At 38.5% G+C, this 144,179-nt stretch overlaps 8 protein-coding genes across 15 annotated transcripts; 3 read left to right on the forward strand and 5 right to left on the reverse strand.

The window, feature by feature from the left end:
• Positions 1-4,562: 4,562 nt before the first annotated feature.
• On the reverse strand, positions 4,563-42,650 carry trip10a (thyroid hormone receptor interactor 10a). Of its 4 annotated transcripts, XM_081366204.1 has the most exons (16): positions 42,394-42,615; positions 25,209-25,324; positions 22,862-22,918; positions 22,099-22,246; positions 20,250-20,312; positions 17,802-17,906; positions 17,507-17,635; positions 17,225-17,371; positions 16,747-16,935; positions 13,539-13,703; positions 12,440-12,463; positions 10,214-10,323; positions 9,871-10,003; positions 9,700-9,788; positions 6,088-6,212; positions 4,569-5,993 (listed from the first exon to the last, which is right to left on the reverse strand). In XM_081366204.1, the coding sequence occupies exons 1-16, from the start codon at positions 42,415-42,417 to the stop codon at positions 5,842-5,844; spliced, it is 1,776 nt and encodes a 591-aa protein (XP_081222330.1). In that variant the 5' UTR covers positions 42,418-42,615; the 3' UTR covers positions 4,569-5,841. The 4 variants fall into 4 exon arrangements, with proteins under 4 accessions (XP_081222332.1, XP_081222331.1, XP_081222330.1 ...); XM_081366206.1 differs by lacking the exon at positions 13,539-13,703 and having other exon boundaries at positions 4,563-5,993; positions 42,394-42,650; XM_081366205.1 differs by lacking the exon at positions 12,440-12,463 and having other exon boundaries at positions 4,563-5,993.
• Positions 42,651-42,756: 106 nt separating this feature from the next.
• On the reverse strand, positions 42,757-52,886 carry LOC308703989 (vascular cell adhesion protein 1). Of its 3 annotated transcripts, XM_081388036.1 has the most exons (13): positions 52,647-52,886; positions 50,390-50,632; positions 49,966-50,295; positions 49,138-49,374; positions 48,030-48,284; positions 47,593-47,922; positions 46,765-47,001; positions 45,659-45,913; positions 45,222-45,551; positions 44,870-45,112; positions 44,545-44,772; positions 44,203-44,454; positions 42,757-44,022 (listed from the first exon to the last, which is right to left on the reverse strand). In XM_081388036.1, exons 1-13 carry the CDS (start codon positions 52,699-52,701, stop codon positions 43,856-43,858), a joined length of 3,162 nt encoding a protein of 1,053 aa, XP_081244162.1. In that variant the 5' UTR covers positions 52,702-52,886; the 3' UTR covers positions 42,757-43,855. The 3 variants fall into 3 exon arrangements, with proteins under 3 accessions (XP_081244162.1, XP_081244163.1, XP_081244164.1); XM_081388037.1 differs by lacking the exon at positions 48,030-48,284; XM_081388038.1 differs by lacking the exon at positions 45,659-45,913.
• angptl6 (angiopoietin-like 6) lies at positions 52,771-68,081 on the reverse strand. Its single transcript, XM_081388075.1, has 8 exons — positions 67,986-68,081; positions 66,913-67,240; positions 65,018-65,537; positions 61,878-62,015; positions 61,597-61,801; positions 55,957-56,150; positions 53,523-53,793; positions 52,771-53,434 (listed from the first exon to the last, which is right to left on the reverse strand). The coding sequence occupies exons 3-8, from the start codon at positions 65,498-65,500 to the stop codon at positions 53,250-53,252; spliced, it is 1,476 nt and encodes a 491-aa protein (XP_081244201.1). The 5' UTR covers positions 65,501-65,537; positions 66,913-67,240; positions 67,986-68,081; the 3' UTR covers positions 52,771-53,249.
• ppan (peter pan homolog) lies at positions 68,029-79,272 on the forward strand. Its single transcript, XM_081388063.1, has 12 exons — positions 68,029-68,263; positions 68,435-68,605; positions 68,691-68,792; positions 71,163-71,213; positions 71,438-71,608; positions 71,774-71,850; positions 72,032-72,139; positions 72,322-72,445; positions 75,906-75,984; positions 76,080-76,209; positions 77,386-77,549; positions 77,634-79,272. The coding sequence occupies exons 1-12, from the start codon at positions 68,249-68,251 to the stop codon at positions 78,038-78,040; spliced, it is 1,599 nt and encodes a 532-aa protein (XP_081244189.1). The 5' UTR covers positions 68,029-68,248; the 3' UTR covers positions 78,041-79,272.
• Positions 78,314-89,966, forward strand: p2ry11 (purinergic receptor P2Y11). Its single transcript, XM_081388087.1, has 2 exons — positions 78,314-78,361; positions 88,786-89,966. Exon 2 carries the CDS (start codon positions 88,808-88,810, stop codon positions 89,705-89,707), a length of 900 nt encoding a protein of 299 aa, XP_081244213.1. The 5' UTR covers positions 78,314-78,361; positions 88,786-88,807; the 3' UTR covers positions 89,708-89,966.
• Positions 89,967-91,456: 1,490 nt separating this feature from the next.
• Positions 91,457-94,743, forward strand: eif3g (eukaryotic translation initiation factor 3, subunit G; the record flags this gene model as incomplete). Of its 2 annotated transcripts, XM_081388100.1 has the most annotated exons (10): positions 91,457-91,667; positions 91,743-91,789; positions 92,420-92,508; positions 92,604-92,663; positions 92,989-93,093; positions 93,267-93,462; positions 93,555-93,662; positions 93,746-93,882; positions 94,077-94,183; positions 94,643-94,743. In XM_081388100.1, the coding sequence occupies exons 1-10, from the start codon at positions 91,645-91,647 to the stop codon at positions 94,656-94,658; spliced, it is 888 nt and encodes a 295-aa protein (XP_081244226.1). In that variant the 5' UTR covers positions 91,457-91,644. The 2 variants fall into 2 exon arrangements, with proteins under 2 accessions (XP_081244226.1, XP_081244227.1); XM_081388101.1 differs by lacking the exon at positions 94,643-94,743 and having other exon boundaries at positions 91,554-91,667; positions 94,077-94,187.
• Positions 94,744-96,429: 1,686 nt separating this feature from the next.
• Positions 96,430-113,017, reverse strand: dnmt1 (DNA (cytosine-5-)-methyltransferase 1). The gene is made up of 34 exons (XM_081365876.1): positions 112,790-113,017; positions 112,051-112,096; positions 110,429-110,536; positions 110,110-110,347; positions 109,955-110,027; positions 109,706-109,790; positions 109,587-109,624; positions 109,446-109,500; positions 109,286-109,369; positions 109,014-109,123; positions 108,810-108,928; positions 107,528-107,620; positions 107,275-107,426; positions 107,005-107,192; positions 105,321-105,501; positions 105,129-105,226; positions 104,584-104,734; positions 104,393-104,508; positions 104,079-104,277; positions 103,869-104,002; positions 103,609-103,788; positions 103,312-103,536; positions 102,962-103,154; positions 102,712-102,802; positions 101,483-101,614; positions 100,245-100,527; positions 100,009-100,150; positions 99,619-99,785; positions 99,355-99,532; positions 98,845-99,040; positions 98,591-98,754; positions 97,010-97,126; positions 96,833-96,923; positions 96,430-96,749 (listed from the first exon to the last, which is right to left on the reverse strand). The coding sequence occupies exons 1-34, from the start codon at positions 112,834-112,836 to the stop codon at positions 96,718-96,720; spliced, it is 4,506 nt and encodes a 1,501-aa protein (XP_081222002.1). The 5' UTR covers positions 112,837-113,017; the 3' UTR covers positions 96,430-96,717.
• A 2,099-nt stretch (positions 113,018-115,116) lies between these two features.
• On the reverse strand, positions 115,117-140,320 carry s1pr2 (sphingosine-1-phosphate receptor 2). 2 transcript variants are annotated; one of them, XM_081365888.1, is made up of 2 exons: positions 139,699-140,320; positions 115,117-118,091 (listed from the first exon to the last, which is right to left on the reverse strand). In XM_081365888.1, exon 2 carries the CDS (start codon positions 117,983-117,985, stop codon positions 116,873-116,875), a length of 1,113 nt encoding a protein of 370 aa, XP_081222014.1. In that variant the 5' UTR covers positions 117,986-118,091; positions 139,699-140,320; the 3' UTR covers positions 115,117-116,872. The 2 variants fall into 2 exon arrangements, with proteins under 2 accessions (XP_081222014.1, XP_081222015.1); XM_081365889.1 differs by lacking the exon at positions 139,699-140,320 and adding an exon at positions 139,059-139,172.
• Between the last annotated feature and the right edge of the window lie 3,859 nt (positions 140,321-144,179).

Consider the following 144,179-nt stretch of genomic DNA (forward strand, 5'->3'; position numbering starts at 1 on the left):
CACGGCGCAGTAAAAAGTCAGAAGTGAGAGGGAGAGGATTTTTCAGGAGTGACTTTTTACTGCGCCGTGTCGAAGTGCTCCCAACTTCAAGTGCTATTCCGCCATACATTATAGTAATCCTTTTACCCGCTTAGAAAAGCGCCACGTTTTATTTTGTGTCACCATCCTTGGTCGTGTAACTACTCGTGCTCGAGCGCTGCACAGACCAATCGGCGGCTGACTTGAAGCAGCGCATGCATGAAATTTTGTCGGATTTGATACAGCACCGACGTGTTTGTTCTCACAACTTTAGTTCCACTTAAGCTCACAAATCTGTTTTTTATTACAGTAACACTCTTTTCATGTATTCGTGATGTTATATTCTGTCATGTTTATCAAAATAAAAGACTAGACTCCACTTCATTGATAGTATAGGCTTATGTTGAACTTTATTCTTGTTCAAACAGACGCTGTATGAAGCAGTACATAAAGTATTGAATGAAAATATCTCTGAAACATCTGTGTATTTGGCAAATATTGCATTTATTTCACTTCAGCTGTGGTAAAGTATGCAAACACAGTGCGAGCGTCACTACGGGAAGCAGAAAGTGTCCGACTTTACGTCTCAGTTTTCTCGACGATCGGTTACATCCAGCCGAAGCCGATGTCGAACACACCTATTGAATAATGCTGTGCGTTTCAAGGCACTTCAGTGGGCCTTTAATGGCACAAAAGTAACACCAGCAAACACTTCATTAAATAAATAATAAACAGCTGATTTTGCTGAAATGCATAATTCATGGAAACGGAATTGACCAATCAGCATCAAGGACCGGAATCCATTGCTCTTTTGTATAAAAAATTACTAAATGTATATAATTTCTTTGGATCAGTGTCCCTCATCAGCACAGCACTCTATTTCATTAATAAATGTGTGAAATGTCAATAAAAATACTACTGCGTAATTACAGATCAGTTTAATGCTTAATTTTGAAATCCATGCATGCAAAGCACATTTGTTAAGCAGTAGGCTACAATACTCTGCCAACCTATCAAGTTTTACCTAACAGGAGTTTTCATGTCAGAAAAGTAACAAAAGCGTCTTCATTGAATAGGCCAGCTTCTTCTTCTTCATCTTCCTTTTCAATACTACAAAAATGGAGACAAATTCCACTTAAGTATGTGTTCTGACATAAGGGACGCAAGAGGAACAGCCCGGATAATTGGGTTAATTGCAAAAAGCAAAAAGCATGCAATTAGCTGTAATTGAAGTAACTGTTGTATTCAAGTACTGACTCACTGCTGAGAGTAGCTATAGTGGATCTTTAACAATGTCTTCTAAAAACTGAAAGCAAGCAAGATAGGTGCACTTATAAAAAGCATTTATAAAGGTCAATCAAATGCCATGTTCTGGGCAGGCAATGAGATGATGGCAATGATCCTCAGGGCTGTGGACATGAGGGAATAAAGAAATGGAGCAACAGGTATGTTCCCTGATTTGTGTATCTGTCCCAAATAGCACACAAGAACAGAATGTTTCTGTCTCAAACAGCAGACTATGTTCAAAATAGTATTCCAAAGGTGCTCGGATACTATTTCAGGTGGATTTTTGAAGTCTGCATCCAGGTATGCTTTTTTTAGGTATTACCCACAATCCCTTGTGCAACAGAAGTGTTGGTAAAGTAATGAGGACTGTCACTGCAAAGCAAAGTCTGCCACACAAAATGTTTCAACCTTAAAGTAATAATTAATTTAATTCAAGTTCGCTTATATGCTAACATAAACAGTGTAACATTGAAGGTTATCCCAAATACTGCACTTTTTTTCATTGATGTTTCTTGGAATAGTGCACAGGGTTACATAAACCACTAAGACAAGTTAGTCATCCAGTTTTTTTCCCCCTTTTAGACAGTTCAAATTCAAAACTTTTTTTTTTTTTGAGTCAATTACGTAAAAACGTAGCTTGGTCTAATTTGAAACCGAAAAGTAAGACTGACTGCCCCTTGACCAACTGCTAGAGGTACATACTAGATAGTTCTCCCAAAAATTCTTTACTCACCCTCAAGTTGTTCCAAACCTGTATGAGTTTCTTTCTTCTGTTGAACACAAACGAAGATATTTAGAAAAATTGTTGGTAACCAGACAGTTGATGGACCTCTTTGACTTCCATAGTAGGAAAAAAAATACGATGGAAGTCAACGGTTACCTTCCCAAAATGTTTATTTTTGGGTGAACTATCACTTTTAAGACACTGTCTTAATGGCTATGTTTATGTAACTGGCCCCAGAACGCCACTTAGCCTATAGTTTTAGGCTACACGCTAAATTACATACACCCTATTTTAAACAAATGAAATGCCTAAATTAGGTAATGGTCTTACATTAGTTACATGATTGCATAGAGACAGATGTCGAAGCTGTTGTTTTTTCCTCTTGAGAATTGTAGGCCTATAAACAAACACTCACATTTCCTGTCAGATGTCAGATATAAATATCCCACATCTGTCCTGAATGGGTTCAAAAGTAAGCTGTAGTTTTCTATCAGCATTCTCATGGTTAATTTGGGGGGGGGGGGGGGGGGTATTTGTAGTGAAACCATGGTTAATTTTCATATCAGAGATGGCTATTTTTAACTCCGATTCATCCACATATGATATGCAAAAAAGCACACTTATATGTATTTATATTCCACAAATTCAAATAAAATGTATATTTAAATAAACGAATTTGGAGCTACTATAGCTCGTTGTACATTTCTTTAGATTTGGCGCCCTCTAGACCAGCACTGATACTGAACAAGTGGAAGAAGAAGCAGGGATTCTATTGATTCCACAGTCGAAAATCATTTTTATGAAACGCAAGTCCCTCTCAGTTCAGTCAATACATGTATTGCGAACACATCCAGACCTTTTATGCTGCTTCAAAGAAGGCATTTTTGACATTTGCATTGTTTTTGCTCATTTACGCACGTATATTTTCGTTAATGTGAGATTATATTCATAAAACGTTTAAGATTTTTAGCAGTTTAATTACAAGTAGCCTATTGCAATGAGTCGCTCGCGTATTGCTGCAATACAGTTAGTGAAAAGGAGCTGGAGAAAGCAAGTCCATGATGAGTCCTAGTCACAGCTTATAATAATCGAAGCCGAGTCTATCGAAGCCGATCTAACAGAGACACTGAAGGCTTTAACGGTCTTAGTGTACAGCGAGTTGTCAAATAGCCTATAGATATTTAGATCTGAGCACGGTGCACCTTACGATCTGTTGCTATCATATTTGACAGCTATTCAGATTTGCACGTCTATCAAAAGATCACTCTTGGCGTTTGTCAGTCATTTCCAACTACCTTGACTAATTTTAGTTTGACTCCAAGACGTGTCTGTTTGTTTTTTGGTCTGTACATGGACAACATTATTTCAAATCTGTTGCAAATGTATACGAGCGAAACTACGGTCCAGTATAGCTTTGTTGTGCAACACTGCCACCTGTTGGAAACCTTCAATAAAACAATTAACCACGAGAGGTCGTGATTATTTTACCACTGTTCAAGATTTTTTATTTTGCACGACGTGAAATGGCTTTTTTTTTTTTAAATAATAACGTTTAATAATAAAGGCCAATTATCAATAAATAGATACATTTATTAATTGTAGCAATGATCAGAATACACCTAGCCGAAAAAGCATAACTTTGTTGTTTACGGTTGCCACAATTGTGCGTAGCCTATAGGCTATTACCCGTTTTAAGACTTGATTTATTTGTAAAATAAATATTGAGACGACATTTTATTATAATAATATATATTTCCAAAAAGAACTCATGGCTCGAAGATGATTTCCTCCATGTTTTACGACTAAAAACTGAGCAGTATTGCTGTTTTCAATAGAAAATGTAAAACTTGTCTAAACTTTTTTTTTTGAGTTTTAGATTTAGTATGTGTTTTTGTAACGATTTACTATATCTTTAGCCTCTCTTATCCCAGTCATTTTGGATTATTAATGTGATCATTAAGCACTCAGATCATCTAATTTGATTTCAGAAATTATCCATGCCAGCTCAAAGAGTTGTCACTATCATTTTCTCACCCTCATGTTGTTCCAAACCTGTATGGGTTTCTTTCTTCTGTTGAAAACAAAATAAGATATTTTGAAGAATGTCGATAACCAAATAGTTGATGGACCCCATTGACTTCCATAGTAGTTTTTTCCATAATATGGAAGTCAATGGGGTTTACCCCATGTTCTTCAAAACTTTTGAAAATATATATATATTTTTTTTATGTTCAGCAGAAGAAATAAACTCATACAGGTTTGGAACAACTTGTGGGTGAGTAGGCCTAAATGATGACAAAATGTTCACTTTTGGTTGAACTATCCCTTTAACAAGCTGCAACCTCCTATTACCAGCAGGCGGCACTTGTAAGATATGAAAAAAAATGGTATTATGATCACGTGACTTCAATATGTGAAATCAATTTTTACTAATTGCAGCTAAAATCAAGAACTCATCTAAAAAGCTATATGGCTTGCTTAAAAATCCCTTACAATTGAGAATTTCACCCAAAAACAAGACAAAACATCATGTAAATTTGGAAATGTGCTTGACATTTATAAAGACAATAAAATAAGTGTATTTGGAGTATGGTACACACACAAAGTTGAAGGCACCTTGACTTAGACAAACACTAACAGTTCTGCCTTGGATTCAATCAAAGACAAACAAAACATATTTTGAATTATACCCTTGAATTTAGAACTCTTTTCTTAACAATACAATCTTTATTCATCAAGAATAAAAAAAAACTAATAAGACAATAGTGGTGTTGTGATGCCTAAAATATATTATTTCATATATATATATAAATATATATGAAAATCCTAAATTTGCTTTTGTTGCCTAGAATAGTTTTTCTTAGTTGCTAGTACACTGTTGATCTATCTGAAATAGCAAATGTGTGCAGTTACCTCTTATATAAATGTGATTTACTGTTTATTTAATATACAAACACTTATTTATATACTCAATAAATTATATTCTTTTATTGCAACAAACTATTTATTGTACTACGTGTATCTGTAGATTTGAGAACGGTGGCTTTTCTCTGCAGATTATGAGACTTTGATTGTCATAATTTTGTACTGCTGCTGAGTACATCAACTGTTTGTGCAACAATCTTATGGAGAAAAAAAAAGAAAAGGAGCTACTTAATATTACTTGAGTGCTCAGTATTTTCTATACACAGAAATGTTAGGTCTTATCGACTCGTAGATGTGGCATTCGTGTTACTGCACACTTACTGATTTGCAACGCTCGCTGCTGTAAAATATCATGTTTGGCCACTCATATCTTTAAAGCAAATACTTCAAGTTAAAAACGTTGCATTTGAGCTGGACTTCTGCCTGCAGAGATAGTTACGCTTTTCGCTCCAGGTGCCAAATCACATCATCAAGGTGCAGATGGAAGATCTTCGTGGAGGATAAGTTGAGTGGATCATGGCCAGACAAAATATCTCAGCTCTGCTGATAGACTGCTTTTAAAAGTCACCATCAGACAGAGTCACCACAGGAACTGATGTGTCTGTTGAGCAATAGCTGCGAGTACATGGCTCCCTCCTGCATTGTTTTCCATGCAAAACAAGGAGAAAAATTATTCCAACCTTCTCTACCTCTTTCACTCACATAATACACACCCTGAGATACTCATTCATCCTTAGAGGAGGAGTGTATTAGCCCATTGTGCGGTGATCCCCCCCCCCCCCCCCGGAGCAGCAAGCCGTGTTGGGACATAATGAGTGTTAATCTGAAGCTACTCATAGTGTTTGTTATAGTGCATCTCTGCTGCAGCGGGTGGAAAGGGGACGAGGTCATTTGTTAAGCGTGATGGTAGCATAAGAAGTTGGGATGTAGCCCTCGTCCCCGTTGTTGCGGCGCACCCGCGTCCACCCATCGCCCTTATCCTCCTCCACTACAGACAGCACCTCTCCTTCCTGCATGGATATGGTTCCTTCGCTGGAGCCTGTTGACAGATGGATGATGGTGGAGGCGAGTGTCAGAGGGCAAGTGGTGGATATGATACTCGCCAATGCTTGTGCGAAGCCGTTAAATCGTACCTGGGAAATTGTAGAGCGCTGTGCATTGACCAATAGGTGCGGCGAGTTCCTCTTCCTCAAAGTCGTCATCAAACTCGGTGTAGATGGCATGGGAGGGGTCCGTGTCATCTGAGAGGGCTCCAGGACTAAAAAAAGAGCATGATGATTATGATCTGATTATGTAGACGCAATGTAATCGCCTTGACCAGATTCAAATAAATGTACGGTTTCGAAAAAAAATCTGAATAAGACTGCTGACATATTCCTGTTTATTTGCATTCTGTGTGTTTATTTATGTCTCTGAGTATCCACATTACTAAGTAATTTGAGTAAAACGAGAAGTGAAGCTAAAGAGAACTCAATGACTTATTACAAACATTTACTGTAAGAGGACAAATTATGAGGAATAAAATGTTCCTTAATCATTTGAGAAGAGCTTGCTCTACTATAAAAACATACTATTACTGTCAAAACACATAATTTCTTTCCCAGTGCCCAGATGACTGGGGTGTAGTCAACATCACAAAGTAATAATAATAATAACAACAAGAGAGAGCGAGAAAGAAACTAAAGAAAAAAAATTACCAACATTTCGGACTTTCAATTTAATTGTGATGTTTTGTATGTAATATCAAAAAACATAACCCAATCAATCATGCCCCTGATGCATAAAATTCCATAATAATACCAAAATATAAAAATTATTGCAGACTGGATACAAGGTCCACTATACAATATATTGACTTCTAAAGCTTGTCTGTTCCAATTGTGTTATATCTTTATTATTTAGGGAAATTTTTTTTTTTTTAAATTAACACAGTGAAATCATGTCCAACATTCATTGCACTCTTGTGTGCTGTTGTCAAGGACACAAATTATAACGAGTTGATTAAATATATAATGGTATTTACACAAGAGAGTAGAAAGAAAACAACATGCATTTCTTAAGTTTATAGGAAACGTGGTCTGCGTTTTTACAAATCGTCTGCTTCAGAGATAAAAATGTGCAATTTATTATGTATTTTGATGTGCTGAATTCAAATATGACAATTAAAACAACTGGCTACTGTTTTTTTTTTTTTTATGTGTTTGTGTATTGTGTAGATAGTACCCGTCACCTGTCCTGTTTATGTAACCCTTTAAAAATCACCAAAGGGTTATATAAATCAAATTTTCTTATGAAACAAAAAAAGTGCATAGATTAGTCCTAATCAGTGTCTACTCTGCTCTTCTTGGCTTGTCTCTTGTATTCATTAAATGGAGCATCTCTTTGTCACTGTCCAGCAATAGTCTGCCAGCATTGATGGGCTCCGTTTAAGTTATCTGCCCTGTTCACACAAGTACGAGGCATCTCTGCTCACTTTGGCTAAAACAGAAATGTGCACCTTTGCAAAATCAAACACTGACAATTAAGAGAGCAAGGCACTGTATAGCCCCTTTCACACAGAGATTACGGAAAATACACGGATAAAGTGACCCGGGATTTGACCCGGGTTCGTTTGATTTTGGTTCATTCACACTGCCAGTGATTTTCCGGAATCAGAGAGGGCGTTCACACACAATCCGTAAAAATCCCGTAAAAACACGTGACATCGATGTGACTTATAATGTCTCAGCAGCGTCTTAAATTTGCTTATGAGCAGCGATTTCTCTCTCGACAAACCACGCTTGTGCATTTTTTTCTCTGATTCGATCATAAACTTGCGCATTACGTACCGTTTGGTGGCGAACGATCCAGGTGTTGTGCCGAATTTCGACCCCCTGCCAAATTATTACCCCCCTCGTTGAAGTCAGTACCTGATTGCCTAATCCTAAAATTTGTTCAGCAGAGTGATCGTTATGATTTCATCATCCATGACTTCTAGGAATAACAGCTGCGTCTGAAATCGCCACCTATACCCTTAAATAGGGCACTATTTGAGAGGAAAGCCATTTGTATTGGTGTCCTAAACCATAGTGGATGTTATCGAGTGCTATCATTCAATCCCATAACATACCGCAATAACGAGTACACAACTGATGTACACTCAACGGCTAGAGAATACCCATAATGCACTGTGAGAGTCGTGCACCGAATGAATTATATCTTCTGACCAGAAGATGGCGCCTGCAGATAAATCATCCATTCATCCATTTCCCAAAACGCTGGTCCAATGTGGCTACAGCATAATATCACACAGGTGTAAATACATTTTTAATGTAATTAAGGTTAATTAATTAAGGTTTATACATAGTTGTTTCCATGACAGAGTTTGACGTTTCATCTTACTACTGGAGCTGCCAGTTTGCTAAGTTTTAAATAATTATTAAACAGCAAGCACAAACTATTCAAAAGCGACAGCCCTTCCGGCGCACTCAGTGTCCGAATTGACTCACTCATTTTCATTCACTCCTTCAAGTAAACTATATTAGTGGATTAATGTAGGGAATAGTGAATGAGGGTTTAGGGGGCGAATTCAGACACATCCAACATGATGCAATTCATATCATGTGACGCAATACCAGCTTCAGATGGCATCATTCATTGTTTTGCCTATAAAGCAAGTACTGTCCAAACCCAATCATATTCATAGATCCAGTCAAAGATGTATTTTAGCCATTTCTGGTTTAAACTGAGATCCCTTCTCTTTATTACTCACTTATCCTCCGCCATTCCCAAGTCAAGGTTGTGTATACTAACCCAATAGCATATCTTGAAAACTACAGTCAATCAACAAATTTAAGCATTGTTTTCGTTCTCAGTGACCAAGAATTAGTGAAGTTTGACTACATTAATTTCAAGAGCATTTTGGTTGTAGACTTCCAACAGCTGTGAAGCAGAAGAAAAATAAACTTTTTCAGAAGGATTAAAGCGATACTTCACCCCTTCTGTTGGACACAAAAGAAGATAATTTAAAGAATGTCTGTAACCAGACAGTTGATGGACCCCTTTGACTTCCATAGTAGGAAAAAAAATACTATTGTAGTTGATGGGGTCCATCAACTGTTTGATTACCAACATTCTTCAAAATTCTTTCACAATTCACAAATTTCACAATTCCTTTGTGTTGAGCGGAAGAAACAAACCCATACAGGTCTGGAACAACCTGAGGATGAATATGTGATGATAGAGTTTTCATTTTTGGGTGAAGTATCACTTTAAAGGGGTCATTGGATGCCCATTTTCCACAAGTTGGTATGATTCTTTAGGGTCTTCATGTAAAGTTTGTAACATACTTTGGTTAAAATTCCTCAATGGTTGTGTAAAACAACACCGTTTTACCTCCTCAAAAACAGCTCTGTTCACAGCGACCCGTTTCGGTGCATGTCACTTTAAATGATAATGAGCAACTGCTCACCCCCACTCCTCTCTTCCATGGGGCGTTGACACAAGACACGTAAAGTGATGCCTTGGTGGACAGTATACAAATGGCTGAGGGCGGAAATATGCTAATACGGGACAGTCCGTCAGTGGTCGTGGGCTGAGCATGAGCAATATGACATCATATTGGACAGAAAATCCAAACGGCTTGATTATTGAGTGTGTTTAGGCTTTTTGCAAACACCATATAAAAGTGAATTTTGCATCCGATGACCCCTTGAATCCGAATACACACCATAATTAGAAATAAAAATTGTTGAAATAAAACTGACCTGCAGGGGTTGTGAGCACCGTTATTGTTCAGAGAGTGAGTGGAGTACCGTATCGAGTCTCCTCGGCCCCCTGCTTCTGCAAGCCAGGACTACAACAAACCAAGAAGTGAGTGTGCTGAGAAAGTCTTTATGAAGCGGATAAAGATTTACAGACAGCGTTAAAAGTGAAACCTCATATTTGTTGAGATCTCCTCGCAGTCTTTCCATGTTTTGTGCCGTCTGAGTGATCTGAGGTGCCAAACTGGCAGGATCTCCCATCTGAGGGTTTTTTTCATATACATCTTTCATTTTACCCAGAGCCTCACTGCAGAGAGATATAAATATATTTATTTAAGATAGAGAGAGATTGATCATAAAAGACAAAGGACAAACAGATACGGTTACTCGTGGCACTCAACACCACTGATTCCTCAGAGACCTGAAGAGCTTAGTAAACAAAGCCCAGACCCCGGTAACCCTGAGGATTCAGCTGTGGCCGGTTGCCATGGAGATGGTTGTCGGAGAAGCGACTCACCTCTGATCCATTTCCTTCTGCAGCTCCTTGCTGATGTCATCGATCTTCTGCTGCAAGCGTTTCCTGCGCTGCTCAGGAGGAAGATGGGTGAAGCCCTCCGTGTCCACAGGCTGAGGAGAGATGGGTCGGGGGAGATAGTGTCACTCACAGAGATTCACACCAACACACAACCCCACCAACACCACAAGATAAGCCGTGAAAGACGTCAACCAGAGAGCCAACAGTAAGAGTTCAGGTTTGCAGAAGCAAAAGATGTAATGTAGCAATTCGGCACAAGAGTAATTACACCGCCTGATGCAATTGTTCCACTTAAACACTACAGGCTGTATGCTTTAACGAGATTTTGCCAACACATTTCTCATTTATGACAAGTAAGACATGCTTAAATGGGTGATAAGCAGTTTTACTCAAAAGAATGTTCTGGGTTAAATAAAACTAGCTTTTTGAACAGAATTTGTGACATGCTGTCGACTATTCTGTAAAGGAACAGTGACCGGAGGGGTTTAAAGGCAGTCAGAGTTGTGAAGCTAATATTTATGTTAACACAGCTACATGAAATATTTTTGGTAGGGCTATCAAGCAATTACATTTTTTTAAACGAATTAATCACACAATGTGGCGATTAATTAATCGCTAATTAATCGTATGTCAAATTTGGCTAAGAAATTACCCCCATAAGATATTTTAAAGTCATAATTGTGTTAAATAGCACAATATCAAATAGACATTACAAAAACTAGCTTCAGAAAAATTATTTTATTTGATTAAACAGAATTTATTAGACAAACGTTTAGGCTTCAACAGCCACGAGGGTGAGTAAATGATGACAGAATTTTCATTTTCGGGTGAATTATACCTTTGGTGGGCTTTTTATTAAAATCATGGCAACGGACGTTGGTAAATATATATATATATATATATATATATATATATATATCACAGCCACGTACCGCACTAGACATTATTATTATTAATGGAAGGAAACGTAGGCGTGTTATCCAAGCATTAATGGCAAGGAAAGACCCTTATACTGTGTCTGTGAGCGGCACATATGAAGTGTTTCTGGGTTTTTCTCACTCATTTCTGCTCCGAGGTCTTGATTGTGGCATTTCTTTGAGGTTTAGAATCCAGTATTTCTGTCATTCTTTTGTCTTTTATGAATTCAATAAAGAACTCCGCCTCGTAGGCTATTCTGTCCAAACACACCGCGCCTTCTAAATCAGGTGACCTGTAAATGCGCAAAAACTGTTTCCATTGCAGTTTTGTGAAATATTTCTTTTTCAAATTGCCTGAAAAACCACCTCATGCGAGCGTAAAAACTTTTTTGCGATAAATGGGAGTTTTTGCGAAATTGACGTGTTTCCATTGAGCGTATTTTCAATTCGCAATTTCAATTTGCGCAATTTGAAGGGTAATGGAAACGCGGCTTAATTAGGCTTGCTGTTTCACGGTCAAAAAAGAAACAGATTAGACAGAATACAACAACAGCAACTTTAGTTTAAACAAGTACACATAACCTTTGGAGATAGAAGTTACAGTCAAAGAGCACAGACAATGGACAAGGATGAAACTTTCTGTTGTGCATGCGTCGAGCGCCTGTGCTAGACATATTTTAAAGTTGGATATTACTTGGTGCAGACGGGTTTAATAGCAGCACTAGCCTAATGTTAGTTGAATGATGAAATGTAATGGCTACACTATCAAAAATGCGCGACAGTTTCATATTTTTAGCTTTTATTCACAGTGCACTTGCCCCATAGACCTCCTCCAAAAGTGTATTGCTGTTTTCAATTGTTTTTACAAACCCGAGGGAGAGATGTCGTCAATAGGGTATAGATTTAATTTAACCAGGAATATTCCTTTGAGCAACCCTCAATGCATTCAAACCAACTTTAAAACATGTCCAATATAGTACACCATAACAGCCTGGCTTAAGCATCATTGCATAGATTATGTGTTTATATGCCTTTGTGTTTGCAGTGTCTCACCCTGGAATAGCTTGTCACGATTTAAGAGCCATGATATAGAGTGTACTGTTAATAAGCCCAGAGGCTTCTGTGCCTTTTACTGACAATGGCCACCTCTACAATAGTGAATGATAGAAAATCTGTCATTTTAGAGAAGATGTAGAGGTGGTCATGTGTGAAAATCCCCAGAAGCAGAAAAAAAATCCAATAAAGACAGAGGAAGTGGAATATACATGTATACGGCAAGTACAGCCCATACCATTTTAAGCTTCTCTGGAGCAAACTAAGAAAGAGAGAAATAAACAGACAGTGCTTTATAAGCTGGCATCACACTAGTCAATTTTTTCCTTCTGATTCTTAGTCTCTCATGCTGGTCACTTCACTTTTGTCTAGTTCTGCATCTTACAAAAAACAGCTCTGAACGCAGTGAGAAACGCAGATTTCAGATCTTAAGCTTTTGCGTGACCTGCTTCTTATAGGAACCCTGAAGTATCATGCAATATCATGAAACATGATTGGATTAGCACAGCCCTAGTAGATGTGCATAATCAATAAGCTCTGATTCAACAACTGACATGCTTCTGCACTGCTCAAATCTCATCCAAACAGCATAAAATTCCTGACCATTGTCGACCGTGATTGTGTAAACATGCATTTTTGGCATTCGCCCTGAACTTACACGGGCAACAAAATACGAAAGCAAAGGCAGAACAGTCTACTTTTATTTAAATTAAGCCATGTTTTCACATAAGCTGACAAGTTATGCTGGAAAACATGAACATACTACAAGCTCCAGAGGGACAAACACACAATCACACTCACTCAAAGGACAAAGATACTACGTGAAGTGCATTCTAATTCAGTCTTTGCTCCAGTTCTTATTTCAGCAAGCTTCATGTTAATTTGATGCCAATATGGGACGTTTAAATGCATGGGAATGAGAAAGAAATATCCGAGGCAGTCGTATAATTTGCCACCAAACTTTCATTCTTAATCGTAGAGCTTGAAAGACTCACTGCCAGAAGAGGTTGAGATTTCAGCCACAGCATTCGGTAGGTGACATCTCCTACTGTTATCAGTTCTTTCGAGTTGGCTAGTTGTGATGTCAGCCTTAGCTACAACTCAGTAGGTGTTAGAAGTGTACTAGAGGAGTGTGGTAGGAATAGGTGAAAGGTTGGTGCTGTTGTGGTTGAAGATGAGTGGTGAAAGAGCTGTGATTTCTACTTCATTTCATGTGCATGTGACCACAACTCAGACCCAGATCAATCTAGTGCTGCTGAACGCCTTAAAGAGACGTGCCAAAAACAGCAGCACACAGGTGTAGCAAACTTGCTTGATCCCTGACCGGTCACACTCACCGTTCTCTTGAGGGTCCGGAAGGAAGAGATTCGGGGTTTGACTGTCTTATTGATTTCCTTCAAACAGTACGACAGGGGGTCCCGGCCAAACTTTGGGGAAGGGGGTCCGTTAGCGGGCGAGGGGGTGGGGGGTGTGGAGAAAGGACTGAGCGAGGACGAGGGAAGCTAGGACAGACACCAGGCACAAACCCAGAGGAACACAGGGACAGGACGGCAGGAGAGGGACAGGGGGAAGGGTAAAAACAAACAAAAAACATATATGACAAGGGAAAATAAAGAGACACCATCAAACACCTCAAAGCAACATCAAAACAGCAACGAGGACAACACTGGACCAACCTTAGCAAGAGCCAAGAGAAGCAAGACAAAGAAAACCCAAACCCACAACAGCCCCAAATCCACAAGCCCCAGCAAAGCCAGATGAAGAAGCAAACAATGGCTCCATCAGAAAACAATAAAAGTCTTGGCTTGTTCAATGGGTAATGTGGCCTTCAAGAGATGCAGGAATGATGGTAAGGACATACATGAATGGCACCACAATCTGAGGTCATGCAGATTACACAACTATGGTCTATACAAACTTTGCTTAATGTTGATGAAAAACAGTTACAGTTGAAAACATTTTTTTTATGTGGCAGCACGAAAACAGACAAAAGGCATAAATTACACGCCTACAGCTAATCCACTGCTTTTTGTCTTTTCATTTGCTAAAAAGGTTCTGGTCTTTGTCAGGAAAAAAAAAGGCAGAAATTACACCAAAATGTCCATTTCATTCCAACCAAAATCTCTTGAGAGCACATCACAATGACAGCCAAATGCATAAGCTTTCAAGACGAATTTGCACTGTAGGCAGCATAAGAACAGTCAATGTAAACAATCTACAAAACTATAACTGTTTTACACCCCACTATGGATGTAATGAGTGGAGCCACTTTTTGCCCAATCAACATTTGGAGGTGTATGTTGGATTGCATAGCAACAAAATGGCCTAAAAATGAAAGGGGCCCTGATAATTCAGTGAATAAGCTGTGCACACTTCCTCTTTTCAAAAGTGAGCTGCCTATAAAGACAACCTCACAGTTAAATCTAGAGCTCAGAGTTTATTCCAAAAGAAGCTGACAATAGCTAAGATACTAGTTACTCTAATAAGCACAAAAAGTGTTTAAAGCCCACAAGAAACTCAATTAATGCTCACATGTTGATTCAAAAACAAGACTTATCAAAAAAAAAAAAAACACAATACACAAATATTGGATGAAATCATGCATTAATTAGATGGAACTACTTTGAAAAAATATATACATTGCAATCTGGGATTGTTGTTGTAGGATAAATGTGATGCTAGTAAGACATCTTATATTGCAGCATAATTTTGAAATATTTTTCACATTAGGAGGGCCTATGACCCTTTTCTAAGTTTTATAGGTGGGCAGTTCACAAAGTGGAAAAGAGCAAATAAGCTTCACCCTGATACAATAAGTTTTAAAACCTACAATTGCATCAAACAATCCTCTACAAGTTATATGGCTAAACGAATGACAGTTTGGTGCTAAAAATAAGTATTTCCCCTTCCATTGGTTTTAGCTTCTCAACATTGCGACTGTCTCAGCCGGAAAGCAAACATGCACGGCGAGCAAAAAGTAAAGCGTCAAGGAATAAAGGAAGATCTACACGACTAAGGGTAAAGGAAGAGGGAAGTAGATTTGAGGTGCAACTTTTGTAAAACACAACAAAAACTCCATGATATTTGCTTACTCGCAAGGAAAAGAATGGATCTGCACAATGATTAGGACTGAAATTAAACAAGACAAGACTAGACATTTAAGCTGGCAAGCTCAGGAAGGCTGGCAGAGGAAGCGCTGAGGGTCATGTGAAGAATGCCAAGCATTGAACAAGAAGGAAATAAGATTATTGGAGGAGCAGGAAATTACATTATTAATATGAAGGTGAAGTGTTCCTAGAAAACACTTCAGACCTATATAGGCCACAGGGACAAAGAAAGATCCATTGAATCCTATGCAGGGCTCTGAATCACCACATGACTGAAAAGGGAGTGTTTTTAATGCTTCGCCTCCAACCCTCATTTTAAGAGGATTTTTCTCCTTAACAACTTAACCAGATGCAACCGAGCATCTTTCCTCATGGCAAACAGTGCACAAAGGTGTCATTGTGATGGGACTGAAGGATATTTTATACAGCATATAATAGCAGTAGTGTGTGTGTGTTAAGGCCCATAGCAGAGGCAGCAGTGTCCCAAAGAAAAGCACAGACACAGCAGAATGAGCACTAGGTCACACGCTGAGCTAAACAACAGAGCTGGGGGCTTTTCAATCCCCATTTACAGCCAGACAGCCATGCAAAGGGTGTATACTGGAAAACCGTCTGTGTCGGGTGCATCAGAGAGATTGAGAGCTGGGGTAAGGAAAGGTGACGGATGATTTAAAAATCATGCATCTTTCAGCTGTGGCAGGGAGACGAAGGGTGCAAAAGACCACAGCTCTATACCTTTACTTTACCTTTCTTAGTGACCTTTCAAAGACCTGAAACAATGTTTTTCCCACACATCATCTCAAGCCAACCCTTTGTAACTTTTCAGACTCTCCTCTATCATATTGTAGGGCAGGAGTCTAACCTTAATTCAACTTGAACCAATTATTCAAGGTCTTCAGGATAACTTAAATTTTCCAGGCAAGTGTGGAGCTAAACTTATGCTGATGGTCCTACAGGAGTGGGATTGGACATCTCTTCAGGAATTGGCACTGTAGAAACCTGTAACAGATCTACGGTTCTGGTGGCTGGGTTCAAAGTTGCCTCTAGATGGTTAAATTTGGTCAAGCTTCATTTAGATCAGGAGTGTCCAATTCTAGTTTAGTTTAGCTCCAACCCAAATTAAACACATCTGAACTAGCAAATCAAGCTCTCCAGTAACACTAGAAACGTCCAGCCAGCTAAACTTTGCAGGATTATGGCCCCTCAGGAACAGAATGGGACATCCCTGGTTTAGATGGTTGATCAGGTGGACTATCAGAAGTTAGAGCTGTCAGACCTGTCTGGACAAGCTGGTGGGATCTGCTTGAGATGGTTAACTAAGCTTTGGCCATTTTTGACTGGTATGACAGGGTTTTCCAGCAGGGAACTTTACATCTCCACAAAGAACACAGGAATTTCATCAGATGGAACTCTGGTTTCATGGAGTGGTGAAGCCTACCTTGCTCTTCTTATTAAACAACCGGAAGGTTTTATTCTTGTTCTTGCCCAACAGCTCTAGGGGACCTTTAGGAGTGCCAAGGCTGCTGTCCGAGGAGGCCCGGTTGATGCCCTGACTGTAGTCCTCAAACTCCAGATCTCCTGGTCTCTCGAAGCCAGACTTATGTTGCTCTATAAGAACCACAGAGTCCTGAATAACACAGAGAAGTGTTAGCTACCCTATGTGTCGGTTTGCAGAAGGTTGACTGCTCTCTCAAAGTATTTGGCTTAACGCAGGGGTGTCCAATCCCTCTCCTGGAGGGCTAATGTCCTGCTGAGTTTAGCTCCAATCTGCCCAATCACACTAGTAATCCCTAGTTCAGGTATGTTTAATTACAACTGGCGCTAAACTCTGCAGGATTGTGGCCCTCCCGGAGCAGGATTGGACACCCTTGGTTTAATGAGAGGAATGTTTTTCTTAGAAACGCAACTCGACTTACGTTCCTCTCGTTTACATTTGTGCCAGCTCTGGTAATGCCCTCCAGACACTTCCCAATGATGGGCATGACTTGACGCTCTGTGTCTGCAAACTGGATGTAGCCCTGTGCCATCTTTTTAATTCGCCGTTCATCCATGTCCTGCAGATTCTGCAGAGAAAATAGCATGCATATAACTCTAGATATCAGTATAAAGTCTGCAAGACTGTTTGGGATCATTCCCATTGTAAGCTGATAGGAACAGATGTGTCTCGACATGTTAGGACTGAGGCGGGTGCTTCTTACATTGAAAATAAGGGGCATGTCTGTGAAGTAGAACTGATTCTGTTCTTTGTTGTACTTCTGAAGCTGTGCAGCATAGTCGTTTTTACACTCTTCTGCTATGTGTGTTCGCATATGTGCCTGCTGTTTGGCCTATGGTCAGATAAAAAAAAAAAGTGAAATCAGACCCATGTACATAAAGAGGAACAAGGAAACAACAATAATGCATTTGGATATAATGGAAATGAGATGGCAGGATGGGAAGATGTGCATACAAAGGTGCGGCAACACCTGTGAAACGTTTTGGGGAAACGAATACCTTCTCCACGTCGGCTTTGGTAGCATTGAGGTCTTGATCTGTTTTCTCTGCATTTTGAGTAGCCTTTTCTGCTTCTCTCCACTCCCTTTCAAATCGTTTTTTACTCTATCAAAAAAAAAAGAAAAAAAAAAAATCAAAGCTATCCCTGTTGGTTACTACTTACACAATGCTCTTATTTTCAGCCATTAAAAGGATAATTTACCCAAAAGTTAACATTGTGTCACCACCAAACCTATATCACTTTCTTTGTTCCTCTGACACTACTGGCTATTACACACAAATAAAACAAGACATTTAGCATCACCAAATGCAAACCTGCTATGAGTATTCATGCGGCATATTTGAATATACATTTAAAAGTCCCTGTGTAGGGGTTTGAGTGCGTTTTTATCAAAATATGCTAATGGTTAGCATATTTACACTGCCAGAATAGGTCTCTATTTCCTATATAGTGCATTATGTGCCGTTCACATAGTGTGATAAGTGTGTGAATAAGTGATTGATTTCAGGCACAGTTGTGGGAAGCTTCAGATTCTAGAGAGCATTTGATTGGACAGACAATATGGTAAGTTCTTCTAATTGTGAATTTTGCCATACTTTTGGAGCACCCTCTCTTACTGATGACCTTTTATCGAAATCATTTTTGGTATTTATAGCTTAACAGCATCTATCCCCACTCACTTTTATTTATTTGATAATATCAGCATTAATATTCTATCGAGCATCTTTTGTTTTCCAAAGAGGAAAGAAAGTCATACTGGTTTGGAACATGATTTCTATGTGAAAGGCGGCGGAGCCTCAGTGCCACACCCACCTAGTATGTAATCGCCACGAACCAATGGTAGCACGAAGGTGTTTACCAGCTAGGGTGAACTTTTCTGGAAAGTTCGCTTTGGCAAGTCGTTTCAAACTCCCAAAATGAACTTCATTTGGCCTGATTTTGATCGAAATGACATCACATCAGGGCTGTGTTTCCCAAAAGCATCGTAAGCCTAAGTTGATCGTAGAGACCATTTGTGGCAATTGTTGTATGATCAACTTACGATGCTTTTGGAAAATGCACCCCTGTTCGTTCTGGTATTTCGTATATTGGGGCCTTAACACTGTTTTTCCTGACCACCCCTGTGTAAATGATTACAACATTGAAAAACAATAATAGTTTTAGAGAGATCAAATTTTGATAAAACATCTAAAACAACTTTTTTTCTTTAAAACAATGTGCATGAAAGAATATAGTGTAACTATGGACATTTATTAATTAATAGTCAATTGTGAATTTGTTATCATTAAAGGGGGGGTGAAATGCTCATTTTCACTCAATCTCCTGTTAATCTTGAGTACCTATAGAGTAGTATTGCATCCTTCATATCTCCAAAAAGTCTTTAGTTTTATTATATGTATAAAAGAAAGATAGGCTGTACCGAGTCTTTCCGGAAAGAAACGAGCGGCTGGAGGCGGGCCGTGTGGGCGGAGCTAAAGCTGTGCTTACGCGCCGATAGCTAACAACACACAGAGACATTTGAAGCAGTTTTACTCACCGCCCGATTCCAACGCACGACCGCGAACCTTTATCATTGTGACTGCTCGATCCTTAAGCATTAGACGATCTGCAAATCCGTCGATCTGGGCTTTGTTTATAAAACAATCATCGTCGAAATGCAGGGAACAAACAGTCTTGCACAACTCCGTTGATGCTCTGGAAAAACAAACTCCATCCACTGGTGCCTTAACGCTGGGTTCTTTGGGAATCTGTGCAGGGTTGTCTTGCCCTGGCAACCAAAAACCCACTTCTTTGGTGACATTGACTTCCCAAAAGCCGAGCAGAGCGCTTTGATGAGGTACTGCTTTCGCTCTCTTCTCTCTCTGGTCTACGAGTGCGCGCGCGCCCGCGAGTGAGAAGTGCCCTTAGGACCCATATAAGGAAATTCCGCCACTTCTGGCGTCACACATGCCCATACTCGAAAAAAACTTTCAGAAACTTGTGACAAACCGGAAGGAGCATTTTTGGAACAAAAATACTCCTTCAAACGTACAACTTAATTTTTGAAACTTTGTCCATGTTTAGCATGGGAATCCAACTCTTTAACAGTGTAAAAAACTCAGTATGCATGAAATAGCATTTCACCCCCCCTTTAATGAAGTCTGAAATAGCTGCCCGTTGTTAGCTAACTGAAATAGCTAAATTACTCTGCATATCGAAATACTTGAATGTGTTTCTGTTTACATTCCTGACTCTTACCTGAACAAACACAACGGCTACAGAAACAAACGGTTTCTCAAAACAAAAGAGCTCTCTCCTCACAGTCAGCGCTTGCGCCACAAAGAGACGTGACGCAAGCCTCTGACAGGGTGCAAGAGCCAGTCAGATCTGGATGCGCAATGATACACTCAAAGACACACCGCCCACAACAGGGTCTCCATCACAACCTGTCACAGAGAGAAACTTACAATGTCGAGCTGCTTGTAGGTGCCCTCCAGAGACTGTTGTGCTTTCTTGGCATCTGACAGATGCTGTTCATTATAGACAGAAAGAGAGAGAGAGAAAACATGGTCATTGTGCTTTGGGCTTTCTGACATAAAATTTGGAAAAAAAACTTTTTTTATACTTTCTGAAGAAAAATATGAGTGCTTGCTTGTACAAAATTGAAAACCATGATTTATAAGATTAAAGTCTTCATGAAATAAAAATTCATCCCATCTATTTTCTAAATGAATCATTCATAATAAGATCCATAACATTCATCCTTTTCTTTTCTTGACTTCAGAAATTTTAATTAAAGCCCCCTGTGGTGAAACCCAAGCTTTTAAATGTCGTTTATATGTCTATGTGGTGTTTTTAGTATGCTTTAAGACAAAACATGAGTAAATTCATAAGTCAACACCATTGCTGAGTATTTTCTCCTAAAGTCAAACTGAAATCAAAATGATTGACCCTATTTACTTTGTTAGCGCATATTACTAGTCTTGTGGTGAAAAATTAATCCGTGCAAGTTAATAGGCCTACACAGAAACATTTTTTTGCCGTCCTAATCTTTAATCAAAGTCTGAAAAGTTACTTCCGGTCTGGAATGGCTGATGATGTAGGTTTGACGGCTTGGTTAGTCTGCTATGAGCAGAGATGGAGAGGAGGAGCGCTAGAGTAAAACCCTGCCCTCTGTTCAATATTCCTTTTCACTGGGAAATACGTCACAACACTGGAGAAAAGTCGTTTGCAACTTCAGGTTCACGCGGACTTTAAAACTGCAGTGAACCAAAGACAGTCTCAAAAACGCAGTTTGAAATCGCTGGTGTTTCTGACGTCACAAACTACCTTGTAATCAATCACGTCAACGTGTGATCATCAACGAGTGGATCTTCATAAACAAAACTCACCGGTGTGAGTGAGTGGAGGCAGGGCTAATTTCATATATTAATAGAATCGCGTATACTAAATGAGGCAAGAAAGTTACATTCAAGCTATTTTAAGGCATGCAGAACTTTTTAGGAAAAAACTTTTAAATATGTAATTTTGGTAATCAAATACGAGTTTCAATGGATAAAATTATTGACTTCAGGCCAGGGGGACTTTAAAACATAACTCCATCTTCTCTCGAGTGAAGCTGAACTCTGGTGATGTATGCCGGAGTTCTCTAATCATTCAGTCCGCTTATACTCCACCCCTTTCTTATTATTCAAATCAGACTCCATCCAATCAACAGCTGATGAACCCTCCTTCTACAAGCATCTATGTGATTTTTTCCCACCCATTATATAGTCTGCCAGGCAAAAATACTTAAAAAAAAAAAAACGTTTTTTTTAACAGCAAAAACGTGTTTTGTGTGAACCTGCCCTTAGAAAGGAAATAGCACACCTCTCTCAAGCAAAGAAAATTTACCTCACAAATGTGAGGTATCATTCTTGTCTATATCAACAACATGTTGGATTGAGTTTAATACTCATGTTTAGTCATTTGTTTAAATGTCTGACTCTAAGTATGAGCAATGGTCATAGTGATTTGTGCCTTAGGAAGCGCAAACAATAAAACAGTGTCCCATAAATTCCAAGTGACAAACAAGAGGAGACGGCTGAGGTTATATGGTGAGCTTTAACTGTTGTTTATGAAGACCATCAACAGTGTTGCGCAAATCAAAAAGAGCCTTCCTCCCCAATACACTATAATGTTTCTTCACAAGTTCTCCACTGCCTTTCCTTTTTACCCACAGTCCCTCTCTCTGTGTCCTTCCCAGCCCTCTGTCCCACAGCATGCTTTATTTTAAGCATGGCCCAGTTTCTCGGACTGCCTCTCTCGCGCTCTCACCATCTTGCGCTCCTGTTTGAGATCCTGGAGGTACTTTGTGAGCTCGATGCAGATATTGATCATCATGTTCTCAGCGATCAGCTCCCTTTGGCCTGCATAGTCATTCATCTCATTCAGGATGTCCAGAAAGGCCTGGTGATTGGAGAACCTAAAGAAAAGTGATACGAATGAGATACAATGCAAGAGATCTCCATGGCCTTCTTTTAGTGATAACTCATGTTCATTCATTCCCCAATGAATCTTTCATGTCAGACTAATTTTTTTCAAAAAAATTGAATTTAATTAAATTAAATTATTAATTATAATTTAATTAATCTAATTAAATTTTAACCAATAATTTAATAGCCCCCTTTTACAATCCAATCAAACCCTGATGTTTTACTAATAAATGCGCCACATTGCAGAGGTTCAACGTGTTGCGAATGTTGTTTCATCACCTGTGGCTGATTCAAATAGTGCCTGATTTCCATGAGTGACTTCATTAGTTTAGCTTTCCAGAGGGAGCATACGTAAAGTCATTTACACGTGTATGCGCTTGTTTGTTCAACTAATGTGCTTTTGTTTGGAGTCGGCAACGGCCCCACAGGTCCTGCTGCTCAGTCACCGTAGCAACATCAGACATAGCTCAGCGTACCACAGTGAACTGATTATAGTGACTGGGGATTTGTCAGCTTTATTCTCTGATTGCACATTGTTCAGGCTGGATAGTTCAATTGTCATCACAATTGTGAGGAAAATAAGCTTTTGAAATGTGCAAAATTACCTGCATTCCTGCTCTTCTTTGCTGCCTCGTTTAGGGCTGTATTTCTTGGTTAAATTCCTAGCAACCAGAAAAAAAATCCACTGGATCAACAACATCATAATACTGTCATTTGCAAGTGCTCAAGTTTCAAAATAGCAAAAGGTTGCATAACATGCCACGTTGGAGATCGAAAACTGCAGAGGTCCTGCCGGAGCAGGTGGCCGTGAAGCATTTGCATGGGACGTTGTGTGCAGAACATTTGTCCTTTCCAAACACAGACATTTTGGGGTATGTCATCGGGACATTTTCTTTACTCATTTTTCTTATCATAACACTAATCAGGCAGAAAGGGAGTTTCCATATCTATATCTGCTGTCTATATCAGGGGTTTTCAAACTTTTAATGGCAAGGAGCCCAAAACAATCCCCTTGTGAGAATAATATAAGAAAGTGATATATGATAATATATGATATGATATAATATATGATATATTTGATATATTATATGATATATGTTATGAGATATATAATGAAATATGAATGATATATGATGTACAGTATCATTATATGATATAATATAATGTAATATGAAAACATTATGTTCAAAATGAACATACATTTTTTTTATATTATATTATATTATATTATGCATGAGATTTTTTTAAATGATTTTTTATAGAATTTCTTGGTAAATGTGCTTCATTTAGTGACATCTGAATTAACTGCTTGTTTTCAAACATATGATTTAATATCCCTAAGTTACAAATCAAATAGAAATAGCACATTCAAGTTAAAAGTTCCAGCTGCATGATGTAACCACTTTTTGTTGGTACGTACGCTGTACAAGTCTGGTATAAAGAATATTTTTGTTTAGGTGGCCAAAATGTCCGCCAATAGAAAAAAGTTTTGTTCAGCAAGAAAAATAAATGAGAGGGAACATTGCAGATAACTAGAACTATATTAGCGTCCACACAACAGAGGACAATATTGTTCTGTTTATTCTGTTTTCTATATATTGTAATCATTATGTAATTATGCAATAATACATTACTTGTAATAATTACTTCAATGAGCTCATTGTTTCTGCCTAAAATGTATACATGATGTTAGCTAACTGTGTGATTCGTATATGTACATTTTTGAAATATAACTTACATAATATATATAACAGATCACTTTAAATTGTAATGTAGACAATTAGACTGCTTTAAACAATATATTGTGTGAAAAGTGCTATACAAATAAATGTGACTTGAAAATGTAAATTTATTTGGGGGGGGGGGGGTGATGCAACTGTTTTTTATCATAATGAAGAAAAAAGCCTCATTAAAGAGAAAAGCTTATGAAGTAATTAGGCATAATCTTTTGATTATAGTTTTTTTAGATTTTTTTATTTTTTAAATTGCTTAAAAAATTAAATAAAATAAATCATGTGGTACGATACACAAAGTAAAGTGATGTATGTAAAGTGTAAGTGATGAGTGACCATGTGTCAAGATCAATAGAATATGCACATTTTTATGGGAAAGTTATTTCAGGTTGTAGACCGTCATGTGGTGCGACTCGCCAAAAACAATTATTCTTTATAAATTAATGTTGTCACTTAGGATATATGTACTTTTACTTTAAGGTCACACCACATTACAGTCCTTAAATTGTAACTTTTATTTGAAAATGTTTTTCGAAATCATTAAAAAAAGCCAGCATAAATGCAAATTATAAATCTTTAAAGGATTTTTCATTTTCTTTAAAGTCATTGGCCCCTTGGTCCTGCCATTTGTCACGGTCAGTAGGGATAGAAGCTCAGACGTACATCAAACACTGTGGTGTGTTTCAGTTTCGATTGACCAAGCACAATTGTGTACTCTCAAAGAGCTGGAAGCATTGAAATGTGTCAAATAAGGAAGGCCATCGTAATCAAAACCAGGGTTCATTTGTTTCCTTCCTTTGCATACGAGAAGCCGAGACAGAAGCCAATGCTAAGCAGCTTTCCACACTTTCACTCTATCCCTCCACATCCCCTCAGTCATATGCTCGTCTGCTCCCACTTCCCCACTTCTCTCAGAGCGGGAGGGAGGGAGGAAAGAAAGAGGTAGCGTGTGGAACTCTGAACAGTCTGGCAGAGATCAAGTAAGTGTCAAGGCATAGTCGTGAATGAGAAGGGGAGCAGGCGCAGATATGCTTATCCTCTGGGCCGAGGCCAACGCTACAGCTCAGAGGTGCCAACAAGTTCAGCTCTGCCCTGTTCAGTCATGGGACCCGAATATTTCACAATCAGCCGCAGCTCTGGATAAACATTCACAAGCATGCATACACATGTACACACTCAAACAGGCCAACAGGATAGCCTAGATATTAAGATCTCTTACCGTAGTTGCTTGGCATAATTCTGTTCAATCTCTGTTCGCTCCTTCACAAACTTCACGTATTTCTCCACCAAGTCCAAGCCAGATTGTGTGTGCTTATCAAGGATGTCATATTGGTCCTGTAATACAAAATCGAGACCAGGCTCTTAAATAAAAATGTAAACAATTTTTTACTTATTTTGATTTGTCAGACACTGATACAATGTAGTGGTCTGACATCATTCCTTATTCTTATTCAGGTATCTGTTGCAGCTCCCAACAATGGTTACAATTTATGATATTATTATTATAGGGAAGCATAACACTTTCTTCATACTGATTATTACTCTCTAATCATACTAGAGATGCAGGATTAATCGTTAAAATAGCACGATCTCGATTCAAACACCCACACGATCTCATTCCAAAACGACAACGATTCGGCCATGTTTATTAAACCATTGACAAAATCATATCGGGAAATTCAGATCATGTATAGGTATGAAACAGCTTTTCAACCACACAGTATCATTATTTCTGTGTTACGAATATTCAAATTATCACAGAAGTACTGGGATAAAACAAAAGTTTATAGTTCAGATATAAACACTGATGTCTATGGTAGCAATCAGAATAGAGCTGAACATGGCTCTTCGGATAGCGATTGTATCGTTAACATCGTTACACCAGTAGGTGGCGACAAGTGACGGTTTATAAAATGTTTTTGTCATTGGATTGATTCAAAAGATTTGTTCAAAAACACTGATTCATCCAGTGATGAACCAAGTATTTATTAAGTGAGTCATTGAATCATTCATTCAAAGCGATTCTTTAAAATACTGAATTTAAATTAATTTAACATTTTAAATAGACAGCAGCAATTAACATTTTGTCAGAACCTCTAGTAAATTACGTTAAATAAATAAATTATGTTATTTTGATCATGAATCATGGTATCATTTTTTGAAAAATATATATATAATAATAATCGTGATTCTTAATTTATCCAGAATCATGTAGTTCTATGCCATATGCAAAATATAAGTATTGTTCACTATATCTGTAAGAAACATGCATTAGAGGAACCCTTGTCAATAGAACCATGTGCAAACATAAGAAATCACTTAGCATGCAAGCAATAAAACAGGCATCTGTGGACGAGTCTCTGAGTTCATGACCTGTCAACTGGTAAACAGGACACATTTTTTTTATTAATAATTTTGAGACACAATGTTTCATTGACGAACTTTACCATTACACTACGCAGCATCCTGCGACATTAACATTATGTAGCCTAGATTTTAAACATGCACTCTTAGAAAAACTGCTTCAATAGGGGTCTTGACTTAATTTTAAGCCAAACACGTTCTATGTAAGAAAAAAAAAAGTCTAATATGATTGCATAATAATTTATGTTTAATGGGTTATTTGATAAAGTATGTTTGCGAGCGGTTTCATTCATAAAAATGAAAACAAAAAAAATGACTAAACTAAAAAAAACTAAATCAGTCAAATGATCACATGATGGTTTCCCATAAAAGGTTCTATGAAGCCAACTTTTAAGGTTCTATATAGAACCTTTTCTTCTAAGAGTGTGAAAGATAAAAATTGAGTAAAAAAAAAAAAATCCACAATTAATTAACCTTTTTCTCCCTTAAATTAACTGATGCTATCACCATCTTCTGTGATAAGCAAAGCAAGCATATATGTTAACATCTCAGAAAATGTTGTTTAGCATTTCCTGACTCTTTAAAATCTGATTGCCAAAAAAAAAAAAAAACACTCCTGAGATGTTGAAACACCGCGAAGCAGCTAATATGGAACAGAAAACACTAGAAAATGGGCCAACAACATGTTGGTCAGTTGAAATATTAAAGGTTTAGTTCACCAAAAAATTAAAATTTACTCACCCTCAAGCCATAGGTGTATATGACTTTCTTCTTTCAGCCAAACACAATCGGAAAAACATTAAATAATATCCTGGCTTTTCCAAGCATTATAATGGGAGTGAATGGTTCCTTAGATTTTGAAGCCCAAAATAGCATATCAATCCATCATAAAAGTAATTTATACAACTCCAGGGGGTTAATAAAGGCTAATAAAGTTTATAAAGTTACGATTATGGATATTTTTCTTACAAAAACGTTTCGCTTCACTTCAGAAGGCCTTTATTAGCACCCTGGAGTCATATGGATTACTTTATGATGGATGGATGTGCTTTTATGTGCTTCAAAATCTCAGTTAACATTCACTCCCATTATAAAGCTTGGAAGAGCCAGGATATTTTCTAATATAACTCCCATTGTGTTCGGCTGAAAGAAGAAAATCATATACAGCTAGGATGACTTGAGGGTGAGTAAATTATTAATTAAAATTTTTGGGTGAACTAACCCTTTAAGGATGAATCAGAAATGGTATCTTTTGGGTTTATAACGTCTCACTGAACTTTTTTTAAAACAACACGATTTTAGGTTTAACTTTTTATGAATTTATAAGGGGAAGTTTCTCATCATTTGTAATGTTTTCCCTTCTCTAGTTATTATAAATCCTGCAGAAATTAATTTTTACAAGTACAAATGATTATTACATGCATAGTCTCTCATCTAATATGAGCCAGTAAAAGCTGCATGCATAATTATTGTAAAATGATTATAATATACGCGGCAGCTTTAGGCGAACTTCTCCAAATGAATGCAATCATGAAGATGGAAAGGTACTTCATAAGTTTTACTAATTCCAAACATCAGCTGAAAGCCTGCATCAGATTGTGTGAAGTCTCCTGACTGGAGTTGATCAAACTAATGTGAGGGCAAGTAAAAATGCAAGTGAAAAGAGGAAGACCAGACAGTTTGCCAGCTTCGTTTCTGCAGAAACTCAATGACCAGCTATTTTTGTAAGCCAACCCGGAAATTAGCATCACCCTGGTTCCCTCGACAAAATCCCAATTGGCTTTTGGCTTATTGCAGAAAATAAGGTCTGTGACTAACAAAAGCTTATGATTCTTACATGTTTTGTTCATCGTGATAATTTTCACAACTATGAATTTACAATCGGCAGAAGTCCAAGGCTAAACGTAGGCTATAACCGAACTAGAAACGTGCCTGCCCAGTGCCCACACAGAGGACATCCCAGAGATTCCCTTCCCTGTTCGCAACCCTTGACCCTATAACGTTATCTGTGCAAGGCAGAGGGTTCCTCAGGGCTTTAAACGCATCCTGACACAAGTGACTGAGCAGACAGAACACAGGAAGTGGAAGTCTTCCCCACTTCCTGCTGCATTTCAGCTGTGCTCAACAAAAATATGAATATAACATTCTATTTCCTACAGCATACCTGAAGCAAAACAAAAACAGACCTAGGGACTAATTTGTCAGTATTTCCCCAAGAAAAAACATCTGCAACTGCCTGGTTTGGCTGTATTTTTCCCAGTTCCTTATTTGGTGGGGCGTTCTGTTACATTTCAAGTACGGGCCTGACCACTTGAGAGTGATGATATCTTGAAACCCACCCCACCCCCTCAGTGCTACCTCCATCGGCCTGGATGTAGATATGCGTTTTTGAAGTGGGAAGGAGGGAGGTGCCTTTGGGATGACATTCCTAACAAGCCAGGCCATGTCCTGACTCCACCTCCTCCTCCTCTCTCCTCAAAATGGAGTCCATTAATATAGAACAAGAGAAGAATTCCCTGCCCCCTCCCAACCCACTCACTCGCAAAAATAGAGCGCTTTTCAACTTCAAAACAAAGCCTTGTGAGGCAGTTGTTTATGTCCCAAGATAAGCTTCTGTTAGTTAGCGTCTTAAGACAACAGCAAATATTTGAAATATAAAAAGAAAAGACTGTCAAAAAGATTTTTTCATTTTTTTGCATAGTGACTTTATTCTTCATTACAAAATTCTCATTATTATGAAGTGAAAATAATCTCATTGTCATTACTGTAAATAATAGTACTTATTTTTTTAACTGCATATTTAAAATAGTATTTGACCTTTCATAAAACAAGGAACTAGGGCTGAACGATATATCGTTATCGTATCTATATCGAGATATGAACTTTCAAGATATTAATATCGAAAAAAGCAACGATATAGACGATATAGATTTCCCCTCTCCGCGCTCGCCCTGCATACAACTCTGGCAGTCACAACAAACATCAGTTTTACGAGTGCCCTTGAATGCACCGCTAAAGCCAGCGCGCGCACACTACCAGGGACGTGGGAACTATATTGTGAGAGGAGGGCGGCGTTTCCATGGTGACGCGTCATTGCTTGTCACGTGACACACCGCAGCAGCAACAGCGCTGAATGAATGATGATCTGCTTTTATGTCATTTTTCCTTTTTTATTCAGAATATTCACAAATGTGTTAGCTATGGCATGAAATATCTGATATTCCGATTGTCAAATATATGCAAGTGGAAGTATATTGTTGTTTAAACACCTTTATAACAATCGCGTTAGTTGAGCTGTATGCGCGATGGGCGCCGCCATGTTAGTTTGTGCCGCAGACGCAGGTCAGAGAATCATTTATCTGTTGGATTTACAACCTCTATGTTTACAACACGTGAATTCATCCACTTCTCCCGAAATACTGAAAAGTAAGTGGCTGGTGAACTGGGGAATAGAGTAAACATTGAAGTTACTTACACAATGTGTATCTGATATGAATAAAACGTGTCGAATTATAATGGAAAGGATTATTATTACCTCTTCCATAGACATCAGTGTGTATTTTACAAACTCTAAATGTATTGTTTTTTTAGTACTTACGTAGTCATATCGTATTGTATCGATATCGAGATATCTGGCATGAAAATCGAGATATGAAATTTTGTCCATATCGTTCAGCCCTACAAGGAACGCAAAAAGTGCTGCGTGGGGTGTAGAATCCGTATCCCGGTGCTCTTTGTGTGTAGAGATACTTTAAAAAAAACACATCAAGCCAAGGCACTCGACAGACGACAGTTTAAGGAAAAAATATAAAAAAGCCTTTATTGAGTCATGGCTCAGGCATTTAAAAACAGGTAATTGCACACTGACGCGTTTATAAATATATATTGAAGTTATAGAGTATTTTGTTAATTTGAACATATTTTGTTTGGTTTAATTATATTTTGGTGAGATATGTTCTCTTTACATTATTAATCATCAAAAATTTCTCTCTTGTGATTATTCTATATTGCGTAATCAGGTGACTATGCCATATGACTAATTAATTGCCGTTTAATAGGACTCTGGAAATGATTGTTGTCAACACCCTGATGAAGGCTCATTAGTCGCAACGTGTCGGTGCGGTTATCTGTTTTAAAATGCCTAAGCCATGACTCAAAGGCTTTTTTACTTAAACTCTCGATTGCCTTTGCTTGATATGTTTTTATATTATTGGACCTTTTTGCATTACAGTAGGCTACTGTGAATTTGGGGGTTCAATAAAAATGAAATAATCTTTTAAAATAGCTTAATTGTCTTAAAAATAGGCTACGTTTTATGTAATTTATTATATCCTTTTTTCTTTTTGGGTAAAAATATAATGGGCATTTCTTAGTTTCAATGAAATTCACAGAAAAAAATCTAAATGCTAAAGGACATACACTGTAAAAAGTGAACAGTTGGATCAACTTAAAAAAATACTTCAATTGGTAACACCTAAAGAAATTAAGTTTTCTCAACTTAAATTATCACGTTTTTCACGATAAAACGTGATAATTTAAGTTGAGAAAACTTAATTTCTTTAGGTGTTACCAATTGAAGTGATTTTTTTTAAGTTGATCCAACTGTTCACTTTTTACAGCGTAATTTACATTAAAATCAAGTCATAGATTATAGACTTTCAGTAATCATTGGAAACAAAGATATTTTAATATATTTTCTCATAACTTGCATGCCTATTGGAAATCTAAGTATACAGTAATCAACATTTTTTAACTTCAAAAAGTACAAAGATTTTTGGATCCATGGACAGAAATAATGAAAATTATTTTCATTTTTGTGTCAAAGATGGGTCAACTAAACCTTTAATGTACAGCTGTGGCCAGCAGTACACAGGCAGTGGCATAATTTTCTTTTTTTAAGTTACTATATATACAGCAGGGTTTTTCCTGGCTCAAAATGAGGCGGAGGTGGTGAAATCCTAATTATGTATTTTAATAATAAGGTAATTAAATGTTATTTTTCATAGATCATCACATAGCCTAATGTGTTTTCGGCATTATTTTTGTGGGTGGAGGTTGGTACCTCTAGGGGGGTCCGGGGGCATGCCCCCCCGAAAGAAATTTTTGTACATTTTAAAGATAAATTCATTAATCTGGTGCACTTTGAGTCACCCAAATCCACTGTTAAAAATAAAAAAATACACCCGCAAACCACCCCTATTCTTTGATTTAGATATCTGCATCTGATCACATTACAATTATTCAAATTCTCAGTGTTAAGCATGATAATATGGTAACATATCACACTGAAGTTGGCTAATTAAAAATTTACATTTATTTAAAATAAAAGTTCTTCTTTTGGCAAAATTACATTTCCTTAATAGCCTTAACAGAGGCTTTACTCCATTCAAACTTAAATTGTCAATGTTTCATTACATGGCTGTTTGAAAACAGAATAATTTTTTGTGCCTTTATAAGGTTTTATTTTATTAAATGTTTGCTCCATCTTTCATTTCAAATTCTTAAATTTGATCAATATATTCAATTAAAATAAGACATTAGGCTGTTTCCAATCAAATTAAATAATTTACATTGAAAAATTATAACTGTATTAAATTAGATTATTTTAAATATTTTTGAATATACAAATAAGGAATTTTTAAAACTAAACCGCCAGTAGGAGGCGGCAGGCGACCGTCTTAATGAGCGAGTCATTGAGTCATTCATTCAAACGATTCGTTCAAAAGGCTGATTCATTCCGAATGATGGGCCTTTCACACAGGACGCGGTATGCGCGGGGCTTGCCGCTGGGTTCAGATACAACGCGATTTGTGCTGCGCTATGACGTAGGCGGAGTTTTAAAAACTTTTATGGGGACACATTAAAAAACTGTTTACACACATTGCCTACCTACAAGTTACCTGACTGTTAAAACACAACTATTTTTAATGTAAATCTGTCTGTCTATGAGACGATCATCCATTTTGATTTCCGTGCTTGTTTGGATCCCCTGATTCTATTGGCCGCGCTGGTAATCGTCACAGAGCGCAGCGGCAAAAGTTGAACTATTTTGAACTTTGACCGCGGTGTGTGCGTGAGCACGCCAATGATGCGCACCGCTGCGCTTGCGCTTTGATCGACGCAGCAACAAAACGTCCTTGCGCGGCGCAAGTCATTGAGATGAATGGGTTTTATAGCGCAGCGCCGCGCATACCGCGTCCTGTGTGAAAGGCCCATGAGGCAGTTTATGAATAGGTAATTGAATCTTTGACTCAATCGATTCGTTCAAAACGCTGAATCATTCAGCAAAGAAACACGGCTGAGTGTTGCTGTGAGATGCGCGGTGGTTCTGCTGTGATCTTTGTTTGGAACTATTTTCGCTGCTGAAACAGAACAAAAACAGTCATTGCATCTCAAATGTAAGTGACTTAAAGGGGGGGTACAATGGTGTTTCATGTATTCAGAGTTGTTTACAGTGTTAAAGAGATGGATTCTCATGCTAAACATGGGCAAAGTTAAAAAAATATATTTTGGACGAATAACGGAGAATTTCTGTGACGAAAATCTTACTTCCGGGTTGGTACAAGTTTCGGCTGGGTTTTTTAGATCGTGGATCTAATGACGTAGATCAGAGTGGAACTCCTTATATGAGCATTTCTCTCGGAAAAGCGTGCCCGCGCACACGTCGACCAGAGGAGAACGAGACCGCTCACATCAACGCGCTTCAACAGGAAATAATCGCCAGCGCTGCATAAGATTTGTTCAAGAATGTCTCCAAAAAAGTGTGTTTTTGGATGTGAGGGAAAGCTTACCGTGTTCAGTTTTCCAAAGAACCCAGTGTTACAGGAACAGTGGATGCAGTTTGTTTTTCCGGGGCAGCAACGGAGTGTAGGAAGTGCGGTTGTGTGTTCTGGTCATTTCAGTGACGAATGTTTTATTAACAAGGCTCAGGTCGACGCTGGATTTGCAAATCGTTTGCTATTAAAACGTGGAGCGGTCCCAGTGCGTGCAGCAGCAGCACTAGGGTAAACGTACCTATTAAGCTCAAGTACCCATTAAGCACACTACCATCTTGGAGCTCAGATTATAAAAAGAAACAGCAATGTATTATCCTATTTGATGTATTAACCAATTGATGTGTTTGTTACTATATACCTCCTGTAATTTTAAACCAATCAGACCATTGCACACTGAGATATGTGTGTCCATGTGTTCACACTGTCTGGCGGCTATTTTCAAAGCTGTCTGAAAACTTTCACCAGAAGAGGAGCCCCTCAGATGTGCATTTTTTATATGTTTAAGCCTTTATTTTGAAGAAGTACATCTTCTTATTGCAAAATTAAGAGATTAATGTTTAGACTTTTGAATATTATAACCTGGAACCTGGATGTGGGAAATAATTACAGTTAGATCTAAAAGATAGTTTTAGCAACATAGCCCAGATGCTACGAACATAGCTAGCTTACTAGCTGTATAAGATTGTGTGCTACATTAATATATTACTTCACAGGAATTAATGGCTTGTACTTTTAAATCCATAATATTATAATTTTACATTTTATTGATAGTCTGTGGTTTTAAACTGCTGTAATTTTTAAAGAATTCATATTATTGTTAGGTGAGCTTAAAGGGTGCACTACTATGACAATCACACAGCTTCAGTGTGACATCAATTAGAAAAAGCATAATTTCATAGATATTGTCTATAATAGTTGTTCATATTAAAATTGGTATAAACTTAATACATTACCTAGATTATTAATTTAGCTAAATATTTTCCTTTAAATTTTAATTTAATATTTATTAATTAAAAAATGTTTTTGCTCCAATTAAGCACAGTGTGTGCTCCCTTTAAGCTCACCCACATTAAACGTCTATGTAAATACTTAATAATCAGAATTTAAATATTAACTGATGGTTGTCACTATGTTAATCTTCAAAAAAATGATTAATAAACTTATTTTCACAGTCTTAAGATGACAAAAGCTAGACGAAACTATAGTGTATGCCCAAAGATGAAAGAGGCATGTCATACAAAGAAGGAGCCATCAGAAACCTGTCGTATCTGTCCAAGAAGTTTGGAGTAGACAGGAAAGCTCTGACCCAGAGAGTTAAAGGGATACTCCACTTTTTTTGGAAATAAGCTCATTTTACAACTCCCCCAGAGTTAAACAGTTGAGTTTTACCGTTTTCGAATCCATTCAGCCGATCTCCGGGTCTGGCGGTACCACTTTTAGCATAGCTTAGCAAATGAATTGAACCGGACAAGACCATTAGCATCTCTCTCAAAAAAATTACCAAAGAGTTTCGATATTTTTCCTATTTAAAACTTGACTCTTCTGTAGTTACATCGTGTACTAAGACGGACGGAAAATGAAAAGGTGCGATTTTGAGAGTATAGTTCCTAGCCATATCAGCCTAGAAAATTTAAACTTTACATTTTCTGTCGGTCTTATTACACGATGTAACTACAGAAGAGTCGAGTTTTAAATAGGAAAAATATCGAAACTCTTTGGTCATTTTTTTGAGAGAGATGCTAATGGTCTTGTCCGGTTCAATTCATTATGCTAAGCTATGCTAAAAGTGGTACCGCCAGACCCGGAGATCGGCTGAATGGATTCGAAAACGGTAAAACTCAACTGTTTAACTCTGGGGGAGTTGTAAAATGAGCCAATTTCCAAAAAAAGTGGAGTATCCCTTTAAGGAGCACATTGGTTTGTTTTGTTATTTGATTTTTCAATATGGGTTACATAGCTGAACGTGGACTAGTCTAGATGTTGCAATGAGTTTGAATGACACGTCACTATGAATAGGATAGGCTACCTGATCAAATTGAATGCCTTGTTGCTTGATTTTAGTGTTCTGTTTTTTTGTGATTGACTCTGTACCTTCAAATAAAACTTTTTTCAATTATTCCTTAAAAAGGTTGTTTAAAATAAACAAGATTTTTTAATAAAACTTGTTGTGAGCTTATTGGGAACAGGGGTGTGCTTAAAGGGTACAAAATGTACCCATTAAGCACAGCCAGACTTTTTATATTTAATGATGTACATCTTAATTGAAATACTTTTGTCATTTAAAATAAAATGAAATATTATAGTGTGAGAGATTAATATTTTATTTTAAAATAACTTCTTGTACTAAAACCAATATCTTGTGCACTAAAAATGTCTCAATGTAGATTTTGGTGAGCTTAATAGGTACGTTTACCCTATACGGTTTGAGAATGGACACAAGCGGTAACCGCAACAGAACCGTCACTGTGGAGAAAGTGTATCTGACCATGACTGTCTGTCCGAGTTTTGTCGAGAGCCGGAGGCGGCACGAAATTTGACGGAGGCGGCCGCCTCATAATTCTCTATGCAGGAAAAACCCTAACAGTAAAACTTAAGCACTTCATAAGCTTTAAAGGTTCTTATTGGCAAAAACATTCAACATATGCAAAGAGTCAATATTTACAGTGTTGTTCTTCATAACCTCTGCAATTCGCTCTGACATGCTGGAAATCAGCTTCTGGGCCAAATCCTGACTGTTAGGCTTATACTGTTAAGCCTTGCCTAATTAGTGTTCGGAGTTGATCGCAATTTGTGGGCTTCTGCTTGTCCACGCACATTTTGAGGCATTCACCTTCTGTGCACAGTTGGTTGATTTTCAGATGTCCCAAACAGTTGGAAGAAAGTTCAGAGAAAATAACAGGGGGGGGCAGCGTTTCATATTATGTTGAAGCTTCCTCGGGCGCCGCCATTGGCTAGCAGACCACTGTTAGCATCATATTGACTCCCATTCATTTTGACGTCACTTTGACAGCGAATAACTTTACATCTGAGGCGTTTAAAGAGTCCATTTGTCCATTATATATTTTTCTAAAGAAACAGGAAAATGTATAAAAGGCTCCATTACCTTGTATCTTACGTTATGGCCCCGTAGAAGCAGTTTTTTTAAAAATAGGCTAACAATTTCGTCATAACCATGCGACTCTCTGTCGCACAGTAGAGAGATTACCGTATAGACAGGAGGAGAAGCTCGCGCTCAATCGGGGGCACGTGGAGGCAAAATGACAAAGTAATTTATCAGAATACTTAGCAAAAGTTTCTCCTGCTCCAAGCTCATGGACACCTCCTACTCACACTCTCCGTCTCTGCAAGTTTCGGAAGGGAATGACTCAGATTTCGCTTGGCACAGCTACTAGAAGACAGACGGATTGCTCACGTCACATCTACGTCGTCAAGCTCCGTTTGAGTCTGCACAGTACGGTCAGCTATCAGGAAGTTAGTGCGTCTAATTGACTTCACTTTCCTTCGTTGAATCCAATGGGGTCGCTGTGTCCAGTTTATATACTGTCTATGGAAAATAACCCTGCTGTCCAGTCCTTGTACTTCCTGCAAAATTTCAGTCTGTCATTGATGTTTTTCTTGGAGAGAAGTGGCTTCTTTGCTGCTCTTCTTGACACCAGGCCGTTGTCCAAAGTCTTGGCCTCACTGTGTGTGCAGATCATAGACTGTAAAAAATATGGACAAAGCGTCTGTGACGTCACCCATAGACTTTCTGAAGAACGGGTTTGAAGCCGTTTATGGGGGGTATGGGCGGCGCCATCTTGGAAAATCTAGGGAAATCCTAACCCCGCCCACCTTCTAACGCAGCGCGCGTCACCCGGCCCACCTTCACTCAGCTCGCATGCTACTCCGGTTATCTCTGTGTATATTTCAGGCAACGAAATATGTTATAAAACACCATACTAACTCTTTTCATTTTCATTTAAAGAAATCTTAAACATTATAGCCACACAAATGTGGTTCAGGCAACGCATATTGATTATATTCAACTGCACATAACGTTTGCCTATTTATGAAAAAAAAAAAAAAATATATATATATATATATAAAACACAAACCTGCCTCTTTTTATTTTAAATATAATATAAAAATATTAAACATTTTATGGTCCAGGCAATATGTGCATTTGTACTAAACAACAGATTTTGCAGTAAACAACATTACAGATCATCTTCGTTGTATTAAAATTTTAAATGACAAAAACTCAACCCAGTCTCTTTTTGTTAAATTTCAGTTTTATCAATGTTAGCCATTATAAAAGTATAAGTAAAAGGTATAAGAAGCTATACAAATAAAGCAAACAATTCAGTCAAACATACAAAGTCAGCGCGAGTCTAACCATACATCGGTAAAGTTAAATAGCTTATAAAGTTATGAAACTTCCCCTCAGCCAAAACGATTGGCCAGGGAACAAAATATAGATACACGAGACCAAAAATCGCCCATTAGATATACACAAGATGAATTATATCTCATGTTTAACCACTACAGAGACGCCAGAGTCCGCGGCATTGGCGGCAAACCTCAGAACGTCAAGCCGATGTAAGACTGCTCCAGGCGGGGTACATCGCGCCGAGCACCCGGTCATCGCTGGATCAACTGGATAACATTTTCATAAATCTTTAAATAAACCACAGATTTGAGCTTTAAACAACTACATTCTCGCCTGAAAAACTCTTAAAACTACATTTCATGATACAGAAACAGTAGTATTATGTCAACTGTATTAAAAAAATGGCGCTTCTTATGTTGTCATTCTCCGTGGCGCTGCCTTGTCAGCTGTCAATCAAGCTGTCAATCAAAGTTAACCACGCCCTTATTGTCATATATTTTATAACTAAATACGATCTAAACTAACGAGTTAGAAAAAAATTCACCCCCCTCACAGTTGTCAAGCACTCGGAACCTATCGAAAAATACAATAAAAGTCCATGGGACCAACTTGTAAAAACATGAATTTATGCTGTGAAAACGGACATTTTAACATGGGGGCTATGGACATTTGCTACCTTTTGGGACCTGCCCCTAGCGGATTTTCGATGTATTGCAGTTTTTCGCACTTCCGTGTAGGCTTCATTTTTCAGATCAGAATGTTGCCGCTTGGTGCAGATGCACTCACTCATGCCCAATATTGAGCAGCTCTGCACCGGTGGTGACAGGATGCCATACCCGAATCCTGAGGAGGAGACGGTCCCGGCACTCGCTGGACACTCTGGGACGTCTTAAAGCCGTGTTCACTGCAGATGAACCGCTCTCCTTGAAGTTTTTAACTCTTTCCCCTGCCATTGATGGAATTTTCCTGCTTTCCGTGCTTTCACCGTTATTCAGTAGGGAGCGCTATGACGCATCTTCTGAAAGAGCACTGAATCTCCTGATCAAAGCATGTGCGAGAAAGATGCAGAAACAAGCGATATCATATGCAAGCAGATGCATATGTAAAATAACACGATCAACAACATTAAACAGCATATAAACCAAAACTGCCTAATGTTACTGAATGAAATGTCGACCCAGGACGAGCTTTAGGACTGTGCAAGCATTGGGGTGTTGATGGACTTGATATATTCCATCTATGTTTTGATCATCGTTCTGAATCAGATCTGGATGTAGTCTTTGACAAAAACATTATTTTATCAACTTTTTGCTCAAAATTTAGCTTTTTGATAAAAAAAAAAGAATGCATTAAGCTAGAATGAATTTTTTTTAAAAGCAGAGGCTCTGTTCTTTCTTTTGATATACATGGCATGTTCAGATATTCATACAACAAAATATTCTGAAATTGTTGTCAAAATGATCAAAAAACTCTGGCGGTGGCTGGCAACTTTTTCTAAAAACGCTAGCGTGGAAAGAGTTATTGATTCAGTCAATGGTTCTTTCAAGTGCAATATTCTTTGCAGCAATTTCCTTGCATGTGAGGCCACTTTCATGCAAAGCAATGATGGGATGGCTACACATCTTTTTTTTTGGAAGTAACCATTGTTTGCTAACATAAGAACACTGTGATTGGAAGCATTTCCTCCTTCCGTTTATAACCATCAGTCTGCTCTTATAATCCAAACAGAATGATAGAGTGAGTTCACCTGATTATTGCTCGTTCACACTTTTCCATGTGCTGATGATACTCTGGTCATTTTGTGCCAGGGCCAAAAAACAGTGAAGTTTGGGTTTTTGTGATAAAGTTAAATGATTATTTTTGAGGGGTCAATTAAGCTTTTTGCAATTATTTAAAGAGCATCTGATAACTCTGATCAATTTAGAAACAATTTCATCAACAGCACGACAACTGAAGCAGCAAACTTTGCGAAAAACTAGGCCTAAATGTATGCCATTGCCAATACTTTTAGGTCATGGCTGTAGCTAATGCACTAAAACAACTCCCCTGATTTGAATCAGCAGTGGCTTCAATCAAACTTCACACCAGCTGCTATCATCACAAGCTTTAAACCAACAGAGATTCCCTCTGCAAACATCCAGTCAATCTATAAAAACAGTCCTGAGCACAATTTACAGCAGGGATCCTCTTATCCGTAGCACTGTATTCGGCCCAGTCTTGACCCCTCCTCTTGTACTTTACTGCCATCATTAACTCCTCCTCCCCATAGTGCAAACTAAAGCTATTCTCCCAGCCTGAGCAGAGAGTAGCAGTCTACAGCCTCCACGAGACGGGAGCACACAGCGAAATACCTCTGTCCTTCGTCATGCTCTTATGACTTCTAAGGAGCCTGTTGTGTGGCATTTCTCAAGAAATGCAGAAAGAATTCAAATAAACACTAAAAATCATCCACACTCCCATCGGTACACATCTGAAATCTTGAGCTACCAAAAATAGCAAGTGGCTTAACAGCAAAGGAGTGGACAGATGCCACAGTGTAGCCATGGGAATGGCACTTAATGACTAACCCAACCAAAACCAATTAGGTTAGACATTGCTAAGGGTGACGTTAAACCAAAGCCAGACTTATGAGAACCAACGCATGCCCTTCCCACCTGGACCGCCTCGAGCGTCTACAGCTGAGAAACAAGTCCACGCAAACACCAACTTTCACTTCTGTCTACTACAGGAGATGAAACTACTGTTATTTCCCTGGTTGAAAGTAGCATCCCTCAAAAAGCACGCAAAAGGGAAACTTTCTAGTGAAGCGGACCACAAAATAAACAGCAACGTGAAGTGATGTGTTTTTATGAAATTAGGGCAAAACTAATTAGGCTGGTGCAGTAGAAGATGGAAAGGGGACAGCGGACAGAGGCCTAAGGGGAGCAACAACAGCAATGAGGTCAAACAATCTCCACCCACTTCAGAGCAACGCTCCATTTGCAACACTGCAGGCATGTGGAAGGGTCTGTGTAAAATCTGGCTCTTGTCGAAAGAGGTGGGAACCTCTGTGCAGATGGGACATAATATGATGGCAATGCGAGAACTAAAACAGGCAGGATGAAACACAGCTGATGATGATGCAATCAGAAACAAGCACTGACAATTTCTCTAAACTATTTCCACCTTTGTGAAAGTGCTTCGGGTGACAAGGCTGATGCGTAGCGGATAATTGTGAACAAAAACAAATGCAATTTGTGTAACTAAATAAAGATCATCGATTCAAGAGCTCCTCATTGTCAGATGATATTGATAGACAGTGACTGCTTATTAAACTAATCTCCAAATCTACAGAAAACATTCAAATCGAGCAACAGACATGATGAATAATCAGCTAGCAATTCCCATTAGCAGGAGACTATTAAGCCTGTCTGAGCAGATAAACGAAGAAAAGAAAACAGAGTAGGCCACTAAACACAAAATAGTGACATTTATGGTTAAAGTTGTTGGTTATAGTTCACTCATGTCATATTGAATAAACAACTATCTCCCCAAATAAAAAATGAATGGATGGATGGATACATACATACATACATAGATGTATCTATGCATGCATGTATGCATTCAGTACCGGAAAAAAGTTTTGAAAAAATTATATTTTTTAATGTTTTTGAAAGAAGTCTCTTATGCTCATCAAGCCTGCATTTATTCGGTCAGAAACACAGTAAAAACAGTAATATTGTGAAATATAATCATTTAAAATAATGGTTTTCTATTTTAACATACTTTTAAAATATGATTTATTTCTGTGATGCAAAGCTGAATTTTCATCAGCCGTTACTCCAGTCTTCAGCGTCACATGATCCTTCAGAAATAATTCTAATATGATGATTTATTATCAATCTTGGAAACAGTTCTGCTGCTTAGCCAAATATAGCCAAAAGAACAGCATTTATTTAAAATATAAATCTTTTGTAACAATATACACTACCATTCAATATAATTTTTTTTATTTTAAAGAAATTAATACTTTTATTCAGCAAGGATGTGTTAAATTGATAAAAAAGTGATAGTAAAGATTTATATTGTTAGAAAAGATTTCTGTGTTGAAAAAATGCTGTTCTTTTGAACTTTTTGTTCATCAATGAATCCTGAAAAAAGTATCACAGGTTCCATGAAAATATTAAGCAGCACAACTGTTTCCAACATTAATAATCACTGAGAATGAAATCAGCATATTAGAATGATTTCTGAAGGATCACGTGACACTGAAGACTGGAGAAATGGCTGATGAAAATTCAGTTTTGCATCACAGAAATAAATTATATTTTAAAGTATTTTAAAATAGAAAACCATTATTTTAAATTGTAATAATATATCACAATATTAGTGTTTTTTCTGTATTTTATTTATCAAATAAATGCAAGATTGATGAGCATAAGAGACTTCTTTCAAAACATAACAAATAGTAATGTTTCCCAACTTTTGGCCTGTACTGTATGCATGTATGTACATACATGTATAGCCTACATACATCAATGTTAAATAGAGATTTTAGACGGTGACTGGGCCGACTCTGATCATATGAAGTTAACGGCGATACTGTTGTTGTTGCTGCTGCTGTGATTCTGCTCAACTTTGTGTTGGAGCGGATGTTCACATTAAACGTGGCAATTAATCGAATTACATGATGACAATCGTGCAGTTCGAAAAATTAGGTCATAAATCTGTTTCACAATCAGCCAGATAGTCTTTTCGTGCATTCATCTTCTTCCAGCTTGCAAAAAAACAATTGTCATAAATCACGCTTACGCCCGTGTATTTAATCGAGAAGTTCATTGGTGCCGTTGAATCGGACTCGGACTTTCTGAAACAGAAAAATGAAACATAAAACAGAGTTTATCCTCCGAACTTACCCAAAGCTCAGTGCCCCAGTCCATGTTCAGCAGCTCTCCTACCACTTTCCCTCCTCTACTAGCCTGAAAAGTTATCCCAATTTACGAGAGTAACAGATGTTCAAAATAGGATCAAAGAAAGCGACTCATATCTTTTTCCCACATTCACGCGCAACACAGAACAAATCGGTATGGTTCTCCAGCGCGAGCTACTTTGTGGCGGCACAAATACTTTTCGTTGCTGAGCAAGAGAAGGATCAACTGGATTTCATTGCCGCGTCACTCCCAGATCCCTAATTCTTAAAGGAGCCGCCGGATCCAGTTTCCAGCTTTCAGACTGCATGTCGATCGACAGACGGAGTGAGAGAACTTCAAAACAGAGGGGACGTTTATGAACATATAACACCTTTATTAAAATATTACCACCACAGGTCAACAATCAATCAATACATACATCCTGCAACCATTTTCCATTCATTTTATTAGTCTCAATAAAGCTTTTTATACTGTATAGGCCTGTACTGTAAGCTGATATCATTTAATGGTCAGTTAGACAACTAGTTTGAATATATGAAGCCATGCAAAAATACATAAAAAAGTCAAGTCACTCAATCATATAACTTGAATATTCTTCTAATTAATGTTTTTACTGTCTGAATTAAGAGTAACTTTTACATTTTTTTTTTTTGGGGCTTTAAGTTAAAAGTAGCATGCAAGTAGTTTGATCTTTCATTATTATTCTTTTTAAAATCTGCAAATTAAGTTTGCTTGAAAATATTATTCTATTTCAAAACGTTTTGTACAGTCTTTTTATCCTTTATTGCATCATTATTAAAGAACAAAATAGGCAGATTACTATCTGCCAATACAGAATTCAACTACAGATCTGCATTTATGCATAAACATTTCTAACAACCGTAATAAGTTATGTAACACAAGATATTTTTTCTTTTCACACAGGCTATTCACCCAACTTTAAACCCACAATCTCACAAAATAGTGGGTAACACTTTTGTTTAGCAAATAACAGTTAGTGTGGAATAGGCTAACCAACATTAGATAACTTGATATGTTTTAAACGTTTCTTTTTTTTATCATCTAAGACATTCTTCTTTGACACTGACACATAGTCACACATGTGCTATGAGCTTTTACACATTGAAGGCCCGGTTTCACAGACAGGGTTTAGATATTAAGCCAGAATTAGGCCTTATTTCAATTAGGGCATTTAAGTAGCTTTTATAAACGTGCATCAGAAAAAAAAAACATTACTGGTGTTAATCTCGAGACAAAACAATGGCACTGACTTATATTAAGATATGCCAGTGCAAGTTGCTTTCAGTTAAAACAGCTCAAACATGCATTTTAGTCTGGTTTAGTTTAAGCCTTGTCTGTGAAACTGGGGGATAGATAGCCCACCCGTTTTTATTGAACGTATGTAATATGAATGATGTTCAATAGGTAATATCATCTTTGTTCAATGTTAGCATTCGCCTCCATTGTTTAACAGACACATTTCATTCTGATTCACTTGATAGCTTCCAGTTGATTTTTTCTTTCTCCACCAACAGATAAATAATGCGATTAATAAAATACTAAAAAGCAGTGCAACAACCGCTATAACATATTGAATGTAGTCTGGAGAGTTGCCTAGAAAGGAAAAAGCAAAATGTAGGTTCAGTTAATAAAGATCTAATAAAAAACTCAAATATTTAGCATAACATTCTTTTTGTGGTGACTCAACAGTAAAATATCACATAACTAAAATCTGTTAATATCTCATGGCATGGGGAATAAATATCAGATTATTATCACAGTTTTAGCCCTAACCTTTTATCTCCACTTCGAAGGTCTTGTTCTGATGTCCAAATTGATTCTTGGCACTGCATGTATAAAATCCAGCACTGGTAGATGTGGCTTTTTTGTTTAAGGTGATTCGGCGCCACCCAGTGGAGATGATCTCATTTTTAAAGCTCCACGACATTTCAGGCTCTGGGTTACCAGACGAATCACACTCTAGGGTTATATTGCTGTCTTCAGCCACAACAAACTTGTCTTGGCTGGCATGAAACACTGGGGCATCTGTGTTGGAAGAAGAACATTGTCTTTTGTATTTCTGTGTCAAAGGTTGTTAAAGAAATATATAAAGTATTGAAGAACATTTTTTCGTACACAGGATAGTTAGAATGAATGTAGAATTCACAGTTCCATGTTTGTTACTTGCAGTTAATTGATACCAGCCACTATCATTCCATTTGGGATTGTAGGGAAGCTCGATAAGTTTTCCATTTTTGTAGAAGGAGACATCAGGCTTTGGTAATCCATTAGCTACACAAGGACGTTGGAAGGGTGTTTTCTCTTTTACTTCGTAGCTCTCACTGCAGTTCAGCTTTGGAGGGTCTATTTTTGTGAAAAATTTTTTTTTAAATTTGATAACAGAAAGACAATCAGAGACACAAAACATCAGGCTTTAATGCAGAAGAACTCTCACACTTACACTCCACTGTGATGTTTAGGATACACGTGGAATTGCCATGTTCATTACTGGCAATGATTTCATATTGGTCAGAATCATATGTGTTAAGAAGTATAGAAGCATTGAGTTGGCCTAGTGATGATTTGCGTCTCCAAGAGATGTCTGGATGAGGGTTACCCACAAGAGAATATGAATTTGGATATGAATTCAAGGAGGTCCCTGTCGTCGGAGACCAGTCCTGACAATGTTCAATTTTAGGCTCATCTGAAAAAGAACATTGGAAACATAAAACATACTTAGTGTATTTTAAGAGCATTTCTAGCTTTTTACATGTGTGGAGGATGGAGATAAAAACAATATTTTGTTTACTAACAATATACAGTAATGTTGAGATGTTCTGATGTGTTTGTTGGAGGAGGTCGAGGTCCTTCTTCTCCCAGTTCCAGCTTTGCTTCACACCAGTACTGAGCTCCATCATCAGCTCTGTCTGGACGGATCAGGAGTTTAGATGTTTTACTGACTGGAGTCTTGATGGTGTCAGTGAAGTTGGTTTGATCCACCAGAGTCTGTCCTTTGTACCAGTTGACAGTGAGATTCTGAACAGGAGCCACATTGAGAACGTCACACTGGAGCTCATACTGGTTTCCCTCCATCATTGGTCCGTTGTGATTCACAGTGCTGATGGACACACTGTCTGGAGTCTCTGTGGAGGAAGATTTACACACTGATATCTGCAGTCATCAATGTACATAAATTAGACATTCCTGAGAATGAAAAGATAAAAAAAATATCAATAACAGAGAAACTCACTGTAAACAGTCACTGGGAGATTCACTGGACACTGTCCCTTATTATAGTTTATGAAGCAGGATGGATCTATGTCCCATTCCCTCAGTTCTGACACTCTCCATGTGATCAGACTGTCTTTGGTCATGGGCACTGCTCCCTCATTGGCTTCCCATCCCATTCCTTTATGTGGGACATAAGTGCTGCAGTCGGCTGAAACAGGACCGCCAAACTTCACAACAACTCTCTGTGGGTTGAGCTGAACTGGACAGTCACTGTCTATAGAATTGGATGTGATTGAAAACAAATTAATCTCTATCACAGAATAACAGCATCATTTATAATCAAGTTTGGCACTCACTCATCTATCTAGTGATAAAAAAAACCTTTCCTTAGCAAAGTGTGAGCAATAAAATAGTAATGCTTTAGGAGCCAATTACATTGCACACATTTAAAAACATGAGATGCAGGGCGGTGGAATGAAAAAACGTGTCTTTTAACTATGTGGTGTTCCTCACACACTTATGATCCTCAGCGGTCAAAATCGACGAAATGTTGTTTTTTAATTAAACGGATTTACTACAATTTGTTTCAATAATACTTTTTTAAATTAAAACATGTATTTTTGAGGGGATTTCATTTTACTAGACAATATTCACCTGCACATTTATCCCTATATAAAATAAAACAAATATTAGAAATAAATGTTCATATTATTTTCAATTAATACAGTGATTAAGTTAAAAACAGAGCAAATGTATTCAATATCCAATGCACTGAAGGCAGATTTGCACCATCTGATGTGAGAACCAAAGAAAATCATATGTAATACCATTGTGCAACCAGATGCCTGTATAGCCCTATGTATCCGGTCTGTCCCTATTGCTTAAAAAAGTAGTTTCGGACCACTCTCAAAAAATATATATTTAAGCGGACCACTCTCAAATAAATATATATTTTTTTTATATCAGACAAACACACAAAAAAATGTGTAAGCCTACAATAAAAAAAAAAAAAACAGTTCCTTTCTGTAGTATTACTGTCAGTATTTCTAAAGAAAACTGAAACAGCTGTTGGAAATGATCAATTAAATTAACTCACTTAGAATGGAAAATAATAGAAATAGTTACCTTGTATGGACACTTTTACGGATCTGGTGGTGATGCCAACAGAATTGCTCGCAATGCAGAGCAGATCCTCAGGTGTTGATTCTGTTATAGTAAGAGTTTCACTTATATGAGTTGTGTTGACACTCCAGCTGATTGTTGGTTTTGGGTTTCCCTCGGCTTCACAAACTATCACCACTGGATATCCTCGAAACACAGGCACTTTGGAGGGCAGTTTGGTCTCATTGATGATCGGTTTAACTGCAGGAAGGAGCAAAAAACAGTTTTAGAGGTTTTGTATCTGCACTGCATCTTAAATTTCTTATGTTAATCCATATTAATTTTTAATCTTGTAACAAAACCAACAAAATTTAGAAATTTAACAAGAAAGAGTTACACACTGGCTGTGTCTGAAATCACATAGTCTCTTCATGAGTAGGTACTTATTTTGATTAAGTATTTACTTCATGGCTGCCAAAAAAGTATTTTCTATAGTATGAATGTGTGTAGTACGAATGTAATCTGGATGAGCTACATTCAACATAATGTCATTATCACATGACCACCGTCAGTTTTGTCGCTTCACCGCCATTAACAAATCCTCTCCTGTGGCCTCATGGGATAGTAAAGTGTCTATCGTATGCACTCTTTTTGTCTACTCTTTAGTGAGTACTGTGAATTCAGACATATACTTCTTGGGTCATATACTGTTTTCGCCAACTATATTGTAGGGAAGTGTGCGATTTCGGATACAGCCACTGTGTCACATGGTAAGTGCTACAACCAAAAGTCTGAGTTGGACAATAGATGTTCTTAAAAGATTAATAATAGAAACTGACGGATCTTACTTACAATATACAGTAATGTTGAGATGTTCTGATGTGTTTGTTGGAGGAGGTCGAGGTCCTTCTTCTCCCAGTTCCAGCTTTGCTTCACACCAGTACTGAGCTCCATCATCAGCTCTGTCTGGACGGATCAGGAGTTTAGATGTTTTACTGACTGGAGTCTTGATGGTGTCAGTGAAGATGGTTTGATCCACCAGAGTCTGTCCTTTGTACCAGTTGACAGTGAGATTCTGAACAGGAGCCACATTGAGAACGTCACACTGGAGCTCATACTGGTTTCCCTCCATCATTGGTCCGTTGTGATTCACAGTGCTGATGGACACACTGTCTGGAGTCTCTGTGGAGGAAGATTTACACACTGATATCTGCAGTCATCAATGTACATAAATTAGACATTCCTGAGAATGAAAAGATAAAAAAAATATCAATAACAGAGAAACTCACTGTAAACAGTCACTGGGAGATTCACTGGACACTGTCCCTTATTATAGTTTATGAAGCAGGATGGATCTATGTCCCATTCCCTCAGTTCTGACACTCTCCATGTGATCAGACTGTCTTTGGTCATGGGCACTGCTCCCTCATTGGCTTCCCATCCCATTCCTTTATGTGGGACATAAGTGCTGCAGTCGGCTGAAACAGGACCGCCAAACTTCACAACAACTCTCTGTGGGTTGAGCTGAACTGGACAGTCACTGTCTATAGAATTGGATGTGATTGAAAACAAATTAATCTCTATCACAGAATAACAGCATCATTTATAATCAAGTTTGGCACTCACTCATCTATCTAGTGATAAAAAAAACCTTTCCTTAGCAAAGTGTGAGCAATAAAATAGTAATGCTTTAGGAGCCAATTACATTGCACACATTTAAAAACATGAGATGCAGGGCGGTGGAATGAAAAAACGTGTCTTTTAACTATGTGGTGTTCCTCACACACTTATGATCCTCAGCGGTCAAAATCGACGAAATGTTGTTTTTTAATTAAACGGATTTACTACAATTTGTTTCAATAATACTTTTTTAAATTAAAACATGTATTTTTGAGGGGATTTCATTTTACTAGACAATATTCACCTGCACATTTATCCCTATATAAAATAAAACAAATATTAGAAATAAATGTTCATATTATTTTCAATTAATACAGTGATTAAGTTAAAAACAGAGCAAATGTATTCAATATCCAATGCACTGAAGGCAGATTTGCACCATCTGATGTGAGAACCAAAGAAAATCATATGTAATACCATTGTGCAACCAGATGCCTGTATAGCCCTATGTATCCGGTCTGTCCCTATTGCTTAAAAAAGTAGTTTCGGACCACTCTCAAAAAATATATATTTAAGCGGACCACTCTCAAATAAATATATATTTTTTTTATATCAGACAAACACACAAAAAAATGTGTAAGCCTACAATAAAAAAAAAAAAAAAACAGTTCCTTTCTGTAGTATTACTGTCAGTATTTCTAAAGAAAACTGAAACAGCTGTTGGAAATGATCAATTAAATTAACTCACTTAGAATGGAAAATAATAGAAATAGTTACCTTGTATGGACACTTTTACGGATCTGGTGGTGATGCCAACAGAATTGCTCGCAATGCAGAGCAGATCCTCAGGTGTTGATTCTGTTATAGTAAGAGTTTCACTTATATGAGTTGTGTTGACACTCCAGCTGATTGTTGGTTTTGGGTTTCCCTCGGCTTCACAAACAATCACCACTGGATATCCTCGAAACACAGGCACTTTGGAGGGCAGTTTGGTCTCATTGATGATCGGTTTAACTGCAGGAAGGAGCAAAAAACAGTTTTAGAGGTTTTGTATCTGCACTGCATCTTAAATTTCTTATGTTAATCCATATTAATTTTTAATCTTGTAACAAAACCAACAAAATTTAGAAATTTAACAAGAAAGAGTTACACACTGGCTGTGTCTGAAATCACATAGTCTCTTCATGAGTAGGTACTTATTTTGATTAAGTATTTACTTCATGGCTGCCAAAAAAGTATTTTCTATAGTATGAATGTGTGTAGTACGAATGTAATCTGGATGAGCTACATTCAACATAATGTCATTATCACATGACCACCGTCAGTTTTGTCGCTTCACCGTCATTAACAAATCCTCTCCTGTGGCCTCATGGGATAGTAAAGTGTCTATCGTATGCACTCTTTTTGTCTACTCTTTAGTGAGTACTGTGAATTCAGACATATACTTCTTGGGTCATATACTGTTTTCGCCAACTATATTGTAGGGAAGTGTGCGATTTCGGATACAGCCACTGTGTCACATGGTAAGTGCTACAACCAAAAGTCTGAGTTGGACAATAGATGTTCTTAAAAGATTAATAATAGAAACTGACGGATCTTACTTACAATATACAGTAATGTTGAGATGTTCTGATGTGTTTGTTGGAGGAGGTCGAGGTCCTTCTTCTCCCAGTTCCAGCTTTGCTTCACACCAGTACTGAGCTCCATCATCAGCTCTGTCTGGACGGATCAGGAGTTTAGATGTTTTACTGACTGGAGTCTTGATGGTGTCAGTGAAGATGGTTTGATCCACCAGAGACTGTCCTTTGTACCAGTTGACAGTGAGATTCTGAACAGGAGCCACATTGAGAACGTCACACTGGAGCTCATACTGGTTTCCCTCCATCATTGGTCCGTTGTGATTCACAGTGCTGATGGACACACTGTCTGGAGTCTCTGTGGAACAGATTTTAGAGGTATTGATTTCCACAGTCCTGAGTGAATTCCAGAAAATAATTAGTTTTGCATGATTTGAAATAAAAAAACTCACTGTAAACAATAAATGAGAGATTCTGTGAACACTGTGTTTCATTAGAGAGAATGTGACAAGTTAGCTGCATCTCCCAGTTTGTCACATCAACACTTTTGGAGATTTCTCCAGTGTTTCCCAGTGTGTCATTAGATGCCTCCCAACTCAAGACAAAATCATCTGTCATGATAGTGGAGCAGTTCACTGAGAATGAAGCTTCATATTGAACCACCACCTCAGGAGGGTTGAAGGAAATGGGGCAGTCTGTCAAAAGAGAACGAAGACAGTGCATTCTGATAAAACTGATTTATGTGAAAAGTAGTATTAGAGTTCATTAAAGATTTAGTAAAGCTGTAAACAAACATTACGCAAACTGAACGCCTAATTGACTCTGCTACAGACTTTTTTTTATGTTTGATGTGACAAAATCTGTTAAACATCCAGAATTTAGCATTCACATTTCATGAATCGTGTGGCTTGTATTTACCCAAAGAGAAGAACAGCATATACAGTAACAGTTTATACACCTCATGTCATTCTAAATCAGTATGACTTCTGCGGTGGCAAACAATTTTCTAATACTGAATAAGAGACAAACAGGTATCAATTATCTTTAACAATTATTTATTCCCTTGCAAGGAAAGGTCAGCAGTCATACAGTCATACAAAGTGCCTGCAGAGTGAGACAACGAGTGGGGGGTATCCTTCATTCTTTATAGTTGTTCCTCCCCCAAGGTTGTTTTCCCGTGGCTACATCAAGATACATCTTAGCAATAACTAACATATTGTTTAGATTTGTCTATCATATTTAATCATATTACACTCTTGAATGGAGACTCTCTGTCTTGGTCATTCATTCAGTCACATTAACTTTTGTCAGGTCATATACAAGGTCAAGGACATACACATGTATATTCATAAGGGTATGTATCGACACTACATTCATCTGATTATCATCATATTTCTAAGATTCTATGAATATAAGAAAATGCAAACATATAGAACATATTAAATTTCTTCCACACTTTATTTCATCTGTGATGAGATGAGTCATTTGACTGCAGTGGTTTGGTGTTTTTATAGTGGTTGTTAAGGCAAACATTAGCTTTTCTTTTGCTCATACCTAATGGCTAGGGAACAAACCACCCATTACTCTAAATCTTACTCCTTGGTACGTAAATGACCCCGCAGTTCAGAGATATTAATATCCAGCAAACATTATTGACAAATCATGTGGTTTGTTGAGCAGAGGTGTGCTATTTTTTCTAATAAGCTGGGAAACAACCACCTACTAACCTTTTGAATGCCTATAAATGATGCCATAAAAATAATTCAAAAGACCATAACTGTATCAATCTAAAAATAAATTAAAAAATCTACTTACTAATTTAATCAATATTCAGTTTCTATAAAAGTTAATGAAATTATCTCATTCTTATGTTCCCACCCTGAGTACAGAAGAAAAACAAAGGTCAAAATGTGTTAAACTTTAGGGCGTTAGAAGTGTGAAACCTATTTGAAGGACTGTCTGCATGTGCTTTAGTTTCTGTTCAGAGACTTAACAACTGACACTCAAAATCATTCAAAAGTTAAAAAGAAGCTTTTGGATAGCAAAAAAAAAAAAAAAAAAAATGGTACTTGTGTCTGGCTTTAGAAATTAATATCATCTCTCAGATAAAATCAGATGGAACACTTTGCAAAATGCCATAGCTTGAAAACATGATGTTGCATGTTCTTTTACATGTTTTAAAGCTATGGCACTTTGCAAAGTGTTCCATCTGATTTTATCTGAGAGATGATATTCATTTCTAAAGCCAGACATTTTTTTTTTTACTATCCAAAAGCTTCTTTTTAACTTTTGAATGATTTTGAAGGGTATGGTGTGTAATATGCACGCCCTCCTCATCCCTAATCCTACCCAAGGGGTTTACAGTGCCTATCATTTGAACGCAAAAAGTCGTTTTGGCGTAGGCCTATAAATGATGCGAGAAATATAATTCGTGCTATAGATACGCACTTTCAAGAGATCGTGTTGGTTGTTAAGTCTCTGAACAGAAACTAAAGCACGTGCAGACAGTCCTTCAAGTAGGTTTCACACTTCTAACGCCATCTCAAGAAAAAAAGATTTTTAGTAGAAATAGGGCTACGAAGACACGAAAGAAACACGGTTACAAACATACATAATGAACTATCCCAGGAGGACTTTTTGGTCCTTTAGCCATGACAAAGCTTAAAGACATGACTGAAACCACAGAACGACGAAATGGTGAGAACTTACCGCCATGGACAAAAGTGATCAGCAAGAGACCTATCAACCGTTGAAGCAGAAGCATTGTCGGCACAAACAAACGATTGGCAGTGATGGAGCGGTAATGCCAGAGATGAATGATAGATGGATGATTGCTGTTGAAAAGGATTTATTTTCTTCTAACTGTCAAAAGCATGGTGTGATGCATCTAAGAAGCTGGTAATTGAACAGGAAATCCTGCTCAGACTCACATTTTAAAAGAGGAAACCCACAAATGTGAGGCAATGGTTTTTTTTTATAATTTGACGCAGAAAGTTTCCAAGGAATAAAGAAAAAAAATAGAAGTTTGGATGATACTCATTTTGTACATATGTACATTTTATATGCAATTATACAAAAATAAGACATTTTATATTTGACAGTTTAAACACAATTCAGTCTAATACAAATATACCAGAATACAAAACTGCATCAGACAAAATTCAAATCATGTCTTTGTTCTAACAACATTATGAAAACTTCAAGACTACATCAGCAATGAAATAACCTGAAGCTCATTTAATGCTCATTGTCACATCTTTGTGAAAAGGTACAGTAGCACTCTTTCTGTATGCTGAGTTGTTTCAGTTCAGCTTAGGCAGGTTTGATCATCATGGCCACTTTCTTTAGGGCGTACGAGCCTCCGTGGAACTCTGCCCAATAAACGCCATCCTGGTATCGACTTCTGTAATGGCCGCCTCTGTACCACACACCATTCAGGTTTGAGTGGGCACACATGTGGTACCACCAACCGCCCTTCTGGTAATGAGCGCAGTTACCTATGGAGGACAGAGAATGTGGCTTTTAAAATAGTTTTAAGGACAGAAAAGAGGCAGAAAATAAAATAAAAATAAATCGACTGATCACCTGAGTAGGCATCCTTATCGCGGTCCAGAGTAGTGAACGCTTTATTGTTGTGCCATGAGAGGGAGTCTCCTGCACTGCCTTGGTAACTGCCTAATCGTAGACGATACCAGTCGCTCTCCGCTTCCACCTGAAAGCTGTCGTACTCTGCAAACACCTGCCGTCCTTGCCAGTCTTCCATAGCAACTCGCAGCTTGTACTTGGCCTGAGAGGTGAGCCAGTACAGGTGCTCCAACCCCAGCCAGTATTCTCCATCCAGATTCCCAAAGCCTTGCTGTGTATAAGAAATAGTCATGTATTTAATTTTGCATTAAAAAGTGCATTGTGTGCATTAAAAATGCAGATTTTTTGCTCATGGGTGCCCCCCATGGACCCTGTTTTGCTGCTTATGTGGCATTATGGCACCAAAGTGTGGAACGTAAGGGCTGAGACCATCAGTTGTGTAGGGCCATTGAATAAGGGGCCGTTTACACAAGCCATTTTCAACTAAAAATGGAAAAAAATATATACGTTTTGGCCATTCATTTACACGAAAACAGCATTTTGGGGGCCTGAAAACTCAAACTTTTGAAAATGGGTTTCAAAGTGCATGTTTTTTGAAAACTATTTTGTGTAAACTACACAAATGTGAATTTGTGAAAATGATGATGTCATGTGCATGCATATTACATGTTCAATCTATAGCTGCGTAGTGTTTCTTTACAAAGTGACATCGCCAACTACTGGCCTGGCATGAATAATACAGTGTTTTTAGTCGTTTTTGCGGATCTGTATGAACGGGGATCGTTTTGATGTCTGTCCGCGAAAAACGCAAATGAAAATCTTTTCTGTTTTTGGTACATCATTGTCGTGTAAATGTACCCTAAAACAGAATAGACCATTGTTACCCATGGCTAATAGGTTTGAGATCAAAGATGAAATACACTACACAACTTGTAACTTAAAATGTGAACAGATTTTAATACATCATACACTTGCCGTTACAGAGAAAAAAATGTACATCATAGACTTGCCGACTTTGTAAATAGTTACAAAAATGGAAAAAAATTGACATAATGACGACTGAAAATGACTTTAAAGTAACACTAAGGAAGTTTTCCTCTTCGGTCGCCCTACAGGTTGGAAGCGGAATTGTCCATTACCGCTGTCGTAAATAATTTCGCCGCCCGCAGCCGACTGTCGCACGCACGCTCGCTGTTTATCTAGCACCGGCTTTGGAAAGAACGATGTCTACAGACAAGGTAGAGTATGTTGCATGATTTCATGAAAGTATGATGTATTGCGACATCAGAAACGAAGAAAAACTAAATTATGTCTCATTCGAACTACAGAAACGCGATCCGGTTTGGCAAACTTGCATAGTTATAGCAGATATAGGGCTGCAAAGCGAATCCAGAAGTGCCTTTCACCCTGTTACAACTTGATGAACCACTGATACGATTTTGGAAACATTATTTTAAGGTAAAAAATGTTCCTTAGTGTTGCTTTAAGACAAGTCATTTCACTCGGCGGCCATCTTTGAAATGCCTCTCGGTCATGCAAGTGCAGCTCCTATCTCTTTGAATGGGGAAACATCAAATTCCCCAAAGCTGTTCACCAAGCTTATGATTAAATTTCATTTTTGAAATCACCAATGAAATCTGACAACAACTGTCTCATAAATTTTATTTCTAAATGCTCGAATCATGACAGAAAACGTCATTTTTCAGGCTGGATCAAGCTAATGCGCATGCGAAAAGGAAGCGCGCGTCTGACTGTTTCTATAGGAACCGGAGCTTCTAATGGTAGCTGCAGTGACACGATGACTCTACCAATCGGCAATTGGCTCTTATTTAGAAGGCGGGACTTATTCCGCCATATTGAGCTTTGCACTTTTCAAATGACTGATCTCCTCCAAATGGATGGAATCACAGTATGTACTATGTAGATAAAAAAAAATTATATCTGTCAACTCCGACTGCCCCAAAAATCTGCAGACTGGCTTTGACTTTCGACAACTAGCATCAAGTAGATGGCGACAAATAGCTGTCTTTATGAGTGAGCCATTAATTCATTCATTTAAACACACTGATTAATTCAGGAACTAAACAACTGATTGTCTTACTACGCGAGTCATTGTATTATTCACTCAAACGATTTGTTCAAACACACTGATTCATTCAGAAACACAACACTGATACTGTGGCTGCATCTGAATATGCATTCTTTCCTACTATATATATCAGACACAAAAAAAAAACAGTATGTGAAAATAGTAATGTCCAAATTGACAGTATTCATAAACCAGTAGGCAAAAAGTACCCGGATGACCAACTACTTCCAGTGAGATTCTGAAGTGTGCATCTGATTTACTATCCCATGAGGACACAAGAGAGGATTTGTGAATGGCAGTGAAGCACAACAACTTCTATAATAGCAAGTGTTTTGTTTCATGCACCTTGTACTGATCCCAGGTTCTGAAGAAGTTGACTGAGCCATCCTGTCTCCTCTGGATGACGGTCCAGCCACCTTGAGCTCTGCTCTGGTCACACCAGGCCTGCAGCAGACGGTTAGTGTTGCGTGGTCGCAGCAGGTAGATGCCGCTGCTCTTCTCTCCTGACTCCAGCACATGATGACAGTCATGCCACGGCCCTTTAAAGGAGACAGTGTGCTGCTCATTCATATTTAGTACATTTTCACATCACAATCATCTATACTACTGGTCAAAAGTTTGGAATAATTAAGATGTTTTAATGTTTTCAGAAAAAAAAAAACTTTATGCTCAACAAGACCATTTATTTGATCAAAAATATAGTAAAAAACAAATGTTGTGAAATAATATTACAATTTAAAATAACTGTTTTCTTATATATTTTAAAATGTAATTTATTCCTGAGCATCATTACTGCAGTCTCGCATGATCCTTCAGAAATAATGCTAGTATGATGATTTGCTGCTGTGTTATTATTGTAATTGGTAATCAATTATTAATAATAGTCCTTACTGTTAACAATTTTGGATGATTTAATCAATCCTTGCTGAATAAATCAATTAATTCTATCTCTAAATCTTACTAACATCAAACTTTTGAATGGTATGTATCATGATTTCCACAAAAATATGAAGCAGCACAACAGTTTCCAACATTGATTACGATAAGAAATGTTTCTTGAGCGAATCGCCGTATTAGAACGATTTCTATAGGATCCTGTTAATTTGCTGTTAATTTCTCAGAAATATTCCTGGTGTTTCTTTATTGATTTTATTTGTGAATCAATGGGGAATATTGTTTTCATGGGAATATTGTTTTCTATCTCCTTGGTCTTTTGTATAAACTATAACAATAAATAAATGGCATTATCCTTCCAACCACAAATATCACCATGTATTAGCAGTGGATTTGATGAATTTGTGACGGTTTGTGTTATTAGTTGGTTTGTCTCAATTCATAAAATCGCAATAATTGATATTTCGGTCAAACAATCAGCATGATTAAAATTGTAACACTTTACAATAAGGTTTCAGTTGTCAACATTAGTTACCTATATTACTTAACACGAACTAACAATCAAAAGTTCTACTGCATTTATGAATCTTAGTCAATGGTCATTTCAACATTAACTAATTTTTTAAAATCCAAAGTTGAATTTGTTAACATTTGTTAATGCCCTGCAAACTAACAATGAACAATTAGATTTATACTAAATGTTAAGATGGATTAATAAATGCTTTTAAAAATATATATTGCTCATTGTTAGTTCATGTTAGCGTGTTTTATTATAAAGTCTTAACATGAACGGCAAGTTGGCTCTCAATCACACACTGAGCCACCTTAGCCTTACATCCCTCATCTTGTGACCCTGCTCTTTTTGTTTGAACTTTCAGAGTACTAGATAACTTTTAGAGAAGTTAGGATATGGGTGGTTTCTATGTTTATAAAATTAGATTCAGCATTTGTTTTGAGCACATCAGATGTGGGGAGGAGCTGGACGAATGGTAAGGAAGGAATACTCTGTTGGTTCAGAAAGCAGCAAGGTCATGATCTGTATACAGTATACAGGCGTCTCTCAGACTTCATTTATCAGCTCACCATAGAGGAATTCCCACTCCCACAAGCCAAAGAATTTCACCTATACAGCACATCACTGCCATCTCCTAGATACAGACTAAAATCTAAAGGAAATTGTTTGCATTGTGAGATTTATTTATAAAATATATTTAAAATATATATATATATGGAATTTTGATCATTAAAATTTTTAATTATGTTATAAAATGATTTTACAGTTTTATAAATTCATTCAGCATTGCCTTTCACAGTCTCCAAAAATGTCATAACAGTTCAGTCTTCTGTCAGTGTCTGTCCACACGTGCTCTAGTTTCTGTTCATTGCTGACTAACACCTACCCCACCCTTTAACAACTTTTCATAAGTTACAAAGTAGCTTTTGGCTAATGAAATAGTTACTTGTATCTGGCTTTAGAAATTAATATCACCTCTCAAATAAAACCAGATAGAACGTTTTTTTGCAAAGTGCCATAGCCATAGTTACTACAAAGGGAGTTTTTTTTCCCTCTATATCAATAAGCATTGTTTCTGAACTCCCTGGGAAATGAGATTGGAGGGGAGGCGGGGGGATATTTCAATGCTTTTGCGTTCCCTCAAAAGCATTGACATATAATTTTTCCTCCCACCAATAGTGGAGCGGCTAAGTGCTTATGTTTGGCAGAATCGTTCAGTTTATGACACAAGCGTGAAAATTGGCATGAGCAGTCTCCATGGGTCACTTGACAAGAAAATTGTCCGAGCCACTTGAAATTTCGACACCTTAGTGGAGCAGTTAAGTGAAGTAGTGGTTTATTTGGTGATACAAGCATGAAAATTGGCATGAGCAGTCTCTGTGGGTCACCTGAAAATAAGCCACCTACAGCAATTAGGCTTAAGAAATCATTTAGTTGGTGATACAATCATGAAAATTGCCATGAGCCTAATTGCTCCACTAAGGTGGTGGCCATCTTGAAAAATGGCCGCCATCTTGAAATTTCAAGTAGCTGTGGGTGGCTTATTGTCTAGTGACCATCAAAGACTGCTCATGCCAATTTTCATGTTTGTATCACCAAATAAACCACTATATCACTTAACTGCTTCACTAAGGTGTCGGCCATCTTGAAAAATGGCCGCCATCTTGAAATTTCAAGTAGCTGTGGGTGGCTTATTGTCTAGTGACCATCAGAGACTACTCATGCCAATTTTCATGTTTGTATCACCAAATAAATCACTATATCACTTAACTGCTCCACAAAGGTGTCGGCCATCTTGAAAAATGGCCGCCATCTTGAAATTTCAAGTAGCTGTGGGTGGCTTATTGTCTAGTGACCATCAGAGACTGCTCATGCCAATTTTCATGTTTGTATCACCAAATAAATCACTATATCACTTAACTGCTCCACAAAGGTGTCGGCCATCTTGAAAAATGGCCGCCATCTTGAAATTTCAAGTAGCTGTGGGTGGCTTATTGTCTAGTGACCATCAGAGACTGCTCATGCCAATTTTCATGCTTGTATCACCAAATAAACCACTATATCACTTAACTGCTTCACTAAGGTGTCGGCCATCTTGAAAAATGAAAAATCTTGAAATTTCAAGTGGCTCAGACAATTTTCCTGTCAAGTGAACCATGGAGACTGCTCATGCCAATTTTCACGCTTGTATCATAAACTGAACGATTATATCACTTAGCCGCTCCACTACAAGGTGGTGGAAAATTTTTATTTTCCACCACCTTGTCCCTTTTAGGGGCTTTGAAGTAGCGTGTTAAACATCGTGGTTATGATAAGGGGAGTGACATTTCTGAAACACGCTCGAAGCTGTTGACCAATCACAACACACTGGTCCAGCCGACCAATCAGAGAACACTGCACTTTTCGGAAGGAGGGGCTTCATAGAGACAGGAACTAAACAGAGCGTCACTGACAGATTGGGAAGAGAGGTGCCTGAACAATAGCCGCGTTTCCAACGAAATTTTTCCAATTTGACAATTTGTCCCAGGAACTTTTTTCACCCAGACCTGTGCTGTCTGCGTTTCCACTGTAGTCTAAAGGGCTGTGAAAATTCGGCAAATTAGTCCATTGACGTAGGACTGCGTGCTTCTTTACAGTTCCCGCTGGATTTCATCCTCTGAATTTAAGCTTAATAAAGCCTGAACCTCGTTGTCAGTCCATCTGTGGTATTTTTTAAACTCCATTGTGGATTCTAATAGCAAACAACTGTTACTGCACGCACTGCAACAGATTAAAAAAAATGGTGGTTGAAATAAAATGACGCGTGGAGTCAACCAATTAAAATGCGGCATTTACTCAACCAATCAGAAAGTTCAGCGCCCAAGTCACACCCCTAAAAGTTCCTGAACTTTGAAAAAGTACTACCTCGCAAGCAGAGACTTTCGGAGGGGGAAATATTTATCCGGAACTTCCTCTAGACCCTGATTCCTGCGGTGGAAACACACCGAGTACCACCCCAAAGTCCCTAGTTCCCGGGAAAGTTCCTGCGGTGGAAACGCGGCTAATGTTAATAAATATGTGTAAAAAAAATGGTTTTACATTAAAGTACGAAAAGCTATTCTAGTAGTATATGAGTCGCCTGTAATTTATGGGTCGGCTGTAATCGCCGGCTGTAATTTGGGTCTGTTAAATGGAGACGACATGTGTCCTGTAATCTCACACCCGAGTTGGTAAAGGCAAAAGCATTGCATTGTAATTCAAGGGTTGTGTCACAAAGCTTTTATAAAGGTGGTGATTAACAAACATGCGTTATGTGCATGTGTGTGTGTGTGTACTTGTGCTAACACACAGTTTTCAGCCTGATCGCAGCTCTCACAATCTGTACGTCGTGTGAAGACTAATGAGGGTCGCCACCTCTGATAAGGCACTGTTTGGAATTCTCCGAGATAAAGCTTCCTGACTACAGGTCACTAACACTCAAGGCTATTGAACTCCTACATGAAGCACAGATAGTTTCATATAACCCGTATCTGAGATTCTCACTCTTCTGCTTTTACATTTACATATTACATTTACATTTATGCATTTGGCAGATGCTTTTATCCAAAGCGACTTACATTGCATTTCAAGGTACACATTTTTTTTCTGCTGAGGCAGTTGTCACTAATTGCTTATTCTTTATGTTATAACTTAGAACAAACACCTAACCCAGAATATTAAACTAGTGTGTAACTAATCCAGCACCGTTTGTGCTGCAGACATAAATGATACCTCAAACGTGGTGGCTTGTTGAGTCGAGAAGTGCTATTGCTTTTCTAAGCATTTCCTAAGATTTTCACTTGGTGGTGGGTGATAAAACAGGCAAAAAAATCAATCGAAGGAGGGACCACATTGGTGGGCTCTTTCGACTTAAGTCAGTAAGTCCTAGCAACCACTCTGAACGCCCTATATACAGCATAGCAACACAGTAAGGGCTAGATGTACTAACAGCTTGTTCCAGCACAAACCCTCTTTTACTGTTAAAAAATTTGTGGTGAAAAGGTGTGGACACTGTTATTTTTGATATATATATTTGCTCCAAATATATATTTGGCTAACCTTATTGAATATGTATTTCTAGGAGTTTCATTTTTAAAAGCAAAATTGATGGGAGGAGAGTATTTAAAATAATCACACAATGTGTTTTACTAATGTTTGCGCTCGTAATTTTACTGCTATTTTCGCCATTATTTACCGCTCCAAAAAAAGCAAGTCATTGGTCATTATTGAAATGATCTGGCTACGTCTGTGTTCTTTTACTTAGAGCGTTCTTTTACTTGCTTCTGAAACATCAGAAGATCACGCACAGAACTTTCCACTCCCTTTGACGCTAATTTTGGAATTTCACTCTCACACTAATTTGAACTTTTAACATTTATGGAATCTTTCCATTGAACAAAAGGTTCGTTATACTGGATTTTTTTTTTTAGATTATTAAAATGTTCTTCACCCTTAGGTTCCTTGGGGAACCAAAAACTGTTCTTCTATGGTATTTCTGTAAAACCACCTTTTGGAACCTTTATTTTTACGAGTGAAGCCTTTCGGGATTTTTATGCTACCTGGAGATTTAGTCACAGGGTAACTGATGAAAGGCGTGTCAGTTGGTGGACTTGGAGAGTCATCAAATATCTCCAGCGGTTCTTGAGGACTCTGTTCCTGGTGCAAATGGACACTTTGGTCTCTTTGGACATTGCTGGTAACTTCTTTAGTCTCTTTGTTCTCACTCAAACTACTTGTCTGTTGAACCGGAAGTGGTGTGGCTTCCTGTAAAGAGATTCATAAGAAATTTCACTTGTGGGGCGTTGCAGAAGAGAAAACTGAGAGCTCCGATGGCTCTTACCTGCAGTGTTTTAGCAGGATTCTTGAGCTGGCACTGTTTCTCCAGATGTGCGATTAGCTGGCTCTGGTTGCTTACTAGAGAAGTGAGTGTGTCATACTTCTTTTCCAGGTCTCTGTAACTGCTGGACACCTGAAGCACCTGTCAGGATTTGCCATCAAACGGTTGCAAAGAGTGGTCAAAATATTACAAAAGTATAAAACTTCATAAGTGGTCCAAATATAAAATACCGTTCCATAAAAATAACCTTTTCAATACACCCCTTGAGAAAAAGAAATGAATTAAATTGTATTGAATGTGCACTTGTAGTGTACTTCAAATCTTAAAGTGATAGTTCACCCAAAAATTTTAATTCTGTCCTCACTTTTTTCCCTCCATACTATGGAAGTTAATGGGGTCCATCAACTCTTTGGTTTCCTACATTCTTAAAAATATCTTCTTTTGTGTTCGCAGAACAAAGAAACTTATACAGGTTCGGAACAACCTGAGGGTGAGAAAATAATGAGAGAATTTTCCTTTTTGAGGGAACTATCCCTTTAAAGGCACAATATGTAACTTTTTTGCTTTAAAAATAGCAAAAATCACTATATCTATGTTATATATATATTTTTTGTGTGTACTTACATTATCCCGACTGTTTCCAACAACTTTCAAACCAGGAGCAATTTGTAATTTAATTCGAGAAACGTCCCGTTTCTTTATTTCCGTTTTGTCGCCACCAATGCCATCATATCCGCGTTGTCCCTGGTTTCCGCTCGTGCTGCCATAGCAACCAGAGCCATCTGATAGTAACCAAAGCGACTGACGCGGACAACTTTGTAGTTTGCAATGTCTTTTTGCATGCTGTTGTTGTTTCGTTAAAACATTATGGACCATGGCAAGCAGACTTTGGACAAAAAAGGAGAACTAAAACGAGAATCAATATCAGCGCTGTGTTTTCGAGATGCCGAGAGCTCCCAAAGACACGAGAGCTCCACGTCCGAGACTTCGACCGCTCCTACATGTACTTTATTAAACAGGTGAGCACATTTACATAAAACTAATCAATGTTATATAGTTCAACAATGATAAAATGTTAGAATATGATCTGTATGTTATTCTAATGTTGATCTAGCTTACTGCTAGTCTCATACAGACAGACTAACACATACATTTCAACACATTCAAATGTAGTTTAGTGTGCTAATGTAGGCTAATGTTAGACTAAGTGAAACAGCGCTGCGTTACCTCACAAGTTTAATTTGTCTAATAAACTGACCTGTGAGTAGTAATTCTGCTTTGCGTGTAGTTCGGTAGAATGAAATGTCCATATTCCATTTATATCCACGGGACTCGCGTCGCGTGTGGAGCTGATAGCTGTCTCTTAGCAATCCCGAACTGCTTCATATCACAGTCATGATAAAAACATCGATGTATTTACTCATCCATAAACATTATTAGATCGGTCGGCTTGACGTTGATGACAAGATCCATAATTCTTAGCAAATGTTGCGTCATCAATCTACGCCTTTGTTATTGTAAATAGGTTAGCGACCCCTAGTGGCGAAAAATGCCATACTGTCCGTTTAATATTAATTTAAAGGCATAATATGTAACTGCATGCATTTTGTGAAATAAACTTCTTTGAAATGTAATTCCAGCACTGCGCTCCAACAACCATAATGAAATGACCCTTCACATTAGATAATGCTTTCCAATGAACTCTGTTAAGAGCATATGGCAATTTATCTGTTCAATAAAATACCTTCCCTGTTGAGTAATAAAAACACCCTCTCTGCGTCATTTTTACAATATTTCAAATCCCTCAGTTCTCGCCATCTCTGAAAAGCCAGACCGTTGTTGATTCTTGTTTTATTACAAGTTCTGTTGAGTTCTCTTTTTGCCAGCTGACTAAAACTAACATATGTCACTCTTTTGTCACTCTTTGTTTCTATCTATCTATCTATCTATCTATCTATCTATCTATCTATCTATCTATCTATCTATCTATCTATCTATCTATCTATCTATCTATCTATCTATCTATCTATCTATCTATCTATCTATCTATCTATCTATCTATCTATCTATCTATCTATCTACCTATCATTTAATTGCCTACAGAACACAAAGGTGAATAAACCATAAGCCAAGAGGAAAAGCCAGGGGCTCACATTTGTCACTCTCATGCTTCATTCCAGAAGAGGTTAGATGTGGGACTTCCAAATTAAATAGCCCACTTCAAACTAGTGAGTTCCAGTGAGTTCCAGGTGATCAGATGTCACGTTCACATTTTGACCACATGATGTCACTACACACAACCAGAGCATATCGTGTTTTTGAGTCAATTATAGAAAAACCTAAATAAAAACAACATAAAATCGCTTTTAAAACTGCCAACGAAAAGCAGAAACTTAGGTATTATTTCATAAACTTAATGTCTAATGTTAAAGTTTGTTTTTACGTTATATGCTCATTAGAAGCAGGACTTGCAGATATTATGGAAGACGTCATATGACGCCACTCGCTGAGGTAGGAGGGGTTGATCAATGTACCAACGAGTTCACCGGTATAATGTCCGATTTGAGTGCCGTTCCAGCCTTTATTTCCAAGAACGAGGTGGAAAAATTCAAATTCCGAGCTGTCTAGAACGCAGCATCACACCATGCGTCAAATATGATGATACACAAGGGCGAGTGACGTATGCTATTTCCCGCGAAAACCATCCTTACAGGTAACATAGCTTTCCATAGTAAATTAGGGTAAGACAAAAACATGTTTTAGAAGAAGTAGGCTATTGATGATGTATTGATATGCTAATTTTGAACAAAAAAGTTATATGGGGTACATTTAAATCAAATTACATTTTAATTTAACTGCAATTAACATGCAATTACTCTTTTTAAAAGCATTCTTTTTTCACTAGGACATTTTTTTTTTTTGAGTTTAAATTAAAATCTGACTTTTCATTGCACATATTTTTGGTAGCACATCTGCGCACAGTTTGATGTCGTTGAGATGATCTCTGCTGAAACACTCTCAGGGAAAATATGAGATGCTGGAGACTCCGCTTGCTCTCCATTTAATCTCACTGCTGTCTAGGAGGTGAAGCAACTGAGACAATAATCAAACAGTAATTGTTTCTTCACAGTAGGAAAAGCTACCTGGGATGTTGCGTTAAGCACCAAACTCTCGAGCCGCCGTTGCTCCGAAGCATGATCCTTCTTCTGGATGATCTCGTTCAGCAGTTGGGCGTAGAGTTGGGTGATGCGGCCGTTCATGCTGACGCTCTCCCGGCGCAGGACTCTCATCTCATTGGCCAGTGCGCCTTCCTTCTCCAGTTGCCCACGCATTGTATCCAGCTGTTCCTGCTGCCGGTCCAGCAGCGCTCGCAGGGATGCCATCTCAGAGCGGTTGACACGGGCAGTCTCAGTGCTCACGCAAAGTGCCCCTGTTAACTTCTGCTGAGGTACGATGAAGGTGTAGGAACAGCGGCTCGGCTTATTCTCTGATGCTCGAGACGGCCTTTTGTGACTGGCATCCTCCTTGGAGGTGTCTGCATTAGAGGCTTCCTTGAGGGCATTTACAAAGCACGCCCCAGCAAAAAACAGCAGGAGAAGAAAGGCACGAGTCACTGGAATCTCCATGAGTGTGCTACTGTTCCAATGAACGTCCAATAAAATCCTAACAAACAAACAATACAAAGTCTTAGCAATTTACACAATAGCATAAATCTAAAATGAACTCTCTTAATACAGTCTAACTTTCTAGCATCTTTTCTTTAGTAACTCATTGTTTAGACCGAATCTGACTTGAGAAATTGTAATAAACAGTTACTGTATGTCAGATGTGTTTAATTTTTAACTGAGTTTAAACCAGATAGACAATGTAACCCTTTTAACATGGTAGCATCCACGAGTCGGTCAGTCATGAACGGAACTGAAGAGGCCTGCAGTTTTTGATGCATGCCAGATGTTTCTGTTTAATGATGGTGGTGGTGGTGGGGGGCGGGGGGAGTAAAACATTTAGCCTTTTCTTGGGTTAATTAGCATGTCAACAGAAACAGAGCCTGAGTCAAGCCATCGTTTCATCTGATCGTCAATAGCAATTGCTAAAGTCAATATACTGATGAACATGACAGCTTTGGCACACATCATAAATATCATAAGCAATTAACAGTCTAAACACTGACTGATACAACTACTTAAAAACAACTAAAACAAAAGAACTAAAAAGACCATTGATGTCTATGGAATTATAAATCTCATTAAAAAAATTACCAAAGTATGTTGAAATGTTAATGTAATGTAAATGTAAATGATCATAATATATATTTTGAACAAGTTTCACTCATTAAAAAACGACATTGTTCCACTAAAAAATTAGATGATCAATATGTTGACAACTTAGCCTATGTTTTTACATGTTTTAACTCATAAGTAAAAATAAGTAAAGCAATTTCAACTTATTTAAACAAGGTTCAACTAATTTTTAAGTCAGTTTAATGTGGTTTAAGTTGAAATGACTTCAATTTAAGTACAATAAAACTTGGATGTTTAAGGCAGCAACTTTATAAATATATAATTAGTGCTAATCGTGATTAATCACATCTAACATATAAGTCTTTGTTTACATTATATATGTGTGTATCACACACATATATTTATACATATACATAATGTATATGTGTGTGTGTGTGTGTGTGTGTGTGTGTGTGTGTGTGTGTGTGTGTGTGTGTGTGTGTGTGTGTGTGTGTGTGTGTGTGTGTGTGTGTGTGTGTGTGTGTATAAATATATATATATAATATACACACACAACGTTTTATGTTAGATGTGATTAATTAATCGATTTAACAGCACACACACACACACACACACACACACACACACACACACACACACACACACACACACACACACACACACACACACACACACACACACACACACATATATATATACCAAATTTCAAAGTAATACTGAAGAGGAATTCCAACAGAAGCACACATCATTTATGTAAATTTAAAAAACCTGGAAAAAATAACAAATATTTCTCTTACCTCCTCAGTTATATCACCAGATGATCTTCTCTTTTATTTTCGGTTTTGTTTAACTGATAAACCTCATCCTCCCGACTGATGCAAGCAAAATCTTCTGATCTGTGCGTTATATAACTAAAATATTATAATTTCAGTGAAAATCCCTATCATAATGAGAAGCACAGTTTAAACATGGCCTTTGCCGTTAATAATTGAACAGGAGGACTGAAGCAGTGGATGTCTGGTCGGTGCTCTGGCTGGTCTTCAGTGGAGATCTTCAAAGGCAGTGGGAGACACCCAGACTGACAGTAAACTTTTAAAGCAGGATAATCAGCTCCTGTCAGAGGATCTTTAAACAAAGAAGAGTGTGATTACAAACCATCCTAATGAGACCAGCCCCCTCCTCTCTGGTCCTGTCCCACACGCACCACCCTCTCCTCCCCGTCCATCGCTCAGACTGACCATGACTGGACAATGTGTCGAAATACAGCTTATAGGGTTCTGTAAAATATGTTTTTTTTTTTCCATGACAAGGCAGCATTTTTACAGTATATGTGCAGGAAATTACTAAAATTCATATGATTATTTACATGATTGACATTAATTGAAATAAAAATAACTATTAACGTCTTAATAGCTGATGCTATTTTCTACCCTCTAACCTGACTTCTAAACCTTGTGTTTACAAAAAAAAGTGAGAAATGAAAACGATTAGGAATAAAAAAGAAAAACTAAACAAGAAAAAGAGAAAGATGACGATACTGCAACTTTTTAGATTGTTGTAACTCATGTTCGATTTTGAATCAGATCAACAGAGTGATTAATTGAGAATGAAGAAGAGTAATCTGAGTATAGCAGTGGATATTTCCTTAATAATCAAACATGGATAGTTCACCCAAAAATGAAAATGCTGTCATCATTTACTCACCCTCAAGTTTGTTCTAAACCTGCTTGAGTTTCTTTCTTTTGTTGAACACAAAATAAGATATTTTAAAGAATGTTGGGAGCCATACAGCGATGATACCCATTGACTTCTAGAGTATTTTTTCTTACTAAAATGTTCATTTTTGGGTCAACTATCTTTTTAAACCTACCAATGCGTGTGTGTGTAGTAATTCATCCCATCCAAGAGACGGCGTATGTAAATCAAACATGCATCGTGCACACAGCGTGCAATACATTGCTTCTGCGCATGCGCAACCACGCCACATGGTTAACAGCAGAGTTCCAGGATTTTCAATTTCAAAATGGACTCTAGTTAAGAAGACATGTGAGATATTTTAGGGAAGATTTTCGCGTTAAACTCAGGTTCAGTTTTCCACTCTAAGTTTGGAAGAGTTGTACTGTTCTATAAAAAATGGGGAAAACAAAGGTGTGTGTTTAACTTGCTTCCAGAGGTTACGGTAGACTACGAGATACGGCTAGTCAGCCTGTCTTTATCTTTGCAGTGTCTCTAACGTTAAATTTTGTAATTGTGACGATGCAAATTGACAGTAAAATAAAGAGAAGAGTTATTTGTTACACTTCTGTTTTTGTCTCATAGACTAAGAACCAGAAGAAAGCCCGCGAGGCTGCCAGCGTTCTGGCGGAGGAGTCTTACTCCACTGTGCCGCACACCTTCGTGTTTCAACGGGGTCAGATCGGCAAGAATGTCGGTCAGCTGGTGTTGGACATGAGGCGAGTCATGGAGCCTTTCACTGCCAGATCTTTAAAGGTGAACCTCGCGATTACTCCTGCTCAACTCTGCGCTCATTCAAAGTCTCATGATCATACACTGAAACCGGTGACATGTTTTGCAGGTGCGGAAGAAAAACATTTTGAAAGATTTCGTTGCTGTGGCCGGACCGTTAGGAATCACGCACTTCTCAATATTTACCAAAACAGATCATTGTGTAAACATGGTGAGTAGTATAGTTGCATTACGAGGCCAAAATTCACTATCTAATTTCTAAATGCATATTTTTACTCTTGTTGTGAACAATACTTCTGTCTATATTTTTCATTTTTGTTATTTTTTATTATTTTTTACAAAAATGTCAATCCGTCTTCCAGTGAAATGACAGAATTCTTGTCAGTGATGTTTGTCAGTCTTCTCCAATCATTTAGTCTGCTTAAACTCCGCCCCCATCTTACACTTGACTACAAGCATTCACTAAAGCAGGGGTGGGCAAACTTTTTGGCTCAAGGGCCACACTGGGTTTTAAAAATTTGACAGAGGGCCGGCCCAGTAGCAGATTATGAAGCACGATCTCATGAAAGTGCGTATCTATACCACAAATTTTATTTCTCGTGCCATTTATATGCCAAAAATGTTTTTTTTTTGTTTTTGTTTTTGTTTTTTTTTGCGTGCATGCTACACACTGTAAACCCCTTGGTTAGGATTAGGGGTGTGGAGTGCGTGCCTATTACACGCCATAAAGTGCATATCATATGCACGCGAAAACATATTATGCACTACAAATACAATTCGTGGTATTCGCACTTTCATAAGATCGGGCTGAGCAAACAGACAATGTTGTGGCAATGTCTGTGCGAAATTCAACAACTGAGAGACGACATTCTGACAATAATTTTTTTTATGCTAGATATCCCCCATTTAGCATGTTATGTTTTGATGTTAATTCTTAAAGATGTTAGATAATTATAGCCTATACTTTTTAAATATTGTTTATCCTTATTATTATTTAATGGCCTAACAGTAAATTAGAAACAAAACATCTGCAAGTGTACACTTAGAAGAGTAAAAATTACAGGTTACGTTAATTCAACTTTATTAAAACTGAATGGCAATTTGCACTTCCAAAAGTCATACATTTGTGGAAATAAACAAATATACAAATTTATTTTAAGAATAATAAAATAAAACATAAAAGGCAAAGGGAGATCAGAACATTTAATGAAAAAAAAAAAAACGGGTTCTGTACATGGCAGACAGGGGAGCGTAGTCGAAAGCCGGACGATAAAGGTCGGTAAACGGAATCGGGCAGGATACATCCACAAATCCAGAGGAGCAAAGAAACTAAATAGCAGACAAATCAAAGGAAAAACTAAGGTGTGCAAGCGGTTACCAAACATTTTTTTTTCTCATTGAGTTTCCAAAAAAGGAAAAAACATTAACGTGCAACAAGTCTATGCGCTCAAGTCGCTGTCTGTTTGGTTTCCATGGTGACGCGTCATTGCTTGTTACGTGACGCACCGCAGCCACAACAGCGCTGAATGAATGATGATCTGCTTTTATGTCATTTTTCCTTTTTTACATTTGTTAGCTATGGCATGCAATATCTGATATTCCGATTGTCAAATATATGCAACGCAATATATATATATATATATATATATATATATATATATATAACGCAAAGTATTGCAAGAAAAAAGGCACAATTAATGCGATCTTAAGACAGTTTTTTTAAATACTCGGCGGGCCGGATTAAACAGCCTAACGGGCCGCATGTGGCCCGCGGGCCGTAGTTTGCCCACCCCTGCAATAAAGGGATAGTTTACCCAAAAATTAAACTTCTGTCATCATTGACTCACCCCTGTATGAACACAAAAGAAGATATTTTTAAGATTATGGGTAACCAAACAGTTGATGGTCCCCATTGATGTCCATAGTATGGAGAAAAGAGTTACTATGGAAACCAGTGCGGTCCATCAACTGTTTGGTTATGACATTCTTCAAAATATCATATTTTGTGTTCAGCAGAAGAGAGAAGTTCATACAAGTTTGGAACAACTTGAGAGTGAGTAAATGATGACAGAATTTTAATTTTTGGGTGAACTCTCCCTTTAAGATTTTCCACCATCCAATCAACAACCAACACACAGAACCCTGCCCTAAAGTCTTTTCTGATAATGTTTCACTCAAATGTATGTCATAAAACAGAAGAAAATATTTGTCGCTACTTCTGTTACATTGTGACTTTAATGAATTTACATTTATGCATTCAGCAGATTGTTTTATCCTAAGCAAATTACGTTGAATTATTTTGTTTTTATCCGTTCTTGCTTTTCCTGGGAATCAAACCGATGACCTTGGCGTTGCTAATGCCATGCTCTGATTTTTGAGCTGCAGAAATGTTTTTTAAAATGATAATAAAAGCAATGAGGTACTGGAGGCTATGACTCTGTAGTATTAAGTATATAATATGTCTTCCTACATAAGGTAAATGTCTTTTTTGCTGTTTTAAAGTTCATGGCTGGATCATCTTCTCAGTGTTTTTGAGATAAAGTATGATAACAAACTGAAATGGCTCTCTCTTTCTTCACAGAGGCTTGCTCGGCTTCCCAAAGGTCCAACGTTATATTTCCGTGTTGCAAAGGTATATAAATGCACGGTCTTTGGTTTGATTTCTCATATTCGAGGGCACGGATGATGACATTTTAGTATTTTGACTGTTAAGTGATGTCTCTTCAAAGTAAACGTACTGACGTGTCTAGTCTCACTTTGAACGCATTATGAATGCTCTTTTAAATTAAAAACAAAATTTTAAATTTAAAACAAATTTTAAATTTGTTCTAAAAGCAAATTGTCTCTTTGTTCCAGTACACACTCATCAAAGATGTAGTTTCATCTTTAAAGAGGCACAGGATGCATGACCAGCAGTTTACCCATCATCCTTTGCTAGTGCTGAATAATTTTGGCATAGAGGGCATGCATGTCAAGCTGATGGCCACCATGTTCCAGAACATGTTCCCCTCGATCAACGTACACAAGGTAACTCGCTCGCTCACAGCTGTAAAACGTTTCTTAACTCATGATGAAAGTATAGTCTTCTGAGATCTGTGAAGTGTACGACCAGCTGATATTTTTTGTCTTTTTAGTGGTGACATAATATAAAGGTTTCCTGCTTGTTTTAATCATTAACCTCTAATCTCTCAGCTCAACCTCAACTGCATAAAAAGATGTGTGCTGTTAAATTACGATCCGGTGTCTCAGGAGGTGGAGTTTCGTCATTAGTAAGTAGCCTGGATTTGTTTTTTTTTGTAACAAAGTAAATGTGCACATGATGAAAATTTGAAACATGACTTTCCTGTGATTGTTTTCAAAGTAAACGCACTGATGCACCCTAAAACAAAAGCTGTGTTGTGAGGTTTGTTACGATGTCTCCTAAGTTACCCTTTCCATGTCCTTCCGCAGTAGCTTGAAGGTGGTGCCCGTGGGCATGAGTCGAGGGGTGAAGAAGCTCATGCAGGAGAAGTTCCCCAACATGAGCAAGCTGGAGGACATCAGTGAGCTCCTCATGAAGTTAGTCTTCCATGAGCTGGAGACCATTGGCATAATTTGATGCATATGATGAAATGTATTAAAATTGATGGAACAGTGATGTTTCAAAGTAAACGTTCTGATGCACCAGCTTCATACTTCTATTTGTATTTTAAGTAAGTGGTTTTATAAGTCACACTTTCGTTGTCCATTGCACTTTTCAGAGGCGTCAACCTTTCTGAGAGCGAGGCCGAGCAGGACGGGGATCACAACATCACGGAGCTTCCTCAGGTGTACTCGGGTCGTGGGAACATGGCTTCTCAGCAGAGTGCAGTTCGTTTAACTGAGGTGAGGAAACTCCTTGCAAGCCACTAGTCAAGTCGCATGTGATGCCTTAAGGGGTTAGTTCACCCGAAAAGGAAAATTATCCCATAATTTACTCCCTCTCAAGCCATCCTAGGTGTATATGACTTTCTTCTTTCAGCCGAACACAATCAGAGTTATATTAACCTGTTAAGCTTCACCAGTGCGTCGGCGCACTGAAGCGTTTTTTATTTATTTAATTCAAAATTACTATCAGATTTAATGTTATACCTTGACAAACTATACATCATTAAAAAGATATAAGACTCAAGTTTCAGTATTTGACCACTATTGTATTCTGAGAAACTCATAGTGACAGTTATGTCTTAATTTGTGTCAGGAGTTATGAAATGAAAAAATGAGTCGATACCTTTAATATGAATTATGCGCGTCAGCCGCTTTCATTCATAAAAAACTCCTGTGCTGTCGTCATGACAGCGATACACAAAACAACGTCCCTCAGGGCTTTAGCTCAAAAATGTGCAGATTTGGAGAAATATTGATAGATTCTTTTAGATTCACATCATATTTCTATAGACAGGAATAATATTTATTGAATTTATACCCAAATGCGTCAATGTAATCTTTATGAGCGTTTGGTATTCTAATTCAGAGTGTTTTCAATTCATACCAATAGCCTGAGGGCGCTATATGCACAGTAATATAGTCCATATATGGCACATGAAGAAGAGCCATGATCATGTGACATTCCAGGAAGCCTCGAACACACACACAGCTAACAGAGATCGGCTGTAATCATGCAGATAAAAGATGTTTTGAAGACAATAAACATGATTGCAATGATATCTGATTTGCCTGTGTTCTTCAAGCCATGCCAGGTATTTTTATAATAATAGATTATATTTATAATGTAATGCTAATCTATATAGACTTCATCATTGTGCATAATACTATCAAATAATATATTTTCTGTCTGATTTTTTTATCTGAAGCTAAATTAGATCACAGAAGATTATTTAAAACATTCGGCTTGAGTTATAAAGTACGTTTTGAGCATAAATATGGTTTTAATCTCATATATTGTCGTGTATTGATGGTGTGCTAAGCTAACATGCTAGCTAGCCCTAACTGTTAGTCACATGACATGGTCTTGAAAAACATTTAACTAAATACAGAGTTTTGGGCTTATTATCTTCAGATTTTAAACATAAAATGTTTAGACATGTGGCTTTAGCTGTAGTGCATTTCTAGATTGCTCCAGTGCCCATTTCAATTTTATTTTCATGAGGATGTTTCATAAAAAATAATTTCTAATAACTTTACAAAACTTTGAAGCTATTTATAACAATTTTTGTCATTACGACAATAATTAATTCTACATTTACAATAAACTGCCAGGTGTCAGCTTTCAAACGAGATCATACTTGTGCTGTTAGTACAAAGGGTTCATGAACTGTATCTGTTTTAGTTTGGGTATGTCATTTCTGGGGATTTTTCAAAAGTGGCGTTGCAGCTTAACAGGTTAAAGAATATCCTGGTTCTTCCAAGCTTTATAAAGGGAGTGAATGCTACCTGAGATTCTGAAGCCTAAAAAAGCGTATCCGTCCATCATAAAGTAATCCACATGTCTCCAGGGGGTTAATAAAGGCCTTCTTATGCGATGCGTTTTTGTAAGGAAAATATCCATATTTACATCTTTAAAAACTCTATTCACTGGCTCTATACGAGTCTAGTTCCAGCGGACCCGATGCATGACGTGTTGACGAACGTGGAAGCACAAGGGTAGAGCAAAACGAAACACCAGTCAGAATTAGAAGCCTAAAATTTCGATATAAGAGAAGAGGAAGCTTGAGTTTGTTGCCCAGTCCTATTTGTTTGAACTGCGAGAAGCGTTAGCTCTCACCTAAGCCTATGTTACTCCTACATCATACGTCATGTGTCAGGTCAGAGGTCACTCGACTTGCATACTGCCGTTACCGGAAACCAGTTATACCAGTTTATAAAGTTATAAATATGGATATTTTTCGTACAAAAACACATTGCTTTGCTTCAGAAGGTCTTTATCAACCAAATAGCTGTATGGATTTCTTTTATGAAGGATGGATGTGCTTTTTTGGGCTTCAGAATCTCAGGTACCATTGCAACTTTTGACATTGTTAAATTTCTTCTTTTTGATGTAAAATCTATTATGTGTTTATGTATATTTTTCTATTTAGCTATTGATTAGGTATTTAATTTTAATGTCTTGCAATTCCTTAGCACAGTATAAGTCTACCCGGTCGTTGGGTGGCTGAATAGGGGGAATGGGTTACACTTTAATATGTTGTATATCAAAAACAATTGTTTTCCCGAAAAAAAAAAAAAAAAAAAAGAATCTCAGGTATCATTCACTCCCAGTATAGACGAATCCGGCGAAACTACCGGAAGTAAGCGGGCGCCATTACTGAGCTGTTGCTGGGTAGCGTTGCGCCATTGCCTCCTATTGGTTTGGTTGCGTCCACTGGAATAAACAGCCCGCGATTTATGACTGTCACTAACGTTACATCTACAACTTTCCTATTCTTCCTCTGCCGAGTTATTTGTACAGTATGAGTGTTGTTAATGGTCTGTGAAAATCGGACAGGTCCTCTTAGAACTAACGTTATGTGTTTATCATCTGGTAGAGTGTGCATTATTTAGCTAACCAAACCATCCGGAGCAGATCATTTTGACCCTCTATCAGTGACCTGTAGTTGGCATTTTGTTGATCATCGGATGCCAGGCGAAGGAGAAAATACTCTTGAATACCTTCTAAAACAACCGAAGGGGCGCGTTGGGGCAGTAGTAACATTACTTATGTCTGTTGTTAATGTTTGATTTGCTTGACTGTGACTCTCACTCTGAGAACCAACAACGCTAGCAGTTAGCTGTAACCACCCTTTCCTTTTGAAATGTGAAAATGAGATAAATAATGGTCACAAATGAAAAACATGAATTCGTTTATTTGATATTCATTTATTTATTGTTGCCAAATGGACAGATCTTTTTATAGTTTCCTCGTTAGCTAGCCTAGCTAGCATAGTTATTGCCAAGCTATTTTCATAAATAATCTGTAAGATCGTTTGTACCTTCATCTGTGACTGGAGGCCACTGTCTAACATCAACCCAACAAGTCATACTGCCTGGCTGTAGCTGTCATCGAGGGTGCGTTATCACGGAGGTTTGTTTATACTAGTAACAGCTCAGTAATGGCGTCGCCACAAGATGGCAGCCTACACAGAACGCTCGTCAGATTCGTCTATAAGGCTTGGAAGAGCTAGGATATTATTTAAGTTAACTCTTGATTGTTTGGCTTAATGAAGAAAGTCATATACACCTAGGATGGCTTGGGAGTGAGTAAATTATGGGATAATTTTAATTTTTGGGTGAACTAACACTTTAAAACGCTGCCTGATTTGGCCGTTCACTTGGGTTTGGAACATGATGGGTGTCTGTTTTGCTACAGATTGGCCCCAGAATGACTCTACAGCTGGTGAAGATATTAGAAGGCATGGGAGAAGGAAATGTGCTCTATCATTCCACAAGTAAGTATAGCTTTCTGTAAGAGGCCGTCTAGAAACAAAACGTAGTTATTACTGAGCGTAATCTTGAGCTAGTCCAAATTGTGCTCTGTCTGCAGTCTCAAAAACGGAGGAAGAGCTTCAGGAGATGCTGAACAGGAAGGAGGCCCGTCTGAAAGAGAAAGCAGAGCGGAAGAGAAAACAAGAACAGAACGTTGCTCTAAAAAAAGAAAAACGCGATCAGAACAAGTGAGTAGACCATCCATCTGCTGCTCTGGTGGTGATGAAACGCTACATGTGGTGTAGTCTTGTGGTAAAAGAGCAGTGTTCTTAACCTGTTTTTTTAACAAACCTTCCACAAGTTAACCATGAGAATTTATCTAATTTACCATGTTATGCTCATTTACAAGTTCCTCATTTTATTTTACGGTCTACTAGAATGCATTTACATGATTAAAAGTAAAAAAAAAATAAAAAATCTTCCACTCTACATTGTTGCAGCCCCTCTTTTCACACTCTGCTTGAAAAGCTGTATTTTAGTTCGTTTCTTTAAAGCCACCTTTCCGAAAAGCCGCCTTCTCAGGCCCGGTTTACACCTGGTATACATTTTGGTCGATCGATTGCAAGTGTAAGGCACTAAATACAGGTGTAAACCGGGTCTAAAACCTTTTGAGCTTGCCCACTTAGTTGAAAGTCCAGGTAGTCGAAAAACACATTAGAGCGTATTGCTTTCGTGGTGTAAAGGCTCATGTGGGCGAATGATTTCGAACGGCCACAAAAGACCGCTTACTCTTCGCCTACTGACCTAATGAGTAAACATTATGGGAAGTGCGCTAGCCAGAGGGGATTTAAACTTTGGCTTAAAGACTGGAACACACCAGTTTTTGTGTGTCGGCCAACTAAGTTTTCTCAGTGTGTTCCGCTCTGTCGGCTGAAATTGGTCCTCGTTGGCTTTTTTTTTTTTTTTCGGCCGATTCGACGTGTTGATTCGGCGTCGGGCCGTCAGTGAGAGAGAGTACTCTGATTGGCTGTTCAGCCTAGGGAACGAGTCAGTGCACGAGAATAATAGCAAAACAGCGAGCAAAGAAGGCAAAATGGTACAGATAGAAGTTCATGTTCATGGCACTAAATGAGAAAGTCACACAATGTCAAGAAAAAAAAAGAAACATAGGTTAACCGGTATTTCCGACAACTCGAAAATCAAAATGGGTCAAATTGACTTGCAAAATAAAACTAGGTCGGCTGGCCCAGTCTGTTGTGATTGGTCAACCACTCGTGTCAGAAACGTAACGCCCCTTACTGTAATTGGGTTTCAGCTCCTGAAGCTTCATGAACACCTGTTAACAGTATTATATTTATGGTACATATGGTGTCTTTATGTTAATGATATAGTATTTGGTCCTAAATGTGTATCATTTCTTAAAGGAAAAGGAGCTTGGAGGGAATCAAGAGAAAGGGGCAGCAGGAAGGGCAGGTGTCCGATGATGAAGTGGAGGATCCTGGGAACCAGGAGGACAAGCCTCCAGCCGAGGAGTCTGAGGACGAAGCAGATTATTACAGACAGGCTGTAGGGGAGGAACCAGATGAAGGTATCATTTCATACCTAATTATTTGCAAAGTTTTACTCTTATCATTTGCAGTGTTGGTAATTTTGTTCTTTGACTCCATCTCAGACATGTTTCCTGGTGCAAAAAGGAAGCGCGGCCCTGGAAAGTCACCGAAACCCTTCAAAAAGAGGAAGCTGTCACCGGGGAAGGGCCCTCCCCAAGACAGGAAGAGTTTTAAGTCGCCTGATAGGGGGAAGAAAGCTGGTGGGCAGCGGTTTGGGGATCGGAAAGCTGGTGGACAGCGGTTTGGGGATAGAAAAGGGGTAGAGGGGAGAAACAGGTTTAGGAAGAGTGAAGGAGGCAAGAGGTTTGGTACAAAAGGGGGAAAAGGAAATAGATTTGCAGGGCAGAAAAAAGGAGAAACTGGGAAGAAGTACGGCGGACAGAAAACATTTAAAGGACGTGCTGGTATGAAACGCCAGAAAGGCGCTGAAGGAAAAAAGGACTTCAGGCACAAAAAAGGAAAAAGCTAAAGGAAACAAATTAACCACAAGATGGGACTGTTGCTTCACTGATGCGTCAAGTGTGATGTATCATTTCCATGCAAACATCAGCAATAATTGTGTGTAATGTCAGACTTGTGCCTTGTATAAATGTTCACAGAGTTGGATGCAATTGCCAATAAATGTTCAAACCGTCACTCGAGCGCACTAGTGTGCATGTCTGGGCTTGTGAGTGATTTCACACATTGTTCTCTTAAAGAAAAAAAAAAAAAGGGTACCATTTGCATGAGACAGGAAGTTTGACAGTTTCAAAGGAGACTGTCGGAGTATTTAGTAAAGCGGAGATACTTGGTAAGTTTTATAAGCTTGTTTGATTTTTAATTTGATCAAATTTAGATTTTTTTAATGTTTATACACTTTCATACCATTTAAAAAACTGCAGAGGATAATATAAAAGCAAGGCTTGTTTCTGTTGTGTTCCTCGTGTATATGTGCTCAGTACAGGTAGCCTATGTTACATTGTATTAACATGTTTTTACACGTCTCAGTTGAGTAAAGTGTAATTGATATGTAACTACTTGATGTGGTTTTATTGGTTTGAATACATTAAGGTATTTGTGCTTGAATCGTATTTGGTGAAATTGTTGTAGTCATTTAAACCCATTAAGAGTTCTTAGCCCTATGTTTCCAAATTTGGTGAAATATTGTTTGAATTCGCTGCAAATTATTAAATTCATTAACTTGTATATTAAAACAAAAAAAACATTTGAAACAAAGCAATCCACAATGCTTGCACAACATTCTCCATCTCATATCATATACGTATTTGGGTGTGATTTTTCTTTTTTTTTTTTCTTTTTTTGCAAGTGCTGTAAAGACATGTTTTGCAGTGCATGGGTCGAGCTATTTTTAGTCATCACATTTTGCCAACTGCAGTGCAGATGTGACCGCATGTATCTGAATTACAAGACTTAAGTAGTCACGTCTTTTTTTTATCATTACATCTTTTATAAACTAAGCTAAATTTCTAATTGTAAAATGTTATGTAAAAGTATTTTGTTGGCTATAACAAACCATTTTGAAAAATGCATGGTACAAAGAAATAGAATCAGAAAAAGAGTTGAATCATAAACAAGGTAGCGATTAATTAACGAACCGTAGTTAATGCATTAGGTGTCAACTAACAATGCAAAACAATTCATGTTCATTTATACAACTTGAAATCTTAAAAAGTGTATATGTAGAAATAAACGAACCAAGTTAAAAACTATAAAAGTATTATTGTTTGTTCATTTTAGAACCTCATAGTTAAATCTTGTAAAACTAGTCTGTGTTTTGGCACAGGTGTGTATTTTTATTGGAATTTTACTATTTCACCCCTATTTCCTGTAATACATTTATTTTGCACTAAAATAGTTCCAGTCAGTATCTTAAGAGGATGCTCTTATTGAAACCCATTAAAACTGCCATTTTTAATCCTAGGGTCATTTAACTATAAAATTATGCAGTCTTTGTTAATAGGCTTTCATTATGTTGGGATATTTTAAACTAGTTTAAAATAGTAAACAATTTTTTACCAGATTGTGACATGTTTTTCAGGTTTGGCCTTTAAAGCAAATACTCGCTTTATTCCTGCTTTTTGCTTCTGCGTATTATATGGATAAATTTATATTGGATAAATTATGCAGCTATAATTGCGTGGGTGTGTTGGTAAATCATTTTTATAAACTTAAACCTCTATAACTTTTTTTTTGTTTCACTTTTGTTTCCCAAGGGTCTATGCTCACAAGCTGCACATTTTTATGACTGTTTTTGACACGGACAATTTTGTCCTCTATGGACCTATGTGTAACCTTTTTTTAATTAACGCACAAGGTTTAATGCAACAAAGATTGTTTTGGCTGTACAGCAACTCTAGAAGAAAGTCATTGTCTGGTTTAAGGGCACACTATGTGAGATTTTTGGATCAAAATATCGAAAAACCACTAGAACAATGTTATATATTTTGTTGATTTGTGTACATACATTATCCCAAATGTTTCTAAGGATGTTTAAATCCAGAGAAATAAGCAGTTTTAACCAGGACACGGACCGTGTCCGTTCGACGCCTATCAATGACATCATACCCGCGTTACCCTCGATTTATTTTGTAGAAACACCAAAGGCGCTTTAATATATTATGTTTTATTAGACAGGTAAGCAGCTGTTTGGATACAGTCAGGTCCATAAATATTGGGACATCGACACAATTGTAATATTTTTGGCTCTATACACCTCTGAACCAATGAAACAAACAAGATGTGCTTTAACTGCAGACTTTCAGCTTTAATTTGAGGGTATTTACATCCAAATCAGGTGAACGGTGTAGGAATTACAACAGTTTGTATATGTGCCTCCCACTTTTTAAGGGACCAAAAGTAATGGGACAGATTAACAATCATAAATCAAACTTTCACTTTTTAATTCTTGGTTGCAAATCCTTTGCAGTCAATTACAGCCTGAAGTCTGGAACGCATAGACATCACCAGACGCTGGGTTTCATCCCTGTTGATGCTCTGCCAGGCCCCTACTGCAACTGTCTTCAGTTCCTGCTTGTTCTTGGGGCATTTTCCCTTCAGTTTTGTCTTCAGCAAGTGAAATGCATGCTCAGTCGGATTTAGGTCAGGTGATTGACTTGGCCATTGCATAACATTCCACTTCTTCCCCTTAAAAAACTCTTTGGTTGCTTTCGCAGTATGCTTCAGGTCATTGTCCATCTGCACTGTGAAGCGCCGTCCAATGAGTTCGGAAGCATCTGGCTGAATATGAGCAGATAATATTGCCCGAAACACTTCAGAATTCATCCTGCTGCTTTTGTCAGCAGTCACATCATCAATAAATACAAGAGAACCAGTTCCACTGGCAGCCACATACCCACGCCATGACACTACTACCACCACGCCTCACTGATGAGGTGGTATGTTTTGGATCATTAGCAGTTCCTTTCCTTCTCCATACTCTTCTCTTCCCATCACTCTCTGGTACAAGATGATCTTTGTCTCATCTGTCCATAGGATGTTGTTCCAGAACTGTGAAGGCTTTTTTAGATGTTGTTTGGCAAACTCTAATCTGGCCTTCCTGTTTTTGAGGCTCACCAATGGTTTACATCTTGTGGTGAACCCTCTGTATTCACTCTGGTGAAGTCTTCTCTTGATTGTTGCCTTTGACACACATACACCTACCTCCTGGAGAGTGTTCTTGATCTGGCCAACTGTTGTGAAGGGGGTTTTCTTCACCAGGGAAAGAATTCTTCGGTCATCCACCACAGTTGATTTCCGTGGTCTTCCGGGTCTTTTGGTGTTGCTGAGCTCACCGGTGCGTTCTTTCTTTTTAAGAATGTTCCAAACAGTTGATTTGGCCACACCTAATGTTTTTGCTGTCTCTCTGATGGGCTTGTTTTGTTTTTTTCAGCCTAATGATGGCTTGCTTCTCTGATAGTGACAGCTCTTTGGATCTCATATTGAGAATTGACAGCAACAGATTCCAAATGCAAATAGCACACTTGAAATGAACTCTGGACCTTTTATCTGCTCCTTGTAAATGGGATGATGAGGGATTATACCATGGTCTGGGTGAATACTCGATTTTATACCATGGTCTGGGTGAATACTCGATTCTGATTGGCTGCAGGTTGTCCGTTAAAAAGTGATAATGGACACCAAAGGCGTCCCGTCAATTTGCCTGATGACAGTTCTAAATGATTGCGCTGGCTCAAACCAAAGTCCTTTCAGGCAAGTCGTGCCACTCGGCCGCCATCTTGGCAACGCCTCCGGAGAGCTATTTCGGACTAACAAGACCAGGCTCCAATCTAAATGAATGGGCAGAGAGTCAGAACTGCACTTTCACTGGTCACGTGGACATAAAAACTGCATGTATAGAAACAGCAGTAAAATATGATAAAAATCGCTGAAAAAGTTTGATGACTTTGCCCCAAAATAAGGGTTAAAATGCCTTTTCCCCCACAGGTTATACCTTTACTACGCATGCGCAAGGGTTCACGTTCACGACACCAAACTTCATTTACGTCTCTATCCAGAATGCCGGTGTTGTGCCAAGCACTTAAACAATTATATGTATTTAAATGTCTGAAACCTAAAATAAACATTATGTGGTTAAAACACTGAACAGTTGTGATAGAGATGACAAGCACTAAGCGCGTCCGTCTTTGGCTCAGCCCAGCCACAGCGCGAAAGCACAGGTTGAATTTGGCAGTTATTACACGTCACCACTAACGTACATTCGCTCCTTAGTGGTCAGCTGCAGACTGTTAAAAGCAGATGATTGGCTTTCCAGCGGGAGGGGCGGGACATGAGCATGCAACCTGGATTAAACAGTATGTAATGTTAATCTCTAAATTATTGTTCTGTTACGTGTAATAGCCTACCTGGACTTCCTGTTCTGGCTATGCCTGTGCTTTTTCAGCACAAGGTAGAGCACAGCAGGACAGTGTGTGTGTGTGTTTTTGAGGAGCCCGTCTGCCTTGTATTGTGCTGGCATTTCATGTCAACCTTTGAACATAGAAATGCTTCATTGAAGCTCTGACTATTTAAACAATTACAAAAAGAAAAAACATGCCTATTGTACATCTTACTCGGAAGCTGTTTCGCCGAACCGTATCCTCGGTAATAGGATAGGTTTTGTCCACTCTCAAGGTCACTCTTGAGGACTGTTGAAAGTCCTCCAACCAGGCCTCTGCCTCCTCTCTGGTGGCAAGTTGAAGTTTTATACAGGCTGTAAAACCCATCTCCAATGGTGTGTAGGTGCAAATAAAATGGCAGTGCCCCTCAGGCATAAGTTGGTGTTTAAATAAATGAAATATAATGTTAGTAAATCAACCATATTATTTCAAAAGGCAAACTTACAATTATCTTTTTACTTGCATTGTAGTAGAAAAAAGTACAGGTCACAGATAATTTGTATAGATTAGTACTTATCAACACAACGAACAACAAACCCTTACTGTAAGCCACACACACCTCTGCACCACCGACTATCACCTCTCTCTCAGTATCTCTCATCATCACAAAACTCGCTCAAACATTTAGGACTAATCTAAACACGATCTAAACTAGGCTATAAAAATGTGAACTTGGAATATAAATCTGACGGCACGCACTTATCACACTGTTTACTAGCATAATTCACCTCTGTTGGCGGTAAAGACGATCAAAACAGACTAGCTGACAGTTTGGCATGAACGTGAGATGATATCTATGGGCGGGACATGTGCATACAACCGCCATCTTTGCCGTTACGGGTTTTCCTTATATAAGCCCTATTCGGACGGGACTAGTTTTCCAAACGACGTTTGAGTTACAATTCTTATCCACCTACGTCTGTGATTTCATGTACGGATTCGGAGGGGACTAATATAGTTGTATTGAGGATTGAGGAAGTGTCATGTCTCATATAAATTGTCTCTGCTCAAACTCACTGATCAACTGCTGCGGTCGGGTCGCTTGTGGCCACGTTGCTTGGCAACGCCTGTATACGGGAGATATTAAATAGTGCGCTCGACTTAAATAAAAACCCTCACGATTTTTACTCTAAAACACATTAAAGTATTATTAACCCCTTAACGCCCATTGTCGCGAATTTGCAACAAACCCCTTCCATTCAGACTGCAGGCGAGATAGCGTGTGTTTTCCCCCAATGCCTGTTTGTGCACATTCGATACATACCTAGGAACATTTTGCACGCAATGGTTTATCGTAGGAGCGGTCGGAGTGGGAACTTATGGAAGCTTGTTTCCGCCACAAAAAAAAAAAAAAAAAAAAGATAATTGCGACTTTTTATCTCACAATTGCGAGTTTACATCTCGCAATTCTGACTTTATTTCTCAGAATTGCGAGATATAAAGTCAGAATTGCGTGAAATAAAGTCAGAATTCTGAGATATAAAGTCAGAATTGCGTGATATAAAGTCAGAATTCTGAGATATAAAGTCAGAATTGCGAGATATAAAGTCGCAATTGCGTCTTATAAAGTCAGAATTCTGACTTTTTTTCTCGCAATTGCGACTTTATATCACGCAATTCTGACTTTATATCTCAGAATTCTGACTTTATATCACGCAATTCTGACTTTATAACACATAATTGCGAGTTTATATCTCGCAATTCTGACATATTTTCTCAGAATTGTGAGATATAAAGTCCAATTCTAAGGGGGGGAAAAAAGACGGACTTTTTTTTTTTTTACCTCAGAATAGTTTATATCTCACAATTCTGACTTTATAACACGCAATTGCGACTTTATATCATGCAATTCTGACTTTATATCTCCCAATTGCGTGATATAAAGTCAGAATTCTGAGATATAAAGTCAGAATTCTGAGATATAAAGTCAGAATTGCGTGATATAAAGTCGCAATTGCGAGAAAAAAAGTCAGAATTCTGACTTTATAACACGCAATTCTGACTTTATATCTCAGAATTCTGACTTTATAACACGCAATTGCGACTTTATATCATGCAATTCTGACTTTATATCTCCCAATTGCGTGATATAAAGTCAGAATTCTGAGATATAAAGTCAGAATGCTGAGATATAAAGTCAGAATTGCGTGATATAAAGTCGCAATTGCGAGAAAAAAAGTCAGAATTCTGACTTTATAACACGCAATTCTGACTTTATATCTCAGAATTCTGACTTTATAACACGCAATTGCGACTTTAAAACACGCAATTCTGACTTTATATCTCGCAATTCTGAGAAATAAAGTCAGAATTGCGAGATGTAAACTCGCAATTGTGAGATAAAAAGTCGCAATTATCTTTTAAAATGTTTTATTCAGTGGCGGAAACAAGCTTCCATAGGAACTACATCCGGTTCACCGAAGCTAATATTTTGTTTTGCAAAATCCGCATATCAAGTGCGCAAATGTGGAGAAATTTCCCAAAATGAGTTAAGTTGTGCTAAGATAAAAATATGTACCAGCTTATTGATTGCTTCTATAGCTATGTTATTCATATAGACTTCATGTGACGAATATCTTTTACGTACTTTGTAGATTTCTGTTTGTAGCAAATTTGCGACATTGGTCCATAACGGCTGGATTGGGCTAATGGCTACATATTATAATAATGCTGTATTTAGATGGTTTCAGACAAAAAATTTTTTTTTTTTTTTTTTTTCACAAAAAATAGCATGTTAGGATATAACACTATAAGAATATATAATGTATGCACTGGAGAAACAAGGAAAGAGTTAAACAGAGTGTAACATGGAATGTATAAAAACTACTGTCAATGTTAGGGAGTAGGAGAGTGTTTTGTTTCTTGCTGTTGTCAAGATTCATTAATTTGTCAAAGTTTATAAGTATAAAGTTTACAAGTTCTAACAACTTTGTGCCATGAATAAAATCTACATTCCTGAGATGGGAAAATGTGTTTTATTAATTTTTCCATTTTGTAAAAAAATACCCTAAATGCCCACTGTCGCAAATTTGCAACATACCAAAATTACCCTAAATGCCTGTTGTCGCAAATTTGCAACATACCAAAATTTCTATTTATTTGTTGTGCAAAAGTGAAATTGATAATCTCAACATTACCATCTACTTAAAGTCAAAAACACACAGAATTTTTTTTTTTTATACAGCTTTATAAATTCAGGCGTTAAGGGGTTAATTGATTAAATATTTCTTTCTTTCGTAAGTGACCGTGGTATAAGCGGGTTAATGCCCTTCGAGGTGTCCATTGTCAGGTATTAATGGACTTCGGCGGAGGCGACCGTCCGACGCGCAGTCGTCCATTAATACCCTGGGCACCTCGTCGGGCATTAACCCTTAAGCCGCTTGTCCACCAGCGTCCGATAAATTTTTGTTCCGACGCGACGCCTGTGACGTTTTCGCTGCTTGGGTGCGGGGTTTGTGGGCTGGAATAAATATGAAACCATAGCAACGGCCATACACAAAGTCTCGCCGCCGAGTTTCCATTGGCTGCTGCCCCGCGTTTTGACGCTCTCATTTGCATAAAGTATCCACCGAGATACTTTTTTGACGCGCTGCTGTTGACCAAATCGACGCGACGCGACCCATCATGCTTTGCGGGGGCGTTTTTGCTGCCTGACGTAGTTCCATAGGAAATGAATGGGCTTTGGCGTCGCGTCAGAAATCTCGACGCTGGTGGACAAGCGGCTTTACATAACACACACCTGGCCATGGAACAGCTGGGCAGCCAATTGTCCCATTACTTTTGGTCCCTTAAAAAGTGGGAGAAACAAAATGTTGTAATTCCTACACTGTTCACCTGATTTGGATTAAAGCTGAAAGTCTGCAGTTAAGCACATCTTGTTCGTTTCATTTAAAATCCATTGTGGTGCTGTATAGAGCCAAAAAGATTAGAATTGTGTCGATGTCCCAATATTTATGGTCCTCCTGACTGTACATTCATTGACAGAAAACGAATCATTGTTAGGCCAATATAGCTCAGCAGTTAGTATTTTGTTTAAATCTCGTTTTTGTGTGTCATGCTTGTCTCTCATTAGCAAATGCTCCAGCGGCCTCGTTTTGCTCCAGCGGCTTTTGTAACGTTAATAAATGTACCGGTGTAACGACAATGGCCTTTTTGTCCCTTAGAGGTGTTGTAGGATCATTTCTGACGCGTGAGATCCAAACAATGCTTCCAGTCCAGTACTGCATTTAGCCTATCCCTTTATTTGTCACAGCTCCGATGCCAAAACACATTAGGCTATAATCCACAAGTTACCATTTCCACATACGATCCTGACACGGTCAAAAATGGTTTGCCTCCCTCATTAGTTACACCTGACTTCACTTGCTCTCTGGCTACCTATATCAAAGAGTATAGAAGTAACAAGAGGCGAAACTCAATAGAACGTTCCATTGCAACAAACTCCCCCATGCGCAGAGCTGCAGCGCCGCCATCTTGGACTGAACGCAACACAGCTGTCATAGGATTGAACGATACCGGCTCAAATTCAAAAGCGGTTAAATGAACTAAAAAGTAGTTTCTAGTTTTTAATATCTCTAGAGCAGACATCCCATGTCTCCCGGAAGATCCGGGAGTCTCCCGCATATTTAGCGGCTCCCTGATGCCCGCAAATTAGCTATAATCTCCCGTAATCTAGAGCGAGCGAGCAAGAGCGCGCAGCTCCAAACCGTGTCCACACGGCAGAAAGGGCGAGGAAGCGAGATATCAACATATCAACCTAAAATATGGAACACAACTTGTTCAGATTTTTTGCTTTCATTTTCTTGCAGTTCTAAAGTAAAATATATTTTGTAATATAGGCTATATATTTTATATAAAATATAAATAATTATATTTTTTAAATTTGTACATTTTAATAAACTCAAACTTATATAACTTTTTTCTGTTTCACTTTCATAATTTATTTCACTTCAACAATAATCTGACAAATTAAAACAAGACCAACCATAGGTCTAAATTCCAAAGCATTCTTGAATTAACGTTACAACCATTTAAGGATAGTGATTTTCATGTTTATGCGAAAAAAAAAAGGTGACAGTTAAAGGGTTAATTTAGTGATAACAATGAATTAATAAAGCGATCATTTGCCAGGTTAGGTGTTCATATATCTCTGAAAGTAAGTTATGCGATTTAAAAAGCCCATTTCGAGTCTTGACAATTTCGACCAAATAACATTAGCAAACTGTTACTGCGGTTATGGGATAGCTTACATTAACGTTACAGCACCTGTTATCGTTTACGTTAGCTCACTTTAAAGTTAATAAAACCTTTTACTTTACCTCTCTGGATCTTTGGGGAATCTATGAAATGCTAGTTGATTGGTTGTAGCCTACACTAGTTGTTGCAGTTGATGGCAGAACACTGTTTTTTTTTCTTTGTTTCCAATTATTTCCAGACATAATGTTAATGCATTATGTAGTTGTGGTAAAGCCGTTGGTTCAGTCCAAAATGGCAGCCGCGCTACCGAAGCGCCACCTAGTGGCTGTTGTCAAAACTGCAACGGAGTTTCGCCTCTTGTTACTTCTATACTCTTTGCCTATATACCCACTAAACCCACACTCCACCCAGTGTCCAACAGTGGAACTACAACAAATTATAAATAGAGCATAATGGCTCTTACAACCGGTCATCCATGAATATGATTTCTGCCCGAGTGCCATTGTATTTTCCACCGGCTGTAGAGGTGAAGACAACAATGATTCCGCGAAATCAAGGCGTCATCAAGCTACGCCTTTATTTTTGAATAAACGACCTCTAGTGGTGAAAAATTACATAGTGTGCCTTTAAAGGAACCTCCGCTAGCCTAGCTTAGCACAAAGACTGGAGGTAAACGGCTCCATCTAGCACACTGCTCCCAATAAGTGACAAAATAACGCCAACATTTTCCTATTTACGTGTTTCGATTTGTATAGTCACAGCGTGGACAAATAACAAGGTCACATGAGACACAGCCGCCATCTAACCGTATATATACTGGGAACTATATTCTCAGAAGGTGAAGCACTGCTACTTCTGCGAAGCAGTATGCTAGCTGGAGCTGTTTACCTCCAGTCTTTGTGCTAAGCTAGGCTAGCGGTGGGTGCGTCAGACAGAGTTACGGCACGCACGGAGATGAGAAGGGTATGTATGGACTTATCTAACTCTGGGGGATACGGTGAATAAGCTAAAGTTCCAAAAGGTCTGCGTGTTCCTTTAAGTAAGTTTTTGATTTATTAATTTCCGTTGTAAAAAAAATAATGATTTATTAGGTGACACTACCAACTCTGTTTGTATTTTTTAGGGGTCAGAGAATACCAGAGACAATGAGCAACACTTCAGACAAATATAACTTTCAAGTCCTCCTCCTCCCCCCCATGTATGGCATTGAGATGTGTGTGGCTCTGGTGGGGAATGTTTTTGCCCTGTGGCTCCTGGTGACCAAAGAGAGGCGGAACTGGCACACTGGAGTAGTGTTCTCCTGTAACCTGGTCATCTGTGACATTCTTTACATCCTGACCTTGCCTTTTCTCATCGTTTACTATGCCAAAAATAAGAACTGGACCTTTGGAGATGCTGCATGCAAAATCGAACGCTTCCTCTTCAACTGCAACCTCTACGTCAGCATTTTCTTCATCATGTGCATCAGCGTCAACAGATATGTCGCCATAGTTCACCCATTCTTCACCCGGAGCTACGTGCGCTCTAAACATGCAAAGATCGCAAGCGTGCTTACGTGGGCCATCGTGATCATCGCTTCATCGCCAGTCTTCAAATTTGCTGGAACCCAATTGAAAAACAACCAGACTCTTTGTGTCTCATGCCGCGATGAAAGCATGCACATAACCCACTTTAAGTACAAGATATTTCTTATGGTTGTAGGCTGCATGATTCCTATGGTAGTTACCTTTGGGTCTTATTTAGGTGTGATTTGGACCATTCTGAAAAATAAAAACATAACCACTCTTGAAAAGAGGAAAGTAGCTCTGTTGGTCGCTCTGGTCTGCATCCTTTACGCCACGTCATTTGTGCCCTATCACGCTCTGCAGACTTACCACGAGCATCTGAAGTCGGTGAAACCTCACAAACACTTGGCCTGGGTGTATAATTCATATCAAGTGTCAAAGGGCCTGACCACCCTGAACATGTGCATACATCCACTTTTGTACATGGCTGTGTTTGACAGCATACGGACAGCTTGCTGTGGAAGGAGCTCGGATGACTAACCTTCATACATTCAGTATATCTTTTGCCAAAACCTCACACAGTGACATCCTGAATGACGATTTTCTGCTAAAGCTTGTACTCTGTTTTTGAATGTCTGAAACCCCAAACCACATAGACAAATGAGAAACATTTTCCTTGTGTTATTTTTTATTCAGAAATTTGTATTTGTATGCAAATAAGAACATTTATGACTACAATTCAAATGCTTGATATGTGTTTGAAGCTGCAAAAAAATACCAATTAAAGATATTTAAGAGAAGACGGAATTGAGTGCATAACAGATGGGGATCAGATGAAGCAAAAATTGTGCTAAAGCAAATGTATTTAATCCAAAATGTTGGTGATTTGTGTGTGTATATATATATATATATATATATCAATATTATATATATATATATATATATATATATATATATATATATATATATATATATATATATATATATATATATATACACACACAAATCAGCAACATTTTGGATTAAATACATATATATATAAATATTAGCTCTAAATTACCCAGAAAAGCACTTCTTTTTAAAAATTGTAGATTTGGGGTATATTGAGCTTCAATAATATTCCAGTACATTGCCATTTACAATATTACTTTCATTGGACTTCACAACTAATATTGTTTAATGTATAACTCAAGGGAACATTAAAAGCCTGCTGTATCATATTTAATATGCAAATTTAACTTTGCTGAAAAACCTGTTGCACATAATCTACTGCATGACTTCTGTCGTCTAAAAGCCTAGTTTTAGTATAAATCTAAAAACGTCCCCCTTCAGATTGTGATACAATGATTTTAATGATTTTTTTTAATGTAAACATAGGAATAACTTTTATATTGTCAGTAATATTTCAAGATGAACACTTAATGGAATGAAGGAACTGAGGAATTGAGGAACAAGTATTTGTTCATCGCTCAACCATATTGCATTGCATGTTTGTCAAAGCTACAAAGCTTTGATCATAAAAATAGGCATTTAAATATTAGCATTTTAGTAAGATTAGTATTTGTATGCTAACGGATGAAATATGATGCTCAACAAAATAACATACGCAAACCTTTTTTTATTTTATAGTTTGTCTATCGGATCAATAAACTGTTTCATTTCAAATAATTACATTTTTCTGACTATTATTTCATATTGTCAGGCTTTTGCAGGGTTAAGTCAAGTTTGATATAGCCAATTTCCCAATACATATTGATTTAAAGCAGCTTTAAGAGAAAATATTCCCTTCTGCTGTTCAGCAAGACATTTGAAGCTCTGAGGCATATAGGCTGACCTTAAAATAATGTTTTGCATTTCATAGGAAAAGGTAACACTTTACAATAAGGTTCATTATAACATTAGTTAATGTGTTAACTAACATGAACTAACCATGAGGAATACATGTGTTACTGTATTTGTTAATCTTTGTTAATGTTAGTTAATAAAAAATAAAGCTGTTCAGTGTTTGTTAATGTTAGTTCACGGTGCATTAACTAATGTTAACAACATTTTATTAAAGTATTAGTAGCCTAAATGTTGAAATTAACATTAACAAAGATTAATAAATGCACAATGAAAAGTGTTTTTCATTGTTAGGACATGCTAACTAATGTAACTAGGTCATTTTAACTAACGAACCTTTAAACCTCATTTTTGAGGTTAGTTATCATTTTTGTAATGGCATTTTCTTATGTCCCTAGATAGATGAAATATAATTAGGATACCTCGTTTATCTCATCTTTTACGTAGAGAGGAGGGGGGAAACAGCTAATTTTAGCACACTTTCTGTTCTCTTCAATCGCTCTTCTTCACCTCCCCCTCACGCCTGTAGTCGCCCTCCGCGCGCACAGGGGTCGCTGTAGCGCAGCTCGTGCTCTCGACCACCGCTGACTGTCGCGGGAAACGCTTCCTCTCGAGGCTCAACGCTACCCGTAAAGATGCCGTCGATCGAATTCGACGAGTAAGTTTTTCATATCGTTTTTACTGACTCTTACTGCTGTTTAATAGGCATCTAATGACTTGTGTTTTTCGACAGCTCAAAGCCGAGCTGGGCTGATCAGGTAGAGGAGGAGGGAGATGAAGGTACGAGGCCGCAGCGCAGCCTGCGCTTAAATATCATCACACACACGTGTTTAACACACACTCTTTCATTAAAATACACTCATTACATAAAGCCATATGAGAACATGCTTTACAGATATATAAACACTCTGATTATTGTGAAAAGTACAGGAAGTGAGCAGGATGCCTGACTGAAGAAGTCAGCTGGTGCTTTGTACTGTGGCTACTATACTATATATATATATATATAATGCTGTACTACACCCAGCTATAATATATATTGTACTGTACTTCTTTGCCATGTTAAACAGTACTGTTCAATGCACTATAATATACTATTTACTTGTCAGTAGTGACAATAGGCAAATTGAGAAAAGAATAGATATGCAAAGAAGGTAAATTTTTTTCCCACTATTAAAATAATCTTAAAATTACTGTTCACTTGGATATGTGACAACACTAAACATACTAATATTCCATGCAGTCAATTAATTTAAGGTCATAAAACTTCTACAAGAATTAGAATTAAAAAAACAAATAGTATTAGTATTAGATGACATATGTGCATAATGTTCTGCTTGACCGTCCATGTGAACTAACCATAGTAACGCATCTATAAGGGATCAGTTTACATCGAATATTTCTCAACAGGTTCGCTTCCTTCGCCAAAAGAGACCGTCAAAGGTAACATCAAGACTGCCACAGAATACAAGATAGATGAAGATGGCCAGAAGGTTAAGGTCAGTAGAGTTTTATATTCTTTATAGTATATAGTACTTTTGAAAGGGTTTCAGAAAAATCAGGTTTCATATTTATTCGTTGCTCCTCTGGTCAGATTATCAGGACGTTTAAAATTGAGACGCGGAAGGCCTCCAAAGCAGTTGCCAGGAGGAAGGTATGTCTTCATTTGTCTTTAATATATTCATATCTAGGCCTGTCATGATCATGAATTATTGTGCTGATGATTAATTGTCGTATATTTTTAGCTTTTAAAATGATAAACTGGGTTCATATGTTTTACTTAAATGCCATGAAATTAATATTTATATGAGACATGGAGTTTGTTTTGTGTACTTTACAACAGTTAATTTGATATATTCTTTGGCAAAATGTCATTGAAATTTAAACTGCACAATTAGACGATTAATCCATAATCGCGACAGGCCTATTTATGTCTCCATTAAACATTTTTTGAGAGATTGATTGTCTTTTCCCAACAGAACTGGAAGAAATTTGGCAACTCTGAATTTGACCAACCAGGTCCGAATGTTGCCACCACTACAGTGAGTGATGACGTCTTCATGACCTTCATCTCCAGTAAAGAGGTAGGATGGTGATGAACTCCCAGTTTTTGCACTGATCCATACTTAGAAGCTTAAAAGTGTTTTGTAAGTCAGTTCTGATGTGATGCAAGCTGATATATTTCAGTCCTTTGACGCGTTTCACTTCCCTGTTGTACCGATGCCAACTTGAAGTGATTCTCCTCGGTGTTTTTCAGGACTTGAACGCTCAAGACCAAGACGAGGACCCAATGAACAAGCTGAAAGGTCAGAAGATCGTGTCCTGCCGTATCTGTAAGGGGGATCACTGGACCACTCGCTGTCCGTACAAGGACACACTCGGCCCAATGCAGAAGGAACTGGCCGAGCAGTTGGGCCTGTCCACGGGAGAAAAGGAGAAGGCAGCGGGTACAGGTATGTTAAGCATATTTTTGGCGTTGATTATTCTTTTTTTTAAACATTTTTTTATATATAATATATATAAATAATTTTGTTTTGATATCTAGAGCCCGAGCCTGCCCAACCAGTCCAAAGCAAGACTGGGAAGTATGTTCCCCCCAGCCTGCGGGACGGTGGTACTCGCAGAGGGGAGTCCATGCAGCCTAACCGCAGAGGTGCGTGTTTGAGATTCACATCTCCAACACTGACGTTCTCAGTCGTGAAGGCTAATGCTAATGTGTTGGTATTCTCTCCGCAGCGGATGATAACGCTACAATCCGCGTGACCAACCTTTCCGAGGACACCAGGGAGACGGATCTGCAGGAGCTTTTCAGGCCTTTCGGCTCCATCTCTAGGATCTATCTGGCCAAGGACAAGAACACAGGCCAGTCTAAGGTGAGAGATGTGAAAGATCCGAGTTGATTCATTTACTCATGAACAAAAACAGGAACATGAGCTTAATGGTTCAGCTAAAAATAAACCGATTTGCTCATACTTGTTTTTCTAAAATGACTGTTTCACTGTAATGAAGCACCATGCGAGTTATTCTTCTGGAGAAATTCATATGACTTGTTTCCCCATCACTCCAGGGCTTTGCCTTCATCAGCTTCCACCGCCGTGAGGACGCAGCCAGAGCCATCGCTGGCGTGTCGGGCTTTGGATACGATCATCTCATTCTCAATGTGGAATGGGCCAAGTGAGTCCTCTAGAAACTCTTCGTTTAAAGGGATAGGGATTAATTGTCATCATTTACTCACCCTCATGTTGTTCCGAACCTGTATGAGTTTCTTTCTCCTGTTGAACACAAAAGTATCATTTTGAAGAATGTTGATAACCAGTTGACGTCCATAGTATTATTATTTTTCCCTACTATTGAAGTCAGTGGCTACTGTCAATTGTCTGGTTACTGACATTCTTCAAGATATCTTCTTTTGAAGAGATTTCCAAGTCAGAGATTCAGAGAAAAACCTACCTAGTATGTAATCGCCATTGACCAATGGTAGTTTGAAGGGGTTTACCAGTCGGAGCGAAGTTTGCTTTGGCGAACTCTTTCAAACTCTCGAGTTGGCTTGAAGTATATCAGGGCCTTTAGAGTCTAAGTCGAGCAGCAGGTGTGTTTTCTCTGGTCTGATCATGTTTTGCTTTGTCTTTCCAGACCCTCCAACAACTGAGAGAGTTCCATGAATATTCCAGGAGGTCTAGAGCTGTTCTCCATATTGTATAAGGCAGTGATTCAAATAAATGCAAATTATCTGATGTGTTGTGGCTATGTTCCTTAATTTGTCTTTGATCAGTTTGTTTCCGGAGTACTTGCAATGATTCTCTTACAAATAATAGGGAACTAATGAAGAAATCTGAGGGAAATGCAGATCTGCCTTTGTTAAATGTTCTTAATGATCAATCTTATAGAGGCAGTCTGAAGGTGGACATCACTAAAGACAGGGCTGATACCACCATAGACATATTATCATACTTTTGACACTTAACGTGCTGCTTTCGTTAGGATGACAAAGTTTTAAGTGATGTTTGAGGTGGTCTTCCTCAGCAGTCCATAATTACCAATCAAATAAAAGAAGGTAGGCTTCCGTTCACAGATCCAGAACATTCCAGTGCGAGTGTCAGATTTAATGGTAAAGGAATTAAGATGCAAGTAGTTTAATATAAATAATTTTACGATATAAATGTTAAAATAGTCTTAAAAAAAGGCTAGGCTGGTTTTAGAGGGGTTTTGAGCACTTTTTTGTTGTTAACTAGGCTGGTCTAAGCTGGGCTTAAAAAAAGTTGTTTTTTGTCACACTGCATTGGCACAGTTTAGCAAGCTATCAGATAGGACCACAAATGCTCAAAATAGTGTTCATAAAAAAAAAATCTAAGGTTGAGTACATTGTATAATTGTTTAATGTTTTGATAAGTATTAATCATATTTCATGTATACTAGAAATTTGCAATGCATGTTTTACTATGTATACTGCAGAATGAGTATTGCATGTTACACAGAGCAAGGGTGACCAGACGTTCCTGCTTTCTGGGGACAGTCCCAGTTTTTGGTTCATCCTGGCTCTTCTCATCTGGGGTGCTATTGAACTCTCCTGGAGATTTTTCAAGGCTGTTTTGTCAGGACTTCACTGGAACTCCATCCACACACAGTGATTTACAGCAATGGTTTAACAGAGTGACCAATGGTGTTATAAAAAAAATTACACCCAAGTATGCATATGTGTTAGTGACCTTAGACACAGTTGGCTTTACATGTCTCATACAGCCATCATAAAAACAGCAGAATAAAATCTTACTAAATATGACTCTTGGTCAATGTACTTACATGAGCAAGTCACAAAACAAGAACAATCATTTTCTGGAAGCTGGGCTAATTGAGTAAACACTGTTAGTTTCTGCATTCCTTGGTCAGACCCTCAGATAGCAAATACAGGCATTGCCTCGGAATAAATACCAGATTATATACTGTTTTAAGGAAACTGATTTTCAGTTCATTAATACAAGAGGGAATGTAAAACCACCCCTCCACACAACAAAACATTTGAAGCTAAAATGAATTAATGGGAACAGCATATTCAGTTTGTGAGAATAAGAATACTGTTAGATACAATTTTTATTTTTGTATCACTTCAATCTATTTGCACTGGTAAATGTTTAGTTTTTCATAGTGATTTTTGGTGAATTACACCAAAACCAGTTAGGGTTTTAATGCAGGCATCATAATAGAATATACAATCGCTACAAAAATGTATTATCCCAGTGTAATATCCCATTTTAAAATGTATAGATAAGTGAGATTTCAATGGTATTGACCACTGAACTAGGAAATGTCTCGTTTCAATTCCAAAAATCTCAACTCCCAACATTAAAGCCTGATTTTTTTTAAGTGAATCAGACATACCCCATTTATTAGATTTCAGAAAAAAAAACCCATATGACAATGAAACCATTGAATAAGAGCTTTATTTGAAATATTACAACATATAAAAAACTACATAGAATTTATGCCACTGTCTCGGAGTGGATAATTGCAAATACACGGTTAAAACCACATTTAGAAATTGATAAATCACATAATGGCACTGCACAGACGGTCCATAGAAATGCCACTGAAGCGGCCGGGCTCCAGACTAGCTTATGAATAAATGGAATGAGTTTAATGGGCTGATGCATCACACACACACTCCCAAACACAATGCAAATGGCCTGCTGTTTTATGAGATGGCTTTAGTTTCAAACCTCCATCTTCTCCTTTTTTACAGGCTCTGAGAGAGAAAATGTTGAACAAGAGATTAAAATTTGTTATTGTGAGAAGAACTTGAACAAGAAAAATAAAACAAACAAACACCTGCAGCGTTCTCCTTTATTCTCTCCTGCACACATCTCTTGATCTCCAGGCCAATGGCTTTGGAGAGGGGTGGAGGCACAGCATTACCAACCTGAGAAATACAAGGACAGATAAGTGTTACTTTTAATTTACAGTTCACAAGATGAGAGGTGAAAGGGTTTAGCTGAAGCATCATACCTGTCTGTGTTTGTCTAGGATGTTGCCGAAGAAGCGGTAGGTGTCTGGGAAGCCCTGGGAGCGTGCACATTCCCTGACACTCACCACACGGTGCTGCTCAGGGTGCAGGACGCGTCCCTGGGGAAATAACAGCTTCATTAACATCAGTAGGGGAGACCGGGGACAGTTGCAACAGGGGATGGTTGCAACATGTCATTTTTCTCCAATCAGAAACAAGCTAGAGTGATGACACTCATACTGAACATGCACAGTTAGACCCTCCCCCCACCAAAAAGACAGTAGACATTCAACAAATGCTGCTGCATTTATTGAACAAAACTTGTTTTGGAGGTATGAAAGTAATTTTTTTCATGAGATGTATTTTTGTCATACTGTCCAGACATTTTGTATGAATTAATCAAAACTTACTTAGTTTGAATTATTGTTTTGTTGACTTAAGTGACATGGTTAGCATGTGTCAAAGTCAGTGTGTCTAGCAGGAATATGATGTTCTGTCATGGCTGATAGGGTCGGGGACGGTTGCAACAAGTTATAAATTGCATGTGTAATAAAGGTTTGTTGCATTGCAAATTGTTCAATTCTTCCTGTCTGACACTGAAATATGGAGAGATTGAATAGCATCTGTAACTCCTGCACACTGAATCTATGTAGGCCTATGTTTTACACATACACAAACTAAACTCAATAACTGTTATTTGATAAATATGACTAAATAAATAGGCTACAATAATATTGAGATACATAATACTATAATATTATAGTAGGCCTAAAACAGTTAATATTTTCAGAATTATATGCTCATTAAGACAAAAAAAAGCTAAAAATTAATTAGATAAATTTAAGGTATTTTTAACATGTTGCAACCGTCCCTGGGTCGGGGTCAGTTGCAACATCTGACTTCTTCCATTCAAATAAATACTGTGAACGATATGTCATATATAATCATCTTTAAATGGTATGGGTAATTAGCAGACAGATGCAAGTTTAATATATAGACTATTTGGAGTAGACCAACCAAATTTGTGAGTAACTGAGAAATGCAAAAAAAGTGTTGCAACTGTCCCCGGTCTCCCCTACTACTGCAACAGGGCACAACATAGTTTTTAACAGGGAAAGTCGGCTGCTGTAAACTGAAGTTTATAGCCGTTCAATTCAATCATGGTGAGACCACAAAACAGTAATATTGTGAAATATTTCCAATAGTGGTTTTCTATTTTCAAATGTAACTTATTTTTGTGATGGCAAAGCTGAATCTTCTGCATCATTACTCCAATCTTCAGTGTCACATGATCCTTCAGAAATCATTCTAATATGATTTGATAAGAAATATTAATGTTGAAAATGGTGTGCTTTTTTTGAGACTCTTTAAATAGAAAACGACACTTTTTAAATTAGAGTTCTCTCCAACATTAATGTCACATGATCAATTTCATGCATCCTTGCTGATGGAAAAGTATAAACAAAAAAAAAACTCCACTGTTCAAAAGTGTAGGGTCAGAAAGATATGTTCATGAAAAAAAAAAAAGGTCTCTTTATGCTTCATGTCACGACAGGTTAGCAAATGGCCTATGAAGGCAATACCTGCTTTCCCATAGGCTCAGGATTGGTCACCGTAGTGCTGAAGAACCCGTCCCATTCCAGACGGCCGTACAGACCAGCCCAGTGATTGTGCCGGTTACCCGTGTGAGGCAGACACCAGGGAATCAATGTGTTGAACTGCCTGTCTGCAGGGTCACATGGTTTTCCTAGTGCAATGAGACAGTAACTGGCAAGTCAGGATTTTGATTAATTGAAAGAAACAAACAAAAAAAGCTCCAACTGATTGAATTACAGACCCTCAGCACAGGAACACACTCCTCTTAAAGCACCGGTGCCACTGCGGCCATTCTTTTTGTCGGAGTGGCTGTAGCGAAGCTTTTTTGTGGTGGTGCCGTCCCGCAGCCGCACCTCAATATTAGGCAGATCCCTCCAGTCAGAACCAGGAGCCAAAGGAATGTGGCGCATGCGGGCCGCGACCAGGGCGCTCATGTCCTACATCACAAAAATCCAATTCTTAACCTGCTCAGCTTGTGGTCTGAACTATGGTGCCTTCTGTCTTGCAAAACCTAATTTAGCAACATATAAGACTTGAGTAAGCTCTGTTATCTAACCCTTAACTTCCTGTATGTCTAAGAGGAAAATGTCTCAACAGCTGCAGTTTTGGTCCAAGTTACTTGTTACTTATTTTTGCTTTTCACTCATGCAATACATTTAATTCAAAGCCACTGTTAAGCAGTGTCATTTAACTATTTTCCGAGTGTCAAAAGGCACCAAGTCACTGCTGACAGCACTGGAGAGGGACTGACCTTGCAGATGTGGTCCCGGAGGATGGGCTGGTACTGAGAGCCACGAATGTGTCTCTGGAACCAGGACTGCGGCTCACCATTGTAGGAGATCTCCAGAGCTGCGGCTCCGTTACGGATCTCAGGGAGGTCAGACATGGTGTCCCGCACTGTGATGGTGCGATAAACACCCCCATTTCCACTGGAGAAGAAATAAGTGTAAGATTAGTATAGAAAACCGCAGAATTTACTAAAGTGACTCCAGCATTACTGTTCACAAATGCGTACCGAGTCACATTGCTGACGTATTTCTTTTCGTCAACCGCCACACTAAGAGAACACGCTCGTGGGGCAAACACATGCAGGGGTTCAGGGTAACGGGGCAGCTTTTCACCCGGGGCTGCAGCCAGGATGATCGCCCTGCGTCGGGTCTGGGCCACCCCATACTGTCCAGCCTGCAGAAGATAAGAGATTAATGAATGTGCATGAATGATGAAAGAAAGTAACCCTTTGCTTAGGCATTTTAGTCTTAAAAAAAAAAAAAAAAAAAAAAAAAAAAAAAAAGGATATCTACAGACAGATGAGGGGGCAAAGGGGGATAAAAATGGGCTAGCATGTTGACATCAAATTAGCACTTTTATAACAGATTAACATTTACTTTTTAATACAACAACTTGCCTGTAGCACACCAAAGGTGCACTGGTATCCCATGCGAACCAGACAGCGCAGCGTGAGTTTCAGGACCATGGAGCGCTTGAACGACACAAAGTTCCTCACATTCTCCAGCAGGAAGAACTTTGGTCTGTAATAGTCACAGTAACTGAAAGGAAAGAATGATGCACACAGATGGTGAATATATCCAGCATTTCCAAATATGCAAAGCCTCATTTTACATAAAGACTCATTGTGCTGACCTCAGATAAGAGACAACCAGAGAGTTCTTGAACTTTGAGTATGTGCGTGAGTTGAAGCGGTTCATTCCACTGAACCCTTGGCAGGGCGGCCCACCACAGAGCATCTCCACGTCACCCTTCTGAGGCAGCTTCTGTCCAAGAGAGTTGGTCTTCTCTCCAGACATCACCAGCTTCAAAAGGACATTACAGTCCTCTGTGAAAACTGTGGTGCCAGGATTGTTCAACCTGAAGGCCTGAGCGGCAGGATCCCACATCTCTATGGCCCAATTAGTCTCTGAGATTCCTGGTGTTTGGGAAAAGAAATGCATAAGCAGGGCATGACATTCTATCAGCATTTATATCTGCATGTGCGCCATATACCCCAAGGGCATTTTCTTTTTACCTTTATAAAGTGCTCCCCCCCCCCCCACACTTAATCTTATTAAATATATGCTTTAGCTTTCATTTCAAATTTGATCAATAAATTCAACTGGAATAAGACACTATTAGGGCTGTTACCAATCAAATTAAATAATTTACACTTAGAATATTATAAATGGATATTGTTATTAAATGTTTTTTAAAAAGATACTTAACATGAAACTAAACCACCAGTAGGTGGCAGCAATTGACCATCTTAATCAGACAGTGATTCATTCAACACAACAGGCAGGTTTATTCAAGTATGAGGCAGTTGTTATGAATGGGTCATTAAATCTTTCAATGATTCAGGTTTAAAAAAAAAAAAAAAAAAAACGTGTAGAGTGAAAACATGGCTGAGTGTTGCTGAGACGTGCTGCCGTGATTTGTTTGGAACTAATTTTGCTGCTGAACAAGAACCAAGTCAATATTAACTACTATATTAATAAAATACGTGTTTATTGAACAGATGTATGCAAGTCACATTTTCAATCATGATGGCATTCAGAAAAACAGCACTCATGGTTGTGTGATGTTGCTTTACTTTATCATACGTTATAAATACAAAAAGTCACGATCCTCAACAGTGCAACCTTATACATTACCGGTATATATTATCCACTATCAATCTCCACTTAATGTAATAAAATCAGAATCACTCGCCTTCTCGTGTTTCTTATTTTTATTAATCAGGCAACTTGTCTGGCCAGGCAACTAAAGCTTTTACTTGCCCCTTGTAAAACAAAAACCTGTCCCTGATAAGCATTAATGTCAAGCCCTGAATATAAGATACATATAATACAACAGGTCTATAAAGAGGTTTTGAATAGAAGCCCAACCTGCTTGATGGAAACCCTCAGACAGACCACCACAGCCAGAGAACACATCCAGTGTGCGCAGTTTGGGGACTGTCGGCTCTTGTGGCTCCTGATCCGGTGATTCCTGTGAGGCTGATTTACCTTTCCCTTTCCCTGCAAACAATCACAATGCAAAAATTATTTGGCTGTAATTTTTCTCCAGGCAGTTGTGATTTATGTTTTATGGAGGATTTAACAATTGCATCAATGATGGAATTTTTTCCAGTTATCCTGTTTCATTGGCTAGAAACTGGCCAAGGATTCCATGAATTTTCATCCCAAATTTAAGGCCCGTTCTCACGAAGAATGACTGTAATAAACCATATTCGTGTCCACACCAACACACGATAACGTTGTTTATAAGCACGTGCTGCAGTCATGTCCTGTCACTTAATGCTCAAACTCTACAGCAGGATGGATTGAGACTGGATGTCTGTTCTAATCAAGAGAAAAAACCTTTCATGGCTTGAATTTCGGCGCAGGATTGCAGGAATTGCGCAAAATTTTACTCCTTCCCACAGGTTATGCTCTTATAAGGAGAAAAATTCCCACAAACATTAGCTTGTTGGCTGAATGAGCAAATTAATTCACACAGATTACCAGATAAAATCAGTAGTTATATAATTATATGCAAGACAATTTCACAAACAGCGTGAGAGATGCGGTAGCGCTGAATCACCCCTTCAAAATGCACACATGGCTTCACAAGCAAGCCGAAATACAAGACTTTCACTCGTGGTTTGGGACAGAATTGTCACTTGCCCAATGGGCCTATTATTGCACCGTTACTAAGTGCACGACTTGCCCATTTAAACATTCAATAGTACCTGCATGCTCTGAGAGATACCCGGAGCTCACACACAAAGCTGTCTCTCAAACAGATGACCAGTACCAAACAGAGCTTTTTAGCAGCTTGTGCTTCAAGAAGAATCAATCTGCATTTAATATATTCAATTTCTGTAGTATCCTGTACCTGAATACGGTTAGACCAACCTGAAAACCATAAACCAATCTCATTTGTATTTTATTGCATGTATTTGTGCTTCTGCTTGTAATTTGTTTGTGCTTTTTATTTTGTGAATTCAATTCAAGTTTGAAATCAAGCTTCCTTGTGCTGTGTAAACAAAGCAAAATTTAGGTGAGATAAAAATGTAACAGACAAAATATAATAGTTTTAGTTATCCTTGGTGTGAATGGGAATTTACACTTACCTTTCCCCTTTCCTTTCCCTTTGCCCTTATTCACGGCTGATCGGGCATGATTGGGAGGATCCTCAAAGCTCTTAGTCCTGGCATTATAAGCCTAAAGAAAACAAAAACCTTCAAACAACAGAAAAACCAAGTGGCTAACCATTTAACTCAAATCTGCTTTATTGAAAAATCAGTGCAGCAGAAAAAAAGGTTGCAAACTCACTCATGACTCCACCACAACACAACTAATTTGCTCTTTAAAGATTCTTACCTCTAGGAAATAAAAGCGATCAGGTCCTCTACTTGAATAGTCCTGCACACTTTCCACAAGATCCTCTGCATACTCCACACGACAGCGGCCCAGCACATCCGCCATGTTCACGGTCACCTCTTCATCACTCCAGTAGAGCTGGTTTATGTCAGAGTGGTAGGCACCCTTTGGTCCTTTATGAGTGTTTTCAGGCCTGAAAGCAACAGTCATGTCAGGGGAAGGAAAAAAATTAAAATCAGTTCAGTTTAATGTAGAACCTTAATGGACACTGGAAAGAAATCCATTTCCTGAAGTACAACATTTAAAAGCATATCCAGTGGTTAACATGCAAGAGGATGAAAATGTGTCACCTGTAGAATTTATAGAGGCGCAGTTTGATCTCGCTTGTGTCCGGCTTTCCATTGCTGCGCTTGCTGCAAAAGATTTCTTTGATGCGGCCAACGCGAAAGGGCTCTGGAGCATCCAGGTTTGAGCCCTTTATGTAATCTGAGGACTTCCTATAGTATTCTGGGTAAAGATCCTCATCAACATCCTCCTTTCTATGAGAACGCTTCACTGGGCTAGCAACCTTTACCCTAAGAGAGAAAAGACACATTTAATAAAACTCGTTTCAACCTTAAAACATCTTAAGGCTTAAAAAAACCTACACAAAATTAAAAGCCTCGGGGGGTAGATAGACGCTGTCTCCTACTCGGTACTGCTCTCCCTTCAGGCTAGCCAACCCATAGAAGGCTTTAGAGTCACTCTCCTCATCCTCCAGGGGCTCATAGGCATGAGGCGCATCCTGAGCCATTCGTTCCTTAATCCTGGTGCAGCTGGCACAGAACCTGCGATAAAACATGCATTAAAGTGCATGCAAAGAAAAACAAACCACAGGAAAGAAGAGGGGCTCAAAAGCAGTACGTACTTATACTTGCAGTCCTCTGATGGTGTGACACTGGGAGGAGTCTCAAAGCGAGCACATTCCCCTTCATACCAGAGCTGATAAAAGAAGCTTTTGCCATCATCCTCGATGACTTTGATTTCATCATCCATGCCACCCTAAAAGCATGCAAATATTAAAACTTCTGCCCAGTTCGTTACCAAACAAATGTAGCTCAGACGTCAGCATCTGTACCTCCATGAACCAGTTTTCAGATGGAGCCTTGTAGAGGACGTTGACCTTGCCATGGACAAAACTCAGCTGCATGTCTTCACACTCATCCACAAGAAACAGCTCAAGAGGGTCTGATGACTCTCCAAGCACAGTATCGGTGCCACGGCAGAACCAGTGGGCATGAAACATCTTTTCACCATCCTCCCACAATGCTGTAATCCTACAAACAAAAGGAAACCAAAGGCTTATCGATTTGAGGCAATAAAAATTGCCATTAAAGGCATGTTTGGTTTCACCTCCTTGCAAAAACGCAAATTTGCTTCGATAAATTTTACCTTGCCAAGTAGAGGGGGTGTGAAGGGTCATCCGGGCTGACGGACACACAATCTCCAACCTCAACCACCTCATTCTCAACACGCACTTTCATGTAGTATTCCTTCTTTCCCTCAGTCTGAAAAGGACAAGATCAATACTTAAAGTCCTAGAAGTGGACATCCAGGTTCTCAATGCAAGTGAAATCACATACCTTGATGGGCTCTCCCACCCAGCTGATCTTATTCTTGGTCTGTTTCTTTTTCTTGGCCTGAGACATCTTCTTTCTCTCTTTAACCGGTAACACATCCTCCTCTTCCATATTCTCATCATCCTCCGCTTCTTTCACTGCCAGGTTGGGACATCTGGAAAAGAGAAGACACCCATTTAGATTTAAACCTGGCAATCAAAACCAAGGCCACAGAGTTGGATAAACTGGCAGGAAATAGAGCTTCCTAAAAAGTTTTCTATTCACACTCAATACGACATGCTAATAAAGAGCAGACTCTTGCTTTAGTCATAGTCAGCACTGAACAGAGATCTGCCTCATTGTGTCTGTTGTTCCAATGAACAAACAGATTTTCACATCTAGAAAGATTAGCAAAGACAGGAGGAGAGACCAAGGCAAGATCATAAGCAGTAGTCATGTTAAAGACAGAACTCAAAACTAGCTCAGACATTTCACATCACTTGGAAACAATATTACATTTCTGCCAAGCAGAATTACAGAAGAATGAAGACTGCCCAGCAAAAGCATACCTCCTCTTCTGACAGGCCTGTTTACTTCTGCCACTGCCGCCAAACTTGATCATATCCTTACAGGCTGAACACTTGCCACAATCTGGTGCTTGACACACCTGAAAGATAAAAAACAGAATTATAACAGTCTTGTCACATGGACATTTGCAGGCTTAATTTGGTTGCAAAAAAGGCAATTTCTGGAGAACCTACTTCACAGACACCACACCGGTGTCTCTTCACTCCCCCATCCTTATTGTTCTGGTCAATCTGATCGGAGAAAAAGGTGTCAAAGATTAGGTAGACCAGTTTAGTGGTGGTGGCTTTAGTCGGGCCCTTGTTGTCCTTCTCAATCTTGGTGGGATGACGAATGGCTTGTCTTCTGGCTGCTCTCCTGAGGGGAGAAAAAAAATGCAATAAGAAACAAATACACAACATTCAATTTCTTTTACAAAAGCCACTAACAGCCAAGCAAAAATAGAGCCATGCATGTAATATGTATGGAGGTCACAATACACTGAATGGATTGACAGTTTGTCAAGTCTGGGTGATGGTCTATTCAAAGTCTATTTTAAAGATCATTTGTGGAGATCAGCTTTTTTTTTTACAGAAAAGGGACATTCAGTTCCTTCATAGGCATAGTTTCTCCAAATGTGAAACTTGTAAACTCAAACAATGGGAGCGTAAATTAACATCTGTTATGCAGAGCCATGCTAGTTGGGGTGGAAAGAGCTATGGAAAATACTCTTGTTCTCGTCACCCACCCCTTTCCACTAGTGAAGTAGGTTGCCACCAACACAGACTATTGAAGCTGAGCGTTTGGGAAAATGGATAAAAACCAAGCCACACACTCCGCAGAAACATCAGGTTTTACATACCAGTACAGCTGCCTGCTGCGTTAGGGAAGGTTAGAGGCTCATTAGAAAGAGGAGATCATGGAACAAGCACGAGTGAACCCAACAAAACACTGAATGTTCAGAGCCTACCATAGCTTCAAAGTTCACCCAAAATTTAAAACGTCAAGTTAAAGCATTTAGTCACTGAAAGCAAACACAAATATCATTAAAATGACTCCATTGAGAGCAAAGGGTCAGACACTAGGAGTACATCATAATTTGAGCATCTAAAAGACAATTACAATCTCTGCCTGCCAATTAAGAAACCTTTGCACCCCCTAGCACCTATTAGAGTAACTTAAACATGATTCAATACTTAGACAAATTTGCTAAAATATTGCGCAAGTATATATGGAGACAATACAATAGGCAGGCCCTTTGCAACTTTGAGAATGATGGGCATTTCAATTCTTAACATGCAGATATCCACAACCTCTTTCAGGATGGAATATCAGCTCGTTATCTAAGGCTACATTTACACGGAAACGATCTGAAGAGAAAACGCAAAAGTGATCAATTTTATTCTGCGTTTAGACGAGCGTTATCAGGGGAAATCTGTGTGCATACGGTGACGCAAAAGTGTGTGAAATTCAATGTAGTATGCACTCCAGGCGGCTAGGTGGCAATGTGAATCACTGATCGGTGCCTTCACTGTCCAGCAAACTTTTGCGTGTTTACCATTTAGAAGGAAATGCGACGGTGGAGCGTTTTTAAGATTTCCACTCTGGAGGGTGGTTTCACTTTTTTGCGTTTTTAAGCCCCGAAAACGCCGTCTAAACGAAAGGCACATCTGATAAAATATTTTTACGTTTTCACCCGCAAGCGTTCTCGTGTAAACAGGGCCTAAGAGCATCGAGTTTCAGGCTAATTTAATAGGTTTAAATAGTGTGCAAACCTTGCCACACTGCTCTCTGGGTATAAGCATTTGGCTATTATATTAGTCAAACATGACTCGGTGATCACACTGAAACATCCAAAAGACCTTCACTCTATAAACTCACCTCTTTCCCAAAGTAACACCAGCCAGCTTGATCAAGTCTCGCATACAGGGAGTGACGATGATGGGCTGCTCGTCTGAGTCTCCAGCCTCATCATAGCTCTCCACCTGCTCCACCACAAACTGGGCATGACGCAGCAGTGTGTCCTCAGTAAAACGGTTGAAGTTGAGCCCAGCAGGCGGAACAGTAGTCTAAAAGACATGGATGAGCACATCAGCACTGCTTCTGGGGGACAAGAAGACTTACTGTGCTTCAACATTTCAATCAGCTTACCTCAATTTTGTTAAGCAGGTCCTCATATGTGGCGTCCTGGTTCTTCTGGAGAAATTCAACCACAATCTTGCTCATGTAGATCTTCTCCTGCATCAGAGCAAAAATGAGCGAGTACTCCTCACTGGGGTCCATTAGAATGTAGTCAGCAAAGGCTGTGGAGGGGGAAAAAATTCAAAGAAATAAATACACTGTTGGATCTAAATGTGCATGGTGAAATTTAGTTTAGGTGAAAGTTACTTTAGGAAACATTTACCTGTTGTGAAGCCAATTAAAGCTTTCTCTCCACCATCAAAACCAGTGATCCACCAAGCATTGACGGGACCAAGCTTCTTGGCAGGAACCCCGCCTGAAGAGAACAATCGGATTACATTTAATCTACACTGATCAATTTTATTTTGCTAATTTTAGGATTTAAATGTCTTTATTGTAAAGAATAGGGCTGCCCACAACTACACTTTCTAGATTAGTCATTCATTGAAGTCACTAAATCACACATTTATATTACTTGCATATTAAAGACTATGGTTCAGTATTCCCCCAGTATGTGTAATATCTAGCCTATTCCACACTCAAAGCAGCAAGTAAACATCGTTTTTCAGTCGAACGCACAGCCTTGCAAAGTATGCTTCTTTTGACTCATACGCGTTCGACGCATGCAGTTGAGAAATCTTTCGCCAAGATACAATCCATGTAAATCTTGGTATTCGTTCATGCTAAAGTTGTACAAATGAGGGTACTTTTAACCTCTTTGCACAACCTCTCGTCCATGTGGGCCTCCATTGTTGCTGTAGCTTGCACGCGTTCTGGTCTGTTTATGCAGTTTTAAAAAAAAAAAAAAAAAAAAAAAAGCGCATGTGCGACCTCTGGCGTTGCGCATACTCTTCCGATGATGAAATTCACGTTACGTGCAGAACACTGCCCCGTGAGTAAAGTATACGCCGAGTTTGTTTTGTGATTCGCTCCAGTTCACTGAGACCGAGATGGCAGAAAGCACATCCTGTTTGTTTTTTTATTTATCAAAAGCAAACGTTTTCTTATTGAGAGTTTACACAAACTTAACAGTTTTGAATGATGTATGACCATTATCTGTATGACCAAAGACGACAGTATTTTAAATTGTTTCTGCTGTTGTCAGAAGAAAAAAAAGAAAAAAAAAAGAAAAAAAGCTAGTGATCGTGCCGGCGCCTCCATGTCATGTAAGAGTGCTAATACTTCAGCTTCCACATGAACACTTGGATAAGTGCCTAATAATAGCGCACATTTAACTTGGTTAACGTTTGAGTGAACGGCCAAGTTACTTGCGTTTCAAAGAAGCTATTTGAGGTCGATGGATTGGTGAATGTTTGGATTTCCTGACCGAAACCAAATACCACAAGGACCCGCCATTAATAATCTGTCCCTCACGGTTTGCTTGATTCCGACACGAGTTTTATCTGAGAGTAACTGACTAAAATCTTGTGTCGACTAAGCCTTTTCTCATTGACAAACAATTAGTCGACTATTGGGGGGCAGCACTAGTAAAACTTCGAACATACCATCCATGCATGGGTTGTCATCATAGATTGGCTTAACAGCACAGCTGAAGTACAGTTCCACATTTTTCTCAATGAGGCCAGAGTCAAATGGACACAGGTGCCCATGCTTGTCATACACACTGTGAATGAGGATTACCACATCAGTCAACTCATTGGGGAAATAAATACGAATAACGTTCAGTTTGATGCATCCGTCTTTATCACCTGAAGTTAGTAATCTTGTGCTGAGGCAGATCTTCATAGCTTTCAAAACCATCCTCATTTGCATCAAAGAGGGAAAGACGCTCATCGGTCAACATCTCTGGTTCATCCAACTACAATATACACCATTTTAAGTGTTGCAGACATTAAAATATCAACTTTAAATTTTAGATATAGATGTGAAACATTACTTATTTTTTTAACATGCAATTAAAAGTGATCCAGCAGTTGTAATGGCATCTAAACCGCTTTAAGTATATAAAAAAAAAGCTCACAGCATTATCAGGATCTCCCTGGAAGAACTTGAGGTCTGAATCATCCAAAAACTGCCTGCAGTCGGGACATTTCGGCGGAGGCGTCTAAAATGAAAATTAATGGGATTAATTTGGTGCATTAAATCAAGTAGCAGCACAAATGGGGAACGAAATGAGTCACCTTGGCTGTGGACACAGGCTTGATGCTGCCATTAGTGGCGTTCTCAGTGTCATGCCTGAGAGAGGGGATAAGAATTAAACTCATGTGCATTACCTATGGAGAACAACAGTTTTATTAAATTTGCATCAACAGGGAACTCACTTCTCAGCTTCCGTTTTAAGGCGTTTCTCTTCATGGACCTTGACGAAGGGAAAAGCTGCTGTTAAAATATTACTTTCATGGACTTAATAAAATTACATTAACTTGCAAAACAATTTTACCTCCTCCGTAACATCTTCCTCAGTCTTAACTTCTGCGTCGCCATTTGCTGCTTCTCCATTCAACTCATCAGACTTGCGTTTTGGGCTATTGGAGGAGGGTACAACACCTTTCATTTATAAATGGAAGTGACTAAACTCTTTCAACTAGCAATTTTATTAATTTCAACTAGCACAACACATTTCACAAGCCACAAATTAAATCAGGCTCTCACAAAAGGACACCAATCGGACATTACATTTTCAACTTACACTCTAGAGAACATTGACAGGATAGTTGGCTGTTTCCCAGAGTTGCGTGTAACCCTGCTACTGCCTGGAGATTCTGTGTGGAGGGGAAAGAGTGTCATTAATAAAAACACTAAACATTCAACATCCAGCACACAATGTAGAGCCATGCAACTCACTCTTGGTCTCAGAGTCTGCCTTACTGCGACGGCCACCCCTTCCCTTTGGGGCGCTGGGAGACTTTATGGCATCTCCGTCCTCCCGAGTATCCATGGCTCCTTCCTGCTCGCCATCCTCCTTGTGAGATCCGTTTTCAGAGAAGCCGTTTGAATGTCCATTCTGCTCCACTCCATCATCCACCCTGACAACTCCCAAAGCTTTCTTCAGTATGGCCTTCACCTCCGATGTGTAAACCTCCTAAACAGAAAGACACGAGTTCGAGCTCAAGTGCTCATAACTACTCTAGATGAGAGAATTGAAAGGGCAGAGCAAACTCACAGTGGAAAGCTCGGAGCTCTTTAACTTGTCCTCAAGGATTTTGAGCTGGTCCTGAGTATCAGCAAACAGGAACTCCTGCAGTAACCTGAGCTTTTCCTTTACACACTCCTGGACAATGAAGAAAGAAAGAGTACAGTCAGGCTACATACATGTTCAGTGGAATTTGCTGACTCTCTTTAACTTTTAAGTAGGACTGGGATTGAAAAAAAAAAAAAAAGATTCCTCAATTTAAAGGGTTAGTTCACCCAAAAATTAAAATTCTGTCAGTAATTACTCACCCTCATCTTGTTCCAACCCCGTAAGACTTTCGTTCATCTCCGGAACACAAATTAAGATATTTTTTATTAAATCTGAGAGCTGGATCACTCCTCCACAGGCTTATGGACACCTTAACTTGCTGGCCCAGAAAATGTATTAAAGACATCGTTAATATAGTCCAAGTGACTCCAGTAGCTCAATCTTAAGTTTATAAAGCGACGAGAATACTCATTTCATTTCCACTTTTCATTTCCTTCTCTCTGGACCTCGAGTCTTTCCACGTAGTGTATAAGCGTCGCGCGTCTGTGTTTCACGTCACCACGTATCACCCATGACCAGCGTCGCCCAATAGTGAGCCTACGTGGTGACGTGCAACACAGACGCGCTACGCTTAAACACTACGTGAAAAGACTCGAGGTCCAGAGAGAAGGAAATGAAAAGTGGAATAAAGTCGTTATTTTTGTTTGTCAGCAAGTTAGTGTCCATAAGCCTGCAGGAGGAGTGATCCAGCTCTCAGATTTCATCAAAAATCTCTTAATTTGTGTTCCGAAGATGAACGAAAGTCTTACGGGGTTGGAACAACATGAGGGTGAGTAATTACTGACAGAATTTTCATTTTTGGGTGAACTAACCCTATAACAAATCTCATTTTGATGAACCTATATAAAATTCCCAATAAATCACAAGAAGCTTTGTTACTTTTGAAATAAAACTCTGAATTTCATAAAAAAAAAAATAAAAAAAAAAGTGTCATCACCTCAGTTTAAGCGGCACATGATCTGATAATCTCTTCCTCTAAACTGCTAGTTATAGCACGAAAGAAAAGTCAAGTAACATTACACTTGCCTCTATAGCCGGCTAGAAAAATAAACCATAGAGAAGCATTTTGCCAAATATGCTCTCAATTTCTGAAATTTAGTTACATCTGATGTAACTCCTTTAGATACTGCACAGACTATAGGACAATTCTATATACATCTATAATGGATTTAACAGTATTAAAATGTATATTTTAACGTAACCTTCCTTTAAATATTTTGGTCAGCTCAAAAATAATTTATGCAGTTATAATTAATATTTATTTGAAATAATTAAAAAAGAAGTTTCATGCCTATCCTTGTATTGTTCAACTGGTTGAGACTGATATGGGACTTAGAAAGTAATGAGTACCACTACTTTATTAAGAGCGTAATCAGTGCAGTAATCTATTTACAGTGTTGAAGAGTGGGCTCCACACATAGTTTACAGCATTAGTTCAAAGAGAATTTTTTTTTTTTTTTTTGTATACCCCCATGTAATAAGCAGGAATAACCTAACCATTTTATTTGAATACACTTCCGAAGGATGCAATGAAAACCCCTCACCTCATCTGACAAACTGTCATCCCCACCTTCATCCAGCACCTGAAGCCTGGGAACATGAAGGTAAACAACATCTCATTAGCATTGCCCACAGATCTCTCCCCCCACTGTGAGTGATCAAAATGACAAGAAAAACATTTACCACAAAAAAATCAGATGTTAATTGTTAATATTTAGTCTTAACCCTGCGGTAACATCAGCAGCTGATATGTTCTTCTCAACAAACGCTAGCATGTGATCGCACAAGTAAACAATCACGCGCGCATGCAGAGACGGCGTGCATTTATTCGCTTACTAACACCACTTCAGAAGATCTTCCTTGAGTAAACTACACGAAATGCAGCCGAATTCAGTAGGGATGGGTCTAAAGACGTCTGCAGTGATTGAGTAGAGGGAGACAGGAGGCGGGCAGGGCTTCACTCTGACGGACACATGTTTATTTGGCGCCAAATGCAGTCAGACTGACACCTGCAAGTCAAATCGCATCTAAACAACCAGCCGCCGCCTGTTTTACCAACTAAACGCGAGCTAATGGCATTTAAAACATTTATAGCATTTGTAACACGGCTAAATGCTAACTAGAGTAAAAAAAACAAAACCGTCACGTTTTTAAATCTTCAAACAGCACTTAATACAACGGCCGTTATGTGACGTGATCGATGTGTAACGAGTCGCGAGCAAAGCCCGCGAACTAGCAAGCTATCAAACCCAGTAGTTGCTTTAAACAAACAGAGCACCGTACCGTTCCTTGACATCCTCTGGCAGAGACAGTGAGGTCCTGGTAGGCATTTCAAGTTCGAGTTTGATCAAAGAAAATACTATTTAAAAACACGATTTAAAACAACAACGACAGATAAAAGCGGTTATTAAAATCTGACAGTGCCAACAGCAGCGCGCGCTAAACGGGCTCAACGGGCTTTATGAATTGACGCTAGCAGCTGGGAAATACGCGCGGGCCGCTTTTTCGCGCGGAAACGCGAGTTGGACGCTACCACTCTTATTCAAAGCACGGGGGTCAACAGTGTCACATAAGTTGTGCGTTTCTATTTTGGTTTTAAATGATTCAGGCACGTTCTTGTGAGTGTATGAAAAGTAAAGTATTATTATGAAATGTATACTTTAAGAGTGAAGGAATATCAAACCGTACGTTGTTTTCAAGGATTATTTTTATATGCATCCCTTGTACGGCTTCCGAATATTCAACCGATACAGGATGTACCACGTTTTGCCTCGCTCAGGGGTGCAACAAATTCGCTGCAAAGAACCGATGTACACTCTTCCGATGTAAATATTTAACTGCCAATGACCGAATAGAAATCTGAAACCGAGCCGACCGATCCGATTGATCTATTTCAGTCAAGTTTATTTGTAGCATTCATTTATCACAATGTTCAAATATTTAATAAAGAAAACAAAGGATCTTCAAGCAAACAGATAAACGTATAAATAAACATGAATAAATGCAGACAGAGTCCTGTGAAATAAAAGCACCCTAAAATCAACATGAAACTAATGTTAAAGAAATTCAACAGCAGCAGCATTTCCTGCAGGTTGCATTTTCAGTTTTCAGATTTGTTATTGTAATATATTCATGTTTATATTGAACTATTCAAAAGAAAAGATAATCACACAGATGCACTGATTTTCACGAATTCATATTTTTTATGGTCATAACATATATGTAATAATAAAGAAATAAAAATTGAAAAGTTAGTTTTTTTAAAAGTTGTATTTTTTTTTTTTTTAGATTATTTTATTTTACATTAGTCTGAGTAGTAACTTATACTGTCTATGGTAGTAACCTACTCCTGTCACCACACTGCCAACCACAACAATCTGACATCATTCATAGTTTGATCAGCCCACATAATCATGCAATCTTCGTTTATCCTACAGATGGCACAATAGGCCAGTACAATGACATAATGAGTTAGACTCGTTTCTTTGTCTGACCACAAGGTGGCACTTTTGTACAGCGGTTGTATCTGGATGCATGTCTTGTCAGAATAAACGTGTTTCACATATGCGGCGTGGAGTGGGAGTAGAGAATGAACATAAATCACACAGAATTTACTGAGAACAACTCTATATGTTTGCAGCTGTTTAACCATGACTGGCGTCACTTCCGGCTAACTCTTGGCCATATTCCCAGCTGTGTTGTCTCCCAGGGTGGGTTGCTGTTCCCACTCAGGAATTCTGGATGTTTGACAACAACCAGGCCAGACTATCTTTAAGCCCACTAAGTCAGGGTTCACAATCTATTTTTTTTTTTTTTTTTTTTTTTTTTTTTTAGCTAAGAGTAGCCCCAGCTTATGGTCATGCCGTCCCAGCAACCCCTTACCCATAATGCCATTCCCATTGATCTCGTCATACTCCCTTTTTCCTACAAAACCCTTCGGCTAAACATCTGCACTCCCACAAAACCTTGGAACTGGCACTTATTGGACTGTCAGAAATCAAGGCCAGCAGTTGGGCAATGTTGTTAGCAAATAGATTCATGTCATAGCGAGTCTGCCCTTAACCATGTTCGTGCATGCTAACATTTAGTTTCCTTTTTTTATTGTCTCTTTAGATTTCTGTATGTGGGATAAGCTCTAAGACAGAAATTCAAAGCAAATTGCGTAGTGGCATTAATCATTTCTGTCACGCACACAACAACCAACTCAGAAGTTACACTTAAAGGGACAGTTCACCCAAAAATGAAACTTCTGTCATCATTTACTCACCCTCACGTTGTTCCAAAACTGTATAAGTTTCTTTCTTCTGTTGAAAAAAAAAATGTATTTTAAAGTAGTTTGGTAACCAGACAGTTGACATAGCCATTGATTTCCATAGTATTTTTTTTCCTACTATGAAAGTCAATCGATATCATCAACCGTCTGGTTACCAACCTACTTTTTTGTGTGAACTATCCCTTTAAAGCATATGCTAAATGCATAAATGCAATCATGACGCAGTCAATCAATCTAGATATCAATCAATAAGCAATAATAATTTTCAAGAACACCCTTAAAAAATATTAATTAGAGAATGACAATCAAGCAATGACTTTTTACATTTTTTTTATTTAAAAAAGGAATGAACTAATGTGTATGTACCTACATTAGTGTTTGGGATTGTACCGATTTAGCACAGGTAGCTTGCTACTAAACACAAGGCTATTGCACACAAGACATTCTACACGTATACACATTACATACATTCTGTACATAGATACATACATACATACATACATACATTAATATATTTATCATAAAAAAACTAGCATTGTTCCACAGGGTAGGCAATGTTTTACATTGAACGGAGTGATAGTGATGCTCACACAGGCTTAAACTCTTCATGCATTAAAAAAAGAAAGAAAAACCCAAAATACATTAGACCGGCATTGGAAGAGCTGCCAAAGTGCTTTCCTCTGCTGAACTAAACCGATCAACAGAGGAAACTAAAACATGTTGGGATCAAACAGTTAATGGGTATGATTGTATGAGTGAAAGTGTTGGGCTAATGACATTAACGTATGACACCAATAAGTAAACATTAATAATAACAACAGGAGGAAGCATAAGAAAACACCAGACTTCCCGTGGTTGCAGGAAGTTTAAATTTTCTTCTGAAGACTTGTGATCCATTAAAAGACAGGGTGACACCTAACATCCTCCATATTTCAGAATGAATATGCCTTCAAAAGAGAGAAAGTCATACTCAATTTGTCCCGTCAATGGCCTATCAATTTCAATTAACTTTAAATGTTGTTAATACTTCACAGTGTGTGAGTCTTCTTGTTGCTGCAAGCTCAATAATCAACAGGAGAACAATGAAGTTCATTAATACTGTCGATCAGCGAAAATGTTCGCCTGTAACACTTCATTATTCTATTCAGTTCCATAAGTCAAGAGGGCACAAAACGAAGCACACGCTGCCGCAGCGACGCAACAACATCGTCATGCCAACAGATCTAGAATTTAAACCGGCTGCTGTGAGAAACTCATTTCAGGATTTCAGTAATCATTTACCGAGTGTGCTTTCCTCTTAAGAAAAATTAGGAATGTAAAAAAACACACAAAAAAACAGAAAGGGACAGTGAGTTTAGATGGACAAATAGGAGTAACATTGACAATTGTACATAGGTTTGCCATACATATTATTTTTTACACAGGTTAGACTTTCATGCAATACAATGAAGCGGAATACTTTTCTTGTCGGTAATCAAAGGGTGTTATGTATATCAAGTAATTCGGTAAATACATAGGGGAAAGGGTTTGCAAGCATGCGTGGTGGTTTGGCTCATGTGGAGTGCATTGTCGATCCTTACATTCCATCTCATATTCCTCTCAGTGCATTGTCAATCCTTACATGTCCTCTCATATCTCTGAACCATGACAGTGGCAGTCGAACTTGTGGATAGGATACATCTTGTATTTGACTTCTGGTAGGTTAGTCAGCATAAGAGAAATAGACAATCCCAAACTGCCTAGAAGTCTACAAAGTGCAATATTTTACATTTTGGTTTTTTCATGTTCTGTCAAAGAGCTAAAATACATATTCCCATTTGAATTTGGCTTTCTTTAATTTGCCTGAAACTGTCAAATATGTGATGGTCTTATTCTGTGATGGTCAGAAACCTTTGCGAGGACAGAAGTAACAAAGGGCACAAGGGAGTCCAGTACCACACCTGTGATATCTGTTCTGAATGCAAGAGTCCAAAGACGTTGATTGTGATTCTCATTTCATCCATGAGGTCTCTGAACGCTTCTGTCTTCTGTGCCTTGCCTCCCAGATGGAGTCTCCCCTCATCTTTAAGCACATGGGAACTGTGGAGCCGAAATCAGACACAGGTAGTGCAGTCCTGCATGATGGGAGTCGACTGATGTTCGTGTTTGTTGGTGCAGTGCTCCATTGAGCTCGAGCTCTTGAGTGGCACCATGCAGCGGTGAGGAGGTCTGCCGCAGTAGAACAGCCCCCAGCAGCACAAAACCCTGAGGAACTCCTTCCTCATGTCCTTACTCCGCAACGTGTAGATCAACGGGTTCAACGCAGAATTCAGCGTGGCAACGCTGAAGAAGATGTCAGCTTTATTGAGGATAGGGCATTGCTGGATCGTACAGGAAGTGTCCAAGAGAAGGATAGTGAAGGCAGGCAGCCAACAAATGATGAAGACGCCCAGCACGATCGTGACGGTCTTCAGGAGAGCGTAAGCTGGAGAATTGGTGGCCTCTAGTTGGCTGGTGCGCACAATAAGGTAGATGCGAACGTAAAGGATCACAATGGACAGCAAGATGATGGTAAATATGGTGACGACAAACAGGACGTAGTATCGGGTGTTGAGAGGCAGGACAGTGGAGCAATCGTCCAGGTTGTTAATACAGTTCCAGCCGAAAATAGGAAGACCTCCCAGAAGGATGGACATCACCCAGCACGCTCCGATCAGAAGGAACATGCGGCAAGTTTTGTTGGAGCCGTAAACCTTGACCTTGGTGATGGCAATGTAGCGCTCTATAGCGATAGCCAGCAGGCTGAAAACTGAGGCGGACAGGGCGATGAAAGCTGTCCCCTCTCGTATGAACCACTGGACAGGCTTCAATTGAAATGTCATAGGGCCTGACAGAAAGATGTTGACGATATAAGCAGAGCCAGCCAGTAAGTCAGAGAACGCCAGGTTTCCGATGAAGAAGAACATGGCCGAGTGGAACTTCTTGTTGCGAAACACGGCAATAAGCACCAGGAGGTTTTCCAAGATGATGATACTGCAGATAATGACAAATAAAATTTTCAGGGTGTCCAGGCTTTGTGTACTATCTTTGCGGTCTTCAAAATCCGCATCGTTCATATGCTTGGCAAATCGATAGTGGACCTGTATGACGGTCTTGTTGAAGTACTGGGAGTATTTGCTCATGGTGACAGCTTGGCAAAGCCTTGCAACCGGACGGCCAGTAGTCATTCAGAGGGCAGGTTGTCTGAGCTTGTCTGGGCCAGCAGGGCCACAGGAAACAAGACGCCCAGCCCCAAGTCACGTCTCAGCGGCCCAGGAAGCTCTTCGTTGTCACCTGGAAACAAATACAAAAAAGAACAATTACTGGCAGGCCAAATGTTAAAAAAACGGACCAAATAATAAAAAAAAAATTCATTTCTGCACCTCATCTGTTTGAGTGGGCAACATTAACAAATTTAGGTGGGATTACTTGTCTGTCCAAACAATGGAAGATGAGGAAGAGTTGTTGTTTTTTTTGCACTTTTGTTGCAGGTAAAAATCTTTCAAACCCATTTTAATGTCAGCTCTAATGATATGCTTCACATAATGCTATGCAAAGTCTTGTCTTACTTAAACCTTAAGGTGAAATCTGGTCAGCCTGTGCACATTAGGTCCTGTTTCCCCCTGGTATAAAGATGTGTTTTCAGTGATCCGTTTCAGAAGTCGTCAGCCTAGCTGCATTACCATTTCCACCTGGTATTATAAAGGTTTCAAATCTCCTGTGATCACTTGTGTTCCGATTTCATCATCAAGATCATCACACTATACATCACTTTTATGGGATCAGTCTGTGCTGCACACACATACAGCTCAATGCCCAAACTCACGTTAAACATCTTACGCGAGTGAGCAGGAAAGGAAGTGAATGAAAAAGATAAGGAGGGGAGCTATGATTTTTGTGTTTGGAACAACACAGTGAAGTTGGAATCACTTGTTTTGGTGTGCTCACACACACATCCCAGAATACATAAAACATTCAAGAACCCATTTGACTGTAGCTACAATTGCTCACTAACAAGCTTCATCCTCGTAGAGTGCACTAGGCTTTATCTAAGGATCAAGCAGTGGTCCTGCACTGATCAGACACATGTTGGAAACCAAAAATAGCTCTCAAGTAGTGTTCTGGAATTTCCCTACTGAGTAAAGGCGCCATGCCAGAACTGTCCTTCAGCTACAATCTGTTCTTGCCCCATGAACTAAGATAAAAGTGCAGGTGACAGACAGTCTTCTACACCTACACATAACTGCACTGTATGTAGGACTGGATGCTTAGTCTTCATGCTCTCAGACTACGTATTGTAACCTCAAAAGATGTGTAAAACAACGTCACAGAAACCATCAACTTGTCATCTAAATGATCACATTTTACAAGAATCACCAAGATCTCCAACACAAATGACTAGAGTGTCATTCCACAAGGCCACAAAGGCTATAAACTTTCCCCTAATCTAAAACCCCCTTTCAACTGCTGATGACTATATGCATAGGGGAAATGCTGAGATTGACATTCTAGAATTTTTAGTAATTGATGACGGACTGCTGAATGCATAAAAACTAATGCACAGATTTGAGTAACAAGGCTCTATGTCAGAGACAGAGAATGTGAGCAAACAAGTGTGATTACCTGCATCTGCCCTGGCCTCAGACATGCAGTCACATTATTACACATAATTACAGTATTTTAGATTTTAGGCTGGACAGTAACCCCAATCAGCTTTTGGCTAGCTGCTAAAATTGCGTAGTTCTGAAATTTAAATAGTTTGTCAAACAGTTAGCTTGCCCAGTGCCTTTTATAATGTGGCAAGTAACGTGCAACTCTAATGCCATCAAGACTGGAACAACTTTATAGCCAAGAAGTTGTGGAAAATGTAATATCCATGTGTTTTCCCACTTTTCAGAATGGTTCTACACGCCTGCAGATCATTTGTCCAAGCAGTATTGATATTCAACTATAGATAGATTTGAATAAAAAAAAAAAATTCCTGTTTTCTAAATGTATCTTAACGATCTTACTATGAACAATTCTTCTAAACATATGTTTCATGTTTTAATTTTTAATCAAACAATTTTTTAATATCCTAACTCCATCTTCTGGTGAAAACAGATTTCTCACTTAAACCTGGTCCCTTTCTTGCTATTAATTGCAAGCTCGCATTCAGATCTGCCTCCATCCAATCAACAAACTATGGATAGAACCAAGTGCATGACCTACATTGTTTTTGTTTTTTTGATAATCCATTTCACTCTTATGTATGTCACAATACGGGAAATTACTTTTATTTCATTGTGACTTTAAACTGCAGATTTAAATATTACATTTACATTAAAAACATGAGAGAAATTAAGGTGTCAAATCACATGCAAACAGGCCTTTTGTTTCTATTCAGAAGGGCAAACAAGAGATCTCCAGGAGATAAAGTATTTAGCCACAAGGTGTCTTTGAGCTGTGGCCTAGTGGTTAGGCACACATGCTCATTTGAAACCCGGTTTTGTATCATGTCCAGATCTCTAATTTCCTGTCTGCCATCTACGGTCACAAATGACAATAGACCCCAATAAGTACATCCCATAGTCCTTAGAGTGAAGTCTGAATACAATGGGATGTGCTTTGGTGTATACTTGCATACTTTTGTGATTAAATATAGTAGACGAACCAAGATATTTGGCTAGAATATCTCGAGGCCAGTGGTTACAAAAGACTACACCACTCACTCACAAGTGGGCTCAAACATAGCTGTTCTTCACTGCTCAAGACACATCATCAGCACAGCCAGAGCAAAGCTGCCAAAGCCTCAACACTGAAAGACGCAAATCCCCCGTCAGGCCAGAGTCACTGTAGAGACTATGCAACCATGTGGAATGGCATCTGGAGACAAAGGCAGGAATCTAAGACATCTGTGTGACGCACACACCTCACTTCAACATCTCTGTTCGCTGCACACAGTTCAAAACCCCTCACATACAGATTCACAGATGCGGACTTATGTAAACATACCAGGAAACGTGTCTCAGTCACCTACAAACACACAATAAGGTACAGCTGCACAGACAGTGCCACAAACCTGCTGCCAAATGCCAATAATATCCAGCAAGGCCATTTCCTTGAGCAGCAGCGAAGAACAATGGTCTCCTTGTCCAGGTTATGTTTCACTTGATACTCTCCAAAGGCACACTGTGCTCCAAAATTACACCATGCATCAACTACCAAATGCAAGCTCTACAATTCAAACTATTTTCAGTAAACAATCAACAGCTTATAGCATCCGACCAAAACTTCAATTACCCATCAAAATGTGTAAGCTGCCTTCTCAGAAACTGAAGGATGCATTTTCAAAACAGCTCTATGTCTACCCACTGAAATTTCACTCTCAGAACAAGTTTAAGTAGGTAGTTTCGCTACTGACAACTTATGCTTGTAATTTCACTGTGTCGTCTGCAAGCTCCCGCTCACATGCACTCTGGTCCTCGGCGTTACCTTGGAGACCTTGCCAACTTTCATCATGGGATTTGTCAGCTTGTGAAACCTGATGGGCTGGTTTGTCGGCAGTGCTGTCTCCGGCCTGCCCCACTTTACAAGTATCCCCGCCCTGTCCTGCAACTGCAGACTGGAAGGGACGCCAGATCGTCCTGTCTGAAATAAATCCTTTGTCTCTTCCTCTACAGAAAACCATATTCATCATACTGAAATATAAACAAGACGTTCATATATAGGGCACACAGACAAAACTGTGAATGCATCGCCAGTAGCAGGACTCCTCAGTCCAGCTGGCTAAGAAGAGCAGTCTTCCTGTACACAACCATGCTGTTATAAGGCCACAGGAAGTGTTTGTGGTGTCAGAAGACTAACATCCTGTTCAAACTTGATAGCTGACTGGTGGAGAGCTAGACAGTTAATGTGGGAAAGGTTCAGTGGAAGTGAGAGACGCAAAAGCAGAGCAGAGGAAGTTTATTCGGATTCTTACAGGTGTAATACGTGCGGCAGGAAATGAGCTGAGGCACGGCAACAAGCCGCTCGTTTTGTGTCAAATGTGCGACAGACGGATATAACTTCGAGAAACCTTTGTTGTAGAAATCAGAACTGAGTCATCATAAAGGTCACTGTTACAGTTCAGAACAAGGCAACCATATGATCACCATCTCTCGTTCCACAGTCAGTGAAACCTGAACTGATGACCCCAGACTCGGGCAGACCTCCGCCCACATGATCCCCATGGCAAGTCTACAAAGGCTCCAGGTGTTGTTTGTACTTCCCAGCAATACCTGATAAGCCCCAATTAGTTAGTGGCGTCTATGCAACCGTGTTTCCCACAACGCACCTGTTGCCTAGCATCAGTTGGACACCAGTTGCCTCTTTCTCTAGAGAGATCTTACATCTTTGCAGCTTGCACAAACCGTCAGCAACCACACACAGTTGGAAAAAACAAAACATCTAACTGGCAGATGTTTCACTTCAGCTTGTTATGGCTGGTTCTCATGTTTGCCATCACGTAAGTTAAAAAACCCAGAATGAGCCGAGAAAAGACCGCGAAACATGCGCTTCCTTTAAGTTTCGTTGAGGGAGAGAGGTATAAGAACAGAAAACACTAAGTGCTGTTAGAAACTACGCATATCACACGTTACTTGTGTCCCTGCAACGCCTTTCAGCACGGCGCGTTCTCACCCGAGCATGTGGATATTATTGTTTTTCTCAACATGAACATATGAAGCAATATAAACACTTTATTAGCATTTTTTCCCCATTCGTGCTGCTTGAGCTTAAATGCTTTTGTTCTTTATATTTCTTGTTTACACATACTGTTTAAACTAAAATAATACCTTAAAGATATAACGTAAGCTTGTTGGGTACAGTATATTGCCTAAGCTTGTTCAGAAATGGTGACAAAAACTTGCTGAATAATAAAAAAAAAGATTTCTTGTTAAACGTCATTTAAATAAACTAAAATGCGAAAATTACATTTTTTGAGTCCAAATATTTGAATGCAATATTTTTTGAACAATGCCCATCCCTACTTTATGCCACCTATGCTAGTCCAGCTTGAGTGTCAGCCTTGCAGTCTGCAGTAAAAAGATGAGCAAAGTTCTCTTTATGCGCTAATGTTGTTGATGTGCTCTATAAAGAGCTTCAGGCACCGACATGCTACTGATACTACATCCTGTCCCAATCGTGATAAGTATCACCATCCACATGACCGCATTTTTTCACCTCCACCACAAATGCACTTAGAGCTTATTCTTGGGGAATTTTTACATCAGGTTGATGCAAAAAAAAGCATTCAACTGCAAATCCTACAAACGTGTTAAAGGGCAGGAGGAAACCTTTACCAGAACATCACACTTACGCACACTGTACACGGAAAAATGTTCTTTCAGATTAATGCATTGTAGAGGGACTGCAAAACAAGTAATATCAAAATGCAATCAGTTCATAGCACATGATCATTAAACTGATAATACCTTGCCCTGGAGAGCTGTACAATTACGTCATACATAATAGTATTGATTTGCAAGCTGGTTCCATAAAATCAGATGTAAAAGGGTGAAGCAGAGCACTTACAGACGGGTGGGGAGGGAATGGGGGAGGAAAATTCCATCTGTTTCGCTAAGCCAAAAGAGTTATGATTCAAAGCCAGTCAATGCAGCGAAGGTGATAGAACACAGAGAGTCCCAAGACCACAAAGCTCTATTCAACACACTCTCATTCCACCATGCTAATGACCCAGGTCGGACATGTACTTCGGCGACTGGAAAAATATGTTTTAAAAGTATACATGCCAGTTTATGAAACAAATAGTCCTGGTTGAGGATTCAGATTGGTTAACACAGAATGTCAAGCATGCTACAGGCTTGCTGCAGTAGGGTGTGGCCATAAACCAATTACATTAAATGCCCACCGTGGCACCAACCCCACTGTCGTTTTGCTTTTTTATAGAAATAAAAAACATTCAGTTGGACAATGGATGCTACAATTATAAACTGAGAGCGTCTGCTCTGCTCCATAGAGTCGCTGCAGATCATGAGCATCACTGACAAATATCTTATCTTGTAAAATGTGCGGTCAGTACCATATGCACTCCCTATATGCACAGTAGGGCTGCACGTTTTCAAGTTTTTCCTTAACCATTAACCGTTAACAGAGGCCCTTAGCGGTTAATAATAGTTAAAAATAGTTCAACTTTTGCCGCTGCGCTCTGTGACGATTACCAGCGCGGCCAATAGAATCGGGGGATCCAAACAAGCACGGAAATCAAAATGGATGAACGTCTAGTACTGTGGTGTCGGAATTTCCTGAGCTGTACGAGACAAGTTTGAGGTTGTATAGGAATATCGTCAGGAAAGCTGTATTCACAAATCAGTATTTTATGAGGATTTGATGCTCAAGAAACATTTATGATTATTTTCACTGTTGAAAACCGTTTTTATTTCAGGATTCTTTTATGAATGGACAGTTCAAAAGAACAGCATCTGAAATAGAATCTTTTGTAACATTATAATAGGGGTTAGGATTAGGGGTGGGGTTAGGAGGATTAGGCAATCAGGTACTGACTTCAACGAGGGGGGTAATAATTTGGCAGGGGGTCGAAATTCGGCACAACACCGGTTTCTGGAGTGGCTGCAGTAACACGTCTCTGTCCATGCGGGGGCGCTCGCAGGCGAGTGCAGAATGAATGGAGGTCTATGGCGAAAAACCCTCAAAATCCACTTTTCTCAGGATATAATTTTTTGTCTAGTAATTTGAATGTTGTATTCGAAAGGAGATGCAAAGAAATTACACATTGCTGGGTGTTAGATTTTTTAGAGTCTCTTATTTGGTTTAAAAAGTCTTTTAAAATGTCAATGACGTCAGAATGCTGACGTCATTAGCAGAATGCTAGCGTGTTATGGGCAACAACAACTCAACCTGTAAGAAATCGAAAGGACATAAGTACTCGTTCATTCAACTTTCGCCCTATAACCAATGTTGAACTTGCAAAACCTACAATAAAATCTGAGATTTCTCAACGGCAATCGGGTGAAAGAGACACATTTAGCCGTCTAGCCCCATAGACTCCCATTCAGTCTGCACTCGCCCGCGATCACCTCCAGTGGAACTCAAATGGAACTGCAACCAAGATCGATACAATGGGGCTAATAGGAAGTGCCAAGGCTCTCCCGTAGACGGGCTCTGGCTGCGATCAGTGGCGCGGATACTATGTTTGTTTCTTGTCTCGCGCACAGCCTTCACTCTCGGACGCGCGCTTTCTTTGCTCTCTTCATATTAGAAAACTGGTCTAGCAGTCTCTGGTGGTGCAAAAATGTATTACAACTAAATTCAATGCACGCCATTGACGCCACTTAACCGAGCAAAATGTTTCACTCGGTTAAGCAATTTTTAACGGTTAATCGGTTAACCATGGACACCCCTAATGCACAGAGTAGGCGTGATTGCGAATTCGCACATTCATGCGCACATTCAAAAGCGATTTCAATACCCTGTTGATAGATAGCGGCTCCCTGATGCCCGCAAATTATATAAAGAGAGCATGCGAGAGCACAAATTCCAGTATGCGTTCAAAATATCAGTAATACCAGTTATGTCACAAGTTTATATACCGGTGTAAAAATATCCTTACATCCCAAGCGTGCTATAATCCATAATATAGGCTACTCATATAATCGTTATTTTGTGATTTTTGAAAAATTCTGTGATATTTTTAGAACTAGTGATGCACAAAATAATTGGTACCATATTGGTTATTTGCTGAAATTCAAGTTTTTTTAATTACCGATATTGGTTACGTTTGAATACATATTAATCGATACTGGATATTTAATTGTGTATACAACAAAAAAAATGCAGTGTTTAAGAAATTTCATCTGAAAGGAATGTTACAGGTTAAATTCAAGTCAATCTCTATTGGCAGTGTCTTTGGCATGCTGCTGATTACCACCGAAAATAATTCTTAGTTTGTTTAAAACAGGTATACTAATGTTCAAAAGTTTGGGGTTGGTACGTTTTTTTTAAACGTAAAAATACAGTAAAAATAATTGTGAGAAAATAATTTAAAATAACCGTTTTTTTATTGTAATATTTTTTTTATTCAATTTATTCCTGTCATCAAAGCTGAATTTTCAGCATCATCACTCCAGTCTTCAGTGTTACACCATTAATTTTACAGTACTATTAAAAGCAAGCATTTAGAGAAAAAAATGTATTGTATACCATTTTTCACAATATATTTTTTTTACAGAGATATGATACATTGTAAGCAAGAATCTACAGTTCTAGGAGGGCGAAAATGAAAACAGGCAAATTTCTATAAAAAAAAGACATGAAGAGGGTAAAATAATTATGATTAGTAATCAACTGGTTTCTGACCAGCCTTTAAAAAACAGCCTGAACATGTCATTTTTAAATGAATATATTTTTCACACTTTTTTCCCCCTTCCTGAAATTTAGGGAGAACCCTGACCACCTAGTAGAATGAAAAAAAAAAAAAAAGTCACATGATCCTTCAAAAAATATTCTAATATGCTGATTTGCTGCACAAGAAACATTTCTTATTATCATCAATGTTAAAATTATGTTGGTTGAGCTGCTTCATATTTTTGTGGAAACCGTGATACACTTTTTTCAGGATTCTTGATGAATAGAAAGTTTAAAAGAGTAACATTTATTTGAAATGGACATCTTTTGTGACATTCTAAACTGTTTTTACTATCTTTAATGTCTTTAAAATCTTACTGACCCCTAAACGTTTGAACTGTAGTGCACAGAAATGTACGTACATGTCAACATGTAATTGCACAGCTGTCAATGCATGTTGGAGTGTTATAAACTGTGGCCCAAGTAAAAAAAAACATATGTAATGTGGTAACCTGACTTGCATTTGCAAGAACGTTCCTTTATAAGCCACACAAATGTGTCTGTAGTGCATTGTTTTTGGTAGAACAAAGGCTGTGGGTGATATACACTTATATCAGAGAAAACCACAAAATTTTAATGTCTTCAGATAGCATGCTGTCCTACAATAATACCACTGCATCTAGCCAAGCTGAATCTGACGCTTCATGTAGCCTTTTTCTCACGAATCAAGAAGCATGTGGGCAAGCGGAAGCAAGCCTTAACACCAATGCACGCCGAACATCCTAGCGCACCGATGCTGCCGCTCTGTAACAAAGCCTGGGGCCGCCTCTAACTGTTCCATAGAGCGTCTCTCCATCATAACCATGCATCGATCGGCCGTGCGGAAAACGGCAACATTCCTAGAAAGCGTCAGAGTTCTGGAAACCGAGGCAGTACTCCTACACTGCTGACAGACAGACTGCGATGTAACAGACTGGCCTCAAAAGCCAAAGCATAGATGTTAGTTATGACATAAAACATGCATTATGTCATAACTAACATCTATGCTTTTGCTTTTGAGGCCAGTCTGTTACATCACAGAATGAGTCTTAAAGTTATGATATAATATGATCTGATATATGATATATGATATTTTTTTTACAGAGATATGATACATTGTAAGCAAGAATCTACAGTTCTAGGAGTGTGAAAATGAAAACAGGCAAATTTCTGTTAAAAAAAGACATCAAGAGGGTACAAGAATTATGATTAATCAACTGGTTTCTGACCAGCCTTTAGAAAACAGACTGAGCAATGACATTTTTTTAAATGAATATATTTTTTTCACTTTTTTTTTGTTCCCCTCCTGAAATTTAGGGAGAACCCTGACCACCTAGTAGAATAAGAATAATGAAAAAAAAAAGTTCAAGATTTGTGCATGAGCAAGTGTTGGGAAAGTTTTAGGGAGTCCATCCTCTATCTGGAGAGATTTTCCTCTTCTGACTCATCTGAATACACTAAAGCACAAAATATCTGTCCTCAGCAGCAGACAACAGCCTCCCTTGAAATGATTTCCACTCTTATCTCCAGGACGTGGATGAGCACCAGGCATTTAGATAATACAGAAGCTAGAGGGCAGATCTCAAACAAAGCAGAATAAAACAACAAATGATTATCTGTTTCTCATCAAGCAAACATACAGACACAACACTTCAGTATAGATAGATACATGTACACAAAGCTATTAGGCTATGTCTCAAGACTTCACCCCTGTTCATCAATAGTTATGTCGAGAAGCAGAAGCTATGGTGTCATGCTAGGGAAAAAACAACATTGAGATTAAACCACAGATAGGATGCTAACGTCTTATGCAATACACACTTAAGAGTCATTAGGAAAGTGCCAAAAAAAATCTTTGAACAGCTCCCAAGTGCAGTGCTTTGTAATGGAGCAGATACGGGTGATTTGATATAGTCTGCCATATCTCACGTACACAAACTCTTGAGAGGAACTTCACAGACATTTTATGAAAAAGCATAGCAAAAAAAAACAGAACATACTTAAGTTGCTTAAGCAAGCAAAATACCAAATAAAACCAAGCACACTAGAAAAGGGATTGTGTAATAATACAAGCCAGACTTAAGATAACGTCTTGCATCAGCATCACCGGTCAACGTGATAGACAAGAGCCACTTTTATTTTAACAGAAGATAATTTGAGTACATTTTTGGTTTTCAGAAAAAAATGTGAGTGTGTGTGCATTCACAATGCAGAGGTGATGTGGGTAGTTATGCGGTAGCTGAGGTACGTTTCTAGTTTGTTTGCTAGTTAAAGTTTACCTTTTTTCAAGTTAACTGGCCCCAAGTCAAAAAATATCCAAGTCTCATGTCATAATAATTCGTACTAGATGGAGAAATCGTAAGAAAATGTATGCCCTGACCATAAAGTCCATTACCCAATCCCTAAACAAGCTATTTAATGGTATCTCTTTTTTAAGGGTAAAAAAAAAGTATAAAAATCATAATCATTCATATAAGCCAATTGGTACAATATCTTACAATTTCACCCTTTCATGAGAGTGTGTTGGATGCTCTGGTCTATATAGATGTGTTGGCCCATATTTACTTCAGTTTTAAAGTAAATGCTTTGTGTATGTGTACTGCCAACCACATTGCATTTTCAAGTATACTCCATTAGATGGTGTGAAAATTGTGGGATCCTTTTAACTCGCTCACACAAGCGCTTGTGCATCTATTGTTGTTGCCGATATACTGTTAGTTTTCTCACACAAACCGCTCGTTTCGTGTCTTAGGCTATCAACGTGTACTTACGATGGGGAATTGTTTAATTTGGACTTCTCTGTGCATGCTCTTTGAGACAGTGACCATAGACCTGCATTATATGACTGACCGACAAGAACGGTTTGACTTAAAAATATCAAAATTGAAACTACTGCGGAAACAAAGACACCTACATCTTGGATGCCCTTGAGGTAAGCTAAAACATACCAAAATTTTATTTCAAAGTGAACTATCCCTTTAAGTCTATTTTCTTTCGTCCATTTTATAATCCACTAGGCAAAAAAATCATCTGATCGCTTAGCTAACTCCCCACTTCTCCTCAATAAGCTGCATAATTCATGGTATCATTCATTTTCATAGTTACACTTAAGTTTAATATCATCGCTAATCTTCCTAAGTAAAAGCAACAGAATTGGGATACTTGGATGAGTAGTATGCACAATTAATTACTCCCTCATTTCAATGAAGAACAACCTGATAACAATCTACTTATCTTTACTTCTCTCAATTAATTCCACTAATTAAGCCTTGGTTTTGACTATATAAAGCCCAGGCACACTTCCGTGGCTAGGAGGCAGTGGCGGGGTGTCACACGGAGACACGGTGTTCTGCTATAGTGATTCAGGGGGTGGCATATATAAACAAAAGCCCATTAGAACTCATAGCTCATGGTTTACATTTGTCATCTCTGTTTATTTGCCGAAGCGTTTCTTAGCATGTGGGTGAAAGAAAGACGACAGGAAACGAAGAGCTGTGTAAAAAGAAACAGTGGAGTGGAGAAACCCTTCTGCCTCACATTCTGGACATTGGGGCAGTGCTGGACTATGTATATTGTTATATATATTTTGTGAAATATTATTACAATTTATTATAATGGTTTTTCTATTTGAATATATTTTAAAATTGTAATTTATTCTGGTGATGCAAAGCTGAATTATCAGCATCATTACTCCAGTCTTCAGTGTCACATGATCCTTCAGAAATCATTCTAATATGATGATTGCAGCTCAAGAAACATTTATTATATACTTGTTTAATATTTAAAATCTTTTGCAACATTATAGCTAAATGTCTTTACTGTAACTTTTAATAAATTTAATGCATTCTTGCAAAATAAATGTAACTTTTTTTTTAAATCTTATTGACCCCAAACTGTATATATATATATATATATATATATATATATATATATATATATATATATATATATATATAGTTTTTGGTGGTGTGGTGAGGATGTTGAAGTGTGTTGAGGTAGCCTAGCTACTTACAAGGTTCACTCTTATCAATTCATGTCAGCCACAGGCTCTTCACTTCTGATTCAGATTCTTGACGGACTCTCCCCCCCCCCCAACCCCCTACGGTTTAATGTCTACTATAGATCAAAGGAACGGCCCACAAGAGGGTGATTAAAAACATCAGAAAGGATTAATTTAGAACCACAGCCATGGTCACGCCGTCTCTACTGCTCATTAGATCAAGAGCTAATGCAATCTTACTTCATTATTTAATCTACCAAAGAACCTATTGCTGGTTTAGGCATGTCTAGACCTTCGACGTCAAGGATGAGAAGTCCACACATCAGCAGGGCAAAGGAAGGCCACATAATGGACTAAATAATAACTAATGTTTGCTGAATTATCAATTATCAAATGTCAACCATAAATTGAATAACGACAGAACTGTCAAACTAAGAGCACTGATAATTCTAACTCTGCAGCACATCCCTGTTATAAACGTGACAATCTGTGAGTTAAATCTAAACCACAGAAGATCAAGTTTCACACGCACAGCTTTTCTCACACTTTTCTGCTGTTGTCTCTCCACATAGGAAGTGTCTTTTAATGAAAGGTCCTAGAACAGAAATTGCACTTGCTTTGTTCTAGAGCCCTGCTCCTGTTCCCCCATAATGCAAACCCCACCCATGCTCATATTCTTCTGCTTTATCATGGGATGTGTGTGTCCCGTGTGTGTGCTCATGTTCACGGGAGACGAAACACTGCCAGATCTTCATGACAACACTGTACCATTGTGCAAATGTGACCCGCATGTGTTTCTCATATGCGTCAGTTGTGTCATGGGACAGTCGAGGGTTTGGGGGTTGTTGCTGTGAATTAAAGAGGGGGAGACTCCACAAAGGAAACAGGCACCCACAACGACGAACAAAGCAGTCTTGATTGCCTTTTGTGATACGAAGCTGTATTATGGTCTGGTACCTTTCATCCAACAATGACAGATGGGATAAGAAACAGAATGGGGGAGACTTGAAAGTGGACATGTTAAAAAAGTGCCCATGCTATAAGAGATGCACTAAGGAATACTCCATATTTGTGTTTGTGGGTGTGTTAAGATTCAAATATTCTTTGTATTAAATGACGATAAACACAAGAATTGGCTATGTCTCAAAAATGCACAATGATCTTCCATTTTTCCCAGACCCTCCTGACATATTACATGTCCATTTGGGACAATAAAGACTAGATTTCCTCACAGACACGCGCAGTGTCTGGCATGGTAAAAATGAAAGTTTTACTTCCCCTCCTGTCTCTCATAACGCCCTAGTATAGTAAAAGACTCATCTGCACTTTATCAGAAGCATCATTCAAACCAAAAGAGCATATCCGTCTTTGATTTTGAACCAAGATTTTGAATGCAACACTTCAAAAAACTATGATTTTCTATTCAATTATATAATATATATTAATATAAATGATGAGATATTAAATATACTACTACATAAAATAATGATAAAATTTACACATTTATATTATATATTATATTATCTAAAATAAAGTTGCATGATTATCATAGGTTAAAAAGCAGGAGAAATCCGGCAGAAGTCCCATCTACCATCTACTCCACCATGCATTTACCCACCATTTTTGTGGAACAAAATGTCAAAGCTCCTCTTTTCTATGCACTGTCCAGCCCCCCAATAAACCTTCATGCTAAAAAAACACCAAACATGCAAACAGCATGTTGTCTTTATAATATCATGCTTACTGTTTTACAGAGTATGATGGCCTTTATACATACAGCTGTCTTTAAATTTTAAGCAGCAGGGATTATCATATTTGCTGGTCTTTCCATGGCATCAAAAAGCTAGAAACGCTCTGCAACATCTTGCATTTGCATTAGTTATTAGTTGCTTTTTTTTTTTTTTACATACCTTTGGTTGTGTCTTTTCTTGCTTAGGGCGCCTATAGTGAGTCTGGACTGCCACTAGTGCCCTCAAAAACAACTGATGCATAATGCCCTTTGTCATTTCATTTCCCATAGGGTGTGGTTTAGATATCGATCCAAAGCAGATCAAATTCAACAGGCTTATTAGTGCTGGATATGTTACAGGGGGAAGTCAGAAATCATATCATGTGGGCCTTTAACTGTATTACTGGCACAGCAAGCCTTAAATCTAATATACAACATTGTCTGACGTATGTTTTTTCTGTAATATTGAGTTTCAGGGGCCAGGCTTTGGCATGTCTGCTCATTTGTGTTTTGATTTGTATCACCACACATAAGTCTATCAGTGACCCGTGCGTTCGCCACGGGTCACTTCAGAAGACATTTCGTGAAGAGACTTCTCATCGTCAAGGGAGACCAGACCAGCCGATTACACAATATCAACGATTTATGTGGCTGTTTAAGAGAAGTGAGAACATTTTTCCCCAGCAGAAAATGTCTGAAATCATCCATCTTTTAGTCTAAACGTTAAACCGCCAAGTTATGCAAGAATGTCAACAGTTTCATTTAGTTTCAGTTAAAAGACAAGATGAAGTTGTGCAAGATCTGTTTCAACAAATGATTGCAAAAAAACAAATAAGTAACAGCAGTATCGTCCCACCAGAGAGCAAAGAGCCAGGCTATTCTCATGCTAAAAGCCCCCATGTGGGCAGGATCCATGTCTTTCTGCCACTCATGGACATTCATGACTTTGCGTTAGCATGAGGATGGGCCTGATCCTATCACAGATGCCACAACTGAAAGAACAGGTTTGATGGACAAAGCCCCCCCTCCACAGTTTAATCTGCCGAGCTCTAGCGAGCAATCCGGCTCTTCATTCCAACAGGGCTTCCTCGGTGGGCTTCTTCCAGGTGCACAAACAAAAGCAGTCAGGGTAACAATACGCTGTCTATCACGAGGGGGAGGGTGTGCGGGTCTGGCATTATCTCTTTCAGTACCTGCTGGAAACTTAATGCAGTTGGACGCACTGATGCCCGGTAGACGCTTGAAAACCACACTGTGACCACATCACTACATATCCACCACTTTATGGAGTACTTCAAGCCACAAATCGTTCAGAAATGTTTTACGGCTCACTAACACAAAAACGATCTCCAAACCTCTTCGTGGCCAGTAAAACGGTTAACATTATCATAGCACGAGAGAGTGCCAGATTTACAGAGGAAACTATGCCGTTGCGAGGTTTCTTTACTTTTGAAAGCTGCAACATCATTCAGCACACAAAGTGGTTTTACATTCAGCAACACCGTACCAAAATATTCAATTTACACAATACAAAAATGTACTAAAAAGCTTGCAATGAAAATTCTATCATCATTTACTCACCCTCATCTCTTTCCAAACCTGTACGACTGTTTCTTTTGTGAAACACAAAAGATATTTTGCTATGGTTTTTTTTTTTCCTTTTGCTGTTTTTTTCCTCTTCTTTTTTTCAAAATACCTTCTTTTGTCCTTCTCAGAAGAAAGTAAGTTATACAGGTTTGAAACGCCATGAGGGTGTATAAATCATGACATTTGGGTGTACTATTTCTTTAAAATCAAACATACATTAAAATGTATTAATATTAACATGCATAAGCTCATCAATGTGCAAAATGAACATTACATAAATGTCTCATGAATTTTAATTATTTCATGCTCTCAGAAGCCAGTTATTCATTGCGCATTGTGGTTGACACAAACATGTTTGTCCTTGTTACAAGTTAACCAGTATTCATTCTAGCAAAGGTCATACTATTTTTTTTAATGCAGTAAAGTTTGATTGGATACACAGCCTTTGACATCATTGATTTTTTTTATCGTCTCATCTTCTAAAAATTGCTGTTTATTTTGCTATTCCAACTACCCACAATTATACAACTAGTTTTTTGTTTTTTTTTTGCATTAGCAAACACTTTCAGTAACTAATTTGTGACCTGATTTTATGACCCACAAGTTAAGAACAACGGAAACATATTAGACATTAAGCTATATTGCCCAAACTTCACCTTTGTGTTGCTTTTCTGAAGCTAAGATCTGTGTACACCTGCATCAGTGTTAAGCCAGATTTGCCGTTCTACTGTATATGGCAGATTTATATCAGTTAGGCGATGTTTTGCAAAATAAACTCATAAATAGTCATTTTGCACAGATGCTAGACATGAATAGAAAGCGAGACCTTTAGAAGTTCTTCCATGGCTCCAAAACTGTCCTAAAATGGACAAAGTGAAACGCTGCTAAGTAAATATTTAGAGAGCTTCCCCTGAGCCTTGTGTGCATGTGTCTGTGTGAGACAGACAGATTGGGCTAAGTAACTGTGATGTATACAACATAAATTTATGGGATTGTGTTTGTGATTGTCTTAACACTAAATATGCATGCTACTGTTTGTACATACATAGAGTAAGAAAGTCTTTGTGTGTAAGAAAGTGATTGGGTGTGTGCATTGGAGAAGGTTAGCAGCCCAAGCAAAGGCAAGTCATTACAGCGACACTCCCAATTCTTGGCACAAATACTGCAAGCTCAATATTGCCGGCTGTGAGTTGTAACTTGCTCAGCAGCAGCCTCCAAAACAGAAGGCGTTTATTTTGTTCCAGCTGCCACACCCAGAAAAAGTGTTTTTCGGCTGAGGCAAGATGGCATGCTGCCTTATAATATAGTGCCTAATAATATATATAGTGCAAGCCCTAGAGCACTGGAAACCCCAGTCTCTATTAATATCACCAAAGATATTGATTAGCATTATTGGAAAAAATGCTGAACTGGTTGACCAGACAATGCATTGATCCCTGAGCGCCAACAGTTCCTGAACAACAAAACATATTGGTTCATCAAAGATGATCGTCTTCCATAACACCTTCCTGTACAAAATGTCTTTTGTTCTTAAAGGAGTACACCCAAAATTGATTGTCTTAACCGCATTTTGTTTCAAACAGAGAACATTGAAGTTTAATTTTTAGGTAATTATCCTAGCCACTCTTTTCAAAATATTGAAAGTGAATGAAAACGGTCAAGCTCTACATGCACCGTTTTGTGAACTAATCGCTTATTTGAAGTGTTTTCAATGATTCGGTTCACAAATCCCAAATGTTTCATTCATGAATTTACGAATTCTCAAGTTCACCGACTTAAAATCGTTTAGACTACTTTTATAGTGCTACTTTTTCCCCAGTCCTCATTTACTTCCATTATATGGGAGGGCTCCAGACTGCGATAAGAGCTTCCATTTCACGAAACAACGCTTCTCGTGAGGTCAGAACAGGTTACTACATAGAAGCGTTACTACATAGTTACTACAAGCGTTTGAATTCGCCGCAGTATTAATAACTGCTTTTAAATGTTAGTCCAGACTAACATGGGAAAAGAGAGATGGACATGAGCAGTTATGTGATTTCATTTTTGGGTGGACCTGTTTTAAATGCTCTGCCTGGCTTGAGGGATTCACGGAGAAGGTTCTCTCAGGACGTTCTGCAAGTGCTCTGCGCCTGTTGCCAAAATGCTAAAAGTCCTTGAGGAATCGCTCCGCCCACACAGTGACATGGCCCCACCCGTAACCCCTCATGTGACCAAGCCCAAAAATCCCACACTTCCAGTTCCCACCACCGCCTGCAACATTTATTTATCTTTCCGTTTGCTTAGATTTCCGTTTATTTATTCACTTTTTTTTATTTAACTTCGCCTCTCATGCACAATCCCTCCTCACTGACGTCTGCATGCACATATGCGACCTGTGGGCATGCAGAGCCAAGTCATGGGGAACGAACCTCATTCTGAAACATGTGTTTATGGGACAGAGTTGAAATGAAGGTCAGGGAATTCAGGAGAAAGTGCCAGCAAGTAACAATCAGACAGCCAACCTGTGCGACGCCATCATAACGAATAGTACCACTCATTTCTGAAGACAAAGCCTTTGCTTCATCATGAAACTTTGAAAGTGAATACTTGGAGAAAATTCTGAGTTGCATGGTGAGTCATAGTTATGCCTACGCTAAATCCAGGCACGCAAAACTCTTTGGAAAGCTCAGGAGACTTCCTTGGAATTGGAATGCCTGTCTCTTAAACATATTTAGGCTAATTTGATAACAGTTTACGCTGCCAGCAAACAAACTTCAAGTTTGTCCCCAGTAAATGATGACAGAATTGTCATGGGGTTTAAATGCAAAGAACAGAAAATACAATAAAAGTCTGGAGTGACCATGTGGACCAGGTGATAGAGTCACAGTGGGTAATGTATTAAATTAAGACCACAGCTGAAGTCTCTCTCACGTAGACATGGACTGAGAGTGAAGAACGCCGGTGGTGGTCAGCTGAGACAGCGTGGCTGGTTTTGTTCTGGTTTAATGAAGCATGGCATCACATAGGGCTGGGCGATAATTCGATCTCGATACGGGATCGCGATAATATTCTGAACGATTTCGATAATATGCTTGGGACGTATTATTCGATATCACATGAAAAACTAAGCGCAACAGTATCTGCCGGCTGCCGTATCTGCCGGCAGGGCACGCCCACTTCTCAGCGAGCACAGTGGCTACAGTAAACAGAAGGAGACTGAGAGAGAGGGAAAAAAGTTGTAAAAAGGATAAAAAAATGAGCGAAACTGAAGTTGAGGACAGCGAAAATAATGCCGAATGTGAAGGCGACATCACTACATAACTCGAGACCGAAGACATTGTTGAAAAAAAAGGTAACACGACGTCAATTGTGTGGACGCGTGGTTTGGATATGGCAGACAACTGACAAGCTGAGCCATATAGCATTAATTATCACAGGCGATCCCGATCCGTGATAATTAATGCGATATGGCTCAGCTTGTCAGTTAACTACGTCTCTGTGTTGTAAATGCTGCTCCATCTGAAAGCAGGTGATGGCGATTTACTACTAATCAAGGAACCGGCTTTACTGACGAGATGTGCCTAACAATGTCATGCGATATATCGCCCAGCCCTTGGTTTACTATGTTTACATATTTGTGCAATTTTGGCTCAGATTTCATTCTACTTATAAAACAATTCTAGAGATCTACCTTAATCTTACAGGTAGTATTTGTGCCAGGGCCATGTTTACTCTTTTTGTAGGCTACTTGAGATGTTCACTGTCCAGCCAAAGCAATTTGATGTGATAGTTGTCACAGCTGTTAGTTTATATACAATGTTTCAATAAGTAAAAGTTTGTATTATTGTATAAAGGGAGATGACTCATGTTTGCAATTACAAATGATGTGCACAACCTTTTATTTTTGTATTTTTCAATACCTCCAAATACGCTGCTCTCTTGACCAATAGAAAGATTCATAAATGTGGGAGTGTAATGTGAATCCTTTGGCTGCATGAAGACCTTAACAAAAATATTTTGTGCTCATTATTGAAAGGCATATTGTTTAATTTTTTATGTTATTAAACTTTATTCTAAAGTTTCAGTGAATATCTTGTTTCTTCAAGCTTCAGGATGTCCCTTACACTGGCAGCATCTGCAAAAACTACATATCGTGATAAGAATCGAGATCGATCAATATGGAAAAACATATCGTGATAAAAAAAAAATCCATATCGCCCAGCCCTAGCATCACATGATGCCAACGCAGACTACATGCTGCCCATATCAGCTCCGTCTACAGATCGGATCGCAGCGTGATGAAAAGCTGCCACCTCAACACAAGACCCCAGACAAGAATCTCCACAACCATCAAACAGATCCAACACCTGATATTCCTGCTCATCGTAATTTTCCCACTTTAGTAATGCTGTTTCCATCTAAGCAGTTTAAAAAGCATGCAGAAATCCCCATGCGCATCTGCAAGCACTCTGCATGAAGTCCCAGAACAGACAAGATAATGCAATCATTCCATTTAAAGCTTTTAGAAGAATACCGTAACCTAGCACACATTTCACACTCACACTAGAGAATGATAGATGGACAACTCTCAATGTGATAATCAGCGTTTCCTCTCACATATCAGCTTATCTTGTAGAGGGAGGCATTGTGTACCACAAAAGCGGATTACAAAAACATCTCGACCCCATCCCCTTTTCTTGTCCTGGAGAGAATGTACAGTTGTGATTCTGAGTCAGTATCTCAGAGAGGTGTTGTTAGTGAATGATTATTCTGGACTTAAGGGACGGGTGCATTTCCATACTATGACCTAAATTCAGAAACCAGCGCAATGGCTTCAGCCTTGGATTCCAGGGGAAACAAAAATCTGTACAATAGAGCTGACCTACATCTGTACAATTGTCAAGTTTCATAATAAAACTGTCAACACCAACAAAAAAAACCTTAAAGGGATAGCCTTACCCAAAATTGAAAATTTGGTTAAGTTGGTCAAAATCTGAATGCTTTTTGGTTCTTCCATGGAACAACAAAAACCTACATCTAAGGCACTGATTTGTACTATCAAGCTTCATAAAAACGCAACTGATTTTTGTATGTCTTGCAACTATTTGTGTACGTGTGTAAGCATGAATGATGTTGAAATCAAACAAAGACTTCCAACAAACTTTGAAAATGAAAACTGTTATCAAGAACCAGGTGTTATCAAGAACCAGTTTTTTTTTCTCATTACATGGAGAAAAACAAAACAAAAAAAAACAATGAAAGTGCCACAAGATTTGTGTTTCACAGAAGAAAGGAAATCATACAAGTTTACAACGACATGAGGATGAGTAAATTATGACGAAATCTGCATTTTGGGGTAAGCTATCCCTTTAAATTCCTGTCAGACAACAATATATCTTGTGTTTTGAGTAAAAAATCCCCTAAAACATTTATTTTTTTGCGTTTCAAAACAGAAAGAGTAAACGATGACAGAATTGTCATTTTAGGGAGGACTATCCCTTTAAGAAACAAACACTAGACTCGGAGAATTCAGTCCAGCAGCATAATGCCATAAAAGAGTCTTTTGTCTTATTAATACGACCTTCAAGAACAATGCCATCCTTTCGGTGACGGATGGACGAATCCCCACGGCGGGTTTTGCAACGGCTACAAATATCGCAAAGCTCCTTGCGTGCAATGAGCCCAGCAAGAGCCCGTCCCTGTTGACAAATGAAGAGCTGCTGGAATACACATGATGTCCAGCAGGTCTGGATGATGCGGGTCAATGTTTAACCGCATGCATGTTACACATTACATCTGTGATTAAACATTTACGGTTTACTTTCTCGTGAATTATGCAAAACACTGGTGCATGTCACACTACATTTCAACTGACACTAGTGGAATATGCATGTGTCGAAAGCTTTGATAAGACTATCTCGGGATTTCATTCTCTGATCAGTGCATGCGAGATGGTGATGGTGATAGTGATAGAAACGTGTCAGTGTTGACAAATTAAAAACATCACAATTTACTGTTAAAGAGTGAATTCCGAGAAGGGCTCACACATCTGTCTTAAACATTTGCATAGGGGTGGTGCTCATTAACTACATTAAAATACAGGTCTATCGCACTGGTACCAAAATGAATGAAGACATAAAGCTATTGAAACCCCAAGGAGCATTTGACTAGCCTATATACAGAGCGATATGGTTGGTTACAGTGCAGTAAGTTACACTCACCCCATGTGCGATGTCCGGCAGAGAGAAGAAGCGCGTGCCGATGTTTTTAATCTTCATTTACAAAGTTTACATGAAATTCCGTAATTCCTAATCGCTTGATCGAGTCTTCAAGAGTCCGTCTGGGAGAGCCCCAACAATGCAAATGATTTAATAAAAGTCAAAACTTTTGCGGAGTCATTTCTTCAGATAATCTAATCATTAGTACAGCCATGGTTAAGATAAACGTCAAAAAAGCCAGAAAAATACTCTGAGTTTGCGTTGACGTCTCTGGGACGCGTCCGTAACTGCTGTATTTTCCGTTTAATTAAAAAAAATTGTTAATTCCACGAGCTGGTCGCCAGAACAACAGCCTCGCGATCTGTGCGCGGAGACGTAATACACACACACACACACACAGAGAGAGAGACGTGCGCGCGCGCGTACTCGCACGCGCTCAACAACTTAGCGTGGAAGAGCATATAGGACGCCTGTCCTGGGTAATGATTTTTACACCCCTAATTTGCCTGTTAACGAAAATAAATGTATTACAAAAACATAATTGCAGACGGTCGTCAAAAATACGTTTTCTCCACTCGATGAAAATGTTCAGGATCAAAAAGCCACTTTTATGGTGGTATTTTAGCTTCTCTCTCCCCCGGGTAGAAATGAGGTCCAGATGTTTTTTTGAGTTTTTTGGCTTTTTTTTTTTTTTTTTTGGTTCCACCTCCTCACTTCCTCTCTACTCTGAGTTAACTTTGTTTTGCCTATTTTTCACACATAGATTGACATGTGTATCTAATTGGCAGAGACCTATTGATTTTCCTACTATATTTCAATATGGCTTAATTAGACGTTTTATAGCTACAACAAAGGCAAAAATGAATGCTTCAATTATATGGTGAGATCTGGTGGTGAAGAATCAAGTACCTTTGGATTGATATTGATTGGATTGCTATCTGTTAGGGAATTTTTCACCTCCATAATTGTAGATTGTGGGATTCCCAAACTTCTGAATTTTGATGTTTATGTCTGTGGCCTGAACAACCAGATGATGGCACCTCATGAGAATGTTTTGAGGCAGGAAATTACACTTGGTTTCTTCACACATTACGCATCTTCAGTGCCCTTCAGCGGATGAGTTTACAATCAACATTCAAATCATCTCGTTTCAGTGAGCTATACCACCCTAATATCGAGACTTCATGTGGTCAGGGGAAAATTATACGTCTCGTTTGACATCTGCTCATACATGTGTTAAACACCTTTCACTAGAATACGCTCGGCTCAACGGTTTATTTCTTTCTTCTCCTTTTTCCTATCATCACTGATGTATGCGTTGATATCTGCCAGTATTTTTTTTTTTCCGTCTTGATGAACACGTTTAGCCTCAGGTGTCTGCCGTTTGGTCTAGGCTTGTTTGTCATTGGGGTTATGTTGTATCGTGTTCACACAGAGAAGGCAGGTATGAATCATAAGAGATTTGCTTCATTGAACACTACTTTTAAATTCAAGCTTTCTGGCATCAAGAACCCAGTAATGAAAGACATTAATAAGGACCATGTGTTTAATTTCATTCTGTTGAGTAGATAAGCCCCTGGAGCGTGTATGGAAATCAGTGAGTCATCCTGGATATTGACACATCCACCTCCAAGTCGTTCCTGTCTCATTTTAAGCAGCATTGTGTGGGCTGATTTCACCGTTTTGAGATGTAAATATTCAAATGATAAATTCACACCCATCTAGAACAGTTTGAATGGCTTCAGAGGTTTCGCTGCCATATACGTTGACGAACGGATTGATGCATCTTACAAAAGTCCAAGAGACTCCGGTTTGAACTCAACATTTCTGTCAGCTCAGAGGAGGGGTCAGGAACCCTGACCTCACTTCCTGTGGTGACTTCACAAGCCGTGCATTGTGTGTGAGAATGTGACTGGGCTCCTGGGACTCCTCCACATCTGGCAGCTGTTTTGACCACCCCCAGTCCTTTCCACCACCACCAGGAAGATCTATGAAAGTTCCTGGTACTCACCTCAGGAACCCATCTCACACATACTCTGTATTTTGGTCTGCCACACTCTGGTTTCCACCATCAGGTTTTACCCGAAGAAGTTCCGTTTTGATGTGGTTTATGCCAGCATCTTTTGCAAGCGCCTCACCCTCCATAGGACAGACGTTAGCGGTCATTGTGAGTTCCTCTAGCTAAAGGAGAACAACTTTGTTTTTCAGAATCATTTTCATTGCTATTTTCCCCTCAATGCTTCAGGCATTTTTTAGGGACATCAAACATTTTTGTGAAATGCCACATTTGTGTCACTGTCTTTCTCACGGGGGCTTGATGCATGTGGTCTCGCTTGCTGCTCTGAGAGGATGCTGCTAAATTTAGATTGTTTCTAACGTAGGCAAAGGCTTTACTTCCTGTTTGAAGTTTGAAAAGGGCATATGCTCTGTCATTCTGCATTAAAATATGTTTAATTTAGAACAAATAGGAATTATTTCATATTTAATAATAGTTGCGAAAGCAGGTATGAATCCTCACTAGTCTACACGATTCTTAATATTAAGATTATTATTTTGTTAAGAATTTCAAATAAGAAATAAGAGTTTACTACCACTAAATATGATGATGCCCTTTCAAGGGAACCTTTCCTAAAGTATTAACATATCAAACACACTTGTCTATGTAAATGTGACATCTATCTATATCTATTAAAAATATTAAGTGTCTATACTGATAAAAATATTAAGTGTAATAAGACAACATTTTTGTTCCAAAAATAATTCATTTGCTTTTTTTATAGTCATTGTACAACAGCAGATTGTTAAAAAAAAAAAACTAATAAATACAGTATACACACAAAATTTGCCCCCAATACATCATGATTGGTCATTCTGAAGTCAAATATTTTTGTATAATCTATACTTTAGAATTGACCATTATGCCAAATAATTAACTTTGCTGTGTTAGTATCTTGTATCTCATATGCGGTCTCTTCCCACATTATGAAATAATTCAAACTCAAATCAATATTTCAAGTCCAGTTATGTTACTACTGTATTGTTGTTGTAAGAAGTGGATAATGTACAGCCAGCCGGCCATTCATTTTTGTAAAATAAACCCAGACAGAGTGATCAGGACATTGATGTAGTGTGATTATAATGATCAGCTGATTGTACTTTAACCTTTACATATATCTGGTATTGGTATGTGCTAACGCTTATCACTGTAAACAGGTCTCTGATCAGTAGACACTGGTATACTGTGTGTACCGGTTTGTACATATATGTGTGTGTGTGTGTGTGTGTGTGTGTGTGTGTGTGTGTGTGTGTGTGTGTGTGTGTGTGTGTGTGTGTGTGTCAGTGTGAGTGTTTACTAGTAAGAGGCCTTTAAAATAAAAATTATTTAGGCAATAACAGAAAAACAGAACTGCGCTCATATTTCATTTCCTCTCATTAGCGGGAACCTCCAGCATTTGCGCATTGGCATATACCCTTCCTCTTTTTTCCGTCATCATCACAGATTTATATTTATAGAACATCAGTAGATTCTCTCTCTGTCATGTGGTCTACAGTCGTGTGATCCAGTTAGTCTGATGTCTTATGATGAGTCTACAGTCACGCTCATTGATTTGTTCAATTTGCATTGCATGTTTGAGAGAATATTGCTGTCAACATTGCTGTGGCAATGTCAAAAGTGCAGAAAAAGCCACAATGTTTACACTTTTTCTTTTACACATATAGTATTCACAGTGTGTAAGAGTGTTTTAGAAGTGACATTTAGTACTAAGTCTATTTAGCGTGCAAAACTCCAAACAGAATTTGCAATGTAGTCTATAGCATTGACCTGATAGTTGTCTCTTTACATTAAACTGGCATAATTCAATTAAAAAAGTATTTAAATGAAATAAGTATAAATAGCATCCTTAAAGGGATAGTTCACCCAAAAACTAAAACTCTGTCATTAATTACTCACCCTCAAAAACCCTCATTCATATTAATCTCAGACTCGCATTCACCTAACAACATCCGCTCTCTTGATAAACGCAACGTGCATGCGTCGTGGTGTTCTTGTGAACGCGCATTTGAGATTAATATTTTGTAAATAAAGTGGTAAATTATGTTACGTTTTCCCAAACAAAGCACTCGTGTCACTTCATAAAATTGAGGTTAAAGCACTGGAATCACATGGATTACTGTAATGATGTCTTTCCTATCTTTCTGGGGCTTGAAAGTGGTAGTTGTTTAGGCTGTCAGTGGAGGGACAGAAAGCTCTCAGATTTCATCAAAAATATTTTCATCTGTGTTCTGAAGATGAACGAAAGTCTTGCAGGTTTGGAACGACATGAGGGTGAGTAATCAATGACTGAATTAAAAATTTTGGGTGAACTTTCCCTTTAACCAAAATAATCATAAAATGCTAATAAACTATATCCTTCTATACATTGTTTAGCTAAAATGGTGTGAATCCTAGTAAGGAAATGCTTAAGCTAGCACTTGCCTTGCCA

Source organism: Scardinius erythrophthalmus (assembly GCF_964197995.2).
Source record: "Scardinius erythrophthalmus genome assembly, chromosome: 1".
NCBI lineage: Eukaryota > Metazoa > Chordata > Actinopteri > Cypriniformes > Leuciscidae > Scardinius > Scardinius erythrophthalmus.

What these genes read in the sequence shown, in the direction of transcription:
- angptl6 (XM_081388075.1), bottom strand. Translation starts at nt 65,500, where the DNA reads ATGGAGATTCCAGTGACTCGTGCCTTTCTTCTCCTGCTGTTTTTTGCT. An exon ending in ATCCTGCTAAAACACTGCAG is followed by an intron (nt 61,802 to 61,877) that starts GTAAGAGCCATC and finishes ATCTCTTTACAG; the next exon opens with GAAGCCACACCACTTCCGGT. An exon ending in GAACCTGGGATCAGTACAAG is followed by an intron (nt 53,794 to 55,956) that starts GTGCATGAAACA and finishes TCTTATACACAG; the next exon opens with CAAGGCTTTGGGAATCTGGA.
- LOC308703989 (XM_081388036.1), bottom strand. Translation starts at nt 52,701, where the DNA reads ATGCTTCTGCTTCAACGGTTGATAGGTCTCTTGCTGATCACTTTTGTC. An exon ending in TCTCCCAGTGACTGTTTACA is followed by an intron (nt 47,923 to 48,029) that starts GTGAGTTTCTCT and finishes CTTCCTCCACAG; the next exon opens with AGACTCCAGACAGTGTGTCC. An exon ending in ATTCATTCTAACTATCCTGT is followed by an intron (nt 44,455 to 44,544) that starts GTACGAAAAAAT and finishes CTTCCAACACAG; the next exon opens with ATGCCCCAGTGTTTCATGCC.
- dnmt1 (XM_081365876.1), bottom strand. Translation starts at nt 112,836, where the DNA reads ATGCCTACCAGGACCTCACTGTCTCTGCCAGAGGATGTCAAGGAACG. An exon ending in GGGTGGGAGAGCCCATCAAG is followed by an intron (nt 104,509 to 104,583) that starts GTATGTGATTTC and finishes TGTCCTTTTCAG; the next exon opens with ACTGAGGGAAAGAAGGAATA. An exon ending in CGCCTCTATAAATTCTACAG is followed by an intron (nt 103,155 to 103,311) that starts GTGACACATTTT and finishes TGTTGCTTTCAG; the next exon opens with GCCTGAAAACACTCATAAAG.
- s1pr2 (XM_081365888.1), bottom strand. Translation starts at nt 117,985, where the DNA reads ATGACTACTGGCCGTCCGGTTGCAAGGCTTTGCCAAGCTGTCACCATG.
- p2ry11 (XM_081388087.1), top strand. Translation starts at nt 88,808, where the DNA reads ATGAGCAACACTTCAGACAAATATAACTTTCAAGTCCTCCTCCTCCCC.
- ppan (XM_081388063.1), top strand. An exon ending in TATATTTCCGTGTTGCAAAG is followed by an intron (nt 71,214 to 71,437) that starts GTATATAAATGC and finishes TCTTTGTTCCAG; the next exon opens with TACACACTCATCAAAGATGT. An exon ending in CCTCGATCAACGTACACAAG is followed by an intron (nt 71,609 to 71,773) that starts GTAACTCGCTCG and finishes CTAATCTCTCAG; the next exon opens with CTCAACCTCAACTGCATAAA.
- trip10a (XM_081366204.1), bottom strand. Translation starts at nt 42,417, where the DNA reads ATGGACTGGGGCACTGAGCTTTGG. An exon ending in TCCGGACCCTCAAGAGAACG is followed by an intron (nt 12,464 to 13,538) that starts GTGAGTGTGACC and finishes TCTCTTTCTTAG; the next exon opens with TTTGCTCCAGAGAAGCTTAA. An exon ending in GAGATCTCAACAAATATGAG is followed by an intron (nt 9,789 to 9,870) that starts GTTTCACTTTTA and finishes GGTTTGTTGTAG; the next exon opens with TCCTGGCTTGCAGAAGCAGG.